The sequence below is a fragment of the Manis javanica genome, chromosome 1 (genome assembly GCF_040802235.1).
Source record: "Manis javanica isolate MJ-LG chromosome 1, MJ_LKY, whole genome shotgun sequence".
NCBI lineage: Eukaryota > Metazoa > Chordata > Mammalia > Pholidota > Manidae > Manis > Manis javanica.
In genome coordinates, this window is record NC_133156.1 from 191148028 (window position 1) to 191292206 (window position 144179).

The following is a 144179-nucleotide window of genomic DNA, read 5'->3' on the forward strand; positions in this document are numbered from 1 at the left end:
TGCCAGGTGGCCCTTACAATATTGTTCCCTCTGAGGGGTTCCACAACCATTCTCTCCCCTTGCTCTTTCACATTTAAGGGTAGAAATAGCTCCCTGCTGTTACTAGCCTGGGTACTACAACACCCCTCTTATTTTTTTCTAACCTTACCTTTATAAATAATCCCTTTATTAAAATCTCCTTAATTACTCAGTTTGACAGTGCCATCTGTTTCCTGGATCATGACTGATACAGATGGTATTGAGTTTCAACAAGAAATGTCAGAAACAAAATTCTACACTGCAATTTTACTATACATTAACATTCATATTATGGAGGCATTTCCTTGTTCATGGCATATTTTATGACTAAAACCTTCCCAAGCCCCCAAACCAAATCCTTGAGGTGCACTGCTTTCTTTCTCTGTACAAGTGAGAGGGATTTAGAATAGCCCTTCTATCATGGGAATGAATTGAGACCCTGGGCATATTCATGAACAATGAGTCTGTAGCTTTCCCTCAAGTTGTGGTCGGTCAGTCTGACTCATCTTCCACCTTGGTTATGGTTTTTCAAATTCAGCTCCCTGATTGGATGGAGCATGACCTTGAACCCCAGCGTTGTTAATCTTGCCAATACTTTCTATTGAGATTTGCTTTTTCCTGTTGTCTTTCAGTGGCTGGCTGCTTACCTATGTCACCAAGATGAACTCCTTGTCACTATGTTTTTGGCCTGCTCCTGAGCTTAAAAACTGTCTCAAAATTCCTTGTATTATACTACCCGCTGTCCCTCAGTTTGGAATCATATCCACTGAATCTCCTGAAATTTACTATTTGGACTTTTAGCCCCTCCTTGGAGGCTATGCCTATTGGGTGAATTTTTCCCCCAGCTCTCATGACTCCTAACTTGGGCTATTGGCGATGGGATTCTGGAATACTTCATGGATGGCTAAGGTTACATCACTCACGATGAATGCAAACTGAAGGGGAATGGACAATACAGTGTTCAAAACAGAGAGATAGAGAGCAAGATAATCAGTAAGTGTGCTATGAGGAAAATATAAGGATAATTCAGTCTAAGTAACCAATGCAAGTACTGGTCAGTTTTTTAATGAATTGGCATTTTGATTTACAAGTCATCCCTGGTTAAGTGAATTCTCTAAGGTTTAATCACCTTAGATGAACTTCAAAATAAGGAATTTAAGAGCTTGAGGATTAGGATCCTGAAAAAGGAAATAGCAATTATTGGACTCCAGCATAAAGACTCTACCAAGAAACAATCTTAAGTGTACAAAAAAAAAAAAAGAAGAAGAAGAAAAGTTAGTATTATGGTGTTGATAACAGCTACTTTGTTGGGTGCTTACCATGTACCAAGTATTTTACATGAATCATCTTAGTCCAACAACCCTAAAAATTTGGTATTTTACTGATGACCAAGGCTGAGAAAAATTAATTGCCTCGAGTCACACTGCTAGTATTTGGAGAACTGGGATTTGAATTCAGATTTCTTTAAAAAGCTCACATTCTTCTCTATATATTATGTTAATATATCATCAGTATAATAGGAAACTGGGCAGCCCTTAAAATGATGACTGTATTGATACAGAAGAAAATGTATATGGAAAATGTAAATGCTATAATATAAAAACAAATATTCAATGGCCTTATGATCATTTGTATAAGGGAACTCAGAGAAATTTAAAAGGTTGCCACTTTAGAGTAATGAGATTATGCTTTGATAAATTTATACAAAGTATTTCTTTTTTTGGAGCTTTTATAAATTTTTTTTTAAATTTTAGTTTTCATTATTGTATACAGAAATAAGATTGACTTCCATGGGTTGACCTTGCATCATTATCATGCAGCTTTGCTAAATTCACTAGTTCTAGATTTTTTTTTTGTATATTCTTTGGAGTTTTCTTTGTAGACAATCACGTCATCTGCAAATAGGGAAGGTTTTATTTCTTCCTTTCAATCTGTATGCCTTTTTTTTTCCTTGCCTCCACTATATAGGACTTCCAGTAGGCAGTTGAATAGTAGTGAGATAAGACAACTTTGACTTGTTCTTGACCTTAAGGGTAAGCATTCAGCTTTTCATCAAGTACAGTGTTAGATGCAAGATTTTTGAAGATCATGTTTAGGAAAATCCTTTCTATCACTAGTCTGAGAATTTTTTTAATCATGAATCAATGCTTAACTTTTCAAATTGTTTTGCAACATCAATTAATATAGTCATGTGATTTCCTTTAGACTGTTAAAACTGATAGATTACATTGACTTTCCAACATTAAATCAGCCACACATTCTCAGAATAACCTTCCCTTGGTCATAACGATTCATTTTTTTATATTACTGGATTGAATTTTCAAATACTTAGTTGAAGATTTTTCTATGGTCATAAGGGACAATTATCTGTAGTTTTCTTGTAATATTTTTGGTTTCAATATCGGGGTGACAAGGGACTCAAAATGAATTGGGACTTTTCCCTTTTAATGACTGTTTTATGTTGGGTGAATTTTGATAGTTTTGGTTTTTGAGGAATTGGTTGGTTCCTGATAAGTTGAACCAGTCTCCCTAGGCCTCGCCTCTTACTCCTCCACAGTCCCAGGCCGGCCGTGAGCCAGGCTTCGTAGGAAAAACTCCCTTAACTACACCGGCCGGCTAGTAACCGGTACAAGGAAAATTAACCCAGAGCTTCTCCAGGACATTGATCACTCCCCCTTGCTCCGCCCCGCTCTGAGACGCGCGCAACCGCAAGGACGACCTGGGGGCGGCGGGGCGCCTCTGCGCAGGCGCGCGGTCGCGTCCCGCCCGTAGTGGCGCGTCGGACCCGAGGAGCTGCGGACCAATCAGAGCGTGCCTCGCCTCTACACCCCCGGGCTCTGCCGCGCCTCCCTTCTCTTTTCCGGTCGGCGATCAAACACTATAGTCCTTTCGCCGGTGTTTCCCTCACAGCCTTCGCTGTAGTCGTCCTCTATAGGAACTGCCTTCCGAGGGACGGCCTCGAAGCCCCTCCTGAGGGGAAGTTGGGGAGAAGTTGGCAAGACAGGGGAAAGCTTTTTCAAGGAAAACCCTTCACCTTCCCCTCCCACACTCATCTTAGGAGAGAAACGTCCCTAGACTTCGCTCAGGTTAATAGCTGATGTGTTGAAAGAGGTTCTAGTTGTTCTTTGAAATGGTAAGAGCTTTCTTCCTCGTGAGGTAATGGGGCGTTCGTGCGTTACCCAGAGTTCCCGCGGTTCCGCCTGGCGGGTTCTGGTCGCTGTGCTTCCTGGGTGATGGGGGGCCACGCTCCCGCGTCCGGCAGCCCCATCACTCTACCCACTCTCCCCCACCAGCGGGATCCTGACCCACTACCGGTTTTCTTCTCAAATTAGTAACTAATTTCCTTGTGTTTTTTGACTGTAAGAATACTGCTTTTTAAAAAAAATGCCTGCTCCTTGCGAAACTGCCCAATAGTACATAAAAGTATTAAGGAAAGTTAAACTCACCTCAGATCTTGTCACTCGAAATACCGGTATTAGCATACTACTGTATAAACTTGGAGACTTTTCTTATATACACGTAGTTTTGTTTTTTACTAGGCAAGTGTGAGCATGTTACGTTCTCCCCATGGCTAATATCTTTCATATAATTAAAATAGATAAGATAATCATTTTTAATAGCTATATGTAATGGCATTTAATGGCTGTATGGGTATAATTTGTTCAATCCTTAAATAGTTGGACTTGAGTTATTAGTTTTTCACAATAATACTAGGTGGTTATTATACATAAATCTGTACATGCCTCCTTTATTACAATAAATTAATAGAAATATAATTACTGGGAATGCACATTTCTAAGATTCTAGACCATGTTACCTGACTGTCCCCTCAAAATGCATTTACTACTTTCCTACTAACGAATGACAGCTGTGGCTGTATCTCCTTGCTAATCTTGAGTATTGTCAATCTTGAGATGGTGATACATACCTCCTTTTAAACATCTTCTGCCATCTTGTTTGACTTTGTATTTTGTTGACTAAGTGTAAAACAAACATCTTTCATATATGTGTGGGCTCTGTATTTGTGAGTTACCAATTCATGATTTCTGCCTATTTTTAAGTTGAAATATTTACAATAAAAAATTACAGTTGTTTTTTACATATTAGGAATATTAACTTTTTGTCAGAAATATAATTACAAATTTTCCCATTTTTAAAAATTCATCTTTTAATATGGCCTGTGATTTATTTGCTGAAGGAAGCTTTTCTTTCTCTCTTTTTTTTTGTTTGGGTATTTTCTTTCTTTTCTTTTTAATTTTTTTTTTGGTATCATTAATTTACAATTACATGAGGAACATTGTTTACTAGACTTCAACCTTCACCAAGTCCCCTCCACAAACCCAATTACAGTCACTGTACATCAGCTAGTAAGATGCTGTAGAATCACTACTTGTCTTTTCTGTGTTGTACAGCCCTCTCTGTGCCTCCCCCCACATTATACATGCTAATCTTAATGGCCCCTTTCTTCCCCACCCCTTATCCCCCCCTTCCCACCCATCCTCCCCAGTCCCTTTCCCTTTGGTAACTGTTAGTCCATTCTTGGGTTCTGTGATTCTGCTGCTGTTTTGTTCCTTCAGCCACATATGAGTGAAATCATTTGGTACTTGTCTTTCTCCACCTGGCTTATTTCACTGAGCATAATTCCCTCTAGCTGCATCCATGTTGTTGCAAATGATAGGATTTGTTTTCTTCTTATGACTGAATAATATTCCACTGTGTATATGTACCACATCTTCTTTATCCATTCATTTACTGATGGACACTTAGGTTGCTTCCATTTCTTGGCTATTATAAATACTGCTGCGATAAACATAGGGGTGCATCTGTCTTTTTCAAACTGGGCTGCTGTGTTCTTAGGGTAAATTTCTGGAAGTGGAATTCCTGGGTCAAATGGTATTTCTATTTTGAGCTTTTTGAGGAACCTTCATACTACTTTCCACAATGGTTGAACGAATTTACATTCCCATCAGCAGTGTACGAGGGTTCCCCTTTCTCCACAACCTTGCCAACATTTGTTGTTTGTCTTTTGGACGGTGGCGATCCTTACTGGTCTGAGGTGATACCTCATTTTGTTTTTAATTTGCATTTCTCTGATGATGAGCGATGTGGAGCATCTTTTCATGTGTCTGTTGGCCATCTGGATTTCTCCTTTGGAAAAGTGTCTGGTGTCTGTTCAGCTCCTCTCCCCATTTTTTAATTGGATTATTTGCTTTTTGTTTGTTGAGGGGTGTGAGCTCTTTATATATTTTGGATGTCAACCCTTTATCAGATTTTGATAACCATTTATGAATATATTCTCCCATACTGTAGGATGCCTTTTTGTTCTATTGATGGTGTCCCTTGCTGTACAGAAGCTTTTCAGCTTGATATAGTCCCACTTGTTCATTTTTGCTTTTGTTTCCCTTGCCTAGGGAGATATGTTTATGAAGAAGTCACTCACGTTTATGTCCAAGAGATTTTTGCCTATGCTTTTTTCTAAGAGTTTTATGGTTTCATGACTTACATTCAGGTCTTTGATCCATTTTGAATTTGCTTTTGTGTATGGGGTTAGACAGTGATCCAGTTTCATTCTCTTACATGTAGCTGTCCAGTTTTGCCAGCACCATCTGTTGAAGAGGCTGTCATTTCCCCATTGTATGTCCATGGCTCCTTTATCGTATATTAATTGACCATAAATGTTTGGGTTAATATCTGGAGTCTTAATTCTCTTGCACTGGTTTGTGGGTCTGTTTTTGTGCCAGTACCAAATTGTCTTGATTACTGTGGCTTTGTAGTAGAGCTTGAAGTTGGGGAGCGAGATCCCACTCACTTTATTCTTCCTTCTCGTGATTGGTTTGGTTATTCAGGGTCTTTTGTGGTTCCATATGAATTTTTGAACTATTTGTTCCAGTTTGTTGAAGAATGCTGTTGGTATTTTGATAGGGATTGCATTGAATTTGTAGATTGCTTTAGGCAGGATGGCCATTTTAACAATATTAATTCTTCCTAGCCAAGAGCATAGGATGAGTTTCCGTTTGTTAGCGTCCTCTTTAATTTCTCTTAAGAGTGTCTTGTAGTTTTCAGTGTATAGGTCTTTCACTTCTTTGGTTAGGTTTATTCCTAGGTATTTTATTCTTTTTGATGCAATTGTGAATGGAATTGTTTTCCTGATTTCTCTTTCTGTTAGTTCATTGTTAGTGTATAGGAAAGCCACAGATTGCTGTGTATTAATTTTGTATCCTGCAAGTTTGCTGAATTCTGATATTCTAGTAGTTTTGGAGTGGAGTCTTTAGGGTTTTTTATGTATAATATCATGTCATCTGCAAATAGTGACAGTTTGACTTCTTCCTTAGCAATCTAGATTCCTTGTATTTCTTTGTTTGGTCTAATGCTGTGGCTAGGACCTCCAGTACTATGTTGAATAACAGTGGAGAGAGTGGGCATCCCTGTCTTGTTCCCGATCTTAGAGGCAATGCTTTCAGCTTCTTGCTGCTAAGTATGATGTTGGCTGTGGGTTTATGATATATGGCCTTTATTATGTTGATGTACTTGCCCCCTGTACCCATTTTGTTGAGAGTTTTTAGCATGAATGGATGTTGAATTTTGTCAAATGCTCTTTCAGTATTTATGGAGCTGATCATGTGGTTTTTGTCCTTCTTTTTGTTGATGTGGTAGATGACGTTGATGGATTTTCTAATGTACCATCATTGCATCCCTGAGATGAATCCCACTTCATCATGGTGTATGATCCTCTTGATGTATTTTTGAATTTGGGTTGCTAATATTTTATTGAGTATTTTTGCATCTATGTTCTTCAGGGATATTGTTCTGTAATTTTCTTTTTTGATGGGGCCTTTGCTTGGTTTTGGTATTAGGGTGATACTGGCTTCATATACTGAATTTGGGAGTGTTCCCTCCTCTTCTATTTTTTGGAAAACTTTAAGGAGAACGGGTATTATGTCCTCTCTGTATGTCTGATAAAATTCTGAGGTAAATCCATGTGGCCTGGAGGTTTTGCTCTTGGGTAGTTTTTTTGATTACCACTTCAATTTCATTGCTGGTAATTGGTCTGTTTAGATTTTCTGTTTCTTCCTTGGTCAGTCTTGGAAGGTTGTATTTTTCTAGGAAGTTGTCCATTTCTTCTAGGTTTTCCAGCTTGTTAGCATATAGATTCTCATAGTATTCTCTAATAGTTCTTTGTATTTCTGTGGGGTCCATCGTGATTTTTCCTTTCTCATTTTGTTGATGTGTGTTGATTCTCTTTTTCTAGTAATAAGTCTGGCTTGGGGCTTACTATTTTGTTTATTTTCTCGCAGAACCAGCTCTTGGTTTCATTGATTTTTTCTATTGTTTTATTCCTCTCAATTTTATTTATTTCTTCTCTGATATTTATTATGTCCCTCCTTCTGCTGACTTTAGGCCTCATTTGTTCTTCTTTTTCCAATTTCAATAATTGTAACTTCATACTATTCATTTGGGATTGTTCTTCCTTCTTTAAATATTCTGGATTGCTATATACTTTCCTCTTAGAACTGCTTTTGCTGTGTCCCACAGAAGTTGGGACTTTGTGTTGTTCTTGTCATTTGTCTCCATATATTGCTTGATCTCTATTTTAATTTGGTCATTGATCCATTGATTATTTAGGAGCATGTTGTTAAGCCTCCATGTGTTTGTGAGCCTTTTTGCTTTCTTTGTACAATTTATTTCTAGTTTTATCCCTTTGTGGTCCAAGAAGTTGGTTGGTAGAATTTCAATCTTTTTGAATTTACTGAGACTCTTTTTGTGGCCTAGTATGTGGTCTATGCTGGAAAATGTTCCATGTGCATGTGCACTTGAGAGGAATGTGTACCCTGCTGCTTTTGGGTGTAGAGTTCTGTAGATGTCTATTAGGTCCATCTGTTCTAGGTGTGTTGTTCAGTGCCTCTGTGTCCTTACTTATTTTCCGTCTGGTTGATCTGTCCTTCAGAGGGAGTGGAGTGTTGAAGTCTCCTAGAACAAATGCATTGCATTCTATTTCCTCCTTTAATTCTGTTAGTATTTGTTTCACATATATTGGTGTTCCTGTATTGGGTGCATCTATGTCTATAATGGTTATATCCTCTTGTTGGACTGAGCCCTTTATCATTATGTCATGTCCTTCTTTATTTCTTGTTACTTTCTTTGTTTTGAAGTTTATTTTTTCTGATACTAGTACTGCAACACCTGCTTTTTTCTCCCTGTTGTTTGCATGAAATATCTTTTTCCATCCCTTGACTGTTAGTCTGTATATGTCTTTGGGTTTGAGGTGCGTCTGTTGTAAGCAGCATTTAGATGGGTCTTGCTTTTTTATCCATTCTGTTATTCTGTCTCTTTTGATTGGTGCATTCAGTCTATTTACATTTAGGGTGATTATTGAAAGATACTACCTATCGTCATTGCAGGCTTTAAATTCGTGGTTACCAAAGGTTCAAGGTTAGCTTCTTTTAACTGCTAACTGAACTCGCTTATTGAGCTATTATAAACAGTCTGATGATTCTTTATTTCTCTCCCTTCTTATTCCTCCTCCTCCATTCTTTATATATTAGGTGTTTAATTCTGTGCTCTTTTGTGTTTCCTTTGACTGCTTTTATGAGTAGTTGATTTTATTTTTTGCCTTTAGTTAGTATTTGGTTGGTCTGCTTTCTTTGCTGCGATTTTATTTTCTCTGGTGACATCTATTTAGGCTTAGGAGTGCTTCCATCTAGGGCAGTCCCTCTAAAATACACTGTAGTGGTGGTTAGTGGGAGGCAAATTCCCTTAACTTTTGCTTGTCTGGGAATTGTTTAATCCCTCCTTCATATTTAAATGATAATCATGCTGGATATAATATCCTTGGATCAAGGCCCTTCTGTTTCATTGCATTAAATATATCATGCCATTCTCTTCTGGCCTATTAGCTTCCTTTTGAGAAGTCTGATGATAGCCTGATGGATTTTCCTTTGTAGGTGATCTTTTTTCTCTCTTTGGGTGCCTTTAATACTCTGTCCTTTTCCTTGATCTTTGCCATTTTAATTATTATGTGTCTTGGTGTTGTCCTCCTTTGGTCCCTTCTGTTGGGAGTTCTGTAGACTTTTGTGGTCTGAGAGACTATTTCCTCCCCTAGTTTGGGGAAGTTTTCAGCAATTATTTCTTCAAATATACTTTCTATCCCTTTTCCTCTCTTCTTCTTCTTCTGGTATTGTTCCATTTGGATTGGTCACACAGTTCTCTTAATATTCTTTCATTCCTGGAGATCCTTTGATCTCTCTTTGCCTCAGCTTCTCTGTGTTCCTGTTCTCTGATTTCTATTCCATTAACAGCCTCTTGCACTTCATCCAGTCTGCTCTTAAGTCCTTCCAGAGATTGTTTTGTTTCTGTATTCTCCCTCCCAACTTTATCCGTTAGCTCTTACATATTTCTCTGAAGCTCCATCAGCATGGTTATGACCTTTATTTTGAATTCTTTTTCAGGAAGGTTGGTTAAATCTATCTCCCCAAGCTCCTTCTCAGGGGTTGTCTGGGTAAGTCTGGACTGAATCAATTTCTTCTGCCTTTTCATGGGCAGTTGTTGTGTGTGTCAGCTAGGAGAACAAAGTCTCTTCCCGCTTGCTGGTCACCTTCCTCTTCTGTGAGAATGGCAACCCATAGTGGCTTGTGCTGGGCAGCTGCGCACCAGTGGGGCCTCTGAGTCTGGCCCGGGTGGCTGCGGAGGAGGCTCTGGGTTGTTGCTGTGGATGTGGCCACTCTCAGGCTGCTCCCCTGCTATGGTGGGGCCGCGCCGGAGGGGGAATGGACGGGAGGCTGTTTATCACCATGAGGGACCTCAGAGCTGCACTGCCTCTCGGAGGCTTAGGGTGCCCAGAATTCCCCAGGATTCCCAGCTGCTGAGCTGAGTGTACCGGTATGCTTCCATCCAGCTGTGATGCCTCTGTCCCTTTAAGACTTTCAAAAAGCACTCGCTTTTCTTTTGTCCCAGGGGCACCGGCTGTGGGGACCCACTCACAGGTTTTACTGTTCTGCTTCCCTAATATCCAGCATGCCACGCACTGTGTGTCTGTGCTCCCGGTGCAGATGACTAGGGCTGGGTATTTAGCAGTCCTGGGTTCCCTCTCCCTCCCTGCTCCTACTCCTCTCCTCCTGCTGGGGAGCTGTGGTGGGGGAGCACTTGGGTCCCACTGGGCCACAGCTTGTATCTTACCCCCTTTGTGAGACGCTGAATTCTTGCAGATGTAGATGTTGCCTGGCTCTTGTACTATATCTTCTGGTCCCTCTTTCAGGAATAGTTGTCATTGTTGTATTTTCAAAAATATATATGGTTTTGAGAGATTTCCGCTGCCCTACTCATGCTGACATCTTGGCTCCTTCTTTCTCTTTAAAAAAATTTTTTTTATTAAGGTATTATTAATATACACTCTTATGAAGGTTTCACATGAAAAAAACAATGTGGTTACTACATTTACCCATGTTATCAAGTTCCCACCCATACCCCAATGCAGTCACTGTCCATCAGTGCAGCAAGACACCACAGATTCACTGTTTGCCTTCTCTGTGCTTCACTGTTTTCCCTGTGAGCCCCACACATCATGTGTACTAAACATAATACCCCTAAATCCCCTTCTCCATCCCTCCTGATGCACCCTCCCACACCCCTCCCTTTTGGTAACCACTAGTCCCTTTTTGGAGTCTGTGAGTCTCCTGCTATTTTGTTCCTTCAGCTTTGCTTCATTGTTATACTCCACAAATAAGGGAAATCATTTGGCACTTATCTTTCTCCACCTGGCTTATTTCACTGAGCATAATATCCTCCAGCTCCATCCATGTTTTTGCAAATGGTAAGATCTGTTTCTTCCTTATGGCTGAATAGTATTCAGTTGTGTATATGTACCACATCTTCTTTATCCATCATCTACTGATGGACACTTAGGTTCCTTCCATATCTTGGCTATTGTAAATAGTGCTGCAACAAACATAGGGGTGCATGTGTCTTTTTGAATCTGAGAAGTTGTATTCTTTGGGTAAATTCCAAGGAGTGGGATTCCCGGGTCAAATGGTATTTCTATTTTTAGTTTTTTGAGGAACCTCCATATTGCTTTCCACAATGGTTGAACTAGCTTACATTCCCACAAGCAGTGTAAGAGGATCTCCTTTCTCTGCATCCTCACCAGCATTTGTTGTTCTTAATCTTTTTGATGCTGGCCATCCTTACTAGTGTGAGGTGATATCTCATTGTGGTTTTAATTTGCATTTCCCTGATGATTAGTGATGTGGAGCATCTTTTCATGTGTCTGTTGGCCATCTGAATTTCTTCTTTGGAGAATTGTCAGTTCATATCCTCTGTCCATTTTTTAATCAGGTTATTTGCTTTTTGGGTGTTGAGGCATGTGAGTTCTTTATATATTTTGGATGTTAACACCTTGCCAGATATGTCATCTACAAATATATTCTCCCATACTGTAGGATGCCTTTTTGGTCTGTTGATGGTGTCCTTTGCCGTACAGAAACTTTTTAGTTTGATGTAGTCCCATGAGTTCATTTTTGCTTTTGTTTCCCTTGCTCAAGGAGATGCATTCCGGAAGAAGTTGCTCATGCTTATATTCAGGAGATTTTTGCCTGTGTTGTCTTCTAAGAGTTTTATGGTTTCATGACTTACATTAAGGACTTTGATCCCTTTCAAGTTTACTTTTGTGTAGCTTTCTCTCTTTTTAACGACTTCTATACAGGAAAATTTCTATTTGCAGAAAAAAAGGAAATCTAGCAAAAAGGAAGAATGTATGATACTAGATGGACTAAAATAGAAATAATAAATTACATTAATCTCTAAGTTATTTGTAGATTATCAGTTCCAATTAAAAATGCAAAGACACTTCATAGATCTTAAGAAAATACTAAAATTCACTTGAAAAAAATTAAATGGCCATAACTTTGAAAGAAAGTTAATTATGAAAGGGGGAGGGAAGCAGGGTAGAAAAGAATGAACTATCGTGACATGATGTGTAGGCTAAATAGACAATAAGGAGTACAAGAAAAAGTACATGATAAGCTTATATGAAATATACCATAGAATTATATATGTACAATTTTGTACTATAATAAACTATATAGAATTAATCAAAATCTGAACCCATAAATAAGTGTAAATGAATGGACATTTACATGATGAAGTTTTGCATCTTTATGTAGGCATATCAATTATTTTTATCCTTTATGTTTCCAGCTTTGATCTCATGCTTACCTGTGTATATTCTGGCATATTTTTAAAAATATTTCAATATTTAATCCATCTGAAATTCATTGATGAGAGGGAAGGGAAGAATATATCTTGACTTTTTTTTTCTAAACAACTTGGCTGGTTGTCTCATGACATTTATTGAATACTCAATCTTCTCTATAAATTTTAAATGGTGCCTTTATGCAGTATAAATTTCCATATGTACTTTATTTTCTGTTCCATTGGTTTGTTACTAGATAGTAATATTGTTTCAATGTACTTTTTAATTATTTTTAAATTTCTGGTAGAGTAAATCCCTGCTTAATAAACTTCTCTTACAGAGTTTTTTGAAAAAGAGTTGTCTTCTAAATGTATATTTGATATACAGATCTTCCTTGACTTACAATGAGTTATATCCCCATAAACCCATCATAAGTTGAAAATCCTGCAAGTCAAAATGCATTTAATACACCTAGTCTACTGAACGCCACAATTTAGCCTAACCTACTTTAAATGTGCTCAGACCACTTACATTAGGCTACAGTTGGGCAAAATCATCTAACCCAGTCTATTTTATAATAGTGTTGAATATCTCATGTAATTTATTGAGTACTGTATGGAAAGTGGAAAACAGAATGGTTGTATGGGTACAGAATAGTTATAAGTGGATCTGTTCACCCTGGTGATCACATGACTGACTGACTGTGAGCTCTTGGTTGCTGATGCTGTACAGCATCATGAGAGTATCCTAGTACTTATCACTAGCCTGGGAAAAGATAAAAATTCAAAATTTAAAGTACAGTTTCTCCTGAATGTGTAGTGCTTTCACACTCTTATAAAGTCAAAAAATCATAAGCTGAACCATTGTAAGTCAGGGACTATGTTTATATAAAAGAAAATTTTGTAATATATGTAAAGTTAAAAACGTAATATGAAACAAACTGCCAACCTAAGATCTAGAACATTATCAATCACTTGAATCCATCTATATGCTCTTCCCTTTTTACTCCTGTCATTCTCTCCATAGACAGTGTTCCTCCATAGTAACCTTAAACTCATTTTGTCAAATTTAAAAAGTTGTGATTTTGATTGGAATTGCATCAATTTTATAATTAATTTAAGGAAAATGGACATCTTTATAAAAAATAAGTACATGTGTAGTTTTACTGAGTACTTTAGTTGTGTTAATTCATTTAATCCACATCACAACTCTTATTATCACCTTCATTTTACAGATGAGGAAACTGAGCATAAAGAGTGAATAACTTGTCCAAGGTCAAGCAGCTAATTAGTAAGTGGCAAAGTCAAAAGCCAAACTCAGGAAGTTTGGCTCTGAGCCTATGCTGTTAACCTCTATGTTACATTGTCTTTCCACACTATGGAATCTGTTCATCTATAATGGATATGCCATTCAGTTTGCCTGCCTCACTCCCCCATGTCCCAGTCTCTATCCTTATCTCTTGTTAATGAGCAGATACCCACTTGACCCTTCCCTCCCTTCCCCTGCCATAGTTGATTAGAATAGGGGTAGGTGAAAAACTGATTCAAGCCAGTCCACTCAGATTCTCTTTCCCAGAAATTTATAATTAGTCTTACCTGATCTCTTGACCTAGAAAGTGATGACAGGGTAAAGCAGGGAGAGATGTTTGGCTTACAGGTAGTGCAGAGAAAGCAGGCCAGCAGAGACAGGCAGATACACATAGAAAAACAAAGCTAAGAAGTCCCATGATCTCAGAAGATGGTGAGTTGGGTAGCTGCCTGGGGTTCTGGGGCTTTCTAGGTCCTGGTTTGCCTCTCCTGAGGCCCTACTGCCCTTTCTGCTCTTGGGGATCTACATAAAGCATCTCTCTTCCTTCAAAAAAACTTTCAGGTTAAGCTCACCAGAATGACTTCTGTTTCTTTCATAACCAAATATGCCATCTAAAAACATGTGAACCTCTATTTACATACGGTTTAAAAAATCTCAGTCTCTATTTACATAATTTTTATTTTGCAATTTCCCAGTAGCATATTTTTTACATAGATTCTGTACTTTTCTTGTTCATTCCTACGTATATTTTAGGAGTTTCTTGCTCTTTACAATGATAATATCTGTTTATTGTTGTCTCCTTTATATCTTAATACACAAAAATTTTACTTTCATCAGTTCAGACTGCCACATATCAAAGGCTTGTAAATGTGATATTAGTCTTTCAAATGTGTTTCAAAATATGTTTTCCACGAGATGTATTTTTTAGTTCTATACTTTGAATTGTTCTGATGGTGATTCATGTGAAGATGACGATGATTCATCTTATGGAAATGAGCCACAAGGATCCCATGAAAGTACAGAATATCCTGATGTAAAAAGAAAGTCTCATACGAATAGCAACATTGAATTCCCAATAATATTTAGCTGATATTAAAACATAAAATGAGCCATACACAATAGTAAACTTAAAATTAATTAAAGACCTAAATGTAAGACATGAAACCATAAAACTCTTAGAAGAAAACATAGGCAAGAATCTCTTAAATGTAAGCCTGAGCAAGTTTTTTCAGAACACATCTCCTGGGCAAGGGAAACAAAACAAAAAATGAACAAGTAGGACTATTTCAAACTAAAGAGCTTCTCTACAGCAAAGGACACCATCAACAGAACAAAATGCAACCTACAGTATGGGAGAATAAATTCATAAACTATCTGATAAGGTGTTAACATCCAAAATATATAAAGAACTCATAAACATTAATACCAAAAAACAAATAACCTGACTAAAAAATGGGCAGAGGACCTGAACAGATGTTTTTGCCAAAGAAGAAATACAAATGGCCAATGGGCACGTGAAAAGATGCTCCACATTACTAATCATCAGGGAAATGCAAGTCAAAACCATGAGTTATCACCTCACACCAATTATAATAGCCACAATCCAAAAGACAAGAACTAACAAATGTTGGTGAGGATGTGGAGAAAAGGAAACCCTCCTACACTGTTGGTGGGAATGTAAGTTGGTGCAGCCACTGTGGAAAGCAGTATGGAGGTTCCTCAAAAAACTAAAAATAGAAATAGCATACAACCCAGTAACTGCACATCTAGGAATTTACCCAAATAAAACAAAATTCCTGATTTGAAAAGATATATGTACCCCTATGGTATTGCTGCATTATTTATAATAGCCAAGTTACAGAAGCAACCAAAGTGTTCATCAGTAGATGAATAGATAGAGAAGAGGTGGTACACATATACAGTGGAATACTATCCAGCTGTAAAAGAGAAGTCCTGTCATTTGCAACAACATGGTTGGACCTAGAAGGTGTTATGCTAAGTGAATTAAGCCAAGTGGAGAAAGGCAAATACTATATGATTTCACCTACTTGTGGAATTTTAAAATGAACAAAACAGCAGTAGATCCATAGACACTGAAAAGTGACTGGTGGTTACCATGGGAGAGGGGTTTGGGTAGGTGGATGGGAGTGTGGGGGGATGAAAGGGCACAAAAATCTCAATCATAAAAGTCACAGGGATAGTAGTACAGCATAAAGAATATAGCCAATGATTCTGTAACATCTTCCTATGTTGACAGATAGTAACTGCATTAACAGGGGTGAAGATTAATAATATGGGTAACTGCTAAACCACTGTGTTGTATACTTGAAACCAATATAAGATTATATATCAACTATACTTTAATAAAAACCATAAAATGAAGAAAGTTATTTTTAATAAGACCAATTTTTCAGGAGTAGAGGGCATTAGTTGGATAAATATTTTGAATACAGTAGGCAAAAAAACAGAGATTAAGAGAAATTGTTATTTTACCCTTGATATAGGCACATAATCCTTTATCCAAATTCTTTGGAACCAATGTGTTTCAGAACTCAGAATTCTTGGAATTTTAGATGGGAATATAATGCACATACATTTTTTTTCTTTTTGGCTGTGTGGGTCTGGCTTGATCTTTCTTCTTTGTTAAGGTGTAAGTCACATGCTATACAATCCACCCATTTAAAGTATAAAGTGAGTGTTCTTTAATATATTCACTGGGATTTGCAATCATCACCATATCTAATTTTAGAACATTTTAGTCTTTTCTAAAAGAAACCTAGTACCTGTTAGCAGTTACTCCCATTTCTCAACCCCTTTCCCCTAGTCCTACTCATATACCTTTTTTTCTGTAATGCCTCAGCAGGATCTGGAGCATCATGTTACAATCAAATATATTACTGTTTCTGTAACAAAAATGCATTAGTATTAACCCTAATTAGGATAATAAAGGCTATATAACCTATATAATAGCCACACATCTGTTCAGGTCAGATTTTGCTGCCAATTGAGTTTGCCTCAAAGTTAAGGAAGACTTTAGGTTTCTAGAGCTTTTTGTTGATGTTGGAATTTTAGATAATGGTTTATACACCTGTGCAAACAAGTATGTTCAGATTTCAACATCTGACTGGCTCTGGGGGGGTCAGTTGTGATTTCAGATGTTCAGTCTGAAGGCAAAAGAGTACACTTTTAGAAAAACAAAATACAGACTTTGAAGTAATTATTGAAAAAGTAATGGGCAAAGTATCTTAGTTTGCATACTTGACCTTTGTCATCATTTCAGTGTGTGATATTTTGGTTGAAAAAAATTGCAATAAACACTAACACTTCCAGCAAATACTTGCCATATTTTTCCTTAAAACCATCAATGAAGAGGTCCTTAGTGTTTTCATCTTTTATTTCTCCCACATTAAGAAGCACTTCCTTCTAAATATCCTATGTCTATAAAGATACTGTTTCAGTTGAGTCCTTTAAAGTAAAAGAATTAAGAAATCTATTCAGTCATCATATACATTGAGTGCTTACTCTGTCAGATGTGGTAGGTGCTGAAGATACAGTCTGGTGGAAGAAAAGCACACATAAATAGGACATTACAGTAACGTGATAAGTGATGTGATTGGGTAAGTACAGTGTGCCATAGATCATGTTCTGGGGTGAGGGAAGGGCTGAAGGTTAAGAAATTAGGCAAGTGAATGGGGGAGGGGGAAAATGTTTAACAGTGATTTTCCAAGTGTGGCTCATGGACAAGCAACATCAACATTACCAGGGAGCTTGTCAGAAATGCAGATTCTCAGGCCCTGTCCTGACCAACTGAATTAAAAACTCTGAGGTTGGAGCAAATTTATAGTCTGTCTACATTCTAAGTACAATGTACAAAACAATCTCTGCTCTTGGGAAACTTAGTTTAATAAACAAATACATATAGATGTTGGGTAAAAAATGCTGTGACACAACATGGATGACTCTTCAGGGAATTATGCCGAGTAAAAAAAAGTGAATCCCAAAAGAATACTGTATGATTCCATTTATATACAATTCTTGAAATAATAAAACTATCAAAATTAACAAATTAGTGGTTGCTAGGGATGGAGTAGAGGTTGTAGGGAAGTTGGTGTGGCTATAAAGTGGCAACGTGAATCCCTGTGGTTATGGACAATGTAAATTGTCCTGCATCTTGACTGCATCAATGTCAATATATGATACTGTACAACAGTTTGTAAAATGTGACTATTTGGGGGAACTGAGTAAAGGGTACACAGAATTTCTGTATTATTTTTTACAACTACATATGAATCTGCAATTATTTCAAAATAATTTTTTTTTATTTTGGTATTATTAATCTACAATTACATGAAGAACATTATGTTTACTGGGCTCCCCCCTTCACCAAGTCCCCCCCCAACATACCCCTTCACAGTCACTGTACATTTGCATAGTAAGATGCTATAAAATCACTACTTGTCTTCTCTGTGTTCCACAGCCCTCCCCGTGCCCCCCATGCACTATACATGCTAATCTTAATGCCCTCTTTCTTTTTCCCTGCCCTTATCCCTCCCGTCCCTCCCATCCTCCCCAGTCCCTTCCCCTTTGGTAACTATTAGTCCATTCTTGGGTTCTGTGATTCTGCTGCTGTTTTGTTCCTTCAGTTTTCCTTTGTTCTTATACTCCACATATGAGTGAAATACTTTGGTACTTGTCTTTCTCCACCTGGATTATTTCACTGAGCATAATACCCTCTAGCTCCATCCATGTTGTTGCGAATGGTAGGATCTGTTTTTTTCTTATGGCTGAGTAATATTCCATTGTGTATATGTACCACATCTTCATTATCCATTCATCTACTGATGGACATTTAGGTTGCTTCCATATCTTAGCTATTGTAAATAGTGCAACGATAAGCATAGGGATGCATCTGTCTTTTTCAAACTGGAGCGCTGCATTCTTAGGGTAAATTCCTGGAAGTGGAATCCCTGGGTCAAATGGTATTTCTATTTTGAGCATTCTGAGGAACCTCCATACTGCTTTCCACAATGGTTGAACTAATTTACATTCCCACCAGCAGTGTAGGAGGGTTTCACTTTCTCTACAACCTTGCCAACATTTGTTGTTGTTTGTCTTTTCGATGATGGTGATCCTTCCTGGTGTGAGGTTATATCTCATGGTGGTTTTAATTTGCATTTCTCTGATGATTAGTGATGTGGAGCATCTTATCATGTGCCTGTTGGCCATCTGGATTTCTTCTTTAGAGAACTGTCTGTTCAGCTCCTCTGCCCATTTATTAATTGGATTATTTGCTTTTTGTTTGTTGAGGTGTGTGAGCTCTTTATATATTTTGGATGTCAATCCTTTATCGGATCTGTCATATATGAATATGTTCTCCCATACTGTAGGATACCTCTTTGTTCTATTGATGGTGTCCTTTGCTGTACAGAAGCTTTTAAGCTTGATATAGTCCCACTTGTTCATTTTTGCCTTTGTTTCCCTTGCCCAGGGAGATATGTTCATGAAGAAGTCACTCATGTTTATGTCCATGAGATTTTTGCCTATGTTTTTTTCTAAGAGTTTTATGGTTTCATGACTTACATTCAGGTCTTTGATCCATTTGGACTTTACTTTTGTGTATGGGGTTAGACAATGATCCTATTTCATTCTCTTACATGTAGCTGTCCAGTTTTGCCAGCACCATCTACTGAAGAGATTGTCATTTCCCCAGTATATGTCCATGGCTCCTTTATCGTATATTAATTGGCCATATATGTTTGGGTTAATGTCTGGAGTCTCTATTCTGTTCCACTGGTCTGTGGCTCTGTTCTTGTGCAAGTATCAAATTGTCTTGATTACAGTGGCTTTGTAGTAGAGCTGAAGTTGGAGAGTGAGATCCCCCCTGCTTTATTCTTCCTTCTCAATATTGCTTTGTCTGTTCGGGGTCTTTGGTGGTTCCATATGAATTGTTGAACTATTTGTTCCAGTTCATTGAAGAATGCTGTTGGTAATTTGATAGGGATTGCATCAAATCTGTATATTGCTTTGGGCAGGATGGCCATTTTGACGATATTAATTCTTCAGTCAGGAGCATGGGATGAGTTTCCATTTGTTAGTGACCTCTTTAATTTCTCTTAAGAGTGTCTTGTAGTTTTCAGGGTATAGGTCTTTCACTTCCTTGGTTAGGTTTATTCCTAGGTATTTTATTCTTTTTGATGCTATTGTGAATGGAATTCTTTTCCTGATTTCTCTTTCTGTTAGTTCATTGTTAGTGTATAGGAAAGTTACAGATTTATGTGTATTAATTTGGTATCCTGCAACTTTGTTGAATTCCAATATTAGTTCTAGTAGTTTTGGAGTGGAGTCTTTAGGGTTTTTTATGTACAATATCATGTCATCTGCAAATAGTGACAGTTTGAGTGCTTCTTTACCAATCTGGATTCCTTGTATTTCTTTGTTTTGTCTTATTGCCATGGCTAGGACCTCCAGTACCACATTGAATAACAGTGAGGAGAGTGGGCATCCCTGTCTTGTTCCCGATCTCAGATGAAAAGCTTTCAGCCTCTCGGTGTTCAGTATGATGTTAGCTGTGGGTTTATCGTATATGGCCTTTATTATGTTGAGGTACTTGCCCTCTGTGCCCATTTTGCTGAGTTTTTATCATGAACGGATGTTGAATTTTGTCAAATGCTTTTTCAGCATCTATGGAGATGATCATGTGGTTTTTGTCCTTCTTTTTGTTGATGTGATGGATGATGATGATGGATTTTCGAATGTTGTACCATCATTGTATCCCTGGGATGAATCCCACTTGGTCATGGTGTATGATCCTCTTGATGTATTTTTGAATTCGGTTTGCTAATATTTTGTTGAGTGTTTTTGCATCTACGTTCATCAGGGATATTGGTCTGTAGTTTTCTTTTTTGGTGGGGTCTTTGCCTGGTTTTGGTATTAGGGTGATGTTGGCTTCATAGAATGAGTTTGGGAGTATTCCCTCCTCTTCTATTTTTTGGAAAACTTTGAGGAGAACGGGTATTATGTCTTCTCTGTATGTCTGATAAAATTCTGAGGTAAATCTGTCTGGCCTGGGGGTTTTGTTCTTGGGTAGTTTTTTGATTACCATTTCAATTTCGTTGCTGATAATTGGTCTGTTTGGATTCTGTTTCTTTCTGAGTCAGTCTTGGGAGGTTGTATTTTTCTAGGAAGTTGTCCATTCCTCCTAGGTTTTCCAGCTTGTTGGCATATAGGTTTTCACAATATTCTCTAATAACTCTTTGTATTTCTGTGGGGTCCGTCATGATTTTTCCTTTCTCATTTCTGATTCTGTTGATGTGTGTTGACTCTCTTTTTCTCTTAGTAAGTCTGACTAGAGGCTTATCTATTTGGTTTATTTTCTTGAAGAACCAGCTCTTGGTTTCATTGATTTTTTCTATTGTTTTATTCTTCTCAATTTTATTTCTTTCCTTGATCTTTATTATGTCCCTCTGTCTGCTGACCTTAGGCCTCATTTATTCTTCTTTTTCCAATTTCGATAATTGTGACATTAGACTATTTATTTGGGATTGTTCTTCCTTCTTTAAATATGACTGGATTGCTATATACTCTCTTAAGACTGCTTTTGCTGCATCCCACAGAAGTTGAGGCTTTGTGTTGTTGTTGTCATTTGTTTCCATATATTGCTGGATCTCCATTTTAATTTGGTTGTTGATCCATTGATTATTTAGGAGCATGTTGTTATGCCTCCATGTGTTTGTGAGCCTTTTTGCTTTCTTTGTACAATTTACTTCTAGTTTTATACCTTTGTGGTCTGAAAAGTTGGTTGGTAGGGTTTCAGTCTTTTGGAATTTACTGAGGCTCTTTTTGTGGCCTAGTATGTGGTCTATTCTGGAGAATGTTCCAGGTGCACTTGAGAAGAATGTGTATCCCATTGCTTTTGGATGTAGACTTCTATAGATGTCTATTAGGTCCATCTGGTCTAGTGTGTTGTTCAGTGCCTCTGTGTCCTTACTTATTTTCTGTCTGGTGGATCTGTTCTTTGGAGTGAGTGGTGTGTTAAAGTCTCCCAAAATGAATGCATTGCATTCTATTTCCTCCTTTAATTCCATTAGTATTTGTTTCACATATATTGGTGTGCCTGTATTGGGTGCATCTATGTTTATAATGGTTATATCCTCTTGTTGGACTGAGCCGTTTATCATTATGTAATGTCCTTCTTTATCTCTTTTTACTTTCTTTATTTTGAAGTCTATTTTGTCTGATACTAGTATTGCAACACCTGCTTTTTTCTCTCTGTTGTTTGCATGAAATATCTTTCTCCATCCCTTGACTTTTAATCTGTGCATGTCTTTGGGTTTGAGGTGAGTCTCTTGTAAGCAGCATATAGATGGGTCTTGCTTTTTTATCCATTCTATTACTCTGTGTCTTTTGATTGGTGCATTCAGTCCATTTACATTTAGGGTAATTATTGAAAGATATGTACTTATTGCCATTGCAGGCTTTAGATTCACGGTTACCAAAGGTTCAAGGTTGGCTTGTTTACTACCTTACTGTCTGACTTAACTCGCTTATTGAGCAGTTATAAACACAGTTTGATGATTATTTCTTTCCCTTCTTTTTCCACCTCCTCCATTCTTCATATGTTGGGTGTTTTGTTCTGTGCTCTTTTTAGGAGTCTCCCATCTAGAGCCGTCCCTCTAAGATACCCTGTAGAGGTGGTTTGTGGAAGGCAAATTCCCTCAACTTTTGCTTGTCTGGAAATTGTTTAACCCTCCTTCATATTTAAATGATAATCGTGCTGGATACAGTATCCTTAGTTCAAGGCCCTTCTGTTTCATTGCATTGAATATATCATGCCATTCTCTTCTGGCCTGTAAGGTTTCTGTTGTGAAGTCTGATGATAGCCTGATGGGTTTTCCTTTGTAGGTGACCTTTTTTTCTCTCTGGCTGCCTTTAATACTCTGTCCTTGTCCTTGATCTTTGCCATTTTAATTATTATGTGTCTTGGTGTTGTCCTTTTTGGGTCTGGTCTCTCAGGAGTTCTGTGTGTGTCTGTAGTCTGAGCAACTATTTCCTCCCCCAGTTTGGGGAAGTTCTCAGCAATTATTTCTTCAAAGACACTTTCTATTCCTTTTTCTCTCTCTTCTTCCTCTGGTACCCCTATAATGTGAATATTGTTCCTTTTCAATTGGTCACACAGTTCTCTTAAGATTGTTTCATTCCTGGATATCCTTTTATCTCTCTATGTGTCAGCTTCTATGCGTTCCTATTCTCTGGTTTCTATTCCATCGGCCTCTTGTATCTTATCCATTCTGTTTATAAATCCTTCCAGAGTTTGTTTCACTTCTGTAATCTCCCTCTGGACGTCTGTAATCTCCCTCCAGACTTCATCCCTTAGCTCTTGCATATTTCTCTGCAGCTCTGTCAGCATGTTTATGATTTTTATTTTGAATTCTTTTTCAGGGAGACTGGTTAGGTCTGCCTCTGCAGATCCTTTCTCAGGTGTTGTTTGAATCATCTTGGACTGGACTAAATTTTTTTGACTTTTCATGGTGATAGCAGTGGCTGTAGGCAGGTTGTGGGTGTGTCAGCTGGGAGAAGAAAGTCCTTTCCTGCTTGCTGGATGCCTTGCCCTTCTCCGCTGCCTGTGAAGGTTACCCGCACTCCTGGAGCAGCCACAGTGTTAGTCTCCTTAGCTGCTGTGGGCGGGGTGTCTGTAAGAGCAGCACAGAGCCCTGCAGGGAGTGGAAGGTACACCAGGTGCGCTCCTCCGTGCTAGCAGCACCCCTGCCAGGCAGCTGTGTGGCAGCAGCGGCCTTTGGGGCTGGCCTGGGCGGCTGTGCATTGGGCTGGGATTCCAGTCAGCTTCTGGGTGTGTATCTGCTCCCTCTGGCTCCGCTGCAGGTACACATGGGCCCCTACCGGACTCCTCTGCCTCCACTGCTGCCGGTGCGTGCAAGCCCCACCTGGGGTGTTCGGTCGCGCTGCTGCAGGCTCGTACAAGCCTCTCCTGGTCTCCTCTGGCACTTTCAGTGCACGGATGTGCTCCCGGTCTCTTCTGGTGCCGCCGTCCCCGGCACGCGCTGCCACTCTTCCACTTCTGGGCCGGTGTGTCGGGGTCCGTGCCAGTTGGAGGAATGACTGGCATGCTGCTTAGTGCTGTGAGGGGCTTCAGAGCTGCACTGCATCCCCTGGGTTTAGGGCGCCTAAGTTTCCCCAGGATTCCCAGCTGCCGGCTAATTGTGCCAGGACAACTTCCTCCAGCTATGGGGTCCCTGACTCTTTAAGACTTGCAGAAAGCACTCTTTCTGGGGTGCCGGTTGCAGGGACATGCCCACAGGTTTTGCTTTTCCATTTCTCTGATATCCAGCTCCCCGTGTACCTTGTGTCTCCATTCTGAGTGCGGATTTCTAGAGCTGGTTGTTTAACAGTCCTGGGCTTTCACTCCCTCCCCGTTCCGACTCCTTTCTTCCTGCCGGGTTTTGGGGTGGGGTAACGTTCGGGTCCCACCTGGCCACTGCTTTTATCTTGCCCCCTTCGTGTGATGTTGAGTTCTTACAGATGTAGATGTATCCTGGCTGTTGTACTGCATCCACTGGTGTCTCTTTTAGGAATATTTGTATTTATTGTATTTTCATAAATATAGATGTTTTGGGGAGGAGATTTCCTCTGAACTACTCACGCTGCCATCTTCCCGTGATCCCCTCAAAATAAATTTTAATGCCAAGAATAATAAATTAGGGTAGGGGATCAAGAGAGATGAGGGTGTTTATGTGGAATAGTTAAGAAAGGCCTAGCTCATAAGGAAATTAGGGAATTATATATGAATATCTGTAGAGTATTAGAAGTACAAAGGCCCTTAGGTAGAATATCCTTGGTGTATGTGAGGAACAGCAAGGACACCATTGTGGATAGAGTAGGGTGAACCACAGTGAAAACTATAGGAAATGAGATCAGAGAGGTGCTGGAGATGGTGGTCTTAAAGACAGGTAATATAGGGGCTTACAGGCCACAGTTAAGGACTTTTCACTTCATTTGAATAAAAAGGGAAGCCATAGGAGAGTTTTAAGCAGAAAAATAGTGTGACTTAAGTTACATTTTTTTTTCTGAGAGGACATCTCTTACATTTATTGATCAAATGGTTGTTAACAACAATAAAATTCTGTATAGGGGACTCAATGCACAATCATTAATCAACCCCAAGCCTAATTCTCAACAGTCTCCAATCTTCTGAACAAATTCTTACATAGTGAATAAGTTCTTACATGGTGAACAGTGCAAGGGCAGTCATCACAGAAACTTTCGGTTTTGATCACGCATTATGAACTATAAACAATCAGGTCAAATATGAATATTCATTTGATTTTTATAGTTGATTTATATGTGAATCCCACATTTCTCTCTTATTATTATTGTTATTATTATTTTTTTAAGTAAAATATTGAAGTGGTAGGTAGATGCAAGATCAAGGTAGAAAACATAGTTTAGTGCTGTAAGAGGACAAATGTAGATGATCAGGTGTGTGCCTATAGACTAAGTATTAATCCAAGCTAGACAAGGGCAACAGAACATCCACGGATGCAGAAGATTTCTCTCAAAACAGGGGTGGTGAGGTTCTAAGCCTCACCTCAGTTGATCCCCAATTTCTCACCTGATGGCCCCCCTGCGACTGTGCCTGTCTTAGGTTGTTCCTCCCTTGAGGAATCTTACCCATCTCTGGCTAACCAGTCATCTTCTGGGGCCATACAGGGAAATGTAAAGTTGGTAAGTGAGAGAGAAGCAATATTGTTTGAAAAGGTTAGTTTTTTACTTCTTTACAGATTTATGCCCTGTGGCTTCTATGCCCAGCATTTGTCTTGAGGTATCTTTACCACTTGGAAGAATTATGATACTCGGTAATTTCGTTATGAGGCACGAGTTCTACTTAAGGGTTGTAATTAGGAAGGAAGAAAAAAAGCTATAGAAGTAGCAGATGGAAGAAAACATGGGAAGATTGATTATTTCTTTGACACATCTTCTTGTAGAGTAACATAGCATGTATAGGTTTTAAACTACTAATTAAATTGTGTGCACACATTAACATAATAGGAATACAGCTACATAACCAAAGCAGACCTATAATTACCAGCCATCTCCAGTGAAACCAAGAAAACCAGTTAGGCATCCTAGGCATTTGTAAAAACTTATCAATGATATGATGGATATTGTCTAACTGAATTTGAATAGTTTGAGAAAAATCAGACAGATTAAAACAACACATTCCTGGGAACTGTTCCCATCCCTTAAGTTACATTTTAAAAGTACCACTTCACTGGGTAAAAAACCAAGTAAGGGGGAACGTGAGATGATGGCGGTTTGGACTAAGGTGGCAGAGAAGGAGATAACGAGAATTAGTTGGATTTTGAATATGTTTTGTAGTATGGCTAATTGGATGTTCTGATGGATTAGATGTGGGTTAAGAGGGATTCTAAGGTTTGGGCCTGAGAAAATGGAAGAATGGTGTTTCTACATTTATGAAATGGAGATGAAGGAAGAATAGAAGACACAAGATTAACAGTCTATTTGAGGCATGTTGTGATCCTTGTAGACAGCCTAATGAAGATGTCAAATAGTTTGTTGGATATGTATACATGTCTGGAGTTTGGGTAGGAATTGGGCTAGATATATGAATTTGGAAGGCAGTAGCATATAGGTGACATTTAAAGTCTGGACTGGATGAGAACTCCAATGTAAGGAAGAAAAGAGGTCTATGGAGTGAGTTTTAAACACCAGTTTTAGAGGTTTGGAAGATAAAGGATAACAAAGAAGGCAGAAGGAATGGCCATTGAGGTAGGAAGAGAACTAGGCAGGGTGGTGTCCTGTAGACCGAGTGAAAGAAGAGTTTCAGGAAGAAGAGATCAACCAAATACATCAGTTGCTAGATGGGTGGAATGAGATACGAACTGAGATTTGTCCTTTAGATTTGACTACATGGAAGTCATTGGTGATTTTGATAAGTGCACTTTTGATGACACAGTGGGAGGAAGACCTGATTGGAGTGGAATCAAGAGAGAAAGGAGAGTCCATGAAAATTAACTATATAGACAGTTCTTTGGAAGAACTTTGATTGGGGAGAGAAGGTGCAAAGAGAAGAGGCTGTAGCTTTATCCTATGAACAATGGAGAATCAGTGAAGAACTTTGGTGTTCATCCTTTCAAGGACAGTTTAAAATACTTGATATGATTGCTTTGTTAATGTGGCTTTATTAGCTATTATGTGCCAGAAGGAGTGGTTATCCTAGCTAACATCCTAATTTTATGTGCTATGAAACAATGTCATTGAAAGTGAATAACTATTTAAAGAATATTGGATATCAGCTTTTGATTGTCTGCTTTAAGTAATAAGAGATTTGTCTATGCCTTTTTGTACATATATATACATATACCCACATATGCATATATACATGTGTATGTATGTATATCTATTTATTTGCCCAAAAAAAACCCTTTAATGTAGATTAAGATAAAATATTCCTTCATTCCAGAAATAAATACAGAAGTGAAATCATTTTAATAATTGTTTTCCAAATTAGGCCATTATATTAGTGGCTGGAATTCTGCTCTGAATAGTGTATGTCCTTTTCAGAGAAAATGGTTATATGTAACATCTGCCAAAAATTTGCTAGCGAACTACCAGGCTCTGTGTAGAGAGACAACCTGCCCAAAGTCCTACAGCTTTATAAGTGGTAGAGTTGGGATTTGAACCCCAGGCAGTCTGACTCAGGAGTCCAGAAGCTTCACTACTGCTCTCAGGAGATAAACAGGAAGAAACTTAGACAACGAATGGCAAGAGTACTGTTTTAAAGTTGCTTAAGCAGAAGCAAAAAGGGAAGTTATTATAAAGACACAACTAACCCGGGCCTGGGTGCCTCCTGGAATCTAAGAGCAGGACCAAGGGCAAAACCTCTGGAAAGACTAATTGGTGATTCGTGAGGAAGCAGGAAGGATGTTCTCATTCCCAATGGCAGACTCCATAATGGCTCATGCAGTGTATGTTTGGGGCTTCTACAAATAAAATGTTTTATCTTCAATTATGTTATTTTCCATAAATGTACAATAGTGTACCGCAAGTACAAGTAACATACAAAAGCACAGACTTTCTTCAAGTATAAGAAAAGTATTGTACCAGCCCAGGAGTCTGACAATTTGGTTTTTGTTCATTCATAAACGTTCATGAAAACTTTTGGGGTGATGGATATGTTTTATATTTTTAATATCTTGATTGTGATATTCATTTCACAGATGTATATATATATGTCAAAACTTAACCAATTGTACACTTTAAATATGTGCTTTGGGCCAAGTTCAGGAAGAACCTCCAAGACATGGAAGCACATAACTCACAGAGCAACAGGGAAGGGCTATAACATAGAGACCATGCACTGTGCCTCAATTTTCTCTGCTATATCTGCCTGCCTCCCTCAAAGGATATGGTAAACATCCAATGAAAAACACTTTGCAACAAATTTTATATAAATATAAAGGAGTTCTTTTCAAAACAAGTTGATTGCCGTAAAACAGTCTATTAGAATCTTTGCTGAGCTACTTTCAAATTATGCTGAATGGTAAATAATTACTGAAGATGTTTTATCTATAGTCAAAGTAATGAAAAATTGTCAGACTTGGGTTTGAATCTGACTTTGCCATTACTATCATAGTAGTGTAATTGGGTCACTTTGAGTAAGTAACTTAACTTCTTAATATACATTATTTCATACATATATTCATATATATATTACAATATAGCCTTCTCTATAAAAGGGAAATATTAAAATTGGCATCAAGGGTTGTTAAGAGAATTAAATGAAATCATGTATGTTAGGTGTTTATTACAGAACAATAACAAAAGTTTCACTAATTTGAATTTTTTTAAAGCAAAAACTATTAATTCTTTTAAACTAACTAGTTCATATCTAATGTTTCCTCTTATTTCCTGTTAAGCTGTTTTTATACATAATAAGTTTTTGATAATGAAGTTCACCCCTATAACAATTGTCACAACTAATCCAAATTGTGTTCTTGTGTCACTGTAGTTAGTATTTTGGATTCTGTGTTGGAGGATGGAAAAAGATGAAAGTTCACAGTTTTTGGTTTTAAAAAATTCAAGTATATGAACCTTTGTTATTGCTCTGTAATAAACACTACTCACCCTGTAGTCTTTGAGTAACTCAACTTCTTTTATCCCACTCTGATAGCTCCAAATCATTCTGGGATAATAATTTTATCTGTCCTGTAAGAGCCTTATTTGTTACCTTTGTCAGTTTCTTTTGATAGTAGAAGAAATACAGATAAAGTCAATAAGGGTAAAGAAGTAGGTTCTTCCTACTTCAAAGCTGATCCACAAACTGAGGTAGGGGATGCAATTTTAGGATATTCACTAAAAGGTTATTTAAAGGTGGGTGGTTCTACACAGAGCTGCTAAAAGCAACTGAAGAGAGAACTAATTACATTATTTCCACAATTCAAACCTAAAGACTTTATCTTTCTTTTTCATTTGGGAAAGTTGTTTAAATCTATGCAGAGCATTGTTTATTTTTATAGTGCTGGTGCTAATTTAACAAAGAGGCTTCAAGAATTTCTCAAAATACAGCAATGAGTTTTATTTCCATTTTAAAATATAGTAACTATGCTAAACATGCCTGTGGTTCCTTTAAAGACAACCTCAGGATCCTTGTCAACTTCAGTCAACAAGTCATAGAAAGACAAACTAAAGCTTTGAACTAAAGCTAAAGGAGATGTAAATTATGTTCAGTACAGATTTGATATAGAAAATGAGTGTTAATATGTAGTAGAGTGCCTAGCTCATAATAAATGCCCATCAAAATAGTTTTTGAATATATAAATGAATGAATACATTTGAAGTCATAGAAAGATAGTGTCCTTCTTGGTGGATATACTTCACTCTAGTTACACCCATATTTCATAGGCTATTCTGTTCAAGTTCTTAAAAATATAAATGACAAACTGGTGAGGACGGCTTCTGAGGCCCAGTGTGATTTGACTGAAACCTGCCAAACCATCTCACCCACTCCTCCACTTCTTGATCACTGCTCCAGACACATTGGTCTTTTTCAGGTCTTCAAACACTCCAAGTTCATTCCCACTTCAGAGCCTTTGTTCATGCTGCTTCCTTTGCCTGGAGTGTCCTTCTCTTTGAATGGTTAGCATCCTTTGGATTCAGCTTATGTATTATTTCCTTGTCCCTTTATTGAGTGCTTACTATCTTCCAGGCATGTTCTAGATGCCCAGGATAGGGCAGTGAACTGGACAAAGATCCCTGCCCTCAGAGACATCCCCTACTCACCCTAATGAAGAGCTTCGTTGTCCCCCTCTCCCGTTATTGTCTACCCTCTGTCCTGTTTGTGGCCCTTTTTAGTACTCATCACAGTTTTTAATTATTTACTTCTTTGCTGTCTTCCCCTTACCCCCAACTGAAATGTCCATGGGAGATGAAGCCTTATTTTTCTAGTTGCTGTTGTATCCCAGCATATAACACATGCCTGGGATATAACATGTCTCAATAGATATTGAATGAATGAACAATCAGCATCTGAAGAAATTTTAACATGTTATCTGTTAAGAACTAAAGCTGAAGGAGATATAAATTATGTTCAATACAGATTCAACATAGAAAATGAGTGTTAATCTGTAGCAGAGTTCCTAGCTCATAATAAATGCCCATCAAAATAGTTTTTGAATATATAAATGAATGAATAAATCTGGATTTATTGCCATATGGAACATTCATAATGACTCATATATATCAGCCAGTAATTTTTTTTTCATCTCACCCAGTTCTATCTCATTTAAAGTTAAAAGTCCTGGTCAAGGAACCAGCAAATGAAATAATTTCCTTTAATTAATCCATAGATTTGTTTTCTATGTATTTTCTTAAAGAACTTCTGGCACATATACTAATAGCAGTTGTTATAAGCTCTGCAAAACTACATTGTTATAGAATATTTATATGAATGGATTCTCCCTCATTTAAATAATACTGAAAAATATTTACACAACTCTAAACTTTAGCACTGGAAGGAAGCCCATGTTGATCCCTAAATTATTATCTCCTTTAATCTTCACAATTGTTGAAGGAGGTATTATTATCCTCATTTTACTGCTGCAGGAACTGAGGGTCTGGGAAATGACGTGAATTGCTCCAGGACAAATAGTAGGTGGTGGAGTGAAGATTCAGACCCAAGTCTTTGAATTCCATGACCAGGGCTCCTTCTGTCTTTTTATGCTTATGAAGTCTCAGGCATTAGAAATAAAAGATGAATATGGCACAGTTCCTGCCCTTTAGGACCTTAGAAGCCAGTCAGTCAGTTAGAAATATATGCAAATAATTGAAAAAAATTTAAACTTCTTTGGGTACTCAAGAGTTTTTCAGTGTCCCTGGAGTAGCAATAGTTTAAGGTAAACTGCATTCTAGGTGTTTTTCTCAGTTTAGTAATATATTTATTTTATTTTCAAGTATTTTCGTAGTACTATGTTTTAGTTTCTATATAAATATTAACTCATACAATTCTCATTTGACCACCCTATAATAGTATCTCCACTTTACAGATGAGAAAATAAGGTACAGGTAGGTTAATAACTTACCCAAAATCACATAGCTAGTAGCAATGCTGGGATTCAAATCCACATAGTCTGGCTCGAGAGTCTATATTTCAGCCATTAGATTTTTATCCATATTGCCTCTAAGCCTGCAGAAAATTCAGTTTTAGCATCCACCAAAGTGACCTAATTTTAGGGCACTGACCTATGAAGTGCCAACTTACTGCCTAACAATGAACAATATTATTATTGAGCAGACTGGATACACTTGTTCATGTATTGCTCTCTTCCTGGGCAATTCTATCTAGGAAGACAGTTTATAATCAGAGGCTTCTTGGTGTGCTTGGAATTAGATTGAGGGAAATTAGCTGGCTGATCTTAAGAACCAGTGATTTCATTTCTACTCTAGGGTTATGTCTGTGGCAACCACTTCACTGGACAATACTGAAGGCACACTGCTTTTCAGACTTTTCTAAGCTTACAATGCTGACCAATTCTCCTCAAGGTTGAAATACTCTTTCTTTATTGTATTAATTAGTAGTCCTGTGGTTGTATGGCGAGTTCCAACTCGAAGAAGCTTATGCACCAAAGGGAATTGTTTGACCCATATCTCTGAAATGTTAAGAGGTGAATTTGGGTCAAATGAAATCATCCTTCGTATTTCTTTTTATCTGAGTCCCTCACCCTTCATAACTCTTGGTTCTGCTTATCTCTGTGTGTTGACCTCATTCCTAGAGGAAGACAGTTATTGGACAGTGCTGGATTGCCTATCATTTTGGACCAATCATTATGGCCAAGAGAGTGAGATACTCTTAATCTGGTTGGGTTTGGTTCATCTGTCCATCGTATGGCCTTGGGGCCCAAGGGTACTTGATTACCCACCAGAAGCACATGTTTGGAGGGAAAGAGGATGTGTTCTTCAAAGGAAGTAGGGATGATATACAGACAAAAAAAAATAAGATCAGTAAGCCGTATTGTAGTTGAGGCAAAAGAATCAATCAGTAAAACCAATTCTGTCTTTATTTAAAATCTTAACACTTTGTTGATCATGAATTTTTTGCATTAAATTTGATTTTTTAAAGAGCATTGCATTAAATATTGATCTCTATTGCTGAGTTTTAAGGCCTGTCTTAAACTTTATACTAGAGGCAAATGTCTTACTCACCTAGCCTACTCACTGTAATCGTAGCCCTGCCATTGGGAGTCTTTACTTAGTCTTTTCAGAGATGAACATGGTATCTGGCTCAAAGTAAGTGCTCAATAAATATTTGTAATAGAATTTATATCTGAATAAATTGAATCAAGTTTAGTTACTGAAGTATATGATAAAGATACTTTCAATTTTATCATGGCATTTTTTAGTATGTGAAAAGTACACCTTTATAATAGACTCATAGTAAACAAACTCGTAAGAGACTGAACAGTAAATCGAATGAAAGTTTAAAATTTTGTAATTAGAAATATGAGACAGTAAACTTGGAGAGAAAGGTAGAGGAGTAGAAAGCTTACTGATCGTTGTTTAGCCCTTACACTATAAATGTACTGTCCACTATGTGGGACATTTTGTATATGTATTTTCATTTAAGGCCCACAACCCTATGAAGCTAGTGTTTTTATATTGTTTAATAAGGAAAATTAGGCTCACATTAACTTAGATGTGTTATCTTTCTCTTTATCATCAATAACTAATAAGTGACACAAAATGTATTTTAATCCAGCTCTTTCTGACTGTAAGAGCCTTATTCTGGCCCGTGTGTTTATTGGAGGCAAGATAGCTAGAGAAGAAGACACTGAGAAAAATACAGTTGTATCTATCTACAGTTCCAACCCAATGTCTTACACATAAATACTCAAAAATAATTAAGAAATAAATGTATAATAAATAAAATATAATAATTAGACTAGAATAATCTTGACTAAAGCATTCTCATCTCAATAGGAAATTCTGCTTGTTTTCCTTTTAAACACAAACAAGAAAAAACTTCCCTCTTCTCTACACTCCCCAAATCTAAATGTAATTCACAAGAACCAATGGTAGGTAGACTGCGAACATGCGTCTGCCACCAACTCTCACCTACAATATAGAAAGGGGTGTGTGTGTATGTGTGTAAGAGCAACACATAAAACACACACATGCATTTAATGTACAGTATTTATTGGATACCTACCACTTCCCTGGTTTTACATTTCTACATGCTACACATACACACACACACACACATTGGTAACAGCTGGAAAAACAAGAAAGAGCTTTATCAGAAATGTTGAGAAATTTCTGAAAGATATCATACAAGATCAGACATATCTAGGAACAAAACAGAAAGAAACCAGTGTCCAGAAGCATGCATGAGGATAGGAATTTGATGTCATACCAACTCCAGAATCAACAGATAAAACAAGTGAGAGGGACAAGCCCTGGATATTCATTAGAGTGATTAATTGAGGGGCTATATAAAAAGTAACGAGAGGCGGGAGCCAAGATGGCGGCGTGAGTAGAGCAGTGGAAATCTCCTCCCAAAAACACATAGAGCTATGAAAATATAACAAAGAAAAATCTTCCTAAAATAGAGACCACAGGACACAGGACAACATCCAGACCACATCCACACCTGCAAGAACCCAGCGCCTTGTGAAGGGGGTAAGATACAAGCCCCAGCCCGGCGGGACCCGAGCGCCCCTCCCCCCGGCTCCCGGCGGGTGGAGAGAAACCGGAGCAGTTTTTTTTTTGGCGAGCGCTTTTTGGAAGCCTTAGAGGGACGGGCCCCCGTTGCTGGGGAGGCAGGGTGGCGGGACCGGTGAGGAGGTGCCTGGGAACGGCGCCGGAGGACAAAGAATATCCCGCGTTTCTCCCTGCGAGACCTGGGGGCGGGTGCCTGAGACCGGTGCCTGAGGACGGAGGAGGTCGCGCGTTTTTCCCCTTTTTTTTTTTCTCTCTTTTTGGCAAGCGCTTTTTGGAAGCCTTGAAGGGACGGGGACCCCAGTGCTAGGGAGGCACGGTGGCGGGACTGGTGAGCGGGTGGCTGGGACCGGCGCCTGAGGACAAAGAATATCCCCCATTTTTCCCTGCGGGACCGGTGGGCAGGTGCCTGAGACCGGCACTTGAGGACAGAGGAAATCGCGCGTTTTTCCCCTTTTTTTTTCTCTTTTCTGCGAGTGCTTTTTGGAAGCCTAAAAGGGACAGGGACCCCGGTGCTAGGGAGGCAGGGCGGCGGGACTGGTGAGCGGGTGCCTGGGACCGGCACCTGAGGACAAAGAATATCCCGCATTTTTCCCTGTGGGACCGGTGGGTGGGTGCCTGAGACCAGCACCTGAGGACGGAAGAAATCGCGCGTTTTTCCCCTTTTTTTTCTCTCTTTTTGCCAAGTGCTTTTTGGAAGCCTTGAAGGGACAGGGACCCCGGTGCTAGGGAGGCAGGGCGGCGGGACTGGTGAGCGGGTGCGTGGGACCAGTGCCTGAGGACCAAGAATATTGAGCGTTCCTTCCCTGCGGGACCGGTGGGTGGGTGCTTTTTGGAAGCCTTGAAAGGACAGGGACCCTGGTGCTAGGGAGACAGGGCAGCAGGACCAGTGCGCGGGTGCCTGGGACCGGCACCTGAGGGAAAAAAAAAAAAAAAAATCGCGTGTTTTTTCTTTTTTTTTTTCCTTTCTGTTCCCTCTCTCATTGTTGCTGTTGTTGTTTTGGTTTGGAGAGTGCTTTTTGGAAATCTTAAAGGGGCAGGACAGGTCACTTAGACCAGAAGCAGGGAATCTGGGGATCTCTGGGCACTCTAACCCCCTGGGCAGCAGGGAGCACAGAGGCCCCTTACGGAGATAAATAGTCTCCTGGCTGCTCCCCCTCCAACGGGGCTCCACCATTTTGGAGGAACAGCCCCAGCCAGGCCAAGCCCACAGCAACAGTGGAGATAAACCCCAAAGCAACTGGGCAGGAAGCAGAAGCCCTGTCTGCGCACAGCTGCCCAGCACAAGCCACTAGAGGTCGCTATTCTCCCAGGAAAAGGCTACAAACCAACAAGAAGGGAAGCTCTTCCAGCGGTCACTTGTACCAGCTCTGCAGACTATCTCTATCACCATGAAAAGGCAAAACTACAGGCAGACAAAGATCACAGAGACAACACCTGAGAAGGAGACAGACCTAACTAGTCCTCCTGAAAAAGAATTCAAAATAAAAATCATGAACATGCTGACAGAGATGCAGAAAAAAATGCAAGAGCAATGGGATGAGATGCAGAGAAAAATGCAAGAGCAGTGGGATGAGATGCAGAGAAAAATGCAAGAGCAGTGGGATGAAGTCCGGAAGGAGATCACAGATGTCAGGAAAGAGATCACAGAAGTGAAACAATCCCTGGAAGGATTTATAAGCAGAATGGATAAGATGCAAGAGGCCATTGAAGGAATAGAAGCCAGAGAACAGGAACGTATAGAAGCTGACATAGAGAGAGATAAAAGGATCTCCAGGAATGAAACAACACTAAGAGAAATATGTGACCAATACAAAAGGAAAAACATTCGTATTATAGGGATACCAGAAGAGGAAGAAAGAGGAAAAGGGATAGAAAGTGTCTTTGAAGAAATAATTGCTGAAAACTTCCCCAAAATGGGGGAGGAAATAATCGAACAGACCATGGAATTATACAGAACCCCCAACAGAAAGGATCCAAGGAGGACAACACCAAGACACATAATAATTAAAATGGCAAGGATCAAGGACAAGGAAAGAGTTTTAAAGGCAGCTAGAGAGAAAAAGGTCACCTATAAAGGAAAACCAATCAGGCTAACATCAGACTTCTCAACAGAAACCCTACAGGCCAGAAGAGAATGGCATGATATACTTAATGCAATGAAACAGAAGGGCCTTGAACCAAGGATACTGTATCCAGCACGACTATCATTTAAATATGATGGTGGGATCAAACAATTCCCAGACAAGCAAAAGCTGAGGGAATTTGCTTCCCACAAACCACCTCTACAGGGCATCCTACAGGGACTGCTCTAGATGGGAGCACCCCTAAAAAGAGCACAGAACAAAACACACAACATATGAAGAATGGAGGAGGAGGAATAAGAAGGGAGAGAAGAAAAGACTCTCCAGACAGTGTATATAACAGCTCAATAAGCGAGCTAAGTTAGGCAGTAAGATACTAAAGAAGCTAACCTTGAACCTTTGGTAACCACGAATCTAAAGCCTGCAATGGCAATAAGTACATATCTTTCAATAGTCACCCTAAATGTAAATGGACTTAATGCACCAATCAAAAGACATAGAGTAATAGAATGGATAAAAAAGCAAGACCCATCTATATGCTGCTTACAAGAAACTCACCTTAAACCCAAAGATAAGCATAGACTAAAAGTCAAGGGATGGAAAAACATATTTCAGGCAAACAACAGTGAGAAGAAAGCAGGGGTTGCAGTACTAATATCAGACAAAATAGACTTCAAAACAAAGAAAGTAACAAGAGATAAAGAAGGCCACTACATAATGATAAAGGGCTTAGTCCAACAAGAGGATATAACCATTCTAAATATATATGCACCCAATACAGGAGCACCAGCATATGTGAAGCAAATACTAACAGAACTAAAGAGGGAAATAGACTGCAATACATTCATTGTAGGAGACTTCAACACACCACTCACCCCAAAGGATAGATCCACCGGGCAGAAAATAAGTAAAGACACACAGGCACTGAACAACACACTAGAACAGATGGACCTAATAGACATCTATAGAACTTTACATCCAAAAGCAACAGGATATACATTCTTCTCAAGTGCACATGGAACATTCTCCAGAATAGACCACATACTAGCTCACAAAAAGAGCCTCAGTAAATTCCACAATATTGAAATTCTACCAACCAATTTTTCAGACCACAAAGGTATGAAAGTAGAAATAAATTCTACAAAGAAAACAAAAAGGCTCACAAACACATGGAGGCTTAACAACATGCTACTAAATAATCAATGGATCAATGAACAAATCAAAATAGAGATCAAGGAATATATAGAAACAAATGACAACAACAACACTAAGCCCCAACTTCTGTGGGATGCAGCGAAAGCAGTCTTAAGAGGAAAGTATATAGCAATCCAGGCACACTTGAAGAAGGAAGAACAATCCCAAATGAATAGTCTAACATCACAATTATTAAAACTGGAAAAAGAAGAACAAATGAGGCCTAAAGTCAGCAGAAGGAGGGACATAATAAAGATCAGAGAAGAAATAAACAAAATTGAGAAGAATAAAACAATAGCAAAAATCAACGAAACCAAGAGCTGGTTCTTTGAGAAAATAAACAAAATAGATAAGCCTCTAGCCCAACTTATTAAGAGAAAAAGAGAGTCAACACAAATCAACATAATCAGAAATGAGAATGGAAAAATCACGACAGACTCCACAGAAATACAAAGAATTATTAAAGACTACTATGAAAACCTATATGCCAACAAGCTGGAAAACCTAGAAGAAATGGACAACTTCCTAGAAAAATACAACCTCCCAAGACTGACCAAGGAAGAAACACAAAAGTTAAACAAACCAATTACAAGCAAAGAAATTGAAACAGTAATCAAAAAACTACCCAAGAACAAAACCCCGGGGCCGGACGGATTTACCTCGGAATTTTATCAGACACACAGAGAAGACATAATACCCATTCTCCTTAAAGTGTTCCACAAAATAGAAGAAGAGGGAATACTCCCAAACTCATTCTATGAAGCCAACATCACCCTAATACCAAAACCAGGCAAAGACCCCACCAAAAAAGAAAATTACAGACCAATATCCCTGATGAACGTAGATGCAAAAATACTCAATAAAATATTAGCAAACAGAATTCAACAGTATATCAAAAGGATCATACACCATGACCAAGTGGGGTTCATCCCAGGGATGCAAGGATGGTACAACATTCGAAAATCCATCAACATCATCCACCACATCAACAAAAAGAAAGACAAAAACCACATGATCATCTCCATAGATGCTGAAAAAGCATTTGACAAAATTCAACATCCATTCATGATAAAAACTCTCAGCAAAATGGGAATAGAGGGCAAGTACCTCAACATAATAAAGGCCATATATGATAAACCCACAGCCAGCATTATACTGAACAGCGAGAAGCTGAAAGCATTTCCACTGAGATCGGGAACCAGACAGGGATGCCCACTCTCCCCACTGTTATTTAACATAGTACTGGAGGTCCTAGCCACGGCAATCAGACAAAACAAAGAAATACAAGGAATCCAGATTGGTAAAGAAGAAGTTAAACTGTCACTATTTGCAGATGATATGATACTGTACATAAAAAACCCTAAAGACTCCACTCCAAAACTACTAGAACTGATATCGGAATACAGCAAAGTTGCAGGATACAAAATCAACACACAGAAATCTGTAGCTTTCCTATACACTAACAACGAATCAATAGAAAGAGAAATCAGGAAAACAATTCCATTCACCATTGCATCAAAAAGAATAAAATACCTAGGAATAAACCTAACCAAGGAAGTGAAAGACTTATACTCTGAAAACTACAAGTCACTCTTAAGAGAAATTAAAGGGGACACTAATAAATGGAAACTCATCCCATGCTCATGGCTAGGAAGAATTAATATCGTCAAAATGGCCATCCTGCCGAAAGCAATATACAAATTTGATGCAATCCCTCTCAAATTACCAGCAACATTCTTCAATGAATTGGAACAAATAATTCAAAAATTCATATGGAAACACCAAAGACCCCGAATAGCCAAAGCAATCCTGAAAAAGAAGAATAAAGTAGGGGGGATCTCACTCCCCAACTTCAAGCTCTACTACAAAGCCATAGTAATCAAGACAATTTGGTACTGGCACAAGAACAGAGCCACAGACCAGTGGAACAGATTAGAGACCCCAGAAATTAACCCAAACATATATGGTCAATTAATATTTGATAAAGGAGCCATGGACATACAATGGCAAAATGACAGTCTCTTCAACAGATGGTGCTGGCAAAACTGGACAGCTACATGTAGGAGAATGAAACTGGACCATTGTCTAACCCCATATACAAAGGTAAACTCAAAATGGATCAAAGACCTGAATGTAAGTCACGAAACCATTAAACTCTTGGAAAAAAACATAGGCAAAAACCTCTTAGACATAAACATGAGTGATCTCTTCTTGAACATATCTCCCCGGGCAAGGAAAACAACAGCAAAAATGAGCAAGTGGGACTACATTAAGCTGAAAAGCTTCTGTACAGCGAAAGACACCATCAATAGAACAAAAAGGAACCCTACAGTATGGGAGAATATATTTGAAAATGACAGATCTGATAAAGGCTTGACGTCCAGAATATATAAAGAGCTCACACGCCTCAACAAACAAAAAACAAATAACCCAATTAAAAAATGGGCAGAGGAACTGAACAGACAGTTCTCCAAAAAAGAAATACAGATGGCCAAGAGACACATGAAAAGATGCTCCACATCGCTAATTATCAGAGAAATGCAAATTAAAACTACAATGAGGTATCACCTCACACCAGTAAGGATAGCTGCCATCCAAAAGACAAACAACAACAAATGTTGGCGAGGCTGTGGAGAAAGGGGAACCCTCCTACACTGCTGGTGGGAATGTAAATTAGTTCAACCATTGTGGAAAGCAGTATGGAGGTGCATCAAAATGCTCAAAACAGACCTACCATTTGACCCAGGAATTCCACTCCTAGGAATTTACCCTAAGAACGCAGCAATCAAGTTTGAGAAAGACAGATGCACTCCTATGTTTATCGCAGCACTATTTACAATAGCCAAGAATTGGAAGCAACCTAAATGTCCATCTGTAGATGAATGGATAAAGAAGATGTGGTACATATACACAATGGAATACTACTCAGCCATAAGAAGTGGAAAAATCCAACCATTTGCAGCAACATGGATGGAGCTGGAGAGTATTATGCTCAGTGAAATAAGCCAAGCGGAGAAAGAGAAATACCAAATGATTTCACTCATCTGAGGAGTATAGGAACAAAGGAAAAACTGAAGGAACAAAACAGCAGCAGAATTACAGAACCCAAAAATGGACTAACAGGTACCAAAGGGAAAGGAACTGGGGAGGATGGGTGGGCAGGGAGGGATAAGGGGGGGGAAGAAGAAGGGGGGTATTAAGATTAGCATGCATGGGGGGGAGGGAGATAGGGGAGGGTGGGCTGCACAACACAGAGAGGACAAGTAGTGACTCTACAACATTTTGCTAAGCTGATGGACAGTAACCGTAATGTGGTTGTTAGGGGGGACCTGATATAGGGGAGAGCATAGTAAACATAGTATTCTTCAGGTAAGTGTAGATTAAAAATTTAAAAAAAAAAAAAGAAAGAAAGAAAGAAAAGGGGGATTACTCCTTAACAGGATAAAACTATTGATAAATCAAGGATCAACGCATGCTTTAAATATCCTTAATGTTGATCACTTAAAGGGTGTCAGATGATCAGCTATGGAGGTACTCTTTTCTGATAATATTCCTTTCTCTTAATTAAAAAAAAAAAAAAAAAAAAGCAGTTACTGTGTGCTGACCTCCAATGAGTTCTGCACAGTGGTATAGAGGGCATGTCAAAGTGTGGGCAAAGGGTCTGTTTGTTTCTACGCAGAAGATCAAGGCCTAGCTTGGATACCCAGAAAATGAACTAAGATACGATATGAGGAGGAGCTTCCGGCATCAGCACTCTCTGGAGGACTCGTGCCGGGGGATGATCATCAAAAAGCCTCCACAGGGATCCGGACGATGCTGCGGTTGTGGCTGCATCCAGCCCACCATCTCCTGGACTTGCCATAAGAAGGAGGAGGGAGATGTCTAGGCTGGCATGTGCATACAGTGAGACAACGAATTTGACTGGATCTGTACTGTTGGAACTCAACCAGGAGTTGGGAGGGGTGCAAGTTGTAGCACCCCAAAATCTCATGACTATAGACTATCTATGGTTAAAAGAACATATGGGATGTGAACAGATCCCAGAAATGGGCTGCTTTAATTTGTCTGATGGTTCAAGTACAGTTGGAAAATATCCATCATATCATAGATAAATTTTCACAAATGCCTAGGGTGCCTAAATGGTTTTCTTGGCTTCACTGGAGATGGCTGGTAATTATAGATTTGCTTTGTTTATGTCACCGTATTCCTATTATGTTAATATGTGTGTGCAAATTAGTTAGTAGTTTAAAACCTATACATACTTAAGGTACTATACAAGAAGATATGTCAAAGAAAGAATCAATCCTCCCAAGTTTCCTTCATATGCTACATCTATAGCTTTTCTTCTTCCTTCCTAATTACAAACTTTAAATAGAATTCGTGCCTCATATCGAATTTACCGAGTATCATAATTCCTCCAGGTGGTAAAGATACCTCGAGACAAGTGCTGGGCATAGAAGCCACAGGGCATAAATCTGCAAAGAAGTAAAAAGCTAACCTTTGCAAACAATATGGCTTCTCTCTCACTTACCAACTTTACATTTCCCTGTATGGCCCCGGAAGATGACTGGTTAGCCAGAGACGGGTAAGATTCCTCAAGGGAGGAACAACCTAAGACAGGCACAGTCGCAGGGGGGCCATCAGGTGAGAATTTGGGGATCAACAGAGGTGAGGCTCAGAACCTCACCCCCCCTGCTTTGAGAGAAATCTTCTGCATCCGTGGATGTCTTGCTGCCCTTGTCTAGCCTGGATTAATACTTAGTCCATAGGCACACACCTGATCATCTGATCATCTACATTTGCCTTCTTACAGCACTAAACTATGTTTTCTGCCTTTATCTTGCATCTACCTACCACTTCAGCATTTTATTAAAAATAAAAATAATAATAATAATAGGAGAAATGTGGGATCAACATATAAATCAAGTACAAAAATCAAATGAATATTCATATTTGACCTGATGGTTTATAGGTCATATTGCATGATCAAAACCGAAAGTTTCTGTGATGACTGCCCTTGTACTGTTCACCATGTAAGAATTTATTCACTCTGTAAGAATTCGTTCACCATGTAAGAACTTGTTCGTTATGCTTCAGAAGATTGGAGACTGACGAGAATTAGGCTTGAGATGGATTAATGATTGTACATTGAGCATTGACCCCCCTATACTGAATTTTATTGTTGTTAACAACCATTTGATCAATAAATATGAGAGATGCCCTCTCAAAAAAAAAAAAAAAAAAAAAAAAAAAAAAAAAAAATAACGATGTTGGCTGACCACCAACGTGTCTTGCACTCTTCCACTCAACAGCAAGCAGTAGCCATGCTTGTTCAAAGGTTAAAGAAGGAATTGTGGACACTGAAGCCAGAGAGAGAGGGCCTTATACTACAGCTTGCTCCTGATCAAGAGGAACGGAAAACCCCACACTCATCTCAGTAGCATATCTTTTCCCTCTAGTTATAGAAGGCAAGCTATAGTAACAAACACTGAATTTATTGAGCAGGAAACTAAGGATTAATAGATACAAAAATGAACAGATACAAGAATCACCAACGTTTTGTGGAAAACCAGCCCCATGTAAAAAAAAAAGCACTGATTTCAACAAAGAGAAGAATTTTTTTAAAAAGCACATTTAATAACTCCCTTAATATATTTCAAAAAGTTAATAGATCTAGAAGTTTAAATAATTATATAATAGGGGCACTGGAAAGAAAGGAGAGGATGCAGAGGAGAAAAAATGATTAAAATAGACTTCTCAGAATTTAAGAGACCAGTCTTCAAATTGAAAGCTTTGACCAAGGCGAGTGAAACAGAACCAACACCTAAACTCATCATGGTGAAATTTTAGAACACTAGGGACAAAGATAAAATCCTAAAAGCTTCCAAGGGTTAAACAGGTTAAACTTAAAGGAATAAGAATCATTGAAGCATCAAATTTCTCATTGGCCACACTCCTAGAAGACAACAGAACAATATCTCAAAGATCTGAGGAAAAATGGTACTGAAAAAAACTAGCTTTCAAGTGAGAGTATAAAATAGTTTTGCACACCCGAAGATTCAGAAATTTTATCCTCTACAGATCTTTACTGAAATAATTAGTTGGGGATGTACTCAAGCAAAGTGAACAATGAATCCAAGAAAAAGGAAGATGGAGGATTTAAGAACTAATGTGCAGGGGAGACTGAGTAGGCTTGGGGCATGATATATTCTGGGCTAGAATACATTACCTTGTATCCAGGACCTCCAGGGCCACATCAACTAGGATGTGTTTCAATCCTAGATGTTATATAGGATTTTCATCGCCAACAAGCTACTTTTCAATAAGATAATCAGAAATGTTTTTGGATATAAAGGATTCTTCTAACTTAGAACTAAACTCAGGAATATGGCTTTATTCTACTGTTTTTAGAGTAAATAATTACAGTTAAGAGAGTTATATTGAAGGAGGTCATGTTTGCTATGAAAATAGTTACATGATATTTTACTCATCACTGCATTTTTCCAGTTGAAAAAATTTGAATTAAAAGTTTGTTCTTTCTCATAGAGACTCACAAAGATGGGAACTGGTAGAGCAAAGTGTTCTGTGAAGTCGGACCAATCTGGGTTTGAATTACAACTCTCTGATTTGATCTTGAATAAAATATTTAACCTCTCTGAATCTCAGTTTATTCACTTATAAGGTTAATAAGACCTACCTCTCAGGTTTGTATAAGGATTTAAGGAGTGAACATACATATAAAGTAGCATAGTGTGCCAAGAGTTCTGACCCTAGTTGTGCATTAGAATCATCCAGAGGGCTTTTAAAAAGTATAGATACTCAACTCCTACCCCTAGAGACTTGGTTTCAGTTGGTTCCAGGTTGGTATATTTTAAAAGCTTCCTAGGTGATTCGAATGTCTGGGCAAGGTTGAGAAAAACTGACAAGTATATATATATATATATATGGCTGGTACAAAACAAGCACCCAATAAATGGTAGCTTCAAAAAATGGGAAGTAAATGTAATAGAAACTTCTATACAGATTTAATCTGAAGCAAATGAGGCTTAAATTTCAGGACTCTTCATCAGCCTAGACTCCTTCTAAAGCTCAGTGAAGTCTCCTTGGAGTGAGGGGAGTAAGCCAGCAGCCCCAGCCGAGGCAGGAGCACTGCCCCATCTGGGACCACCTGCCTGTGCTATCCAATTCTCTTTCACTTCCTTATTTCTATTTTTTCCAACTGCAGAAGGAACTTTAGAAAATAGAAGAGATCAGCCAGATTTTAGGACAAAGATTAAATTACTTCACTGGGAAGATCTTAGTACCCCACAAATAAGTAATTCTCAATATTCTGTTTTACTAGTGTTGAAACCAGCATCCAGATTAAGTGATCTGCCTCAAGTCCCAGATCAGCAAACAGTAACAACAATAACAGGATCGGCCAGTCTTGTCTTAACACGCCTGTGCTGAAGCACATGAATACATCTCCTGAGCCGCTATGCTGGCCTCTGCTGGGACTCCAGAGGATGGTGCCACTGACCTTTCAAAACTTGCTCCATTCCTTGAGTAATTGATATATACTCGGGCCTTACTAGCATGAGACCTCAGAACGAGGCCATGTGGCTTCGTATCTAAATCACAGCCCCAAGCCCATGGAGCTGGGAAGTCTGTTCCTCTGCTGGATCCACATACTCCTCTCCACCCACCTCAAATCCAAGGAGCGCTTAGGAATTGCTTGTCATCCATCAGTCCCTCACTTGCGCAAATCTCCTCCCTTCAATAATTAATATTTGTAGCAGATTTACCGTGAGTTTTACCATGAAATTTACCTTAAGTTTCAGGTACCTTCATTTATATAAGCCTCCAAAGCCTTGGTAGTGGGAGTCCCTGATGATGTGTTCACATGGCCATCATTGTAACACTAGCGAGCAGTCTGTCTCTGCAGACCAACTCCTTCTCCATCACAATACCCTTACCTCATGGGGCACTGGAGTAGCTGTGGACATTTTTGGGATTCTGCTGAATTGGGAATTTGGGGATACATTTCGGAGTCCTGTGTGATATTTTATGTAGTTCAAAATCACTTTGGTGAATAGCTAAGCAATTGCTATCTATGTTGGTGTAGGAATGGCTTTTAGTAATACTCTTACCACTGATTGTGCCAACTTACCTAGTGGTATGACAGTTAAACTAAGTTAAAAAGTAATGGGGGAAAGAAAATGGAGGGAATTAGAGTAAAACTTATATCTCCGACATTATAAGTTAAACTTGTATAAAACTCATAAATAATAAAATTGAGCTCCTTACTATTAGAGGTAACTACTTAAACTACTAATGAAATTAGGTACAGTATAATCATATGTTTTACAGAGATTTATTAAGTGGTTTATATAAATGAGCATCATTTTTCTGGATAATGTACTTATATGAAGCAGTTCATTCTCCTTGGTGCCTGATGAAGCATAAATTTGATGAAAAAAAACCCTGGCATACAATCACATCTGATGTGTGATAAATTTATAACATTGGCCCTCCCAGCTGGAATTGTCAGATATGAGCACTGAGAGACCTGCCTGGTACATACTTAATGAAGCATTTGTCAAATAAATGGGCAAATGAATGAGTGAATGAATCATTAGATGTATAGGGTTTATATATCATCAAGTTTGTATATCATTCTCTAGATCAAGACCCCTTGGTTCAGAAAGGCTGAGTGATTTACCTCCTAACAATCAAGTGGCAGGATGAAACAAGGACTCTGGTTGCCTGACTTTTAATCCTGTGCTTTTTAATGATTTCAGATTGTGGGCATTTTCTAGAAGGCTTTAAATAAATCTCCACCATTTCCAATAACTTAAAGTATCTCTTCTATATCCTGGGGACTGTTGCCCTTCTATGGAAAAGGATTCCTTCTCAGAAAATCCAGGCAGAAAGGCAGTGTTTGTTTTAAATATGCCTTTGTGTTATCTAACCTGTTTCTGATAAACAATTGCCCGAAGAGTCTTGGGAGGCTTTTTAGATCAAGGGTTTTCAAACTGAGGGTCTTGACCCATTAGTAGTTAATAAAATCAATTAGTGGATGACTTTTTTAATAGAATAAAAAAATATCAGGTTGTGTTGCCACATGGTAAGGAACAAAGTATTGTTTAGGGAAAACTTTGTATGCACCTTGTCATGATAGAAAATGTATTTTTTTATTGTGGATCATTTTTTAACTAGGTTTGGTGACCAGTTGTTTAGAACAGAATAAGACTTTAACAGTCAGGATAATATGTAATTAGAGGAATCATTTCAGTGACATAAATGTAATTGTTTGTGATTGAGGGAAAAAGGAGGGAAGATTACTACAGCTGGGCCAACCCTTAAATGATGCACAGAGGAGGAAAAGCCCAGAGACCCTGTGGTAAGGCTGGAGGTTGAAGTCTGGAGGTCTTTACAGAGTGGGTTGGAGACCCAGGACCCTGGGAAGCCTCTTACTGGGTGGAGATTCAGTCTGAGCTTGGGTCTGTGATACAGTCTGATATGGACAAACTTACATGGCACCAAGTTAGGGTGGTGATGTCATTGAACTTGGGGGAAGATCGAGGTTGTTGACTTTAAAGTTGGAGCTCCAGTTGCAAATATAGTTGGTTTTATTCAGTATTAGGTTTTGAAGGAGAGGCATGAAGGGATGTGTCTAGAGTCCATTGGGAATGAGTATACGAACACTGGGAAACTGGAACTTTGCACCTACTGTGTTGTGGAGGATCCTATAGGCAGTGAGGTTGGGGTAGCAAGGATGATGCAATGGGTTTAGGAAGTCATCACTATTACCTGCTTTTCTCTAGACTGCTTAGTACATAAAACAGTTATGTATTTACAATACTACAGTGCTCTGTTGAATAATATGCAAGTAGAGTAATGAGTATAAAAGTGCTATATCCAGCTTTTCCTTAGCATTTTTCTAGTGAACTTTTTCCATTCCTTTTTTAAAATTTTTTCTTTCTTTAATTTTATTTTAAGTGTGTCTCTTGTAAAAAGGATATAGTTATTTTTATTTAATTAAAAATAAATCAAAATGTTAAACAGTGTTTTGTTTAAGAAGGTGAATAACTGTCAAGGTTCAAATATCTTAAAAGAAGCAATTATAAGAAAATACTAAAAAATGTTAATTACATAACCAGATGGGTTAAAACAAACAATTCAACAAGTGGCTTGAAATACTACACAGTAAATCTGAATCTGTAAAGTTATAATCACTTTAGAGTAAGTGACCACAAAAAAAAAAAAGGAGGGGTGGGAGCAAATAGTACCATCAGATCATATTAAACCAATTCCAGAATATAACTGAGAGAAAAAAATAATAAAAAGATTTATAATTCTTCTATTTTAAAAGTCATTTGAGACCTTTGAAAAGTCATAATTTAACTTGAAGGTTTTATATAAGAAAAATTCTCTCAGAAATCTGTATCTTAGTGAGGTATTATCTTCTAGCTGTAAGGGGAAAAAACATCTCAATCTTAAAATTCTTGGAAAAAAAGCTATTGAACTGTGGTTATTATATTTATATAAAAATACAATATGGCTCCATTCTCAAGAATGCGGGATTTGAGTATAGTTCTGTTGTTCTTGTTTTGTTTTATCTAGCAGCAGGATATATTCTGGTTGAAATATTCATGCTGTCTTACATGATCTACTCTGTCATGTCATGAAGAAGGCTGGCTAAGGATCAGAACCAAGGAAGTCCATGGCCCACACTGGCATCAAACTTGTGGAATTATGAGCATCAGATACTTTCTGAATGAACTTACTATAAATAGCTATGAATGACATTATTATGCACACTGTCATTCAGGCAGCCACATTTCTGTTCTGATTATCTTGGCAGAGGATAAATTTCTCCTCTATTTCTGTGTTAACAGAAAGAAGGTTAAGATTGGATGGTCAGGGTGGTAAACATGGACCAATCTAATGGGGCCAATAGATACCAAGTAGATTCATTTTCTAACCCAACCCAAGCCAAAACTTACATAAAACAATCATGTTTCCAGGTAAAACAGTAATTCTTTGTGGACTATAGTGAGCTAACTTCAACAATAACACTTAATTGTATATCAGAAGTCCTCTAATTAGCCATGGTTAATTAGTATAAGGCAGTAATTATACAATGATATGGAAATACTAAGATACTAAGTGAATGATGTAGTTATTAGATCAGAAAGGATTTATGAGATAACTATCAGAAATCATGTCATCAAACATAATGGAAAATGATCATTGTTGAAACTGAGTGATACTAGAAGGTTCTATTCTCTCTGCTTTTGTGTATCTTTGAAAATTTTCATTGAAGAAATGATAAGCAAACAAAAGTGTGGGAAAACTTAAATAACTTTTTTATTTCTCTAGAAGTAAAAATAAAGTTTTAATGGCAGGTCAAAGAAAAAGTGAAAACTGCAATGAGTACAACTGGCCTTTAGCACAGATTGAAATTTTGCATATTCATTAAAAATTTTACATTGATTTTTGTGTGTATATGTATAGGCTTCAGTGCTCATAATATATGTAGTTAAGGTTGAGTTAAATGTTTTTATATTAAGTGTCTATCACAATAGAAATGTCAAATATTCTTTTCATTTGGAAAATAACCAGCGACCAACGTCACTGAAGCTGATAGAGGGCAGCATGGTCTTGTCATTTTAGCAACATATCCTGAGAAATGAGCTGTGATCCCAGTTTTGCTTACCTAGGAAGCAGACAAATTCAACAGTTATTTAACTGACACTTATTAAGGTTTCAACAACATACTGGAATGGTGTAATAAAACAGTTATGGCATAATGTTAGGTCTGGAATCACACATGGGCTAAATTCCTAGTTTGGCCATTTATAACTGTTGATCTTGGGCAGATTAAACTTAGTGGACTGGGCTCAGTTTTCTCTTCTGTAAATCATAAGAACAATAGCCAACTTAGAGGGTTGTCATAAAGATAAAATGAGATACAGCTCACTAAGTATCTAGAACAGTGTCTGGCATATAGCATAAATGGTGGTGGTTATTATTACTATGTGCCCCATTGAGTATGAGATATTCTTTCCATAGTGGTAAGAAGAATATAGAAATGAAAATACTTTTCTATTGCATTAGGTATTATAAGGTATAGATACATATGCAGGATAATCTAGCTCTTAACATGGGCAGCATTATTCAGATGCAAATTCCTGGCGTCAGCCCTACCAGTTAGATGGGGATCTAACATCCAGGTTCCTGGAACCTCCTGAGACTGACATTTTGAGGAATCAGCCAACTAGGAAGCAGGCCTGCTGAACCCTGTTCCACCCTCTAACTTTGCACCCACCATCTCTACAGCTGGTGCCCTTATTTCCAATCAACCTGATTCCAGATTGGTCCCTGGTGCCTTCTAAAATCAGACACTAGCATTCCCATCTTACCCTTCAGATCAGACCACCTCTTGCATGTCATTGTCTAGGTGCAGTTTAGCCACTCTCCCTGGGCCTGGATGTTAAGACTTCTATGCATTCTCCCAGCTAAGAGAGGGTCCACCTTTTCTTACAGTTGATTTCCCACTGCTGCCTTCTCCCAAGCTCTATTTCCCACCCACCCTCAACCAATGTGCTGATGATATGCAAAAATATCTTATTCACTAAAGAATATTCACTAAATATTTGTTGAATAAATGATGTTTGAATTAATAATGGTGATGGGGAGGATATTCAGCTGGTATGGGTATGGATGTGGGTAGTTACATAAGTAATTGTATATTTAATACTCAACACCAGACCTTATGTTGATATCTTTCTAGTCACTTTGACTGTCTGAAGCTCATTTTCTAATATATTCCTCAGGAAAGGCACACATGAGAACAACATTCCCTGATAGCAGTTTATTTGTGCCCTTCACACTTGAATCAGTTTAGCTCTACAATGGCTATTTCAAACTTAATGTCTCAAACTTCTCAAAACTCTGATCACTCTCTTCTACCCTCTCACTGGCAATAGTGAACCTTACCTCTTACATTATTGAAGAAATAGAAGCTTCATTTTCTCAACATAAAACATGTAAGCCTACTTTCCTCCTCTCTGTCCTGACAATAGGGAGCCTATCCTTATTGTTCTTTAATGTTATTCCTTCTCCTTTCTTAAATTCCATTCCCTCCCTATTTCTAAGGAACATTATAGTTAATTATCCTTCTGTTCTTATATATTCAAATTTTCTCTCCCTCTCCTGATTAGGTCCTTCTCATGAAGTTTTAAATATATTCAAATCATTCCCAATTTTTAAAAGTCACTCAACCCCACATTCTCCTCCAACTATCATCTTATAATCTTCTTCCCTTTATGGACACACTATCTGAATATGTGATTTGGTTATGCTGTGTAGCTGCTGTGGTTGCCTTCTCAATATCCTTCTCCTTTGTTTATATGGAAGCTGATTCTGTAAGGAGCAACAATGGGTCAAGCTAAAGAGCTACATTTCCCAGGCTCCTTTGCAGCTAGGAGTGGCCACATGATAAAGTTCTAGCCAATAATATGTAAGATGAAGTCAGTTAGGGATTTACAGAAATTTTTGCTTCCCTGCTGTAGGCAACAGACCTTTTCCCTTGATGTTTCTTTCCTCTTCCTATCTAAAACACTGGCTTGAGAGTGAGCAGCCATCTTCTGTTCACTATGAAAAAAGAGCCACATACTGAGGATGACAGAGCAGAAAGAAGGATTCTAGACACTGATGATATTGTGGAGTCACTGCAGTAGCCTGAACTGTCACCCTCTGTCATTTGTGTTATGTGAGAAAAATAACCCTATTTAGTTAAATTACTGTCATCAGTTTCCATTACATGTGACCAAATGCAATACCTCACCTATATTATCACTCCCTGCATTTTCTTATCTTCCACTGACTCTCAGACCATTCCATTCTGGCTTCTTGCTTGTCACTGCACAGGGTTTATCAATGATCTGCATGTTGTGAAATCCAGGGAACATTTTTAGTTCTTGTATTAACCTCTTGGCAGCCTTTCTGCTGAGAAACACTCTGCCCATGGCTTCTGTGACCAGTTTGCTGGGTTTTCTGGGTTTGCCCCTTCACCTTCAGCTGTTCTCATTCTTTTGTGGGTCAGTCCTCTAGCCACACTCAGTATCTTTCAGCCTCTAAGACACACCACGGCGTCAGCCATATGCTCTTCCCTCTGTCGGGAATGCTCTCCTTCCCTCCTTTTGCCAGCTAATTCTTCCTTGTCCTTCAGTTCTCCACGCATTCTCACTTCCTCAGGGGACCCTCCCTTGACCTCCATGTGAGGTCAGATTTCCTCTGTATATTCCTTCATATAGTTCTTACATAGTAACAGTTTCACCTTTTTAGTGTGACTCATTGAGTAGGTTGCCTTTTCCCTCAGATTGTACCCTCCGTAAAGACAGGAGCCAGTCTATTTTTGCTCATCATTATACCCCAGAGCCCAGTATTCCTCGACATTTAATAAGTGCTCAATAATTAGTTGGTCGGTGGATGAGTAAATTGATGAATGTGTAATTATATAGTGATTCATTTGCTTACTCGTTTATTGTCTGTTTTCCCCCCGCCCCCAGCTTCATGAAAGAAGGAAACATATCTGTTTTGTTCACAACCGAATATGCAATACCGGAACACATACCAAGTGGCACATAGTAGGAAACATAATAAATTAATTTTTTAAATGAATGGGTAAGATTCTAAGAGACACATTCTAATAGTTTTACCCCTAGTATATCAGTACTTGGGATGTTTTACTATCCTTTGATAAAGTTTCCAGTTACAGTAGAGCACCAAATAACTATTGTCTCTAGAGACAAGTCTATTGCAAAGTATTTCCTACTAGCTTGTTCTCCTTACAATATGCCATGTCCAAATTAAGCTAGCTGTAAAGATCTTACTCCCCTTTTCATTGCCACCACCCTAGTCAAACTCACTACCATATTTCACCTGGACCAAATTGGACCATACACCTTTCCTTAGGCATAATTTATTAAGCTACATATAAACTTGGATGGTTCAGTTTTGATTGTATCTCAGGATCACATCTGTTTATGTTCTCTCCAAATAAAGCTAGACACATATGGGTGCATAAGTAATTTTTTATTTTGTTTGGGCAGAGGATTATTTCTGTTCTACATTTGACAAAATACTTCCTTATGGAAAAGAAGTATTTTTAAACTAGCAATAAATATTTGTTTTCAAATGACCAAACTAAAAACATTCCAAAAAACCAATGACCTTTTGAATCTCCCCTCATTCCTGCCCCATGAATTCTTGCCACTGAAGAACCTGAGGTACTCGATGAGGTTGACAAGAAGAGCCATTTATGCAACTGTGACAGCCTGAGAATGGCCCTGGCCTTCTAGTCAGCTTGTCTGGATCCTGCCCCTTCTCCAAAGCTGAGCTCCTGGCTTTCTTACTCAAGAAACCTTCCTTTCACCCACTCACAGCTGTGCCACCTTAACTTACTACATATATCCAATAAGTGTATGTGGATATAAATCCCTTCTCTTTTATCATCCTGGGAAAGATGGAACATGTCTCTTACACATTATATTTATAACCTCAGGACCTAGTATAAAATCATGTAGGTGTAATGTTTTGCTTAAAATGATGCTTATTTTATTTTCAGCTATTAAGATTTGCCAAGCACTTACTGTTGTGCCAGGCACTGTGTTACATTCTGTAGGTGCTATTATTGTTCCCTTTTCACCATTGAGAGTTTAAGTAACTTGCGCAAGTTTCAGCTGGTGAGCAATGGACCCAGGACTCAAACCCAGCTTACAAGATTCCAGAGCTAGTGCTCTTTAACTAAACTAGGCAACCCGGACTCCCAGGAATATTTGTACGTACCAAACTCCAACCAGGCTGCAGTTGCTGCTAAGTCTGAGAGGGCACCAGATGACCAGCTTTGCTCATAACTAATCAGGGGCATTGCAGATTGTTCTCAAATGAAGTAAGTATGCAAATAAGAGAGAAACCATTTTGAAAACAGCAGGAACAGTGATGTGTAGAGGCCCGCTTTGACATTTTGATCTGCATTTAAATAACAGCTTAGGGCTATAAAAAGCCAGTATACTAAGATTGCAGAAGCATTAAAAATCAAATTGCCTTATTAATTTTTTAGAGACCTGTAAATGATACCTTTCATCTCTGGTGAAATCTTTCCCTAAAGCTCCAAGCCTCTTGGTGACTGGGATATATAAATTGGCCTCCTTCCTTTTTATTTCTCCATTCTGTGTCCCAGAGGATCAAAAGAAAACCATCTCATTTTAAGATTTAAGCTTTATTTGTTGAAGTTTCCAGCTAGTTGAACAGGAAGCAAGATAGACATTTCATGTTGGCATGATGGTAGAAAGCATTTGCTGCATTTCAGCTTAATGATGGAAGATTAGCCAAGGTTATTCTTAAGTTTTAATCTCCTCATTAACTAATAAGGTCCATTAATACCTTTCCTGTCAAGAAAAAAAAAAAGCTTGCAAGGTCCAGACCACTGATATTTTAACCAGCTTATTCTTTTATATCTTAAGTGAAAGGCACAATATCATGAACCACTGAGTTTTCCTCGAAAGCTCCAGAGAATCAAACAGTTGGAGAAAAGTCTAGGGGTAAGATGACCTAGAGACTTGAACTTGTAGCAAAATGGAGTTTCTACAAATTAGTCATCAGGAGAAAGAGCAGATAAGAGCAACTGGCAGTTGGGATATCCTTGTTATTCGCTGGTCTAGAATCATGCTGGCAGAAGCTCTGACTAAATTTACTTGCGGGTTCTCTGAAGGGAGTGAGTGTATTACATCAGGGTCATTTTTCATAACACACTACTCTGCAAACAACTTCCTAGGACCTTGTGAAATATTTGACTTCTTAACATCAGTATATGTATTAAAATGCCAGCATGCCTCTACTTACAATAGCCAAGACATGGAGGCAAGCTAAGTGTCCATCAGTAGATGAATGGATAAAGAAGATGTGGTACATATACACAATGGAATATTATTCAGCCATAAGAACACAAATCCTACCATTTGTAACAACATGATGGAGCTAGAGGGTATTATGCTCAGTGAAATAAGCTAGGTGGAGAAAGACAAGTACCAAATGATTTCACTCATCTGTGAAGTACAAGAACAAAGCAAAAACTGAAGGAACAAAGCACCAGCAGACTCACAGAACCCAAGAATAGACTAACAGTTACCAAAGGGAAAGGGACTGGGGAGGACGGGTGGGAAGGGAGGGATAACGGGAATAAGGTGCATTACGATTAGCATACGTAATGTAGTGGGGAGGACGGGGAAGGCAGTATAGCACAGAGAAGATAAGTAATGACTCTATAGCATCTTAGTATGCTGATGGACAGTGACTATAATGGTGTATGTGGTTGGGAATTGACAGTGGGGGGAATCTAGTAACCACAATATGCTCGTGATTGTATATCAATGATACCAAAAAATAAAAAATAAAATAAAATAAAATAAAATGCCAGCATGCCCATTATGTGTCCTAACTACCAAAAAAAATGAGTTTAACAACTCACTGAAAATGGAAACTCCAATAATATTATGACTTATTCGGACATACAATCTTGATTTCAAAAGACTTACAGCCTCCAGGAGGTATTTATCCAAAATTAGCATCCAGTAATGACATCTTGGGATATCCCTGTTTTGGCAGCATCTGTAGCCAGATCTGGTTACAGTTAAGAAATTAATGCTGGAGCTACTAAACTCAGGAAAACAGGTGTCCTTTCTAGCAGCAGGTCCATATTCTGGTCCATGAAATATATGCTTAATTAAGTTGCCTTGAGGCCTGGTCTGTTTGCTTGGGTATCCAGCCAGCATAGTAGCCTCTTCACAAAGAAGTAATGGAGTTTCCATGTCTTTCCCAAAGAAGTTGCTTTGTAATTGAGCATTACTTTCCCAAAAGAAATGCTAGCTTGGCTAAATACACAGTACCATTTATCAATTTATTAATTAATCCAGTATTTATTGAATACCAGCTTTGTGCCAAGCACTTGGTAGGTCATGGAGATACAAAAGTTAATGAAAAGGAATCTCTTTCATCAATAAGCTAAACTTAGTAGCCCAACAATTATTTGAAGGATCTAGATGAGATCTTGTGTCTGCATTTTATCCACCCAGCCCAATCTTCAAAGCCTATTTCAGGTCTGATTTCTTTATTCATTCACTTAGGAAAACTTTAGTGGGTTCCCCAAACTGTGAGAAGCACTGGAATGATGAAGATGGGAATACAATCCTCACCACTGGGAGTTTCTAGCCTTGCCTTCTAGCCAAGGGAGACAGAACCAGATCATCAAAGACGTTGTAAGCCATGCTAACCAAGGAATGTGGGTTTTACCTTACAGCAGTGAGGAAGTATTAGACAATCTTAAGGAAGAGAGAAGTGTGATTGAATTTGCATGTTAGAAAAATCTGACAATTGACAAAGAAGATAGATAGTAAGAAGAGTGGCTGTAGGGAAAGAAACTAGCAGAGAGGAAATATCAAATTTCAAAGCTATTGAAGAAACAGAAATAACAAGATTTCAGTACCAAATCGAATGTGAAGACTGAAGGAGAGGACAAAGTCTAGGATGACTTCTAGGATTCTGGTCTGGTTGGTGTTAGTAGCAGAAGAAGTAACAGGATTAGTGGAAAAATGAGTTCAGTTTTGAATATATTTGCTGCAGGTGCCTTTGGAACACCCAGAGGCCAACATCAAGTTTGCTGTTGTAAATGTTTGTGTGAAACTCATGAAAGTGGTAAAGGATTCGGGAGTCATCACCTTACAGTTTGTACCTGAAACATGACAATTCTGTAGCCATCCTATACTAGTCCCTAGTCCTGTGCTAGGGTACCATGTGCTCATCTATCATTCATTTTTAATTAATTTATTCAATACATTCTTTCATTTGGTTGACTAATACATACAGATCTCTGATATCATATTCCAGATGACATAAAGACTCTGGGTGTACGCAGATGAATAAACTTTTATATCCTACTTTATAGGATCTCATAACCTGGCTAATCATTATAACTGATTAATTATCTAATTCTATGTGTGTCTAAGTCTATGTCTCTAAGAAGAAAAACTTCTAAAGTAAATGACACTCTCTTGGGCTCCTTTTTAAAAATTCCCCTAAAGATTTTTGCTGGCACAAAGTTCTACTCTTTGTAGATGCTCAAAGTTAGTATTTAAAAACATAGACTGATTTATTTATTTTTAAATAGTTTTTAGGGGCAGAATTCTGACTAGAATTGAATATTCTGACTAATATTACATTTTTATTATAAAAAATGTAGAAACCATATTTAAAAGACAAAGGATCATTTTAAATTAACTGTTCAAAGATACCCACTATTATTTTATGTAAAATACTCTTCATCCTTTTCTGAAATATAAAAACATGCCTTTATTACATTTTTGGTAAAAGGGAGCATCTTAAACATATTTTTGAGTCACTTTTTTTTTCATTTATAAATACTATATCATGAACATACTCCCATGATATTAAATACAGATTTTCATAATTTTTTTAAACTGTTCATTATACTCCATTATTTGTACCATAAATTATTTATCAGGGCCTGTACTGATGAAAATTTATGTTGCTTCCAAATAAATATTCACATTATAAACAGTATAATGATAAATATCTTTATACTTAAGACTTTATACTTTATGTGATCTTTTCCGTACAATAAATTCCTAGAAATGCATTTATATATTTGTAAGACTTTATGGGTATATCACCAAATTGATCTTTGAGTATAAGACTAATCCCCTCAGGTTTGAGTTTCACAATTCTAATTAAAGTTCTTTATTATTTAGAGCCAAAGGCAGACATCTATGATTTTTAAAAAATAGAAATATAGTATATATACATGAAAGTTCACAAAAGTGAACTTAATAAAATTTTATAAGATGAACACACTCATGGAACCCAGACTAAGAAATAGATAATTACCAACACACCAGAATCCTTCTGCCTTCTTCTAGTTATTATACACCATGGCCACTTTCCTCCTAGGAAAATTCTAGCCAGTGACTAAGCATGATGTAAATACCAGTGCCTGGATATTTCTATATCTATGGGCTCCCTTTATGGGCTGTCCAAAATTTTCTCAGAGCTACACCTCAGCCTAAGGCTCTTCCTACTCAATTCTCCTTATTTTTCCTTCTCCTTTCCCAGATAGCAGACCTATATCATGGTCTAATGAGTTACTATAACTATTTCTGCCACTTTTCCCTTTTGTCTGTTAATAGATGTTACCAAAATAATTTTCTGCCTTGATGCCTGCTGCCCATTGGACCTATCAGCATAGATGGTACTGGAAGCTTCTGAAACAAGCTCAGTTTGGGGACTTGTGATGAGTTATAGAAGTTATAAGACATACATATTTGGTCATTCATATAATCAGATATATATTTCCCAGGTATATTTGGTCTTCATCCACATTTCCTGGAACCACTGTAGAGTCTTAATGGTGAAACAGTTTTGTCACATTAATGAGAGACTTTTGGGTCCCCACCCAAGGGCAGGGGCTGGAGGCTGAATCCACTGCCAATGGCCAATAATTTAGTCAGTCATGACTATGCAGTGAAGCCCTCACAAAACCCATGAGAAAAGCTCACTCTCTCTGCTCTGCCTACCCTGCTTGGTTGAATTCTGCTTCTTAGTCGGGGAGTGCTTCTATGCTCAGGGAACCAGAACACCTCCATGTGCCACTGAGCCAGGTCCTAAGTTCCACGAGGATAGAAGCTCCTTTATTCGGAACCGTGCCCTGTGTCCCACTTTATCTGGCTGTTAACTTGTATCCTTTATGGTGTTGTTTATTAAACTGGTAAATATAAGTATTTTCCTGAGTTTTGTGAGCCGCTCTAGCAAATTAATTGAAACTAAGGGGGAGGTCATGGGAACCTCTAGTGTGTAGCCAGTAGGTCAGAAGCACAAGTAACTGCCTGGGACTTGCGACTAGAATCTGGAGTGGGGGGTAGAGAGCAGTCTTGTAGGATGGAGCCCTTAACCTGGCAATCTGGTGCTGTCTCCAGGGAGATAGCATCAGAATGAAGTTGAGTTCTCCAAAGGCCTGCTGGTGTTCGAGAATTGCTTGATGTAAGTATGTGTGGGAAGACCCCCTCCCACATATTTACACACATTGAAATTGGGTCTGGGTACCCAAATGAAGTTATACTACTATTATTGCTATGTATAATATTGTTACTGTTGACTTGTAGAGAAAAAATACACCATTGCATTTGGTGTTGAGACAGTTTTAATTGCGGGACCAGATCACAAACTGTTGGCAAGGAGGCCTCATCCAAGTGGTGTGTGAGCATGGATAGTCTCAGCTACAGATGGTAGCCCAATTGCTAAAAATATCACCAGCAGTGACTTAAGAGTGACTTCCCAGTGGAGAATGCCTGGGCTGGTGAGATGATTCAAGCCTTTTTAAATGCATGCAGTTGGGAGGAGGGGAAGACTACACAGAAGAATAATGGAACTGCCTGAGTATTAAAAAGTTGCATTGACATCCTACAAAGGAATAACTGGAGATGGAGAGAAGTTAACAAATAGTTATGGCTAAATATGAAAGCCAGAGGGCCTCTCTGGTAGCTTATAAAGTAGAAGTAGCTAGCATAACCCTGGAGCAAACTCAGGATTTGATAGTTAGAAGCCCTCAATGCCCAGCCATGGCAGGTGTGTTATACCCTGGTAGAAAAACCTTGGATTCTGACATATGGGATGGATACATATGAATGGATACCCTCAAATATAGTGGCCTTGAAGACTCACCCGAGTCCCCAAAATCCACAGAGGTGCTCCACCCCTCCCTGTGCAGGAAGACACTGCAGAGGGTTCTCTTCAAGGCAACAGATGCCCTCCTCAGGAGCTGTACACACCTCTCCTGGCTGCCAGGTTGATAAGTATGGTTAAATCCCCATATAATTTGACTTGGACATACTGGACTTGTAAAGCAATAGTGTTCCTCCCTCAGTTCACACCTATGGCTGTACAGGGTGTCCAGGACAGCCAGAAGGAAAAGGCCCATGCTTGGTTTGTAGATGGGTCAGCTCAATTTTGGGTGTAAGCTTTGTCATTGGAACTTACACAATAGGTACATGAATGGAATGGCCACAGTGGCTGACAGAGACTACATACAGGCCCAGCAGCATGGACTCCCACTTACCAAAGCTGGCCTCACTATTACTGCCTCTGAATATCCTACCTGTCAACTCTCAGCTCCTTATATGGCTCTATTCCTTGACGAGATCCACTCATAATAAGTAGACTAATTGGGCCCCTAGAATCCTAGAAGACACAGAGCTTCAATCTCACATAAATGGACACTTACTAGAATATGGATTTGACTTCTTATCCTTGGAGCTACAGCCATTACCACTATCCAGGGGCTTACAGAGTATTTGATCCAAAGGTATGGAATCCCACACAATACAGCATCTGACCAGGGGACCCTATTTTGAACATAGGAGGTATGGATGTGGGGCCATTACCTTGGGATTTACTGCAGCACTCAGCAGCTGCCAACCTGACAGAGTGGCAGAGTGACAGAGCTGAAATGTCATCTTGGAGGCAAGACTCTTAAGGATTGGACACTCCACAGGATGCAGCAGATGCACTGAATCAAAGGCCTCTATGTTGTGCTATGGCCTCAGCAGGAAGAAAATATGTGCCTAGGAACCAAAAACTGGCAGCAGAGTGGCTCCACTTACCCATCATTCCAGAAACCCCCTGGAGGATTTATGCTTCCCATTCCTGGGCTCTGGGTTCTATAGGATTGGAGGGCCTGGTAAGGGAGTGTACCCTTGCCATTGGACACAGTGAACTCAAACTATGAATTTTGAATTCTTGTGTCTGGGAGCTAAAAAGTAACCAACAAGCAATAAGCAGAGTCACCATTTTGGCAGAGGTTATAATTGTCACTGGTCAGCAAGTGGAGACACAGCTCCTGTTACACAATAAGGGTAGGGACAAATATGTGTGGAACTCGGGTGAGTCATATGGGTGCCTCTTGGTACCTTATTTTTGAATGGCAACCTTGAATGGACAAGTGAAGCAATCCCATCCTGAGAAGGGTATGGTGAACAAAAGTCCAGACCCCTCAGAATGGAGGAGTGTGGAGGAGCTGCTCCATGAAGCTGTGCAGAGAAGTAAATCTGTGTAGCACAAGGGGTGAACCAAAGCAACCATGGATAGTTGGGTTGTTCCAGTGTCCCCTCAAGAACTTAGTGACTAGCTGCTTGGGGGAGCAGTTAGCTGACAGCCTCAGTATTGTATTGCCTTTGGGATCTACTGTAGTATTTGAACTGAGGCCAGACTTTCCCCAGCCATCCTCAGCCAATGAGTGAGCATACAGGAGTCTGCCCAGCACCCTCCCTTACGTTTGGGAACTTCTCTACCTAAACCCCTTACCAGAGGGTTCCAACAGGAGCAACCAAAGTGTTCTATGTGCCGGCTCCCACCACGAGAGCTGATTGGTCTGAGGATGGCGCCTGATCCAAGCTAGGCCACTCACAGTCCTTCCCTTGGATTTTTGTTTTAACTATAACTGAGGCGAGAGTCTCTCCAGTGGAGGAAAGTATAAGAGGTAGGCTTGGGAGTTGTCGGTTTCTGACCATGTGAGGAAGCCCCCCTCTGTAGTAAGCAAGAGTGAAGTGAATATACACAGAAGCACAAAGACAAGAGTGAGACAGTGCATGCAGCATTCAAGTTCTTAAGGTCCAGCTCTCCCCAGCTCTCCTGGGGTTTGATTATTCTAACCTTTCCCTTCTGTTGGGTAAGATGGTCTAGTATGCTACCAATAAATACTCTTAAGTGGAATCAGATGATAGCACATGTGACCACTTAAGTTCTGGCACACATTTAGAAGTATCCTACACCTACTTTATATTAATAGTTAACACTGGTTGAGTTGAGGGTTTATTACATTCCAAAGAGTGGATAAAACACTTTACATATGTGAATTCATTTAGTCCTCTCAGCAACAGTATAAGCCACCCAAATGTCCTCTCTCTGCTGTTTTCCCTAATTTTTTTATTTTTTAACTGTAACTGAGACAAGAGTCTCTCCAGTGGAGGAAAGTATAAGAGGAAACCAAGTCTACTTTATTTTAAAATCAAAAATAAATAAGAGATTCTACAAGAGTCTTTTTAATATGGACTCCAAAGAGCCACCTTTGGAGATGTGCAATCTTTAGTGTTTTATTCTCTCACCCAGTGATCCAGCTCCAGCTTGTGACTTCAGCAAGAGGTCTGCACTGGAGGTGTCCTTCAACTCAGAAAGGCACATTTTTAGGAATAGGGAGAATAGCATTACAGTAGCACCCCTTCCCCACACTTTCACTTTCTGTAGTCAGTTACCTGCAGTCAACCTTGGTCCAGAAGCAGATGATCTTCCTCTGACATATTCTAAGAATTTTAATAATAGTCTAACCTACATCACAATGCTTACATCATTCACTGCACTCCATTTCATCACATAGGCATGTTATCATTTTACATCATCACAGAAGGGTAAGTATAGTACATTAAAATATTTTGAGAGAGAGACCACATTGATCTAGCTTTTATTACAGTATATTATTATAATTGTTTTGTTTTATTATTAGTTCATGTTCCTACTCTCTTACTGTGTGACTAATTTATAAATTAAACCTCATCATAGGTATGTATATATAGGAAAAAACATTGTATATATAGGGTTCAGTACTATCTGTGGTTTCAGGCATCCACTGGAGGTCTTGGAACATATCCTCTTTGGTTAAAGGGGGAACTACTATATACACAAGCAAAACTGATAATTTATATATATATATATATATATATACAAACATATGCATATTCTGTATATGCTTCCACCACTTCCTGCCACCCATGCCTGCTGGTGCTTTGTATTATACAAATATGCTTTGTATTCTGAAGGAGAGCAGGAGTTAGTGGGGCTGGAGGTAAGAACTGGGCAAGGGCCCTGGCATTTGGGCACTGGCGTGGGTCCCAACACAGCCCTGTGGTTAATTATGAACAGTTTTTGCTACTATTGTTATATTCAGCTCTTCTTTCTCCACTTATCAGTTCATATGGCTTTCGCTCTGGAACTCCAAGCCCTACATGGCCCTCTGAACTAGAACAAATGATTAACCACAAAAAATAGCCAGCAGCACTCTTTCCAAGGACATTAATGACCTCAATAAGCCAAAACCCACAGACACTTTCTCCTCAACTTCTCTGCAGTATGTGATACTGTTGCTTCTTGGTTCTCCTCTAACATCCTGCAGACTGTGCCTCCTTTTGTAAAGGCAGATCTTCTCTTTTCTGCTCTCTAGGCCTGTGCCTTCCCCAGGTACAGTCTCATTACCACTAGGCCCCACCTCAGTGCCCCTAAATTGATAGCTCCTAAGCCTGTATCTCCTGCATGAACCACCTCTGTATTCATTCTTGTTTCCCTCAAACCAGGTTCCCAGGTCTCTGTCAGCGGGAAACTGACACACTGTGGGAAAGGGAACTCACACTGACTCCCAAGCTCCTGTGTGCTACATCCTGTGCTAGGCATCTCATTTAATCTTCACAGTAAGGAATGAACTGTGATCTTTTTACAGCTGAAAAAAAACAAGAATCCAAAGAGCAAGAAACCAAAATCTAGGTCTGTCTGAATCCAGACTCCATGTTCTTTCCAATCCATAGGACTGCCTTGCATAATTCATTCAGTGTATTGGTGCTCTCTGTCAATGTAAATAATAAACAATCTTACCCCTAAAGGTTTTCAGTTTAGTGAGAGAGAGAGAGAAGATGAAGGTAAATATGATGGTGAGGTAAATCCTATAGGAATGCCCAGAAGGGACACCTAACTCAGCCTTTGGGATCAGAAAAAGCCTCCACCAAAGAGAAAATGTCTATACTGAATCAAGGACTACTAGGAACTAAAACCTGAAAAGAACAGGTTAGGAAGGGTGTTCTCAGGCAGTAGGAGCAGTGAGTGCAAATGCCAGCAAATAAGGGAGAGAATTAAGAAGCTGCAGTGTGGCAGGAGCCAGAGCAGAGGTAGCCTGAGAAAGAAGTGAGCAGAGGCCAGCTAGAATCTAGGTTGAGGGTACAGGAAACCATTACATGCTTTTAGCAGAGGAGAGGCAGGTTCGATATGCATATGAGAGAGAGTCTGGCTGCAACATAGAGAATAGACTCAAGAGGGGCCTAAGGAGGGGAGGACAGAGAGACCGAAGAGCAGGCCACTGCCATAGTCCAGATAAGAGATGATGATGGCCTCCTAAAGGAGGAATAGAGAGAAATCCAGGATGGAGACTGCATGGGAATTGGTGGTTGATTAGATATAACTAGATATGGATGGCATCTAAAGAATGAATAATGTACACATGTGGAAGTGGGTGACTGTGTGGATGATGGTAGAGTCATTAAGAGAAAGATAGAAGAAGAAGCAAGTATGGGGGGATGCTGATGTAATTCACTTGGGATGTGCTGAGTTGAGATGCCAGTGGGACAGCCAGATCAGGATGTCAGCCAGTGGTCTGTGGGTTTGTAGCTCAGGAGAAAGAACTATAGAGACAAAGACAGGTTTGAGTTTCATCAGTGGCAATGCAGCAATAAGAGTATGTCAATATTCCAAAGGGATACAAAATGAGAGGAAAAGCACTGAAGAAGGAACTCCAAGGCATACCAACGTTTAGGAGGTAAATAGAAGAAAGACCTTAAAGGAAACCGAGAAGCCAGAGAAGCAGGAGGGAAGGAGTGGAAGTTAAAGACACAGAAAGTATTACTAGTTTTAACAATGGGGGGACTATGGGTGGCCTTATTGAGAGCAGCCTAAGTTGAGTTTGGGTGGCAGAAGCCAGTCTGCCATGGATTGAGGAGAGACTGGATGGTAAGCAAATGTGGATGGTGAGTGTAGTCAACACCTTCAAAATGTCTACTTGCAGTAAGTTCACTGTAAAGATTAAATGAGATGATAAAAGTAAAGCAGTTAGCACAATGCATGGCACGTAGCAATCATTCAGTAAATGTTAGCTTTTAAAATCTTGTTAATAATAATATAAATTATTATCATCATATACTAAAGTATATATTCTAAGGAAGAAGAGAGCTAGTGACAGCCAAAAGGAGAAGTGAATTTAGGGAGGATTTTTTTTAAGGCATCTCTCCTTACCATACTGAAAAAAAGGAAAAAAGATTTTTAAATTTCCTTAAAGAAATACACGCAAATGGTTCAAAATCCCCTGAACCACCCTTTCCCAGCCAAGAGGCAATCACATTGGATTGTTGCTGTTATGGTAACCTCCATATTGCTAATCAACCTCCTAATATCACTATTGCTTGATTTATCAGCCTTAGTTAGACATTATTAACTTCTTGATATAGTGAATGAAAATTTAATAAACTTACACCTCTCTCTGTCCTCTCATCTAAGTGGTTGTATCACATTCTCAGTTTTTTTACTGGCCACCTTTGAAACCTATGGAAGCTCCATTTTTCATTCCATTAATCATAGATAGCATCTCTTGACACTACATTTAAGATGAAGATGTTCATAGCCTACATTTCTCACCACCTCTGAAGGGAAGAGGTTTGTTTTTGTTTGTTTTATTTTGTTTTTAAAATATGGCAGATTCTTGAATAGACCAAAATGGAAAAGAATCAATGAAAGGGAACAATTGAAGATAGATGACAAAATAGTTGTCGGTGTGAAGTCCCTGGAGAGGCAAAAGAGGATGAGTTCAGAGCCCAAGAGAGGACATCTCCTCCATAATGACACCATCAATTTCCTAGCACAAGTGTTGGAAACTTCTGGAACAAGTGGAAATCCTTTGTACCTGGATCCAATCAGCTATAAAGTTCTACAGATTCTACCTCTTCAGTTACCACCTTTCTATTATCTTCTGCCCATGTCAGGTTTTCATTATTTCTGACTTGGACACTAGACTTCTAATTTATCTTTTCTCCTCACTTGGCCCACTTATACTAATGCCAGGTTTATCTTAAAGCAGAGCTCTCATCTGCCTACTCCTCTGTTCAGAATCCATATTCTGGCTTTCAAGATCTTTCACAATATGGTCCCAGCCCAGCATGGAGTAATGGGATTCAAAAGGGGAGGAATGGGTTGGAGGTCATAGGTAAATGGAGAATATTCCACATACGTAAGCATAGTTGCTTAGGCCTTCCCATTCAACAAGAGCTTCAGGGCCCTTCCAGAAGAGGTAAAGGTGGTTGGGTACCCCAGATGTGTCTATTGCAAAGTCAATAACCACAGCATGGGCTCTGGTTGTGAAATTCTCTTAGTATTAGGACTTGGAAATTCACAAAAGGAGAAATAGAGCCAATAAACATTTATAAGTTCAGTATCCCTAGACTAGAGTGACAGCCATGAGAAAAGACATGGACCATTTTTTAAAGGGCTTCTTTTGTATCCATTATTAAATGAAATCTGTAGCTGGAGAGCTTAGCTGGTGGCTGCTTTCTCCTTTTTCTCTAGTCTGAGTCCTTTGGGGAACTAGATATCCCTGGCAGAGGGCACTAACTGTGGAGAGCATGTGAAGCATGTACCTCTGTCACAGAAGCTTGGACACTGAGCAAGATTATTTTTAGAGGTGACCTTCTAGGTTCCAAGGAAAAGTAAACAGATGCACATGATTTCCTCTGAGACTCATGGTAAACAAACTGGCATGCATGTACTCACTATTATCCTGAGTTCGGAACCCAGTGTTCTTAAAGAGCAAGCTCAGGTGAAAAGCTTTATTGAAAGCTGAAAACCAACCAGGATGAAGAGAGGGGTAACTGAGTGAAAGTTCACAGCTTCTAACTGCGGGGCCAAAAAACTGCAGATGAAACCCATCTATTCCCAATTCTTGGAAAAGGTGTTGTTTTAAATAAAGTTTCAATACTTCCTCATGAAAATATTGCTAAAATTCTTTGCTTTTTATTTTGCATTATTCTTTCAGTTTTAGCTTTGTTGTTTTCCCTCTGTGATGTTTATAATTTTTTTTTTGAGAGGGCATCTCTCATATTTATTGATCAAATGGTTGTTAACAACAATAAAATTCAGTATAGGGGGGTCAATGCACAATGTACAATCATTAATCCATCTCAAGCCTAATTCTCGTCAGTCTCCAATCTTCTGAAGCATAACGAACAAGTTCTTACATGGTGAACGAATTCTTACATAGTGAATAAATTCTTACATGGTGAACAGTACAAGGGCATTCATCACAGAAACTTTTGGTTTTGATCAAGCATTATGACCTATAAACAATCAGGTAAAATATGAATATTCGTTTGATTTTTGTACTTGATTTATATGTTGATCCCACATTTCTCCCTTTATTATTATTATTATTTTTATTTTTAATAAAATGCTGAAGTGGTAGGTAGATGCAAGATAAAGGTAGAAAACATAGTTTAGTGCTGTAAGAGGGCAAATGTAGATGATCAGATGATCAGGTGTGTGCCTATGGACTAAGTATAAATCCAAGCTAGACAAGGGCAGCAAAACATCCACGGATGCAGAAGATTTCTCTCAAAGCAGGGGGGGTGAGGTTCTGAGCCTCACCTCTGTTGATCCCCAAATTCTCACCTGATGGCCCCCCTGCGACTGTGCCTGTCTTAGGTTGTTCCTCCCTTGAGGAATCTTACCCATCTCTGGCTAACCAGTCATCTTCCGGGGCCATACAGGGAAATGTAAAGTTGGTAAGTGAGAGAGAAGCCATATTGTTTGAAAAGGTTAGCTTTTTACTTCTTTGCAGATTTATGCCCTGTGGCTTCTATGCCCAGCACTTGTCTCGAGGTATCTTTACCACCTGGAGGAATTATGATACTCGGTAAATTCGATATGAGGCATGAATTCTATTTAAGGGTTGTAATTAGGAAGGAAGAAGAAAAGCTATAGAGGTAGCATATGGAAGAAAACATGGGAGGATTAATTATTTCCTTGACATATCTTCTTGTAGAGTACCTTAAGTATGTATAGGTTTTAAACTACTAACTAATTTGCACACACATATTAACATAATAGGAATACGGTGACATAAACAAAGCAAATCTATAATTACCATCCATCTCCAGTGAAGCCAAGAAAACCATTTAGGCACCCTAGGCATTTGTGAAAATTTGTCTATGTTATGATGGATATTCTCGAACTGTACTTGAACAGTCTGAGAGAAATCAAACAAATTAAAGCAGCCCATTTCTGGGATCTGTTCACATCCCATATGTTCTTTTAACCGTAGATAGTCTATAGTCATAAGATTTTGGAGTACTACAACTTGCACCCCTCCCAACTCCTGGTAGAGTTCCAACAGTACAGATCCGGTCAAATTCGTTGTCTCACTGTATGCACATGCCAGCCTAGACATCTCCCTCATTCCTATGGAAAGTCCAGGAGACGGTGGGCTGGATGCAGCCACAACTGCAGCATTGTCCGGATCCCTGTGAAGGCTTTTTGATGATCATCCCCCGGCACAAGTCCTCCAGAGAGTGCTGATGCCGGAAGCTCCTCCTCATATCGTATCTTAGTTCATTTTCTGGGTATCCAAGCTAGGCCTTGATCTGCATAGAAACAAACAGACCCTTTGCCCACACTTTGGCATGCCCTCTATACCTCTGTGCAGAACTCATTGGAGGTCAGCACACAGTAACTGCTTTTTTTTTTTTTAATTAAGAGAAAGGAATATTATCAGAAAAGAGTACCTCCATAGCTGATCATCTGACACCCCTTAAGTGATCAACATTAAGGATATTTAAAGCATGTGTTGATCTTTGATTTACCAATAGTTTTATCCTATCAAGGAGTAATCCCCCTTTTCTTTCTTTCTTTCTTTCTTTTTTTTCTTTTTTTTTTTTTAATCTACACTTACATGAAGAATACTATGTTTACTATGCTCTCCCCTCTATCAGGTCCCCCCTAACAACCACATTATGGTTACTGTGCATCAGCTTAGCAAAATGTTGTAGAGTCACTACTTGTCCTCTCTGTGTTGTGTAGCCCACCCTCCCCTTTCTCCCTCCCCCCCATGCATGCTAATCTTAATACCCCCCTTCTTCTTCCCCCCCCTTATCCCTCCCAGCCCACCCATCCTCCCCAGTTCCTTTCCCTTTGGTACCTGTTAGTCCATTTTTGTGTGCTGTAATTCCGCTGCTGTTTTGTTCCTTCAGTTTTTCCTTTGTTCTTGTACTCCTCAGATGAGTGAAATCATTTGGTATTTCTCTTTCTTCACTTGGCTTATTTCACTGAGCATAATACTCTCCAGCTCCATCCATGTTGCTGCAAATGGTTGGATTTTTCCACTTCTTATGGCTGAGTAGTATTCCATTGTGTATATGTACCACATCTTCTTTATCCATTCATCTACCGATGGACATTTAGGTTGCTTCCAATTCTTGGCTATTGTAAATAGTGCTGCAATAAACATAGGGGTGCATCTGTCTTTCTCAAACTTGATTGCTGCATTCTTAGGGTAAATTCCTAGGAGTGGAATTTCTGCGTCAAATGGTAGGTCTGTTTTGAGCATTTTGATGAACCTCCATACAGCTTTCCACAATGGTTGAACTAATTTACATTCCCCTTTCTCCACAGCCTCGCCAACATTTGTTGTTGTTTGTCTTTTGGATGACAGCTATCCTTACTGGTGTGAGGTGATACCTCATTGTAGTTTTAATTTGCATTTCTCTGATAATTAGGGATGTGGAGCATCTTTTCATGTGTCTCTTGGCCATCTGTATTTCTGTTTTAGAGAACTGTTCAGTTCCTCTGCCCATTTTTTAATTGGGTTATTTGTTTTTTGTTTGTTGAGGCGTGTGAGCTCTTTATATATTCTGGACGTCAAGTCTTTATCGGATGTGTCATTGTCAAATATATTCTCCCATACTGTAGGGTTCCTTTTTGTTCTATTGATGGTGTCTTTCGCTGTACAGAAGCTTTTCAGCTTAATGTAGTCCCACTTGCTCATTTTTGCTGTTGTTTTCCTTGCCCGGGGAGATATGTTCAAGAAGAGGTCACTCATGTTTATGTCTAAGAGGTTTTTGCCTATGTTTTTTTCCAAGAGTTTAATGGTTTCATGACTTACATTCAGGTCTTTGATCCATTTTGAGTTTACCTTTGTATATGGGGTTAGACAATGGTCCAGTTTCATTCTCCTACATGTAGCTGTCCAGTTTTGCCAGCACCATCTGTTGAAGAGACTGTCGTTTTGCCATTGTATGTCCATGGCTCCTTTATCAAATATTAATTGACCATATATGTTTGGGTTAATTTATGGAGTCTCTAATCTGTTCCACTGGTCTGTGGCTCTGTTCTTGTGCCAGTACCAAATTGTCTTGATTACTATGGCTTTGTAGTAGAGCTTGAAGTTGGGGAGTGAGATCCCCCCCTACTTTATTCTTCTTTTTCAGGATTGCTTTGGCTATTCGGGGTCTTTGGTGTTTCCATATGAATTTTTGAATTATTTGTTCCAATTCATTGAAGAATGTTGCTGGTAATTTGAGAGGTATTGCATCAAATCTGTATATTGCTTTGGGCAGGATGGCCATTTTGACGATATTAATTCTTCCTAGCCATGAGCATGGGATGAGTTTCCATTTATTAGTGTCCCCTTTAATTTCTCTTAAGAGTGACTTGTAGTTTTCAGAGTACAAGTCTTTCACTTCTTTGGTTAGGTTTATTCCTAGGTATTTTATTCTTTTTGATGCAATGGTGAATGGAATTGTTTTCCTGATTTCTCTTTCTATTGATTCATTGTTAGTGTATAGGAAAGCTACAGATTTCTGTGTGTTAATTTTGTATCCTGCAACTTTGCTGTATTCCGATATCAGTTCTAGTAGTTTTGGAGTGGAGTCTTTAGGGTTTGTTATGTGTAGTATCATATCATCTGCAAATAGTGACAGTTTAACTTCTTCTTTACCAGTCTGGATTCCTTGTATTTCTTTGTTTTGTCTGATTGCCGTGGCTAGGACCTCCAGTACTATGTTAAATAACAGTGGGGAGAGTGGGCATCCCTGTCTGGTTCCCGATCTCAGTGGAAATGCTTTCAGCTTCTCGCTGTTCAGTATAATGCTGGCTGTGGGTTTATCATATATGGCCTTTATTATGTTGAGGTACTTGCCCTCTAATCCCATTTTACTGAGAGTTTTTATCATGAATGGATGTTGAATTTTGTCAAATGCTTTTTCAGCATCTATGGAGATGATCATGTGGTTTTTGTCTTTCTTTTTGTTGATGTGGTGGATGATGTTGATGGATTTTCGAATGTTGTACCATCCTTGCACCCCTGGGATGAATCCCACTTGGTCATGGTGTATGATCCTTTTGATATACTGTTGAATTCTGTTTGCTAATATTTTATTGAGTATTTTTGCATCTACATTCATCAGGGATTTGATCTGTAATTTTCTTTTTTGGTGGGGTCTTTGCCTGGTTTTGGTATTAGGGTGATGTTGGCTTCATAGAATGAGTTTGGGAGTATTCCCTCTTCTTCTATTTTTTGGAACACTTTAAGGAGAATGGGTATTATGTCTTCTCTGTGTGTCTGATAAAATTCCGAGGTAAATCCGTCCGGCCCCGGGGTTTTGTTCTTGGGTAGTTTTTTGATTACCGTTTCAATTTCTTTGCTTGTAATTGGTTTGTTTAACTTTTGTGTTTCTTCCTTGGTCAGTCTTGGGAGGTTGTATTTTTCTAGGAAGTTGTCCATTTCTTCTAGGTTTTCCAGCTTGTTGGCATATAGGTTTTCATAGTAGTCTTTAATAATTCTTTGTATTTCTGTGGAGTCTGTCGTGATTTTTCCATTCTCATTACTGATTCTGTTGGTTTGTGTTGATTCTCTTTTTCTCTTAATAAGTTGGGCTAGAGGCTTATCTATTTTGTTTATTTTCTCAAAGAACCAGCTCTTGGTTTCGTTGATTTTTGCTACTCTTTTGTTCTTCTCAATTTTGTTTATTTCTTCTCTGATCTTTATTATGTCCCTCCTTCTGCTGACTTTAGGCCTCATTTGTTCTTCTTTTTCCAGTTTCGATAATTGTGATGTTAGACTATTCATTTGGGATTGTTCTTCCTTCTTCAAGTGTGCCTGGATTGCTATATACTTTCCTCTTAAGACTGCTTTCGCTGCGTCCCACAGAAGTTGGGGCTTAGTGTTGTTGTTGTCATTTGTTTCTATATATTCCTTGATCTCTATTTTGATCTGTTCATTGATCCATTGATTATTTAGTAGCATGTTGTTAAGCCTCCATGTGTTTGTGAGCCTTTTTGTTTTCTTTGTAGAATTTATTTCTACTTTTATACCTTTGTGGACTGAAAAATTGGTTGGTAGAATTTCAGTATTTTGGAGTTTACTAAGGGTCTTTTTGTGAGCTAGTATGTGGTCTATTCTGGAGAATGTTCCATGTGCACTTGAGAAGAATGTATATCCTGTTGCTTTTGGATGTAGAGTTCTATAGATGTCTATTAGGTCCATGTGTTCTAGTGTGTTGTTCAGTGCCTGTGTGTCCTTACTTATTTTCTGCCCGGTGGATCTATCCTTTGGGGTGAGTGGTGTGTTGAAGTCTCCTAAAATGAATGCATTGCAGTCTATTTCCCTCTTTAGTTCTGTTAGTATTTGCTTCACATATGCTGGTGCTCCTGTATTGGGTGCATATATATTTAGAATGGTTATATCCTCTTGTTGGACTGAGCCCTTTATCATTATGTAGTGCCCTTCTTTATTTCTTGTTACTTTCTTTGTTTTGAAGTCTATTTTGTCTGATATTAGTACTGCAACCCCTGCTTTCTTCTCACTGTTGTTTACCTGAAATATGTTTTTCCATCCCTTGACTTTTAGTCTATGCTTGTCTTTGGGTTTAAGGTGAGTTTCTTGTAAGCAGCATATAGATGGGTCTTGCTTTTTTTATCCATTCTATTACTCTGTGTCTTTTGATTGGTGCATTAAGTCCATTTACATTTAGGGTGACTATTGAGAGATATGTACTTATTGCCATTGCCAGCTTTAGATTTGTGGTTACCAAAGGTTCATGGTTAGCTTCTTTAGTATCTTACTGCCTAACTTAGCTCGCTTATTGAGCTGTTATATACACTGTCTGGAGATTCTTTTCTTCTCTCCCTTCTTATTCCTCCTCCTCCATTCTTCATATGTTGTGTGTTTTGTTCTGTGCTCTTTTTAGGAGTGCTCCCATCTAGAGCAGTCCCTGTAGGATGCCCTGTAGAGGTGGTTTGTGGGAAGCAAATTCCCTCAGCTTTTGCTTGTCTGGGAATTGTTTAATCCCGCCATCATATTGAAATGATAGTTGTGCTGGATACAGTATCCTTGGTTCAAGGCCCTTCTGTTTCATTGCATTAAGTATATCATGCCATTCTCTTCTGGCCTGTAGGGTTTCTGTCGAGAACTCTGATGTTAGCCTGATGGGTTTTCCTTTATAGGTGACCTTTTTCTCTCTAGCTGCCTTTAAAACTCTTTCCTTGTCCTTGATCCTTGCCATTTTAATTACTATGTGTCTTGGTGTTGTCCTCCTTGGATCCTTTCTGTTGGGGGTTTTGTGTAATTCCATGGTCTGTTCGATTATTTCCTCCCCCAGTTTGGGAAGTTTTCAGCAATTATTTCTTCAAAGATACTTTCTATCCCTTTTCCTCCTTCTTCTTCTGGTATCCCTATAATATGAATATTATTCCTTTTGGCTTGGTTACATAGTTCTCTTAGTGTTGTTTCATTCCTGGAGATCCTTTTATCTCTCTCTATGTCAGCTTCTATACGTTCCTGTTCTCTGGCTTCTATTCCTTCAATGGCCTCCTGCATCTTCTCCATTCTGCTTATAAATCCTTCCAGGGATTGTTTCACTTCTGTGATCTCCTTCCTGACATCTGTGATCTCCCTCCGGACTTCATCCCATTGCTCTTGCATTTTTCTCTGCATCTCTGTCAGCATGTTCATGATTTTTATTTTGAATTCTTTTTCAGGAGGACTGGTTAGGTCTGTCTCCTTCTCAGCTGTTGTCTCTGTGATCTTTGTCTGCCTGTAGTTTTGCCTTTTCATGGTGATAGAGATAGTTTGCAGAGGTGGTACAAGTGACCGCTGGAAGAGCTTCCCTTCTTGTTGGTTTGTGGCCTTCCTCTCCTGGGAGAATAGCGACCTCTAGTGGCTTGTGCTTGGCAGCTGTGTGCAGACAGGGCTTGTGCTTCCTGCCCGGTTTCTATGGGGTTTATCTCCGCTGTTGCTGTGGGCGTGGCCTGGCTGGGACTGCTCCTCCAAAATGGTGGAGCCCCGTTGGAGGCGGAGCGGCTGGGAGGCTATTTATCTCCTTAAGGGGCCTCTGTGTTCCCTGCTGCCCAGGGGGTTAGAGTGCCCAGAGATCCCCAGATTCCCTGCCTCTGGTCTAAGTGACCTGTCCTGCCCCTTTAAGACTTCCAAGAACCACTCTCCAAACCAAAACAGCAACAGCAACAAAGAGAGAGGGAACAGAAAAAAAAAAATAGGAAAAACACGCAATTTTTTTTTGGTCCTCAGGTGCCAGTCCCAGGCACCCGCTCACTGGTCCTGCTGCCCTGCCTCCCTAGCACCAGGGTCCCTGTCCCTTTAAGGCTTCCAAAAATCACCCCCTCACCGGTCCTGCAGGGAAAAACGCGCGATATTCTTTGTCCTCAAGTGCCGGTCCCAGGCACCCGCTCACCAGTCCTGCCACCCTGCCTCCCTAGCAAAGGGGTCCCTGTCCCTTTAAGGCTTCCAAAAAGCACTCGCCAAAAAGAGGGGAATAAAAGGGGGAAAAACATGTGATTTCCTCCGTCCTCAGGTGCCGGTCTCAGGCACCCACCCTCCGGTCCTGGAGGGAAAAACGCGGGATATTCTTTGTCCTCAGGCGCCGGTCCCAGGCACCCGCTCACCAGTCCCACCGCCCTGCCTCCCTAGCACTGGGGTCCCTGTCCCTTTAAGGCTTCCAAAAAGCACTCGCCAAAAAGAGGGAAAAAAAAGGGGAAAAACGCGCGATTTCCTCCGTCGTCAGGTGCTGGTCTCAGGCACCCGCCCTCCGGTCTCGCAGGGAAAAACGCGCGATATTCTTTGTCCTCAGGCCCCAGTCCCAGGTACCCGCTTACCGGTCCTGCTGCTCTGCCTCCCTAGCACCAGGGACCCTGTCCCTTTAAGGCTTCCAAAAAGCACTCGCCAAAAAGAGAAAAAAAAAAGGGGGGGGGGAAACGCGATTTCCTCCGTCCTCAGGCGCCGGTCTCAGGCACCTGCCTACAGGTCCCGTAGGGAAAAACGCGCGATATTCTTTGTCCTCAGGCGCTGGTTCCAGGCACCCGCTCACCAGTCCCGCCACCCTGCCTCCCTAGCAACGGGGTCCCTGTCCCTTTAAGGCTTCCAAAAAGCACTCGCCAAAAAAAAAAACTGCTCCGGTTTCTTTCCACCCCCAGGGAGCAGGGGGGAGGGGCGCTCGGTTCTTGCCGGGCCGGGGCTTGTATCTTACCCCCTTCGCAAGGCGCTGGGTTCTTGCAGGTGTGGATGTGGTCTGGATGTTGTCCTGTGTCCTGTGGTCTCTATTTTAGGAAGATTTTTCTTTGTTATATTTTCATAGCTCTATGTGTTTTTGGGAGGAGATTTCCACTGCTCTACTCACGCCGCCATCCTGGCTCCGCCCCCCGATGTTTATAATTTTTAAGAAACACTAAAAAATGTAGAAAAAAAGAATCCCTAAATCCTATCCCTCAATATTTTGTTGTATATCCTTGAGATATTTTATGCATATACTTATATCTGTACATGGAGAAGGAAAAACATACTGTTTTACAACTTTCTTTAGTCATCTAGTACTACATGTTGGGCATCATTTTATGTTGGTGTATACAAGTCTCTGTCATTCTATTGATGGATATCCAGTATTTTACTATTACAAGCAATGCATCAGTATCTTTGAACAGGTATCTTTGAGCACTTCCATGATAGTTTCTGTTGGACAGCTTTTGGGAAGAATTTATGGATCAAATATTCACATATTTTAAGTTTTAAGTTACTGCTCTTCACCTGTCTTCTGAAACATAAAAGTAAATTAATTTTCCATGAAGAGTTAGCACATAACATGATGGTGCCTGGAACATAGCAGCTGTTCATTAATTGCTGGTTAGATTAAAGGATCATAAATATTAGTTACTATTCAGGCTGTGAAAAAGTGATGAATTTGACATCATCGAAGCACATTGCTCTGCCTGTCTCATTCTTAATTGTCCCAGGCAACTGATGTATGTAAGTGCTGGTAAGGTGTTAGATTCATAGTAATAGTTTCTATAGAATAAGTATAACTTTAAAAACAATACATAGCACTTCAAATTGTCTTCCTGGTGACAAGCTATTGTCACCTGAAATCCCGGAATCACCTAAGTGTCTCAGTTTTTTATGTGAAGAAGTAAAAGTCCAGAGAGATTTGTGATTGGCCAAAGGTTTGAGAATTGATAGATTCTACTTTAAACACCTCTTACTTCCCATCTTCATTTCTTCTCTTGGATGCACAAATGTGGTATAATTTTATTTCACCTGACTATATCATATAAACAAGGCACATTACTGACTGAGATATGTTTCTTCAAGTCTTAGTTCTGTCAGTTTACCTGCCTAGAGCTTTCCTTCTTGGCCTTCTAATTTTCTACTCCAAGTCAGCCAAGGATTGGAAATAAGATTACTAGGCTTATTAGAACTATAGTCAAGTGGAGGGATCTGAGTGTGAGTTGTAAGGTTTGCCTATGAGTGAAACACAGGAGTCTTAATACCTTTTGTCAGCTATTTTGGCTACTCAGGACAGCTGTTTGTCTGTGTGCATATGTTTGTACATACGTACTTCCTAAGTTTTATCAGTTGTAGGAACATGTTGCCTTGTTTGAATATATGGGTTGATATCATCTATAAATATATATAGTATATATAATATCACTGAATATCTGGAAGATACTCAGAAACTGTTAGATTTTTTAATTTGCCCAATGCTAAGGAAACAAATAGCCAAAGGGTTTGTCTTCAGATGATGTCAGCATTTGGCTGAGGTCTGTTTACAGGGCAGTGAAATAAGAATCCTTTTCCATCCCTTTGCTGTCATATAATGCGTTTTTTGTTTCATCATTAGTAAATTCAGGAATAGAATCTATGGCACGCAGAATAACGGCTTCCCAAATATGGACATATCCTAATTCCTGAAATCTGTGAATATATTTCCTTACATGGCAAAAGGGACTTTGTCGTTATGATTAAATTAAGGATCTTGAGAAGGGAGATTATCCTGAATCATCATCTAGGTGATTTCAGTGTAATTACAGGGGCCCTTAAAAGTGAAAGAGTGAGGCAGGAGAGTCAGAATCCGAGAAGGAGAAATGTTGACAAAGCAGAGGTCAGAGTGATACTGTTACTGGAGGAAAGACCATGAGCCAAGGAATGTAGGTGGCCTTTAGAAGCTGGAAAAGGCAAGCAAACAAATTCTTCCTGAGATCCTCCAAAAAAGGAATGCACTCAGCTGCCAATGCCTTGATTTTCATCCAGTCAGACCATTCTAGATTTCTCACCTCTAGAAATATTAGATAATAAATTTGTATTGTCACTAAATTAATGGTGCTTTGTTATAGCAGCAATAGGAAATTAACACCGTGTCTTACCATAAGGCAGTACAAGTTTGAGTTTTGATTGAAGGACAACTGTTCTTTTGCATTTTAATCAAATATTTTTAAAATGTGAAATATTTAAAGAAAAAAGCCAAACTAAAATAAAGTAACCACATAATTTTTAAAACGATGGCAGAGTAGGAAGGCAAGGTGAAAACTTCCTCCCAAAAATACATAAAAGAAAATACAGCAAATACAACTAATCCTGACCTGAAGACTGCAGAACAGACCACCTACTCCTGGAGAAGAGTGGACTACACAGAAAAAGGTAAAGTGGCAGAGCTGTGATTGATTAGGACCCAAGCCCTCCCCACACACCAGCCCATAAGCAGGGGAAAGAGGGGTGGACCTGGGAGGGGGGTAGGAGCTCAAGAGTGCTACACACCTGCCTCTGGAGATCTGCTCCAAGGGCATGAGTCCACATTACATATTGGGGTCTGGTGATTAGCAGGCTGGACATACAGGGACAGCTAGAACACTCTGGAAGGCTGAGACTCCAGCTGATTGTGGAGGATGGGCATGCTCCATTGGTCCTGAGACACAAAGCAAAGGTGGCAGTTTGAAAGACATGCCAACTGTGGGAAGCATGCCAGAGGAGCAAGGATTGGACGGAGCTCTTTCCTCAGTACAAAGGACAGGTGGATTATACCTCCCAGCCCTCCCTTGGCCCAAAAGGTCAGGAACTCTTAGGAGCCCCAGATGCTCTATCCCCCTTATTGGCAACTCAACCCCGAGCTGCTTCCCTGAGCACACTGCTGGGGAGCCAATCCACTCGGCCCAAGAGTAGCATCAGACATTGCAGGTGGAGGGAAACTCTCCCAGCTTTCTCAGCCCATTTCAGCCCAACTGGGGAGGTGCCTGCAGGAGCCACCTCCAAGAGCTCCTTTCTCCCTGTGGGTGTCCAAGCCCAGTGCTGCTCCTGACCAAGCCACACAACAGCCACCCACCCCATTAACCTGCAGCCCCCCAATGCTGCAGGGTGGGCAGACAGTGACCCCACCCACAGTGATCCCAGCAGAGGCTGGGATCACAAAGGTGGCTGAGGCAAACTGCCAGCACTGCAGACCCAGACCACTATCAGTAGACAGACAGAAAAGCAGCCATACCCACTGAACACCAGCAGCTGGGGATCCCATAAAGGAGAACCAGGAACTGGAGAGTAAAGAGTCTTGAACTTCTATGCACCACAGGACACCTTCTTCATAGAGCTGTTACTCTGTAGGCCAGGAGCATAGCAGATCCATCTGATACAAAGGAAGAAACACAGAAACCATGACAAAATGAGGAAGTGAAGGAATATGTTCCAAACAAAACTACAGGACAAGACACCAGAAAGAGGGCTAAATGAAATGGGGAGATCACCAATCTTCTTGACACATATTTCAAAGTAAAAGTTATAAGCATACTACTGATTTACAGAAAACATTCACGATCTCAGGGAGTACTTTAACAAAGAGAGAGATGAACTGAAAAAAGAGCCACTCAGAGCTTAAGACTACAGTAACTGAAATGAAACATACAATGGAGGCATTGGAGAGGAGATTACTGTAAGTAGAGGAGACAGTCAATGAGATGGAAAGAAAGTAGATAACAGGAACACAATAAAGCTGAGACTCAGAGAGAAAAAAAGGATCTCTAGGAAGGAAAGAATGATAAGAGAGCTGTGTGACCAATCCAAATGAAACAATATTTGCATAATAGGGGCACCAGAAGGAGAAGAGATAAAAAGGGATAGAAAGTCTTTCTGTGAAAATAATTGTTGAAAACTTCCCCAAGCTGGGGAAGGAAATAGACACTCAGGGCCTGGAAGCACAGAGAGCCCCTAACAAAAGGAATCCCAGGATAACAACACCAAGACACATAATAATTAAAATGGTAAGATCAAAGACAAGGAGAAAGTGTTGAAAGCAGCCAGAGAGAGAAAAAAGATTACTTATAAAGGAAACCCCATCAGGCTATAAGCAGACTTCTCAGCAGAAACTTCAGAGGCCAGGAGGGAGTGGCATGAAATATTTAATGTACTGAAACAGAAGGACCTCCAACCAGGAATCCTCTACCCAGTAAGATTATCATTTAAACTTCAAGCAGAGATTAAACAATTTCCAGATAAATGAAAGTTGAAGAAATTCACCACCATTAAGCCAGCCTTACAGGATATGTTAAAGGGATGACTGTAGATAGAAATGTTCCTAAGGCTAAATAGTTTTCAACAGTGAAAATAAACCCACAGTAAAAATCAATTAATTATCAAGCAAGTATGAAATTAAAACAAAAGGAAAAGAAGCAAAACCAACTACACACATCATCAGTCAAGGGATACACAAAAAGTGCAGATGAGGACACATATGTAGAGTGTGAAGGAGGAAGAAGAAGGAAAAAAGTACCTTAGATTGTGTTTGAAATAGAGTAATCAGCAACTTAATATATACTATTATATAGTAAAGAAGCTATCCTTGAACCTTTGGTAACTGCAAAACTAAAGCCTACAGTAAATACACAAAAAAATTAGAAAAGAAACCTAATCATGACACTAAAGAAAACCATCAAATAACAAGAGAAGAGTATAAGAGAGGAAAAAAGGAACAGAGAAGAGCTGTGTTTTACTAACAGAAAACAATTAATAAAATGGTAATTAGTACAAACCTATCAATAATTACCTTAAATGTAAATGGACTGAATGTACCAATCAAAAGACGTTGAGTGGCAGAATGGATAAAGAAACAAGACCCATCTATATACTGCCTACAAGAGACTCATTTCGGACCCAAGGACATACACAAACTAAAAGCAAAGGGATGAAAAAGATATTTCATGCAAATAATTGGAGAAAAAAGCAGGAGTAGCAGTATATTCATAAACAACTCACCTGATAAAGGTTTAACATCCAAAATATATAAAGAACTGATACATGTCAACACCAAAAAAACAATAATCTGATTAAAAATGGGCAGAGGACCTGAACAGACATTTCTCCAAAGAAGAGATATAAATGACCAACATGAAAAGATGCTCCACATTGCTAATCATTAGGGAAATGCAATCAAAACCACAATGAGCTATCACCCCACACCAGTTAGAATGGCCACTATCTAAAAGACAAGAAATAACAAATGTTGGCGAGGATGTGGAGAAATGGGAACCCTCCTACACTGTTGTTGGGAATGTAAATTGGTGCAACCACTGTGGAAAGCAGTATGGAGGTTCCTCAAAAAGTTAAAAATAGAAACATTATTCAATCCAGTAATTCCACTTCTGAGAATTTACCTGAAGAAAACAAAATCCCTGATTTGAAAAGATACATGCACCCTATGTTTATTGCTGCACTATTTGCAATAGCCAAGATATGGAAGCAACCTAAGTGTCCATCAATAGATGAGTGGATAAAGAAGAGGTCATATTCAGCCATATTCAGAGAGCATTATTCAGCCATAAAAAGAGAAGAAATCCTGCCATTTGTAACAACATGGATGGATCTAGAGGGTATTATGCTAAGTGAAACAAGCCAGGTGGAGAAAGACAAATACCATATGATTTCACTTATTTGTGAAATATAAAAAACAAAGCAAAACAGAAGGAACAAAAGAGCAGTAGACTCATAGACACTGAGAAGTCACTAGTGGTTACCAAGGGGGAGGGATTGGGGCAGGTGGCAGGGGAGGGGGATAAAAGGGCACAATTGTTCACAATCACAATATTAGCTGGTCATGGGGACTGTAGTATAGCATGGAGAATACAGTCAATGATTCTGTAACATCTTTCTATGTTGATAGATAGTAACTGCACTAGCAGGGTGAGGATTTAATAATATGGGTAACTGTTGAACAAATGTGTTGAAACCAATATAAGATTGTATATCAACAATACTTCAATTTTTAAAAAGTAACAACATAATAACAACAATTAATGTTGAGTAAGTACTACCAGACATTGTGATTTGCAAAACTTAATTTAAGGCTTACAACGATCCTATGATGTAAGACTATGGCATTAAACTGTTTATTAGATAAGAAAGTAAATATAAAGGAGGTGGAGAATTAAATTAACTTTAATGAGCAAAGAGATTAGCTGAAATGGGCAGTGGGGAAGTACAGAATTCCATCCTCTCAAATCAAGCAGGGAAAAGTTGAAAGTAGTTACCATAAAAATTAGGCAAAGGTGAAATTTGTAAGATTCTTAAGGGATAGGCAATACCTTAAGTTGTGAAAATAAACCCCATCTTAAATGCTTTAATTTTCTACTACATGACAGGCAGCTCCTAGCTATTACAAGGGGCTCAATTTGTTAACTGGCAGACAGGTAGAACTCCTGAAGGTGCATCCCTTCCTCCCCCACTCTCCCAACCCTCAGTCTGGAATCTTTGACCAGTAATCCCATAACCCCAATATCAAATCTTTGACTGACAACGCTGAACGCATATTGTCAGATTAACATGGCCAAAATAAACCTGTACCCCTCTCCATTGGATAATGTCCTTGGATAATTACTGCAACCCCAAATAACATAAACATGATGAAGAAATTAATATCATTTTAATAACACCTTATATTTACAAGATCTAGTAACATTTTTAACTCATGTTGTTACTTTTGTATGTATTCTCTGTATTTAAGATATTTGAAATGTTTTAGAGAATATCACAATTCGGAAAAAAAATCTGACAGAATGATTTTTTTATCAAAATACCTAGGATTTGGCCAGTTAGGGATGTAGTGAATAGTTAAACACTTAAGTGAATTTGATTTAATGTATAGATTTGGTTTTTATGCTTCACAGATGCCTGAGAGAATTTATCTACTAGATTTACATTAGCACCATAATATTTTTTGAGCGCTTGCTACCTGCCAGGCACTATTTTAAGTGCTTTGCATGCTCTAACTCAGGTAAGGCTCACAACAACTCTGTAAGTTGAGTACTATTTCCAACCCCACTTTCAGATGATGAAACAGGCACAAATAGTTACATGACTTACCCAAGGTTACACAGTCAATTAGTAGTAGAGCAGTCTAGCTGGGAGCCCGCAGTCCTAACTAATGTCCTTTCTGTGCTCAGGAAGACTACTAAAGGAATACTCTGTAAATGCTTAGGACTGGGCTGAGAATGGGCCAATTCTCTGTAAATCTGCCTCATTAGGGGTGTGAATTACCTGAGACAATCAGGTACAGCAATGTGTGAATTTGACATGTTTAAGGTAACTTAATAAATGAAAATTCATAAAGTGTGTAAATGTGTGGAAAATCTGATTTGTATGCTTTTGTGACTTTAATATATAATGCTTAAGAAAACCCTATTACATTTATAAGTATGTTTAAATGGGAAGTTTAATATGTCAAATAAGCTCACTGAACATTAATCAAAGAACAAGTGAAAAAATGTTATTTTTAACATAAAATTGATAGATTCATGAATGAACCTGAGATTTGTGTTTAAATACTTAATAACAATTAGGCTTAAATTTTGCAGATTACATACACAGATTAAATATCAAAACAAAAGCAGCTTTATGGGTTCCTTCCCATGCACAAAGTCTCCTCCAACATTTAAAATCTCAGTTGACAATTGTACAGTTACAGCCCTGTTCTATTGCAAAGGAAGAAACTGAGGGAAAAAATAATTTCCCAAGGTGACAAAATTGGGAAGTGGTGGATCTGTATGGCAGCCTAGGCGAGACAGCCAAAGCCAGCACACTCAACCAATTTCTGATTCGGCCTCGAGTGTATGGACATTCTATTTCTGTAGAAAGCAATGTTAGTTATGAATACATAACTAATAAACACCAAAATAACAACACTGGTCTTTCCTGGAGTGGGAATTATGGAGGACTGTTGTTTTATTTCTCTAATATATGAGTTGAATAAAAGCCCCTTTATCCCAATTTTCAACTAATCACTTTGCTGTCAATTTAAAATTAATAGAATTCTTTACCTCTTTATACTTTCGTCCCTGTTCTAAACATTTTGTAGTCATTTATTGATGTACACCTCATGAGCATTTTTCTTTTTACATTCCTGCTTATGCTTCAAATACTGCCTCAGGTGGGCATCATTCTTGAAACTTTTTCTTATGCTGCCATCCCCATATACCCCACAGAATGAGTCACTCCTTCAGTTATGCTACTTTTGTACCTAGTACATGCTTTTATTATTTAACATATAACACCGAATTAGTTAGTTGTTTTTCTATTTGTCCATCTTCCCTGTTAGAGTGTCTATGTTACATTATGTATTTTCCTAGCGACTAACACAGAATTTGATTGGATAAACCAAATGTAATTTTGTAACTATAGAAATTGAAATAAGCTGTGCATAAGCAATTACCTGTATATAGGTTGTTTTCTTTCCTTAAAAGTCTTACTCTCTTTTGGTCCTTTAACTCTTTGTTCTACCATTGGAGTAGATGGTTCAATCAAAACTTAAGCTGAACTACAAAATAGAGGGATTCAGTTAAGAGGCTGCTATTCTAAAACCAGACAATTTGAATTCTCAGAAAATTCAGACCATTTGCAAGGAGTTAAAAGTGGAGCCATGCCACCTAACAACTGGGAGGAAGGGAGAATCTTGTCTTTGCTTTCCCTGAGGTGCTCTGTGTCCCGTTATTCTCAGACTAATCATGCCACCATGTCTGGCCTGTATTTCAAAGGGTCCGGGTTTTCTCCCTAAAATAAGAAAAAGGCAGTTAGGCAGTGGAGTACTTTTAGATAGCTGGGTGCCTGTAATTCTTATTACTTGTCATGACCCTGGACCATCTGTATTTTATCCTGGACTGCTTCAAAGGCGGAAATCTCGCGGCAGGGTACTGTTTTGGATAGTGCAGCCCTGCGGGCCACCTCAACCCCACACCCCGGTCCTGTGCCCTCACCTGCCGTGGGGGTCGGCCTGGGGAGCCCGAGGCGATGACAACGGCAGGAGCACCCGCCGCTTCCTCCCCTCCAAGTCGGCGGCCAGGGCGGCAAGGTGCAAGTGAAAGCAGAGCTGTCCTGATGGCCCCTCTCGGGGCGGTGCTCCACACTGGCCCTTAGGCTGTGGGGAAGGATGGGAAAAGCAGCAAGTCCACGAGCTAGTGAGCCTCAGAACAGACTGCCTCCTCCCCTGGGGGTCGCGAGAGGATCCTCTCTAAGGCGTGCAGACTGGCGCAGGTTCACCGCGCATTTTGGGGAGGCCTCTCCCTACCCCGCTTGTGCCCCGCCCCCTGAGTCTGAGCGCCCGCCAGGCCCCGCCCCTAGGCCCCCTGGGTGAGCCGCTGAGCCCTGGGCGCCCGGGCCCGGGCTCCCGCGGGGTGGAGCATCCACGAGGGTTCTTCCTCTTCCTCCACCTCCTCCGAGCTCTCGCTCATGGCGGGATTCCGAAGACCTGAGGAGTCTGGGCCGAGGCGAACCGAGAGCGCGTACTCATTAGGGCCGTGTCCAGGCCTCGGGGTCCGGCGGCGGCGAGTGGCTTTGAGGTTGAGTCTCCTTCCAGGCGCGTTTTTGCAGTGAGAACCTATCGGAGAGCTGGTGGATCCTTCCGGGCGTTTTTCTCCTTGCTTACCAGCCCAAGTGGAAGTAATGGGAAAGGGAATAGGTATATAGATTGTTGGAAGGAGAAGAATGCGGGTGAATTACGAAATGCGGGGAGGATGGACATGAGAGTACTAATTTTTTTTGAAGCGAATTCACTGTCAGTTTAAAATACAAAAGGCTAGAATCACCATCAAAGTATTACTAATTTCAAACTGCCTTTTAATCAATTACAGTTCATAGGATGCCTGTTATTTACGTAGACATCTGACCTAATACTTGCAGGCCAAGTTCAGATGGCAGTATATAGAGAAATGTAGGCACAAAGCAAGAAAATGGGGGTATTGGTGTTTCCGGAGTTCCCTTCAGGTATCTGAAAGAGAGTGGGGGGCGAGGTAAGGGGGTGGGTATCCAACGAATATATATATATCCCAGACACAACAATGACATAAAACCACTGTCCTCTGATTTTCTCCAGGTCAAATATCAGATCATACAAGTTATTTGTTGGCTTGTGTAAGCTCTTGTAATTAAAATGAAACCAGATGATTTAGCATATACAGTTCTAAATCATCTAAGACGCCGAAGAACATTGCCTTCGTGCAGGGAGTTTTAAAGGAAAAAAGAAAAACACCACTTAACCTGCTTCAGGTGCTTAGCATTGTCCTCAAATATAGAAGCTGTCCTTCGGCATCTGTGAATTTTTGCCAAGGAAATGTTGTGAGATTTCATAACTACCTATTCCTAGTGAAACGTTATCCTTTAGAAATTACTCAGCAGTGGTTGGCAGCAGAGTGAAAGGTACCATATGTGCCTGTCAGTGCTAACAAGGACATACTGAAAATTCTGAGTTGTGGGCAAATGAGGTAAAAGATACACTATTTCTCCAGTGTTTGTATGCTGTTCCTACTGCGTCTGACAAAGAATAAGTGAATATGGTTAACAGAAGTGAAGAAGAAATGATGAATTCATAGATTTCTACTTTGAAAGACCCCATATAAAAATTTAGAAACAAAAGTTGTTTCTTGTTTTGTTCTGTATAATCCCACTTACTATAAAAGGTGAATTGAGGACAGGCTGTATGCTGGACACTTGCTGTTTATTATTTCACTGAACCTCCGCAACTCTGTGAGACCACCATTATCCTTATTTTACAGAAGGAATCAAAGCTTTGAGAAGTTAACTTGACCAAGGTCACATGGCTAGTACATGACCAGTTTAGGACTGAAGTCAGGTTACCCATCTCTCCAAATTATAAACCACACAGAATGTGTGAATATACATTACCTAAGTGCATCATGATGTACAGTTTAACTGGATGCATTTTATCTAAATTATACCCCAGTAAAGTTAATTTAATAAATATGCAGAATGAATGTGATATTTTTATGATAAAATTCATCAAAGAAACATGATGATTTCTCACATGACTGTTTCTGAGGAAAAAGAGATGGAGGTGATAAATATATGTTATTAACATACACCACAGTCAAGGATTGTTCATTCAGGTGACCTTCCCAAATTTCAGATGTATGCAAATACCACCCAGAATGTTGCCATGGGTAAGGGTATACAAGTCTGTTGTAGAAATCAACCAAGCAAACATAAAATTGAAAAAGATATCTGAAGTATGTGATGAAACCTTTCTAACAAAAATATGTTCCAAGTACAGGGCATTGAAAAGTTAGGTGCTTTTGCCAATGACATGCAGTAAAGTCACATTTTATGTGTATAGTAATATGTATTATACTAAGCTTGTGATTATAAGCTGTGCAGCAGAATTTATATGTTTTTATTTTCAATTAAAATTTATTTGAAATGTCAAAACAAGCAAGCCACCAATTTTTAGTGCTTTTGTATTTGAAGTCTAGCTGTCTAAATAATATATTGACTCCTTTTTCATTTTATGATGTTCCATTTTGAAGTTTCAGCAGTTTCAAACATTTTGAATTTAAACCCTTAATTAAAATTTGAGTCAAATAATTTGTGGATTGGGTATTCTGAACAATCATGCTTGTCCATACATACATAGGAACAGGACACAAAACAGGTCAGTTCTTTCCACAAGTTCCCAAACTGGCTTTCTTAGGACGCCTAAACTAATAGTTGCTCTCCCCACCCTATACAGATATGTCTATATTGATCAATTTAACAGCTTCAATAAAGACAAACTCTACAAGGTCTCAGAATGGAATGTGACCAATGAGATTTCACTAGAAATTCTGCACAACTTTTAAGATTTCCAAGGGAATATTGGAATCTTCATTATCTTCAGTGGCAATCATGAAGATAGTGACACATCTTGAGTGAAAAAAAAAATTGTGAAAGAAAGTATGAGTGTTAGGTCAATTTGATCAGGATGCATACCTAGTGTTCTTTATGAAGTACAAAAGGAAACTCTGACCCAGCACTCTCCATTAGGAGAGTTCTTTTTGCAAGGCTGAGCAGTAACAACAGAAAATCACTGCTCTGGCAATTAGATATAACCAGGATGATTAAGGAACAGCACAGAACCCTACATGAGATCTCAAACAACTAAACTTTGCGCAGGTGGTTACTCTCTTTCCTATTTTAGTTACTTAACATTTGTGTAACATTAGTGCAGCTTACTTGGCAATGAAAGCAGCTGTGTCTTCTCAGACATGCATAAGCCTATAATTGACAAGACTACTAAAAATGTTTCCACACTAATTTTTAGTATGGTTTTTCTTAATTTACTCAGAATTTATAATGATTCATTTCAGTAATGTCCATTTACTAGAGACCATTCTGCATAGGTAGAAACAAGTTTAATACAAGGATGTGTTATCCATAATAAATGCCCATTTTTTTCTATCCAGTAGTATATCACCTTGAATCTATCTGCCTGATAAAAATTGAGATACAATTTCAAAACTGTACTTAATATTCCTAAGATACTTATTGGCAAGATGTATTAAGAACCATAAAAATTTTATGACCTTTGATCCAATAATTGCCCTCCTAGAAATCTATCCAAAGAAAATAGAAATTCAGATTTACATATAAAACACTTATTGCAGTGTCATTAATAATGACAAAATTTGGAAAATATAATCTGAGTCAACAATAGTAAAATCTTTAAACTGATATATCAGTTTGAAATATGGACATTTAAAATTTATGGAAATTTTTAAAAATGTGTTTCAAGTTCATTTGATCATATATATAGATAGTCATCCTAACTTTGTAAAAATACATGTATATGCATAGGAAAAACACTAGAAACAATTACATAAGAATGTTAACTGGTTATTGCTGAATAGTAGGAATATAGGCCACTTAAGTTTTCTTTATACTTAAAATTTTTTTCATATCCTCTGTAATGAATGTTATTCTTTTACAGTCAGGAAAATAAACACTACTTTTTAAAAAGAAAAAACATTCTTAGAGGGCTTAATAAACACTTGACTTCTTTTTTGTTTATTAAGGTATCATTGATACTTTCTTATGAAGGTTTCTATGAAAAACAATGTGGTTACTACATTCACCCATATTATGGAGTCCCCCGCATACCCCATTGCAGCCACTGTCCATCAACACTTGACTTCTTGATTCATAACTAATAGAATTAGATATTAGTGCTAATGCATGGAAAATAGGCCAGAAATAACTCCAAACAATGACTACTTTAGAAATCAGTCTCACCCTTTGTAACTCTGGCGGGGGTGGGTGGGGGGTGCAAGAGGAATCCCAGGGCAAAATACCTTTGAAACAGAAATCAGTCAAAGGGAGAAATAAAGTGGGAGAAACCCATTTACTGCTTGCAAGCAGTGGTTCACTTCTGCTCTCCCACCCAGTTGCAGAAGCAGGAGCTCCACCCAAACTCTCCTCTTACTATTGATATGCAGACGGTACTTCTCTCCACTAGTTAGAAACACCTGTTGATATGCAGATGCACTAAAGCCTGGTGAGAGATTCTGGAAATACTGCAATTTTACCCCCACATACATGCACATATGTATTTAAGCATGTCCTAGGAAAAGACCTGGAAGATTCAAGGTATTTAGTCTCTGGATATTAAGAATTGTAAATGTTTTCAGGGCATTTTTGCTTATCAGTATTTTCAGATTGTTCTATAATGTGCAAATATAGCTTTTTTGTAAAAGAGAAAATGTTTTAACATCATTTGGACAACTTCCTCCACAAAAAAAAGATGCTACCCAGAGCTTTAAGAATTAGTCTCTTTGAGACCTTCCTAACTTGTCATTAGGAAAACAAATTACCAATTACTCAGAGTATTATGTAACATAGCTAAGTAATATAGCTTTATATTTCATATCTGCCTAATACTTTGGAGGGAGAAAAAATAAGTGCTTTGACCTTCTCTATGAAGTGATTTAGGAAATCCTCTTGGAGAAGTCAGTTGTGCAACAACTACTTAATATATTAAATCCTCCATTGGCAGTTTGCATTGATGGACCTGTACACTGATGATTTAGAAACAAGACAGGTACTCCAATAGAAAATTGAACAAACAAACAAAATACCATGTGGAAAACACACAAGTTTCTTAAAACAATAGCATTAAGTTAATAACTGGCCTTATTTATTTTCATTCAAACTTATATAATAGGAAATGACACCTAAGTTTAATGTACAAATTAAGTTTAATTATTCACTGGACAAAATATGTTTTTCCCTAAATTTGAGCATCTGGAGGAAGAAGTTTGAATTAATTTGAGTACACACCAAACAAAATGAAACAAAGCCATCCTGATTGACGCAATATGATGCACTAAAAATCACTTTGAACACTGAAATCTACTCCCAGCATTGTAGCTAACTAGCTTGTAATCTTGGGGTTCATTTCCTACTATAAAAGAAGGTGATTAAGCAGGATCAAATCTTTCCAAAATGTCTTTATATTTTAAAAGTCTAATGAACATATGAAAGAAACATGAAATCTGTGAAAATAAAAATAGCAAGATTCTAAAATGTAGAGAGAGGGTAGACCAACTAGGAGCCTCAGGACCCGAGGCACAATACAACAGTGAGCCAGTGAGCCCTCTGGGTTTTCTTTTGGCCTCATATCCTAGACTTGGAGCTAAAGACAACTAGCACAAATAAAGGAAAGCCCCAGCAAGAGCCTGCTTTCTGCACCTTTTTTGTTTTACAAAAAGTTATGTTTGAAACATTATAGAACAATCTAAAAATAATGATAAGCAAAATTGTCCTGAAAACATTTACAATGCTACCAATTCAGAAACTTAATACCTTGAATCTTCCAGATCTTTAACTGGAAGATGGCAGCCTAGCAAGACAGAAAGACTTTAGGCCATAAGTGCTGTATACTCCAGCCAAACATGACAGAAAGATACTGTGGCTCCATCCCTAACTACAACAGTAGAGGCCAAGTGGACAGCTCAGGCTCCCATTTTTGCCAGGCTGTGATAAAGTGCCCCAACCCTCATCCCTATCCCTGCAAGCACCCCTATCAGAGCAAGCGTGGTGGAGAGTCAGTACTTTCACAACCACCTGGTAGTGATGAGGCAAGAGGCTCCTCACCCTAACACTGTGATGTCAGTGGAGTCCACATGGGGAGCAGTATTAAGGCCCTCCTACCCCTCCCTGCCAGGGAAGTATCTGTGGAGGCCTAGTGAAGAACTGGAACTCCCATTTCCATCTATAAGTAATGAAAAACACCCCTCAACTCAGGTGCCAGCAGAGGCTGAGAGAATCTAGTACCCAACTGGCCTTCTACCACCAACTGGCAATAATGAGATGGACACCCTTCCAACCCCCCATTCCTCTCTTGCTGGAACAGTATAGAGGAAACCTGCTAAATCAGAAGATTTAAATAAGATTCACATGGTCTCCTTTGAAGCATAAGAGTTTTTAATTTTGATAAAGTCCAATTTATCTATTTTTTCTTCTGTTGTTTGTGCTTTTGGTGTCATATCTAAGAATCCTTTGCCAAATCCAAGATCATGAAGATTTACTCCTGTTTTCTTATAACAGTTTCACAGTTTTAGCTTATACATGTAGATCTTTAATCCATTCTGAGCTAACTTTTACATATGGTTTAAGGGTCCAACTAAATTGTTTTGCCTGTGGCTATCAAGTTGTCTCAGCATTGTTGAAAAGAATATTCTTTTCCATTTAATGGCATTGGCACTCTTGTCAAAAATCAACTGACCATAGATGTACGAGTTTATTTCTGGACTCCCAATTCTATTCTATTGGTCTATACATCTATCCTTGTGCCAGTTCCACACTGTCTTGATTACTATTGCTTTGTCATAAGTTTTGAAATTAGGAAATATGTATGTGTCTTTTAATCTTGTTCTACTTTTTCAAGATTAATTTGGTTATCCTGGGTCCCTTGCAAATCTATGTGGGCTTTAGAATCAGTGTGTAATTTCTAGAAAAAAGGCAATGGGGATTCTAACAGGGATCAAGTTGAATCTGTAGGTCAGTTTCTAGAGTATTTTATCTTAATAATGTTAAGTCTCCTGATCCAAGAACATGGATTTTCCCATTTCTTTGGATCTCCTTTAATTTCTTTCAACACTTTATAATTTTCAGAGTAGAAGTTTTGACCTTTTTTGTTAAATTTATTCCTAAGTATTTTATTCTTTTTTATGCTATTGTCAATAGGATTGTTTTCTTAATTTCATTTATGGATTGTTTGCTGCAGTTGTATAAAACTAAAATTAATTTGTATATCCATCTTGTGTCCTGTAAACTTGTGAAGTTGTTTCCCAGTTCTAATACTTTTATAGTAGATTCTTTAGAATTTTTCATATAAAGGTTTATGTTATCTGTGAATAGTTTTCTTTCTTTCTTTCTGATCTGAATGGCTTTTATTTCTTTTTCTTGCTTAATTGTCTTGACAGGAATCTCTAATATAATGTTGAATAGAAGTGGTGAAAGTGAATATCTGTATCTTATTCCTGATCATAGGGGAAAAGGATTCATTCTTTCACCATTAAGTATGATGTTAGCTGTGGGTTTTTTGTAGACTGACTTCCTCAAACTATAAAAACTTGACCTTTATCAAGTTGAGGAAGTTCTCTTCTATTCCTAGTTTGTTGAGTGCTTTTATCATGAAAGGGTTCCGGATTCTGTCCAGTGCTTTTTCTGTGTCTATTGAAATTGCTTGTTTGCTTGGGCTGCCATAGCAAAATACCATAGATTGAGTGGCATTAAGAACAGAAATTTATTTTACCATAGTTCTAAAGGCACGAAGTCTGAGGTCAGGGTGTCAGCATGGGTATGTTCTTATGAGGGCCCTCTTCCTAGCTTGCAGACAGCTGCCTTCTTGCTGTATCCTCACATGGAGCAGAGGGAAACTAAATTTTTTGGTGTCTCTTTTTATAAGGGCACCTATCCCATTGTGAGGGCCTCCCTCCTGGCCTCACTTTAATCAAATTACCTTCTAAAGGCCCCATCTCCAAATACAATCGCATTGAGAGGCCTTCAACATATGAATTTGGGGGGCGGGGCTTAATTCAGTTCATAGTAGAGATGATCATGTGATTTGGGGTTTTTATTCTATTGAAATTATGTATTAATTGATTTTCAGATGTTGAACCAACATTGCATTCCTGGGATTAGTCCAAATTGGTCATAGTGTATAATTCCTCCTATATGTTGCTGAATTCAGTTTGCTGGTTTTTTGTTGAGGATTTTTGCATCCATATTTATATGATATATTGGTCTGTAGTTTTCTTTTCTTGGGATGTCTTTGTCTGTTTTCATATCAGGGTAATACTGGCTTCATAACGTGAGTTGAGAAGTGTTTGTGAAGAACTTTGATATTAATTCTTCTTCAGATACTTGGGAGAATTCAGTGGTAAAGCCATATGGTCCTGGGATATTTTTTATTACTAATTTGATCTATTCATATGTTATAGGTCTATTGAATTGTCCTTTTCTTTTTGGGTTAGTTTTGGTAGTTTGTGTCCTTCTAGGAATTTATCTGTTTCATCAAAGTTATCTAATTTGTTGGCATAAAGTTGTTCACATTTCTCCTTTATGATCCTTTTTTTTTTTGTATTTCTCTAAGTTTGGTAGTAATGTCTCTTTTATTTCTAATTCTAGTTATTTGAGTCTTCTCTCTTTTTTCTTGGTCAATCTAGCTAAAGGTTTGTCAATCTTGTTAATCCTTTCAAAGAACCAGCTTCTGGTTCCATTGATTTTCTTCCTTATTTTTTTCTATTCTGTAGTTCATTAATTTCCATTTCGATCTTTATTGTGTCTTTCCTTCTTTTTGTTTCAGGTTTAGTTTGCTCTTCTTTTTCCAGTGTCTTAAAGTAGAAGGTTAGATTACTGATTTGAGATCTTTCTTCTTTTTTTAATATAGGCATTTATAGCCATATATTTTCCTCTAAGCATTACATTAGTTGCATCCCATAAGTTTTGGCATGCTGGGTCTTCATTTTCATTTACCTCAAAGTATTTTCCATTTCCTTTTTTATTTCTTCTTTGAATCATTGGTTATTTAGGAGTGTGCTGTTTAATTTTCACATTTTTGTGAGTTCCCTAATTGTTTTTCCTGCTACTGATTTCTAATTTTGTTTTGTTGTAGTTGGAGAAATACTTGGTATTATTTTATCCTTTTAAATTTGTTGAGGTTTGTTTTATGGCCTAGAATGTAGTGATTCCTGGAGAATCTTCAATGTATACCTGAGAATAATGTACATTCTATTGTGTTTGGGTGGAGTGTTCTATAGATGTCTGTTATCTGAATTGAGTTTTATGAAGCTACTATAATCTTGATACCAACACCAGACAAAGACACAACAGAGAAGAAAAATACAGACCAATATTCCTCCTGAATATAGACATAAAGATCCATAAGCAAACTATATCAAACAGAATTCAACAATACGTAAAAAGAATTATACACAACAACCTAGTGAGTTTATTTCAGGGGTGCAAGGTAGCTCAATATTTAAAAAATCAATTTAAAAAATCCACCATACAAACAGGCTAAGGAAGTAAAATTACATGATCATATCAATCAGCGTAGAAGAGCATTTGGCAAAATTCAACACTCACTTATTATAAAACTGTCACAAAACTAGAAATAGAGAATTTCCTCAACTTGAGAAAAACATCTACAAAAAACCTACCATTAATATACACTTAACAGTGAAAAACTGAATATTTTCCCCCTAAATTCCTGAACAAGGCAAGGTTGTCCATCTCATCACTCTCATTCAACATAGTGCTGAAGTCCTGGGCATTCCAATAAAGCAACAAAAGGAAATAAAAAGCATGCAGATCAGATAAAAGAAATAAATTTCTCCCTATTTGCAGATGACATCATCAACATAAAAATCCCAAGGAATCTACAAAAAAATACCTCCTAGAACTAATACGTGAGTTCATCAAGATCACAGGATATAAGATAAATACAAAAATCAATTGTATTTCTATATACTGACAATAACATGTTGACACCAAACTTTAAAATCCAATACTATTTATAATCATTTCCCTAAAAATGAAATAGATGTAAGTCTAATAAAACATAGAGGATTTGTATGCAAAGAACTATAAAACATTGATAAAAGAAATCAGCAAGATCTAAATATATGGAGAAACATACTGTGTTTATAGATTGGAAGACTCAACAAAGCAGAAATGTCAATTCTGTCCCTAATTGGTATACATTTAATGCAAGTCCTATCAAAATTCCAGCAAAGTTTTCTTATAGATAGAAAAAATTACTCCAAAATTTATATGGAAATGCAAAGGATCTAGAATCGCTAAAACAATTTTGAAAAATAAAAATAAAATGGGAGGAATCAGTCTACCTATTTCAAGATTTAATTACATAAGTACAACAGTCAATACTATGTATCATTGGCAGAGGAGTAGATACATAGATTAATAGAATAGAATAGAGAACACAGAAACAGAAATATACACAAATATGCCCAACTGAATTTTGACAAAGGTACAACAATTGAAAACAGATAGCCTTTTCAACAGATAGTCCTGGAATAATTGTACTCCATAAACAAAACAGTAAGCCTTTATGTAAGTCTTACATATTATACAAAAAATTAATTCAAAATGGACCTTGGACTTAAATGTAACACATAAAACAATGAAACTTAGAAAAAAGGAGAAAATGTTTGGCATCTAAGGTATGGGAAAGAGTTCTAAAGCCATTCCATAAAAGAAAAAAATAGATAAATTGGATTCATCAAACTTTAAAACTTTTTCTCTGCAAAAAATTCCTGTGATGAAGAGATGGAAAGACAAGTTATGTACTAGGAAAAAATATTTGCAAACCGCATGTTCAACAAAGGACTGAAATCTAGAATATTTGAAGAACTCCAAAAACTCAACAATTAAAAAACAAATGCTCCAATTAGAATATGGGTTAAAGATATTAAAAGACATTCCACCAAAGAGGATATACAGATGGCAAATAAACACATGTAAAGATGTGCAACCTCATTAGCCATTAGTGAAATATAAATTAAAACTACAATGCAATATTAATAGACACCTATCAGAATGGTTAAAAAAAATAGTGGCAACACCAATGCTGGCAAGGATGCAAAGAAACTGGATCACTTATATGTGGTAGCACAAGTATAAAATGGTATACCCACTTTGGAAAATAGTTTGGCAGTTTCTCAGAAAGCTAAACATGTAACCACCATTGAGCACAACAATAGCACTCCTGGGCATTTATATTAAAAAAATGAAAAATCTTCCTTATTCATAACAGCCCCAAACTGGAAACAACCCGGATATCCATCAGTGGTTGAATAGTTAAATTGTGGTATATCTCTACCATGGAATACTACTCAGTAATAAAAAGGAGCAGACTATTAATACATACAACAATCTGGTGACTCTCCAGAGAATAATGCTGAGTGGAAAAAGCTAATCCCCAAAGGTCATATACTGTATGTTTCTATTTGTGTAATATTCTTGAAATGACAAAATTATGGAAATGGAGAGCATACTAGTGGTTGTGGGGGCTATGGAGGGGGTAAAGGCAGGAGAGAAGCATGTGTGGCACCATGAGGTGGTGATGGAAATGTTCTGTATCTTGACTATCAATATCAATATCCTAGTTGTGATGTACTATAATTTTTCAAGATGCTAACACTGGAGGAAACTGGGCAATGGGTACATGGGATCTCTGTATTATTTATTGCAGCTTCATATGATTCTACAATGATCTCAAAACTGAAAGTCTTATTTTTAAAAAATCTATGATCCTCTATGCTAGTAAGTGAGAAAAGCTGAGTATAATATTGCTGTTGTTTTAAAAATATAATAACTATACTTACCTGGTCGGTAAAATTATGGTTGAGGTTTTTTCCTTTGTACTCTTCTGTGTTTATGTTTTCTTCATTGAGCATGCTTTATGTTTGAAATTAGGAAAAATGAAGGAAGAATTTTAAAAATCTATATTCTATGGAACACAGTCTTACCTGGAGAACCTGTAAAAGAAGGTAGAGTATGGGTTAGAACTGTCCTGTGCAAGGATTCTTAGAATAAAGAGAAGCCTTTCTGTGTTAATAAAATTCTATTGAGCCATTACCTGTGAGAGTTCTGAAGCACAGATTCCTAAAGACACTATTTGCCACAAAATTTGTTTTGACTATAGCTAGGATGATCATATAATTTATTGTTTAAAGCAGAATACTTTTAAGAGTAAAGGGGAACATTATTAATTACTCTTGAAAAATGGGTGGAAACTAGTACTGCCCCAAAATAGCTGGGACATATGCTTATTCTACTTTAAGTCATGCTCAACTCTCATAAATTCAGAATTTTTATATTAAAATTCAGCAACTTTAATATATGTCATCATATAAAATTAATGTATATAGCAACAATGTTAAATGCACAATTGATCATTCCCTGCTCGAATTGCTTCTTTCTTCAGTTGGCTTCTAAGACCACCCTTTTTGGATTCTCCTCAGTTCCTTTGTCTGAATTCTCCACCAGTTCTAGACTCTGATTGTTGGAATGTCCCACAGTTCAGTCCTTGGCACTGTTCTTTCCTCTTCTGTAGCCACAGTCCTTCTCTAGGTAACCTCATCTATCTCATGGCTTTCTGTACCTTTGAAATGCTGATGAATTCCAAACTGTATCTTCAACCCTGATCATTACCCTCATCTATAGGCTCTTAAAACCAGCTTCCTGCACAACACCTCCAAGGGTTATCTACTCCGTGGTGAGATATTCTTATACCCCCTAACAAAACCTGTTCCATCATTGGTAGTCTCCATCTCAGTAAGTGGCACCACCACTCATCACAGTTATTTAGCCAAAAACTTAAAATCATCCACATTTCCTGGCTTTTAATCACAACCCACATCCAGTTAATCAGCAGATCCTATTTTTAGTATGTTCAAAGTCTATCATGAATCTGACTTCCCTTCCTCATCTCCTCCTCCTCATGTGAGCTACCACCATTGCTTTCTGATTACCACAATGTCCAGTAGGCTCCTTGCTTCCACTTTGGTTTTGTTCCCTACAGACTGTTCTCTAAACAGCAGACTGAATGGTCCTTTTAAAATTTAAATCAGCTGTGTAGCACCCCTACTCCCATGCTTGCAGTGGGCTCCTAGTACCATTATTGTGGCCTATGAGGTACTTATGACCTACTCTCCTGTTTCTGCCCACTTTTTTCCTAATGTCATCTTCTACCATGCTCCCCTTTACTCTGCTGCATACTGGCTTCCTTGCTATTCTTTACACACCAAGTACATTCATATGTCAGAGCCTTTCTACTTGCTGTCCAGAACACCCTACCCTCAGATATCTGCAGTTTCTTATTGCATTCAGGTCTTTAGCAAATGACTTATGGGGGCCCTGGTTACTGCCATATCAGCTGAAGCACTCTATAGCCCCTGACTCTTCCTACATAGCACTGACCACCACCATTACATATCTGTTTGCTTATCATCTGCCTCTTTCTCTAGAGGGCAGGGATTTTGTTCACTGCTAAATCCCAGAGCCTGGGTCAGCATTTGGAACATAGAAGATGCTCAATAAATATTTGGCAAATGAATGAATTAATATTTTAGGGGAAGTGGAACACTAGATTTTCTGTAGAGATTGCTAAGCAGAAAGATAGAAGTGAAAAGAACATAAAGGAAAAATTGTACCAATGCTCACTGAATACACTCAAAGACAGCATATTTCTGTCTGAGTATCAGAGGTCTTGTTCCTGCCCTGTGAAGGTAAGGAGTTGACAAGATAGCAACCTGATAATATCTTTAATAGAAGGAAGAAAATGTACAGAAGGAGGGTAAGAAATAAGATTTAGTGAGACAATAAAAGTATCTGTGTGCATGTTTTCAGTAAATTTTTCTATGGAATTAAAAATGGAAAGTTATGGGAAGAAAGCTAATTTTAGGGCTTTATAATCTGTAGGGGACAATATTGGGTGGTGTTTATGGCCATGATTTGACATGACCTTTGCTCACATTTTTCTGCATAGCTTTGATTCCTTACTAAAAGATTGTAAAAGTAAGTTTGGCCTGATATAGCCAAAGTGACACCAGTTTCCTGAGGCTGCAGTAAGCCACCCACTTCATACCAGCATAACCTACTTTCAGGCTAATTTCTAGACTTGTAGATGGTGTTAAGGCCCTGTTGCTGGTGATTCTTGGATTTAGGATATTTATAACTACTTCTGATACCATATTCCAGCTCAGAACTATTGGAACACCTCACAGCCTTAATATTCAATGTCCAGTCAAGCTGTAAATGTCATAGAACCTATATCTGGAAGATCCAGACCTAACCCGGCTCTGGCCCAGCTCAGGAGTGTAGGTGACCCAGGCGGTTCAGCAGCATCTCTATTTGGAGAGAGGGATTTGGCCCTGCCCTTATTATGTTATTCAATTCTCCCAACCTTCAGCAGAAGATTCCTGATAGGACAAAGTATGAATTTCTCCAACATCAGGCTTGGTTGCACCTATTGTACCTGTGTTTGGTCAAATTCAGTAGTGGAGCCATGGGCTTGGGATTTTTTCTGTGGGTAGTTTTTTTGATTATCAATTCAATCTATTCACTATTTTTTTGGTATCATTAATCTACATTTACATAAGCAACATTATGGTTACTAGACTCCCCCCATCAATCTATTCACTTTTTATAGATATATTGAAATTGTCTGTTTTTGTTTTTTGTTTTAGTTTTGGTAGTTTGTATCTAGGAATTTGTCTTTTTCTTCTGTTATCTTATTTGTGGGCATGTAATTGCTCATGGTATTCTTCCTCATCATGTATGGCTAAACTGAACTAAATATTCTTAAACATGTCTCACACTTATCTATTTTTCACTTTTGCACTTGGAATACCCTCAGTTTAATCTCTACCTATGGAAATATATTGAATACCTACTGGGACCAAAATATTCTTCTTAGTTCTCTAGGGAATACATGAACAAACAGGTCTGATAAAGTCTTGGCTTTCAAAGAGCTGTCTAGTATAATATTTCCTAAATTGTGTTTTTCAGAAGTCCTACAAAATTCAACTCAAAATAAGCTTCTGTGATCAAAGACATGAGGGAAACACTGTATATCATTTCCTCTGTAAGTGATTAATAATTCTCATTGGCATGGTAATTGCTCTAAGCAGTTCTTCCATAGAGAAGACCAGTGTTTGCCCAAAAGTTTGTTTGATCACAGAACTTTTTTTTTTTTTGAGAGGGCATCTCTCATATTTATTGATCAAATGGTTGTTAACAACAATAAAATTCTGTATAGGGGACTCAGTGCACAATCATTAATCAACCCCAAGCCTAATTCTCAACAGTCTCCAATCTTCTGAAGCATAACGAACAAGTTTTTACATGGTGAACAAGTTCTTACATAGTGAATAAGTTCTTACCTGGTGAACAGTGCAAGGGCAGTCATCACAGAAACTTTCGGTTTTGATCACACATTATGAACTATAAACAATCGGGTCAAATATGAATATTCGTTTGATTTTTATACTTGATTTATATGTGAATCCCACATTTCTCCCTTATTATTATTGTTATTTTTTTAAAATAAAATGCTGAAGTGGTAGGTAGATGCAAGATAAAGGTAGAAAACACAGTTTAATGCTGTAAGAGGGCAAATGTAGATGATCAGGTGTGTGCCTATAGACTAAGTATTAATCCAAGCTAGACAAGGGCAACAAAACATCCACGGATGCAGAAGATTTCTCTCAAAACAGGGGGGGGGGTGAGGATCTAAGCCTCACCTCAGTTGATCCCCAATTTCTCACCTTATGGCCCCCCTGCGACTGTGCCTGTCTTAGGTTGTTCCTCCCTTGAGGAATCTTACCCATCTCTGGCTAACCAGTCATCTTCCAGGGCCATACAGGGAAATGTAAAGTTGGTAAGTGAGAGAGAAGCAATATTGTTTGAAAAGGTTAGCTTTTTACTTCTTTACAGATTTATGCCCTGTGACTTTTATGCCCAGCATTTGTCTTGAGGTATCTTTACCACTTGGAAGAATTATGATACTCGGTAATTTCATTATGAGGCACGAATTCTATTTAAGGGTTGTAATTAGGAAGGAAGAAGAAAAGCTATAGAAGTAGCAGATGGAAGAAAACATGGGAATATTGATTTTTTCTTTGACATATCTTCTTGTAGAGTAACATAAGCATGTATAGGTTTTAAACTACTAATTAAATTGTGTGCCCACATTAACATAATAGGAATACAGCTACATAACCAAAGCAGACTTACAATTACCAGCCATCTCTAGTGAAACCAAAAAAAACAGCTAGGCACCCTAGGCATTTGTAAAAACTTATCAATGATATGATGGATATTGTCTAACTGAATTTGAATAGTTTGAGAAAAACCAGACAAATTAAAACAACACTCCTGGGAACTGTTCACATCCATATGTTCTTTTAACAGTAGATAGTCTATAGTCACGAGATTTTGGAGTGCTGCAACTTGCACTTCTCCTACTTCTTGGTTGAGTTCTGACAGTATAGGTCCAGTCAAATTTGTTGTTTTACTGTATGCACAGGCCAGCTTAGATATCTCCTTTTTCATTCCAATGGCAAGTCCAGGAACTGGTGGGATGAATGCAGCTACAACTGCAACAGCGCCAGGATCTTTGTTGAAGTTTTTTGATGATCATCTTCTGGAATGACTCTTCCAGAGAATGTTGATGTTGGAAGTTCTTCTTCATATCGTATCTTATTTCGTTTTCTGGGTAGCCAAATTAGGCTTTGAGCCTCTGTATAAACACAAACAAACCTCTTTGCCCACACTTTGATATTCCCTTTATATCATTTTGAAGAACTTATTGGAGATCACCACACAGGAACTGCTTTTTTTTTTTAAGAGAAAGGAATATTATCAGAAAAATGTACTTCCATAGCTGATCATCTGACACCCTTTAAATGATCAAAATTAAGGATATTTAAAGCATGCTTTAATCATTGAATTACAGTTAGTTTTATCCTACAGGGAGTAATCCCCCTTTTCTTTCTTTCTTTTTTTGTTATTATTAATCTAGAATTATATGAAGAATATTATGTTTACTAGGCTCTCCCCTATACCAGGTCCCCCCCACAAACCCCTTTACAGTCACTGTCCATCAGCATAGCAAAATGTTGTAGAATCACTACTTGTCTTCTCTGTGTTGTACAGCCCTCCCCTTTCTCCCACCCCCCCATTATGCATGCTAATCATAATACCCCCTTTCTTCTTCCTCCCCTTACCCCTCCCTACCCACCCATCCTCCCCAGTCCCTTTCCCTTTGGTACCTGTTAGTCCCTTCTTGGGTTTTGTGAGTCTGCTGCTGTTTTGTTCCTTCAGTTTTTCCTTTGTTCTTATACTCCACAGATGAGTGAAATCATTTGGTATTTGTCTTTCTCCGCCTGGCTTTTCACTGAGCATAATACCCTCTAGCTGCATCCATGTTGTTGCAAATGGTAGGATTTGTTTTCTTCTTATGGCTGAGTAATATTCCATTGTGTATGTGTACCACATCTTCTTTATCCATTCATCTACTGATGGACACTTAGGTTGCTTCCAATTCTTGGCTATTGTAACAGAACTTTTTCTTTATATAAAATCTATTAACAACCCAGAGAACTTCTGTTCCACAGAACACACTTCAGGGAACAGTGGTCTAGATAAAGTATACACCCAAGTAATTAGAATACAAGTTAGAATGTTAAAACTGGGACTGAGTCCTTAAAACATGAGTAGGAAGGACCAGAGAAAAATGAAGGAGAAGCAGAGCAAGAAACATAAATGAAGTATTCCAAGAAATAGAAAAGTGGAAGAGGTGGAGATAACAAGAGTTAAGCTAAGGGAATAGAGGACTGTCCAACAATGTCAAGTGCTGCAGAGAAGTCAGAGAGACCAGGAAATGGCACTTAGATTTAACAATCTTGAAGTCAGTGTCAACTTTCAAAAGAATAATTCCAGGACAATGATGCAAGCAGATAACAAGGAAACACTAAATAGAAAAGTATGGGAGCTCCGAGAAGCAGGGATTTTTGTCTCTTTTATTTACTGATAATCCCCCTTATGTAGAACCATTGAAAAACCTCCATAAACATTAGTCAAATAAGTGAATGAATTAATGCATCAATAAGAAGTGCTAAAAAAAGTAGAGGCAATGTGAGTAATAAAGACTCAAATAATGGTACAGTTGAGGAAAGGGGCAAGTTAAACATGCTGCTGGGTGGAGGACTCCACTGGTAAAGTAGAAAAGGGATGCAAAACAGGGAAAACTGATAGAACACTATCATATGGAAGCAAGAGGAAATGGAGAGCAAGATCATGAATAGTAGAACAGGAGGAGGTAGGTCTTGCTTAACATAAAATGGGCTCATTCATAACTGCAAAAAAATTTTTCCCCAGTGTGGGTTCTATATTCCCATAACTGCTCCACTCAAGCAAACAACTCCATTCTTCTTTAACAACAACTTGTCCTTATTTTCTTGCCTGCTTAAGTGGATACCAACGTATCTCAATTCCACCCCTGTAATGCTCCATATCCATTCTCATTTTTCATCCCCACTGGCACTACCTTAGGTAAACCATTCATCGTTTTCTTGCCTGGAGCATTTTAATGATTCTCTGACTACACAATAAATACAGAAACTTTATGCTCTCAGTCCTTTCTTCATACTACCATGAGAACTATGGTCTTAAAACATAGATATGATCATACTATTTTCCTCTTCAAAAGAGCCATGATAGACCATTCTTAACCTGTTAACTTTACTTGCTGAGAGCCTTGTATATGCTAGGTGCTGGATAGGCACTGGTAAATTATAATAAAGGGAGCATTTTAAATTAGAGGCAAAGAAAGCAAATAGCCACACCAAAATGAAAAGATACACAAGAATGAAATATTATTTTTCTCCTATGAGATTGGCAAAGATTAGTTAGAATGAAAATATTCAATGGTGGAAAATATGTGAGAAAATAAGCAACTTTATCCACTATTGGTGGAAGTTGTAACAAACGTTTTAGAGAGCAATTAAGCAACATTTGCTAAAATTCTAATAATATCTATTTGCTTTAACAATGGGTATCTCCAGGGTTGTAGAACTATGGAAGACTACCTCTCTACTTCTCACAGCATTTTTCACTACTTTTCGTAGTATTTAAATGTTTACAATGTGTATGTATGTATGTATACATAATGTGTCTGTATGTAAAAATTTTTTTTCAATCTGAAAAAATAAAGACACAAAAATGACACAAATTTTTTTCTTTGATTGAGTCATCCTTTTTGGTTTAATATTCAAGGCATATTAAAATGAGTCCCTAGCCCAATTCCAGCCCCACCTTCCACCAACCCGGTCACATTTCCTCACCCAGGACTATCTCAGGTAGTGCTTTTCACTTCTATCTGCCTTTGCTGTCCCTCTAATTGGAATGCCTTCCTCCTCATCTTTTAATCAAAACAGTTCTCATCTTCCCAGAACTCAGGAGTCACTTCCCTTCCTCTGTGAAGCCTGTCCTCCCATCTGGTTTAAATTGCCCCTCCCTGGGCTGAGGGAGGAGTTTGTTTACACCTCTAACAGAGCACCATTTGGTTTGCCTTGCTGCTACTTGTATCCAGTGTCTCCCTTGCCATCATTTATCCACCACTTTATTTGCCTTTTCTGTGAAATAAATGTTCATTTCAAAGTATTAATTCAGTCTGATATGTTCCATACACAAATGCACACTTAGATTATACAGCTTTCAGAGATACATAGCTCAGCCATGTGGGCAATTTCCTTCAAGTCACAAAATGCTATTTTGCATTAATTTGTATTTGAAGAGAGTACAGGAATTAATTAAACATGTCTATAGATGCCTGGTGTTTATTCACTGACAATGAGCCGGAATTATTACCTCACTTTAAGCCTTTCTCTGGTGATTTGTTTACAGAGAGTTGTGCTAAATAGCTGAATTGTTGTCATGACCCTTTGCCTAGATCTTTTCAAAACAGTCATTAGACTTCAGTTTTACATAACAAACACACACACACACAAATTCATAACCAGGAGAGAAACTGAAAACAATTCTTAGAATTTTAAGCTTGTACATGTGTTAAGATTGGGCTTAAATTGATGGGCATAGCCTGTGATTTTGTAACTCAACAGTAATTAAATCTGATCACTTGTAAGTGCTGAGGCTGAAGTGTCTGTGTTTGCCAAACTATGATACTGTGTAGAATAAACTAATAACCTTACATGAACTTCATCAATAGGGCTCCTTTCAGTAAATTAAAGAAATAACCACTTTTTGTTGTTTTGGTGGCTACACAGTTTCAGGTCCCCAAGTGGGAGTAGCTCTTAAAGCAGAAGTGGCAGCCCCATTATCATTTGTAAATTTCCACTAACAGACAGCTTGGCAGTGTCTGTTGGCTGCCCTGGCTGTGTCCTTTCTAACAGCATTGTATTCGTCATTGTTTTGTTTATGAGCATCCATATATGCCATGGAAGTTCTGGAGAGAGAGTCAGAAAAAGACTGAAACTAAAAAGGAAATCAGAAGCAAAAAGCCAAAAACTACTTCTTTAGCCCTTTCTTAATGATCTTAGGACTTTGGGGACCTTGAAATATTGATTTCCTCTCACTCCAGTTTCTTATAAAATTAACTTTGGCTCATACATCTGTAACACAGTAGTTAATTTGACAAGATAAGCAGTACAGGGGAATTGTATCTGAGAGGAAAATCAAGTGCTGAAGCTCAAGAGACACTTATAAGGTCACAGAACAAATCTGGTAAGTAAAGAGGTCCTATATAGACCTGCAAATAGCAAAGGGTCTGCTTCAGGTTAATTTCAGTGTATAATTTATCACATTTCACTTTTTTTTCTCAGTCCACTTTAAATATAAGTGGGCCTTACTCTAACCTGTTCTGTGAGAGCCTTTTGAATTAGCTCAGCCAAAGAGCAATCATGATTTAAGTTGTGAAATTTTAACTTTGTATTTTAACATCCACTTCCCTGTAATGGTCCTAGAGACTGTACTAGCCATAGCAATGAGTGTATTAACCAGTTCTTTATGTTCACAGCTACTTAGGCCATTTCTAGAGACTAAATGTGCTTCAGATAAGTACCATTGGCTATCCGAGCTGGAAGGACTATTACTGTCTTTTTAATTCAGTCCTCTCACTTAATAGAAAAGGTCCCTGAGGCTCAGAAAGGCTCCCAAAGATGAAGCAGGTTGCTTGGGAACAGAGCTGGAATTAGAACCAAGCGTCTCAACTAATCTAGACCTCTTTACACTTGTGTTAGGCAGGAAAATAGATATGAGTGGAGTAGAAAGAGAGTAAGGCCAGGAAAGCCCATTAAAAAAGACCCAGAGTTGATGGGTTAATCAGTTAAAGCTCAAAAAGCCAGGAGTAACTTGGCCTGGAATGTTTGAATATTCCCCAAATAAAGGAGGGTACTTCAGCATAACCCATGTGTTTATTGTGTTAACCATGCAGGCCCAGCTTATTTTTTAACTTTACCTATACGCTATTTTTTTCTCCTTCAGCCCTAATCAAGTAATTTGCAACCTGGGCAACTAATTTAGCATGCAGGCCCCGCCATAAACAACATAGTAAAAGGCAGGAAGGATTCCATCTTAAAGATAAGATTGCATTTTAATACCCAGGAAGTTAAGAAGCAAGATTCTTAACTTTCTTTAGCAAACCCCATGGGGGGCTGGGCAGGCAGTCTTAATTGATATATGCTCCCAAACCAGGAAGCTGCTCTGCTGGGAGGAAACCAGAGCAGCAAATTTCTTTAAGTTAATTAAAATATTCAGAGACCACTTAACAAGACTGCACCTCCAGCCCTTTGTCATTCCTGAAAAATCCTTAAAAGGGGGCACCCCCAACCTTTCCGTATGCTCCTCTCTGAGGTTGCCCACCCTTCCAAGTGCACAGATTTTCTCTCTCCAACCTTTCAAGGCACTCCTCTCTCTGAGGTCACCTGTACTTTTTCTCTAAGTAACTTTAAATAAAACTTTTACTCTGCTTCACTACTGTGTCTTTGCCCTTCAATTCTTTGTTGCGGTGGGGACAAGAACCAAGGAAAATACACAACACCCGCACCCACCCCCCAGCCAAACACTTGCAGTAAACTAAGTGCCAGAATAATTTCTCACTTATACAATCAAGAAAGTCTTTGAATTAATCTTTTTTATTTGGATACTTTAATCTTTTAAAATATACAGAAGACTCATTTAACTTCAACATATGTCAGCATTGGGAAAATGCTCACAAATATACTTCCTTAGAGATTTTTCTAAAACGGTTTGACAGGACTGGTCTGTGAAAGTGCTCAATGATCCAAAAATTATGAATTTTCAAGAGAATGTTAACTTATGAAATTTCAAGACAACATTAACAGGACTATTAAATTTCCACCTCATTATCAAAATACTGCATTGATCAACTTGCTTCATCAAAATTCCCTTCAAGTCAGTCAAATCACTGGGGTTCTTCTCCTTGTACTGAAGGGTGGGGCAGTTAAGGCAAGGAAAACACAGGACCACTTATCCCCACCTCCTCTTAATACTTTCCCCTAATATGTGGACTTGGTATCTCCCAAGTGTGTCCCTTAGAATGTTAACTTGGATTTGAAAAATGGTTCCATGGTCAAGTAAATTTAAGAACTATAGTTAACCCAGTTTCTTTTATTATGCTAATTTGACTATTCACTCAACAAATATTTGTTCAGTGCCTACTATGTGTCATGCACTGTTATAAGTGTTTGGGGCCCAGGGGTGAACAAAAAGGACACAAATCACTGGTCTTGAGGAACTTATAGACAGTATGAGTTGTGTGTAATTTTTTCCTTCTGTTGAATTAATTCGTAAGTTAATGCCCTCTTAAGAATTGTTGAGTTAAATTCCCAGAAATGAGACAGTGAATTGCAAAATGAATAATTTATAATGGAAAGAACTATGAAGGAAAAACCCAAAGCACTATGGGAGGATATAATAGAATAATTTTTCAGGGACTGTTACCAGAATTTCTTGTGGAGGGTTGCTCACCTTAATGAGATTCTGAAGTTGGCTCTGGGAAAGAAGAATTTGATACCTTGAAAGCCCCTCCTGATGATCCCAGGCCCTTCCAACACCCTTCCTTTCTTTTGTTAGAAACCTACACTATACCCTGGAGCTCCACTGCTGGGCAGAGCAAAAACCCAGCACAGCCAGCTGCTGTGGCCTCAGGCTCTCCTTCCTACTCTCAGGGCTTCTAGAGGAGCAACAAGCATCAATTGGCCCTGAAAGCTCGGGTAAGTGACAAAAATTTACACAGGAGGGAGTGACTCAAGGATCTCATCATTAAAGAGTGATTTGCTTTAAGCTTGACATCTAAGCAAACTTCTTCTGAAATGTAAAAAAAGATTTGCTTTGGGGTCAGTCACAGTGAAAATATTCATATCCTTTGATTAAGCAATCCCACACCTGGGAATTTAACTTAAGGATCAATTCAACAGAAGAATAAAGCTACATACACCAAGTTGGCCATTGTAATGTTAAGTATAATAACAAGGAGAAAAAAAGCCCAAACAATCTAAATATTCTACACTTGAGGAACTATTAAATTGTGGTATATTAATGTGCTAGAATTATTAACTTGTGGGCATTGTATCAACTGCAGAAAAATATGAAGTAATGGCAAATGAAATGGCAGAATATAAAATTGTATGCTAACAAATGCAAACTATATAAGAATGGGTATGCAAAGCATAGGTGATGGTCAAATGGAAAAGTGGAATCTATTTGCTAGGGTGGTAGGACAACAGGATATAAACTGATCATGAACTGGCTGAAACAAACAGGAGTGAATTCGTTGGCTCAAATAACCAAGCCTTAGAACAGGGGTGGCACTGGCCTTAGGGATGTCTTTAAAGAAGGACATAAATTGCTATCAGGACTTGTATCCCTCTCTCTCTTTGCTTCTTCTGCAGCTTCTTCCCAAGATGAGGAGAGTCTCATCTTCCCAAGACGAGTTTAAATCCCGTTAAAATCACACTCTTAAATCTTTCAATAAGAATGGAAATACTTGCTCAGCTCCAGTTTAAGAACAATTCTGGGAAGGGGTTTGATTGGCTTGGCTTCAATTGTGTGCCCATCCCTAGTCCACTAATGGTCAGGCTGCCATGATTGGTACCCACCTCTCAGCCAACCTTGTATTGCGGTCAAGAAACCAGGTCATTTAAGAAGATGGTAACTTCCATTAGGATCGTGTGTCTAAAGCAAGAGGGAAGCATTTCCAGTGGGTATTAATTTGCCTATCATTCAGTTTAGCATGTTAGAAAGATACCTTATTATCTTTGTACTGCTCCCAGTAGCAGATTATGATTTCCTGGTACAGCATGCTTTATAAGGCCATATCATACAGTGGAAAGAGCACTACACTGAATGCCAGGAAAATGTGTGTCCTTGGGCCAGTCCTGAAACCTCTCTGATTTCAGTTTCTTCATCTCTGCCAGAATAGTGTCCTCCCCTTAAAGGCATGAACCAAACCTATCTGAAATGTCGATTTGCATCTGGGAACAGCCACTGGGGCTTGGTTGCACAGAAGAAGTTGAACTGTGATATGGTTGTAACAAAGGCCTTAGTTGATCCCACAGGGAACTCAAGATTTAAGATGGCCTTTCCGAGTTGTCACAAATTTCAGCAAGGGGGCCTACTTTGTATTCCTGTGTAGACTGGTTTTGGGCTGTCCCTAAGGAAGGACTATAAACGTGCCTGAGGCAGTTTCCTTAACCCCAGGCAACCCCTGGAGAGGGATTCAACTAAGTGCTGATGGCAGCAGATACACCCAGCTGCTGGGAGATTGAGGGCCTTGGTCCCAGAAGAGGGACTCTGAGCAGCCCACTAGGCATCTACTACCATCAATATATTCATAGCACCAATTTCTTTATTATCTGGTGTGGATTAGATAAACCCTTTCAACAACACTGTATAAATCTGTTTGTCTCCTAGAGGATATGTGGAAAAGGTGATGAATCAAAATCTCCAGTTTTTGCTATTGTTGTTTTTAAAAAAAGGAGTGAGAATAGGAATAGGAGAAGAATATCTACTAAAATTAATGTTGACTGGCTTGCTTGTTTGGCTAGAAAGAATAAAGCATGCTTTGTGATTTAGTAGTAGAATCATTAAGGAAGAAATTGCTATGGATATTAATAGAGTCAAACTGTGCTACCCAATAAAGTAGCCACTAGCCAAGGAAAGCTATTTAATTTACACTAATTAAAGTTAATTAAAATTAAAATTATCTCCTCCATCACACTAGTTACATTTCAAGTGCTCAGAAGCCACTGGCTACCACATTCAACCCTGGAGATACAAAACTTTTCCATCATGACAGGAAGTTCTATTGAACAGCACGGGTCAACACTGAATATTGTGTTCTCTACCTCCATTCAATACAAATCTAATTTACTCTCAGGAATTCTGCTCCTCTTTATTCTAAGAGTCCTGGAATTGGAGCCAAAAATTTTAAAGGTTTGGGAAAAAAGGATTGCCCTGCATCCAAGTTTCTTCTTGGAAATCCAAGTAAGACAGGACAATACTAAAATGAAATTAACATTTGTTGTCATTTTATCCTATTCCTGCCATCTGGATCATCTGGATATAACCAGGACAAAAGGCCCTGGGTATGTGAAGTGTGCTCTGCTCTGGTTCCCCACAGCCAGTGAGGCATGACTGTTCCTTCAAGCCTCAAACTGTCAAGATTTAGACATTCAGAACCAGATTTGTGTTCTTTTTAAAATGCCTTCTAGAATCTAGGCTTTAGCTCTAAGTTGGATATATTGAAGCCCAGAAGAAATGTTGTCCCTTCTCTATTAATTTTTTTGAGCTGTTGTATTATTGAAAATTTTAAATATATACAAAAGGAGCCGATTCACATGATGAGTTCTCAAGCACCCATTAAGCAGTCTTAATAATTATCACTTTATAGCCTATTTTATTTCATTTATATACCTCCCAACCACTCTCTTGACCCAGGGTTAACTTGAAGCAAATTCCAGACACTGTATCATTTCATCTGCAAACATTTTCCTCTGTGTCTTTAGAAGATTGGGAGGCTTTTAAAAATAATATTAGCCATAACACTTAGAATGCCTGAAAAGAGCCCAGTAATTCCGTAATTCAAAACCCAGCCATTCAAACTAGTTCCATACAATGCAGTGGTTGGCTTATCTTTTAAGCCTTTAAATCTTTAGCTTCTTCCATCTCTCTTTATACCCCTCATAACTTCTTGTGGAGGAAAATCAGGCTTTCTGCCCTGTAAAGTTTTCCAGAGTCTGGACTTTGTTCATTGTATATCCTTGGTATAATTTAACATACTACCCTGTCTCCTTTATTTCCTATAAATGAGTAGTTGAACCTAGAGTCTTGATCAGATTTCGGTTTAACTTTTTCTTTTCCTTGTGAGACAATTTTGTACATCATGTGTGTCATTCTATTTGGTTGAAGTACCAGATTATGATGTGGTCATTGCTAATCATTGCCTACGTCCATTAATTAAATGTAGGCTGCAAAGTTGTTGATACTCTAATTCTATAATTTTCTTCACTTATTGGCTGGAATACAACCATGGAAAAAGACACTTCCTCTTATCAACTATTCAGTTATCCATAGGTAAAGTTAATAAAAGAAAGAAAGAAAAAATGTAATAAAAATAATATTGAATTTTTTCTCATTATTACTATTTTTCAAAAGAATGAGTTGATTACTACCGTCCTGCAGAAGATTGTGAGTTTTTATTTTCTTAGTTTCATTATAAGATGTAAACATACTTGATGTGTCTCAATCTATTACAGTTATTTTTCTAAAACAAATAAATCCATTGGGAACATCTGAAGTTGGCTCTGAAGGCCTTTCGAAATGACCTCAGTAGTCATTGATAATTTTTCTCCAATCTGATATAACAAATATCCATTTTCTAATCTGTTTGCTTAGATATCATCCCATATGCCTCTGCAAAGACACCAGTCACTCATGATTGTGCTGTCTCAGAACTTGTAATGTTTCTTATAATAGAACATAGAGATGCAATTCTTGTATGTTCAATATATCATGAATAGTTTATATTTATTTATTTGTTTGTTCTTTTGGTGGGGTTTCCTATAGTTTTATTTATTTATTTTTAAATTTTTAATTAAGATATTATTGATATACACTCTTATGAAGGTTTCTCATAAAAAAACAATGTGATTACTACATTTACCCACACAATCAAGTCCCCACCCATACCCCAATGCCGTCACTGTCCATCAGTGCAGCAAGATGCCACAGATTCACTATTTACCTTCCCTGTGCTACACTGTTTTCCCTGTGATCCCGCACACCATGTGTACTAAACAGAATTCCCCTCAATCCCCTTCTCCGTCCCTCCCCACCTGCCCTACCACACCCCTCCTCTTTGGTAACCACCACTCCCTTCTTGGGGTCTCTGAGTCTGCTGCTATTTTGTTCCTTCAGTTTTGCTTCATTGTTATACTCCACAAATGAGGGAAATCATTTGGCACTTGTCTTTCTCCACCTGGCTTATTTCACTGAGCATAATATCCTCCAGCTCCATCCATGTTGTTGCAAATGGTGGGATTTCTTTCTTTCTTATAGCTGAATAGTATTCCATTGTGTATATGTACTACTTCTTCTTTATCCATACATCTACTGATGGACACTTAGGTTGCTTCCATTTCTTGGCTATTGTAAATAGTGCTGCAACAAACAAAGGGGTGCATATGTCTTTTTGAGTCTGAGAAGTTGTATTCTTTGGGTAAATTCCAAAAAGTGGGATTCCTGGGTCAAATGGTATTTCTATTTTTATTTTTTTGAGGAACCTCCATACTGCTTTCCACAATGGTTGAACTAGCTTACATTCCCACCAGCAGTGTAGGAGGGTTCCCCTTTCTCCACATCCTCGCCAGCATTTGTTGTTCTTAGTCTTTTCTATGCTGGCCATCCTAACTGGTGTGAGGTGATATCTCATTGTGGTTTTAATTTGCATTTCCCTGATGATTAGTGATGTGGAGCATCTTTTCATGTGTCTGTTGGCCATCTGAATTTCTTCTTTGGAGAACTGTCTCTTCATATCCTCTGCCCATTTTTTAATCAGGTTATTTGCTATTTGGGTGATGAAGCATGTGAGTTCTTTATATATTTTGGATGATAACCCTTTGTTGGATATGTCATTTACAAATATATTTTCCCATACTGTAGAATGCCTTTTTTATTCTGTTGATGGTGTCCATTGCCATACAGGAACTTTTTAGTTTGATGTTGTCCCATGAGTTTATTTTTGCTTTTGTTTCCCTTGCTTGAGGAGATGCATTCAGGAAGAAGTTGTTAATGCTTATATTCAGGAGATGTTTGCCTATGATTTCTTCTAAGAGTTTTATGGTTTTATGACTTACATTCAGGTCTTTGATCATTTCAAGTTTACTTTTGTGTATGGGGTTAAACAATCCAGTTTCATTCTCTTGTATGTAGCTCTTCAGTTTTGCCAACACCAGCTGATCAAGAGGCTGTCATTTCCCCATTGTATGTCCATGGCTTCTTTATCATATATTAATTGACCATATATACTTGGGTTTATATCTGGGCTCTCTAGTCTATTCCACTGTTCTATGGGTCTGTTCTTGTGCCAGTACCAAATTGTCTTGATTACTGTGACTTTGTAGTAGTGCTTGAAGTTGGGGAGCATAATCCCCCAACTTTATTCTTCCTTCTCAGAATAGCTTTGACTATTCGGGGTCTTTTGCAGTTCCATATGAATTTTAGAACTATTTTCTCTAGTTCGTTGAAGAATGCTGTTGGTATGTTGATAGGAATTGCATTGAATCTGTAGATTGCTTTAGGCAGGATGGCCATTTTGACAATATTAATTCTTCCTATCCATGAGCACAGATGTGTTTCCATTTATTGGTATCTTCTTTAATTTCTCTCATGAGTTCTTGTAGTTTTCAGAGTATAGGTCTTTCACTTCCTTGGTTAGGTTTATTCCTAGGTATTTTATTCTTTTTGATACAATTGTGAATGAAATTGTTTTCCTGATTTCTCTTTCTGCTAGTTCATTGTTAGTATATAGGAATGCCACATATTTCTGTGTATTAATTTTGTATCCTGCAACTTTGCTGAATTCAGATATTATATCTAGTAGTCTTGGAGTGGATTCCTTAGGGTCTTTTATATACAATATCATGTCATCTGCAAACAGGGACAGTTTAGCTTCTTCCTTGCCAATTTGGATGCTTTTTCTTTCTTTATTTTGTCTGATTGCCATGGCTAGGACCTCCAATGCTATGTTGAATAGAAGTGGGGAGAGTGGGCATCCTTGTCTTGTTCCTGATCTTAAAGGAAAAACTTTCAGTTTCTCACTGTTAAGTATAATGTTGGCTGTGGGTTTGTCATATATGGCCTTTATTATGTTTAGATACTTGCCCTCTATACCCATTTTGTGGAGAGTTTTTATCATGAATGGATGTTGAATTTTGTTGAATGTTTTTTCAGCATCTGTGGAGATGATCATATGGTTTTTTTTTTTTTTTTTTTTAGGTGATACGGATTGTTTATTGAACAAAACAGGTAAAAATCTCTGCTCTTATGAAATCTTAATTTTTTTTTTGAGATGACATCTCTCATATTTATTGATCAAATGGTTGTTAACAACAATAAAATTCAGTATAGGGGGATCAATGCACAATGTACAATCATTAATCCATCTCAGGTCTAATTCTCGTCAGTCTCCAATCTTCTGAAGCATAACGAACAAGTTCTTACATGGTGAACGAATTCTTACATAGTGAATAAATTCTTAAATGGTGAACAGTACAAGGGCATTCATCACAGAAACTTTCGGTTTTAATCACGCATTATGACCTATAAACAATCAGGTAAAATATGAATATTCGTTTGATTTTTGTACTTGATTTATATGTTGATCCCACATTTCTCCCTTTATTATTATTATTATTTTTATTTTTAATAAAATGCTGAAGTGGTAGGTAGATGCAAGATAAAGGTAGAAAACATAGTTTAGTGCTGTAAGAGGGCAAATGTAGATGATCAGATGATCAGGTGTGTGCCTATGGACTAAGTATTAATCCAGGCTAGACAAGGGCAGCAAAACATCCACGGATGCAGAAGATTTCTCTCAAAGCAGGGGGGGTGAGGTTCTGAGCCTCACCTCTGTTGATCCCCAAATTCTCACCTGATGGCCCCCCTGCGACTGTGCCTGTCTTAGGTTGTTCCTCCCTTGAGGAATCTTACCCGTCTCTGGCTAACCAGTCATCTTCCAGGGCCATACAGGGAAATGTAAAGTTGGTAAGTGAGAGAGAAGCCATATTGTTTGAAAAGGTTAGCTTTTTACTTCTTTGCAGATTTATGCCCTGTGGCTTCTATGCCCAGCACTTGTCTCGAGGTATCTTTACCACCTGGAGGAATTATGATACTCGGTAAATTCGATATGAGGCATGAATTCTATTTAAGGGTTGTAATTAGGAAGAAAGAAGAAAAGCTACAGATGTAGCATATGGAAGGAAACATGGGAGGATTGATTATTTCCTTGACATATCTTCTTGTAGAGTACCTTAAGTATGTATAGGTTTTAAACTACTAACTAATTTACACACACATATTAACATAATAGGAATACGGTGACATAAACAAAGCAAATCTATAATTACCATCCATCTCCAGTGAAGCCAAGAAAACCATTTAGGCACCCTAGGCATTTGTGAAAATTTGTCTATGATATGATGGATATTGTCCAACTGTACTTGAACAGTCTGAGAGAAATCAGACAAATTAAAGCAGCCCATTTCTGGGATCTGTTCACATCCCATATGTTCTTTTAACCGTAGATAGTCTATAGTCATAAGATTTTGGAGTGCTACACCTTGCACCCCTCCCAACTCCTAGTTGAGTTCCAACAGTACAGATCCAGTCAAATTCGTTGTCTCACTGTATGCACATGCCAGACTAGACATCTCCCTCCTCATTCCTATGGCAAGTCCAGGAGACGGTGGGCTGGATGCAGCCACAACCGCAGCATCGTCCGGATCCCTGTGGAGGCTTTTTGATGATCATCCCCCGGCACAAGTCCTCCAGAGAGTGCTGATGCCGGAAGCTGCTCCTCATATCGTATCTTAGTTCATTTTCTGGGTATCCAAGCTAGGCCTTGATCTTCTGCATAGAAACAAACAGACCCTTTGCCCACACTTTGACATGCCCTCTATACCACTGTGCAGAACTCATTGGAGGTCAGCACACAGTAACTGCTTTTTTTTTTTTTAATTAAGAGAAAGGAATATTATCAGAAAAGAGTACCTCCATAGCTGATCATCTGACACCCTTTAAGTGATCAACATTAAGGACATTTAAAGCATGCGTTGATCTTTGATTTACCAATAGTTTATCCTATCAAAGAGTAATCCCCCTTTTCTTTCTTTCTTTCTTTTTTTTTTTTTTAATTTTTAATCTATACTTACATGAAGAATACTATGTTTACTATGCTCTCCCCTATATCAGGTCCCCCCTAACAACCACATTATGGTTACTGTCCATCAGCTTAGCAAAATGTTGTAGAGTCACTACTTGTCCTCTCTGTGTTGTGCAGCCCACCCTCCCCTTTCTCCCTCCCCCCCATGCATGCTAATCTTAATACCCTCCTTCTTCTTTCCCCCACCTTATCCCTCCCTGCCCACCCATCCTCCCCAGTTCCTTTCCCTTTGGTACCTGTTACTCCATTTTTGGGTTCTGTAATTCCGCTGCTGTTTTGTTCCTTCAGTTTTTCCTTTGTTCCTATACTCCTCAGATGAGTGAAATCATTTGGTATTTCTCTTTCTCTGCTTGGCTTATTTCACTGAGCATAATACTCTCCAGTTCCATCCATGTTGCTGCAAATGGTTGGATTTTTCCACTTCTTATGGCTGAGTAGTATTCCATTGTGTATATGTACCACATTTTCTTTATCCATTCATCTACCGATGGACATTTAGGTTGCTTCCAATTCTTGGCTATTGTAAATAGTGCTGCGATAAACATAGGGGTGCATCTGTCTTTCTCAAACTTGATTGCTGCGTTCTTAGGGTAAATTCCTAGGAGTGGAATTCCTGGGTCAAATGGTAGGTCTGTTTTGAGCATTTTGATGAACCTCCATACTGCTTTCCACAATGGTTGAACTAATTTACATTCCCACCAGCAGTGTAGGAGGGTTCCCCTTTCTCCACAGCCTCGCCAACATTTGTTGTTGTTTGTCTTTTGGATGGCAACTATCCTTACTGGTGTGAGGTGATACCTCATTGTAGTTTTAATTTGCATTTCTCTAATAATTAGCGATGTGGAGCATCTTTTCATATGTCTGTTGGCCATCTGTATTTCTTTTTTAGAGAACTGTCTGTTCAGTTCCTCTGCCCATTTTTTAATTGGGTTATTTGTTTTTTGTTTGTTGAGGCGTGTGAGCTCTTTATATGTTCTGGACGTCAAGCCATTATCGGATCTGTTATTTTCAAATATATTCTCCCATACTGTAGGGTTCCTTTTTGTTCTATTGACGGTGTCTTTCGCTGTATAGAAGCTTTTCAGCTTAATGTAGTCCCACTTGCTCATTTTTGCTGTTGTTTTCCTTGCCCGGGGAGATATGTTCAAGAAGAGGTCACTCATGTTTATGTCTAAGAGGTTTTTGCCTATGTTTTTTCCAAGAGTATAATGCTTTCTTGACTTACATTCAGATCTTTGATCCATTTTGAGTTTACCTTTGTATATGGGGTTAGACAATGGTCCAGTTTCATTCTCCTACATGTAGCTGTCCAGTTCTGCCAGCACCATCTGTTGAAGAGACTGTCGTTTTGCCATTGTATGTCCATGGCTCCTTTATCAAATATTAATTGACCATGTATGTTTGGGTTAATTTCTGGGGTCTCTAATCTGTTCCACTGGTCTGTGGCTCTGTTCTTGTGCCAGTACCAAATTGTCTTGATTACTATGGCTTTGTAGTAGAGCTTGAAGTTGGGGAGTGAGATCCCCCCTACTTTATTCTTCTTTTTCAGGATTGCTTTGGCTATTCAGGGTCTTTGGTGTTTCCATATGAATTTTTGAATTATTTGTTCCAATTCATTGAAGAATGTTGCTGGTAATTTGATAGGGATTGCATCAAATCTGTATATTGCTTTGGGCAGGATGGCCATTTTGATGATATTAATTCTTCCTAGCCATGAGCATGGGATGAGTTTCCATTTATTAGTGTCCCCTTTAATTTCTCTTAAGAGTGACTTGTAGTTTTCAGAGTATAAGTCTTTCACTTCTTTGGTTAGGTTTATTCCTAGGTATTTTATTCTTTTTGATGCAATGGTGAATGGAATTGTTTTCCTGATTTCTCTTTCTATTGATTCATTGTTAGTGTATAGGAAAGCTACAGATTTCTGTGTGTTAATTTTGTATCCTGCAACTTTGCTCTATTCTGATATCAGTTCTAGTAGTTTTAGAGTGGAGTCTTTAGGGTTTGTTATGTACAGTATCATATCATCTGCAAATAGTGACAGTTTAACTTCTTCTTTACCAGTCTGGATTCCTTGTATTTCTTTGTTTTGTCTGATTGCCGTGGCTAGGACCTCCAGTACTATGTTAAATAACAGTGGGGAGAGTGGGCATCCCTGTCTGGTTCCCGATCTCAGAGGAAATGCTTTCAGCTTCTCACTGTTCAGTATAATGCTGGCTGTGGCTTTATCATATATGGCCTTTATTATGTTGAGGTACTTGCCCTCTTTTCCCATTTTGCTGAGAATTTTTATCATGAATGGATGTTGAATTTTGTCAAATGCTTTTTCAGCATCTATGGAGATGAGCATGTGGTTTTTGTCTTTCTTTTTGTTGATGTGGTGGATGATGTTGATGGATTTTCGAATGTTGTACCATCCTTGCATCCCTGGGATGAATCCCACTTGGTCATGGTGTATGATCCTTTTGATATACTGTTGAATTCTGTTTGCTAATATTTTATTGAGTATTTTTGCATCTACATTCATCAGGGATATTGGTCTGTAGTTTTCTCTTTTGGTGGGGTCTTTGCCTGGTTTTGGTATTAGGGTGATGTTGGCTTCATAGAATGAGTTTGGGAGTATTCCCTCTTCTTCTATTTTTTGGAACACTTTAAGGAGAATGGGTATTATGTCTTCTCTGTGTGTCTGATAAAATTCCGAGGTAAATCCATCCGGCCCCGGGGTTTTGTTCTTGGGTAGTTTTTTGATTACCGTTTCAATTTCTTTGCTTGTAATTGGTTTGTTTAACTTTTGTGTTTCTTCCTTGGTCAGTCTTGGGAGGTTGTATTTTTCTAGGAAGTTGTCCATTTCTTCTAGGTTTTCCAGCTTGTTGGCATATAGGTTTTCATAGTAGTCTTTAATAATTCTTTGTATTTCTGTGGAGTCTGTCATGATTTTTTCATTCTCATTTCTGATTCTGTTGATTTGTGTTGATTCTCTTTTTCTCTTAATAAGTTGGGCTAGAGGCTTATCTATTTTGTTTATTTTCTCAAAGAACCAGCTCTTGGTTTCGTTGATTTTTGCTACTCTTTTGTTCTTCTCAATTTTGTTTATTTCTTCTCTGATCTTTATTATGTCCCTCCTTCTGCTGACTTTAGGCCTCATTTGTTCTTCTTTTTCCAGTTTCGATAATTGTGATGTTAGACTATTCATTTGGGATTGTTCTTCCTTCTTCAAGTGTGCCTGGATTGTTATATACTTTCCTCTTAAGACTGCTTTCGCTGCGTCCCACAGAAGTTGGGGCTTAGTGTTGTTGTTGTCATTTGTTTCTATATGTTCCTTGATCTCTATTTTGATCTGTTCATTGATCCATTGATTATTTAGTAGCATGTTGTTAAGCCTCCATGTGTTTGTGAGCCTTTTTGTTTTCTTTGTAGAATTTATTTCTACTTTTATACCTTTGTGGTCTGAAAAATTGGTTGGTAGAATTTCAGTATTTTGGAGTTTACTGAGGGTCTTTTTGTGAGCTAGTATGTGGTCTATTCTGGAGAATGTTCCATGTGCACTTGAGAAGAATGTATATCCTGTTGCTTTTGGATGTAGAGTTCTATAGATGTCTATTAGGTCCATGTGTTCTAGTGTGTTGTTCAGTGCTTGTGTGTCCTTACTTATTTTCTGCCCGGTGGTTCTATCCTTTGGGGTGAGTGGTGTGTTGAAGTCTCCTAAAATGAATGCATTGCAGTCTATTTCCCTCTTTAGTTCTCTTAGTATTTGCTTCACATATGCTGGTGCTCCTGTATTGGGTGCATATATATTTAGAATGGTTATATCCTCTTGTTGGACTGAGCCCTTTATCATTATGTAGTGCCCTTCTTTATCTCTTGTTACTTTCTTTGTTTTGAAGTCTATTTTGTCTGATATTAGTACTGCAACCTCTGCTTTCTTCTCACTATTGTTTGCCTGAAGTATGTTTTTCCGTCCCTTGACTTTTAGTCTATGCTTATCTTTGGGTTTAAGGTGAGTTTCTTGTAAGCAGCATATAGATGGGTCTTGCTTTTTTATCCATTCTATTACTCTGTGTCTTTTGATTGGTGCATTAAGTCCATTTACATTTAGGGTGACTATTGAGAGATATGTACTTATTGCCATTGCAGGCTTTAGATTCGTGGTTACCAAAGGTTCAAGGTTAGCTTCTTTAGTATCTTACTGCCTATCTTAGCTCGCTTATTGAGCTGTTATATACACTGTCTGGAGATTCTTTTCTTCTCTCCCTTCTTATTCCTCCTCCTCCATTCTTCATATGTTGTGTGTTTTGTTCTGTGCTCTTTTTAGGAGTGCTCCCATCTAGAGCAGTCCCTGTAGGATGCCCTGTAGAGGTGGTTTGTGGGAAGCAAATTCCCTCAGCTTTTGCTTATCTGGGAATTGTTTAATCCTGCCATCATATTTAAATGATAGTCGTGCTGGATACAGTATCCTTGGTTCAAGGCCCTTCTATTTCATTGCATTAAGTATATCATGCCATTCTCTTCTGGCCTGTAGGGTTTCTGTCGAGAAGTCTGATGTTAGCCTGATGGGTTTTCCTTTATAGGTGACCTTTTTCTCTCTAGCTGCCTTTAAAACTCTTTCCTTGTCCTTGATCCTTGCCATTTTAATTACTATGTGTCTTGGTGTTGTTCTCCTTGGATCCTTTCTGTTGGGGGTTCTGTGTAATTCCATGGTCTGTTCGATTATTTCCTCCCCCAGTTTGGGAAGTTTTCAGCAATTATTTCTTCAAAGATACTTTCTATCCCTTTTCCTCTTTCTTCTTCTGGTATCCCTATAATACGAATATTATTCCTTTTGGTTTGGTTACATAGTTCTCTTAGTGTTGTTTCATTCCTGGAGATCCTTTTATCTCTCTCTATGTCAGCTTCTGCACGTTCCTGTTCTCTGGCTTCTATTCCTTCAATGGCCTCTTGCATCTTATCCATTCTGCTTGTAAATCGTTCCAGGGATTTTTTCACTTCTGTGGTCTCCTTCCTGACATCTGTGATCTCCCTCCGGACTTCATCCCACTGCTCTTGCATTTTTCTCTGCATCTCATCCCATTGCTCTTGCATTTTTCTCTGCATCTCTGTCAGCATGTTCATGATTTTTATTTTGAATTATTTTTCAGGAGGACTCGTTAGGTCTGTCTTCTTCTCAGGTGTTGTCTCTGTGATCTTTGTCTGCCTGTAGTTTTGCCTTTTCATGGTGATAGAGATAGTTTGCAGAGCTGGTACAAGTGACCGCTGGAAGAGCTTCCCTTCTTGTTGGTTTGTGGCCTTCCTCTCCTGGGAGAATAGCGACCTCTAGTGGCTTGTGCTTGGCAGCTGTGTGCAGACAGGGCTTGTGCTTCCTGCCCGGTTGCTATGGGGTTTATCTCCGCTGTTGCAGTGGGCGTGGCCTGGCTGGGGCTGCTCCTCCAAAATGGTGGAGCCCCGTTGTAGGGGGAGCGGCTGTGAGGCTATTTATCTCTGTAAGGGGCCTCTGTGCTTCCTGCTGCCTAAGGGGTTAGAGTGCCCAGAGATCCCCAGATTCCCTGCCTCTGGTCTAAGTGACCTGTCCTGCCACTTTATTGCTTTGAAAAAGCACTCTCCAAACCAAAACATCAACAGCAACAATGAGAGAGGGAACAGAAAAAAAAAAAAAAAAAAAAAGGAAAAAACACTTGATTTTTTTTTTGTCCTCAGGCGCCGGTCCCAGGCACCCGATCACTGGTCCTGCTGCCCTGCCTCCCTAGCACCAGGGTCCCTGTCCCTTCAAGGCTTCCAAAAAGCATCCACCCACTGGTCCCGCAGGGAAAAACGCGCGATATTCTTTGTCCTCAGGCGCTGGTCCCAGGCACCCGCTCACCAGTCCCTCTGCCGTGCCTCCCTAGCACCAGGGTCCCTGTCCCTTTAAGGCTTCCAAAAAGCACTCACCAAAAAGAGAAAAGAAAAGGGGAAAAACGCGTGATTTCCTCCGTCCTCAGGTGCCAGTCTCAGGCACCTGCCCAGCAGTCCCACAGGGAAAAACGCGGGATATTGTTTGTCCTCAGGCGCCATTCCCAGGCACCCTCTCACCAGTCCCACCACCCTGCCTCCCTAGCACCGGGGTCCCTGTCCCTTTAAGGCTTCCAAAAAGCATTCGCCAAAAAGAGGGAAAAGAAAGGGAAAAAACGCGCGATTTCCTCCGTCCTCAAGTGCCGGTCCCAGGCACCCGCTCACCGGTCCCGCCACCCTGCCTCCCTAGCACCAGGGTCCCTGTCCCTTTAAGGCTTCCAAAAAGCACTCGCCAAAAAGAGGGGAAAAAAAGGGGAAAAACGCGCGATTTCCTCCGTCCTCAAGTGCTGGTCTCAGGCACCCACCCACTGGTCCCACAGGGAAAAACGCGGGATATTCTTTGTCCTCAGGCACCAGTCCCAGGCACCCGCTCACCATTCCCGCTGCCCTGCCTCCCTAGCACCGGGGTCCCTGTCCCTTTAAGGCTTCCAAAAAGCACTCGCCAAAAAGAGAAAAAAAAAGGGGAAAAATGCGTGATTTCCTCTGTCCTCAAGTGCCGGTCCCAGGCACCCGCTCACCGGTCCCGCCACCCTGCCTCCCTAGCAACGGGGTCCCTGTCCCTTTAAGGCTTCCAAAAAGTACTCGCCAAAAAAAAAAAAAACCGCTCTGGTTTCTTTCCACCCACTGGAGCCGGGGAGAGGGGCGCTTGGGTCCCGCCGGTCCGGGGCTTGTATCTTACCCCCTTCGCAAGGCGCTGGGTTCTTGCAGGTGTGGATGTGGTCTGGATGTTGTCCTGTGTCCTGTGGTCTCTATTTTAGGAAGATTTTTCTTTGTTATATTTTTATAGCTCTATGTGTTTTTGGTAGGAGATTTCCACCTCTCTACTCATGCCGCCATCTTGGCTCCGCCCCCTGATCATGTGGTTTTTATCCTTTTTTTTTGTTGATGTGGTGGATGATGTTGATGGATTTTCGAATGTTGTACCATCCTTGCATCCCTGGAATAAATCCTTCTTGACCCTGATGGATGATCTTTTTGATGTATTTTTGAATTCATTTTGCTAATATTTTGTTGAGTATTTTTGCGTCTATGTTCATCACGGATATTGGTCTGTAATTTTCTTTTTGTGTGGTTTTTCTGCCTGGTTTTGGTATCAGAGTGATGCTGGCCTCATAGAATGAGTTTGGAAGTATTCTGTCTTCTTCTACTCTTTGGAAAATTTTAAGGAGGATGGTGTTAGGTCTTCACTAAATGTTTAATAAAATTCAGTGGTGAAGCCATCTGGTTCAGGGGTTTTGTTCTTCAGTAGTTTTTGATCACCAGTTCAATTTCATTGCTGGTAATTGGTCTGTTCAGATATTCTGTTTCTTTCTGCATCAGCCTTGGAAGGCAGTATTTTTCTAGAAAGTTGTCTATTTCTTCTAGATTATCCAGCTTGTTGGCATATAATTTTTCATAGTATTCTCTAATAATTCTTTGTATTTCTGTGGTGTCCATAGTGATTTTTCCTTTCTCATTTCTGATTCTGTTTATGTGAGCAGACTCTCTTTTTTTCTTGATAAGTCTGGCTAGGAGTTTATTTATTTTTGTTTATTTTCTTGAGGAACCAGCTCTTACTTTCATTGATTCTTTCTATTGTTATAGTCTTCTCAATTTTATTTATTTCTGCTCTAATCTTTATTATGTCCCTCCTTCTATTGACCTTGGACCTCATTTGTTCTTCTTTTTCTAGTTTCATTAGTTGTGAGTTTAGACTGCTCATATGGGATTGTTCTTCATTCCTGATGTAGGCCTGTATTGCAATATACTGTCCTCTTAGCATGGCCTTTGCTGTATCCCACAGCTTTTGTGGTGTTGAATTATTGTTGTCATTTGTCTCCATATATTGCTTGTTCTCTGTTTTTATTTGGTCATTGATCCATTGGTTATTTAGGAACATGTTGTGAAGCTTCCATATGTTTGTGGGATTTTTCATTTCTTTGCATAATTTATTTCTAGCTTCACAGCTTTGTGGTCTGAGAAACTGGTTGGTACAATTTCAATCTTTCTGAATTTACTGAGGCTCTTTTTTTGGCCTAGCAGACGATCTATTCTTGAAAATGTTCCATGTGCACTTGAGAAGAATGTGTATTCTGCTGCTTTTGGATGTAGAGTTCTGTAGATGTCTGTTAGGTCCATCTGTTCTAGTGTGTTGTTCAGTACCTCTGTCCCCTTACTTATTTTCTGTCTTGTTGATCTGTCCTTCAGAGGGAGTGGAGTGTTGAAGTCTCCTAGAATGAATGCATTGCATTCTATTTCCCCTTTTAATTCTGTTAGTATTTGTTTCACATATGTAGGGGCTCCTGTGTTGGGTGCATAGATATTTATAATGGTTGTCTCTTCTTGTTGGATTGATCCTTTTATCACTATGTAATGTCCTTCTTTGTCTCTTGTGACTTTCTTCATTTTGAAGTCTATATTTTCTGATACAGGTACTGCAACTCATGCTTTTTTCTCCCTATTAATTCCATGAAATATCTTTTTCCATCCCTTCACTTTTAGTCTGTGTATGTCTTTGGGTTTAAAGTGAGTCTCTTATAGGCAGCATATAAATGGGTCTTGTTTTTTTATCCATTCAGTGACTCTCTTTTGATGGTGCATTCAGTCCATTTACATTTAGGGTGATTATCAATAGGTATGTGTGTATTGCCATTTCAGGCTTTAGATTCATGGTTACCATAGGTTCCAGGTTAAGTTCCTTACTATCTAAGAGTCTAACTTAACTCACTTAATATGCTATTACAAACACAATCTAAACGTTCTTTTCTTTTCTCCTCCTTTTTCTTCCTCCTCCATTCTTTATATATTAGGTATCATATTCTGTACTCTTTGTCTATCCCTTGATTGACTTTGGGGATAGTTAATTTAATTTTGCATTTGCTTAGTAATTAGCTGTTCTACTTTCTTCACTGTGGTTTTATTAGCTCTGGTGACAACTATTAAACCTTAGGAACACTTCCATGTATAGTAGTCCCTCCAAAATACACTGTAGACATGGTTTGTGGGAGGTAAATACTCTCAGGTTTTCCTTTTATGGAAATTGTTTGATCCCTCCCTAAAATTTAAATGACAATCATGCTGGATAAATTAATCTTGATTCCAGGCCCTTCTGCTTCATTGTATTAAATACATCATGCCACTCCCTTCTGGCCTGTAAGGTTTCTGCTGAGAAGTCTGATGATAGCTTGATGGGCTTTCCTTTGTATGTGATCTTATTTCTCTCTCTGGCCACTTTTAATAGTCTGTCCTTATCCTTGATCTTTGCCATTTTAATTACTTTATGTCTTGGTGTTGTCTTTCTTGGGTCCCTTGTGTTTGGAGATCTGTAGATCTCCATGGCCTGAGAGACTATCTCCTTCCCCAGATTGGGGAAGTTGTCAGCAATTACCTCCTCAAAGACACTTTATATTCCTTTTTCTCTCTTCTTCTTCTGGTACCCCTATAATGCAAATAATGTTCCATTTGGATTGGTCACACAGTTGTTTCAATATTCTTTCATTCTTAGAGATCCTTTTTTTCTCTCTGTGCCTCTGCTTCTTTGTATTCCTCTTCTCTAGTTTCTATTTCATTTATTGTCTCCTCCACCGTATCTAATATGCTTTTAATACCCTCCATTATGCTCTTCAACGATTGGATCTCTGACCGGAATTCATTCCTGAGTTCTTGAATATTTTTCTGTACCTCCATGAGCATATTAATGATTTTTATTCACCTGAAAGGTGAAATCCCTTTCAGGAAGATTCATGAGGTTGATGTCATTTAAATCTTTCTCAGGAGTTGTATTCATAATTTTACTTTGAACCAGGTTCCTTTGGTGTTTCATATTTGTATATGGCTCCTTCTAGGGCCCAGAGGCTCTACTCTCTGGAGATGCTTAGCCCCTGAAGCAATGTCTGGGGTCACAGGGGAGTGGTATTGGTGCCTGCAGGGAGGAAAGAGCTGTTTCCTGCTTCCCGGCTGCTATGCCTGTCTCCACTGCCTGAGCCAGTGGGCCGAGCACACAGGTATAAGCCTCTATGCTTTGCATTTATAGTTGCTGTAGACAGGTCTTCCCTCTGGCTGGCCTAACGCCAGGGTAGGGTTTGCTGGTTTGCGAGCCTGGTGGGGCTGGCCTGAAGAAAGGCACAGTAGGCTGCATATCACGGAGAGGGTTCTTGTAGCTGTGTAGCCAGCCATGGAGCTGGAGTGCCTGAAGACTGTGAAAGCTCCCAACCTGCTGGGCAGAGTGCACCTGGACAATTTCGTCTACCTGTACTTTCTCCTGAGCAGTAAGCTCTGTGCAATCCTTGCCCCTTTAGCAGCCCTCTTGCTATTAGCAAGTCTCTCAGATTGCCCGCCTTTCTTTGTCCCAGAGCAGCTGGATATAGATCCCTGGTTTCCACAAGTGGCTGGAATCTCAGTCTCTCCAGGAATTCTGCCTGTCTTAGCTTTCCAACCCCCTAATCATGAGAGCACTATGCAAGTACCATGAAATATAGGTTTGTGCTCCCAGAGCAGTTCTCCAGAGTTAGGTATTCAGCAGTCCCAGGCCTCCACTCCCTCCCCACTCCGTTTCTCTTCCTCCTGCCAGTGAGCTGGGGTGGGGGAAGGTCTTGGGTCCTGCTGGGCCATGGCTTTGTTATGTTACTCTATTCTGTGAGGTTTATTCTTTTCTCCAGGTGTATGTAGTTTGGCATACTCCTCTTTCCTGTTGCTCTTTCAGGATTAGTTGTATTAATTATATTTTCGTATTATATGCGGTTTTAGGAGGAAGCGTCTGTCTCACCTCTCATGCCACCATCTTTAATCCTCTCTCCCTCTGTATTCATTTATATATGTAACAAATAGTTATTGAGAACTGGCAATTTATCACACAATTGTACAATCAAAAATTATATAAATGTCATATGTAAGCATGCTATGATGAAAAGAACTGTGAAAGAAAAGGAGCAGGTGCAATGAGAATGTATAACACCTAGTCAGAGGTGTTAGGGAAGGCTTTTCTGAAGAAGTCAGTGAGAAACCAAAATGTGAAGGGTGAGTAGGATGATGTTAGCTAAGCAAAGGGGTAGAGACAGAAAAGCATGTGCAAAGGTCTGAGTGTGGGAAATACTTGTCACATTCAAGAAATTAAAAGGCCTGCATGAAATGGCCTATGGTAAGTGAGGAAGAGAGGTGTGCAATGAATCTGGGAAGGTGGTGAGGCCAGAAGTTAGTGAGTAGAAAGTGAGGCAGTGGAGACTGGCTGCTCAGGGAGTGGGGGGAGGATGCTAGCTATATTTCTCTAGTGAGGGAAGTACTCAGCAAACCCCTGGCTCCCTCTAAGAGGGCAGCATATGGATTCTTCATTGGCACATTCCAGGTAATGCTGTATACACAGACCTTCATGAATGCCTCCTGAGATCACTGGGAGATGTTGCTCCTTCCTAGTTCCTATGGCTCTCACTGCAAGTTGGTGACTTCACAGTGAAATTTCCAGCCCTTCACAGTACATATACTGCTCTTTTCACAAGACATGCCCATACTTAATACCAGCAGGGGATGAAGTTGGCATTGTTTATATAGAAATGGGATGAGTGTAAGGACCTCCACTCTTTCTGGACTGCCCTCCAATGGTGAAATCTGCTGCACATAGGCCAAAGAGCCAGTTTATCACAGCCGTGCAGTTTGTGGTAAGGAATGGAGGAAAGCTAACCTAATATCTGCACAAAACCCTGACCTCATTGCCCACTCTCCTCCTCAAGAGAGTTAGCAGATGATGTGGCAGCGTAGACCTAAGAAACTCTGTTTAACTCACCTAACTAATGCTTGATTTCCTGTCCCAGTGAAGCTTGTGCCCTGGGAAGGAGACAGAAGTCCATTTCCTGGACCAAAGGCACAGAACAGCTGTGCTTTGTGAGCTGCCAAGTAAAACTGTCAGAATCTATTTAAGAAAACCAGGCCAGTCTGGCTGTGTTTATTTAGAATAGCCATATGAGACAAAGAGGAAAAGAGTTTTCGTTCACTTTATTCACAGATATTTATTGAGTGCCTGCCATGTGCCAAGTCCTGTTCTAGGTGGTAAGCATACAAAAATGAGCCAAGTAGACAAAACACTTGTCCTCACAAAGCTTACGTTTTGGTGGGGGGGACGTAGGTAACAGACAAAATATATATGTATTAGAAGATGGTAAGTTCTAAAGTTTCAGTTGGTGTAGAAAAATGTCTATAGAACACATTTAGGACATGTTAGAACATGGTAGAGAGCATAGACAAGATGGGTATTAATTGTTTTATTATATATTAGCTAGAGTGGTCAGTGAAGAGCTGTCTAAGAAGGTGACATTTAGGCTGAATCCTGAAAGATGAGGAGCTGGTCTCATGAAAAGTGGGAGAAAGGGAGAAAGGTTACAAAGGCCTGAGTTAGGCAAGAATTTGCAATATTCTTCCAAGAACAAAAACAGAAAATATTAATTTCTGCAGCATACTAAGCTGGGGGAGAGATCCAAAACATAACTTGGGAGGCAGGCATGCCATGATAAGGGATGTGGGCTTTTTTGAACCAACTGTGTTCATTATGATACAATTATCTATTCTGCTGTAACACTGCCCACTCAGAACTCACTGCTAACTCAGCTACCTGGCCTCAGCTCAGAGAGAGGACATCTTAAGAAAGACCCAGGAATGGTCAAAGTAGATGTAATAAAGTCTGTGCTCTAAAGCTTATACACAGCACTCCTCAGGGAGCTTCTGGGAGTTTTGCTGAGATCATTTACTTTCATGTTAAACACCCTTTTAATAAATTTCATTATCTGGTTTCCAAGCCCACAGCCAATCAAAAGCAGCAGGCTAGAAGTGGAGGGAAGGGCAAGCATTCTGGTCAGTTGACATTTTAATTCAATGAGTCATTTTTACTTGGAAACCTCCTTTCACCATGACTGACCTCATCCTATACTGCAAGGACTCCAGGGTTCATCCAAGCACCCTTATGACATTCATATTTACTGTTCCATGATGTAGTGGCAAGAACACTGAAATACTTTTGTCCTGGATGCAAATCCTGGATCTACCATTCATGACTCGATGTCCCCACTGATTGTGAATGATTTAAGAACATTATGTCTTAGTCACCTTTGAATTCACCCATAACCCATCCACCTACTCCAAGCCTGGGAAAATGCTGGTCATATAATAGTGCTTGGTAAATGGATCTTGAATGAATAAATGAAAGTGTGATGTTGTATAAGTTATCCTCTCTGATTCATTTGCCTCATCTATAGAAGGAATAGCATCATCAGCCCAAGAACTTGCTTGCAATGTTACATAATGATATATGCAGAAAACACGATATAAAGTATAACACACAATATAAATGCAAGGTATTTTGCTATTTGGGTCTGAATCAAAGGTGTCCTTCAAAGGGTCAAGAGAACCTTTAGGTCCTTGTGTCTACAACTTGAAACAGTTGCCACTAGATGGCAATGTTTTCTTAAGGCACATTAAGCTATATTTTAGTCAACCCTAGATGCCTTCAAACTGGGGGTTCTTGTACCACTGGGAGTACAGAGTGCTTTTCAAGATGTGCTCAATTATGGATAGCTTTGAAGAAATCAAAGCTCAACTTCTGATCCTCAACTTCTATGTGTTCTTTTCCCTAAAATTAATATGTTTGGGAAACTATCTGTATTCACAATATGCCCTGCTCCAATTTACCAAAAACGAAAGGCATACCCATTATTCATCTTAAATCTTATTTTATGACACGAACAGGTGAATAATAACCACCAGGGCATCAAGCAAAGAGGAAGTCTCCTTCGGTAATTAACAAGGAACCAGTCATTTCCTATCTTTTATATACTTCTGTGAAGAGTGAAACTTGGCTTCAGATATGGGGTATTTTGGCTGATGTTGTTATGGTCTGAATAAAATAAACTGTACAGTAGGGTGGCAGGAAGAAGGCTTCTTCCATCCCTTAAGAATTATCAAAGAAAGCATTTTTCTTAAGGAAGCCAAGTACTGAGAGCATCTCTTTTAAAAATGCTAAACAATGGTTTTTTCACATACTGAACTTTAATTCTTTTCACCTATTCTCAATACTCATTCCCAAGTCATGTCATTAGCAGGAAAGAAATATTTGAAATGGCCAAAGCAGTTGACTATTTCAAATGTAACTAAAATATTTTCTGGGATCACCAAATTTTTCATGACCCATTAGCTAAAGCAAATCAAGTTTTTACACAATCTCTTTCAAATTTGGTGTGCTATGCAAAAGATAGTTACAAACTATTTTTGTTAAGTCATATGATGAAATCTTTATTCAAGTTTTAACCAATTATCTTTATTTCATCTTATTGATTTTAAAATTGTCTATTTCCCACTAATAAAAATACAATGATATGTTGCATACCAGATTAATTTTTGTCATCTGTATCTTTCCATTTCATTAAATCAAGGGAAAAGTTTTATCATATGGTCCAGTGAAATAATGGTGCTATTTTGATTTTTGTACTTGAGACTTATTTATTTATTGTCAAAGGAAAATATCAGAGTATAAAATAGACATATAGATACATTTGACTGAAGAAATATCAGGATTTGTATCATATTCTTTGCTTTATAAATAGCTTATAATTTGGCCATATGTGGTATTGCATTATTGCAAATTAGGTAATGAAGAATAGCATATTGATTTGTTACTATGGCTTTCTAAATTTAAAAATTAATTTAAAAAATCATATAAATGAATTAAATTAAATCTATTTTAACTTAATCTTGACTGCTTTTAAGTCTCAACAATCCTTGAAATAAGTCCTGTTATTTCCCCTACAGAAAGGTTAGGTAACATATCCGTAGTCACAAAAGCAAAAAAAGACCTCTGAGCAAACCAATCTAAATGGCACCATAACCAAGTATTAAAACTCAGGCAAGTTATATTTATATATACCAATTTTACACAATAAAATAAGCTTAATCATCTGGTTTCCAGGCTCACAGCAGAATAGAAGAAAATTAGAAGTGGGGAACAGCATCTACTAGAGACATTTTGACACTAGTGAGAACTGAAATAGTCAACAACCTCAGCAAGGAAGGGACAAAGAGCTATATGAAGCAATGCTCAAGATGAAAAATGGAACTATTTTAGCAAAGGTGCTAAAAATCCTACCCTACTGGAGGGAATGTAAGCTAGTTCAACCATTGTGGAAAGCAATATGGAGGTTCCTCAAAGAACTAAAAATAGAAATACCATTTGACCCAGGAATTCCACTTCTAAGAATTTACCCAAGGAAAACAAGTTCTCAGATTCAAAAAGACAGATGCACCCCTATGTTTATCGCAGCACTACTTACAATAGCCAAGTATGGAAGCAACCTAAGTGTCCATCAGTAGATGACTGGTTGAAGAAGATGTGGTACATACACACAATGAAATACTATTCAGCCATAAGAAAGAAAGAAATCCCACCATTTGCAACAACATGGATGTAGCTGGAGGATATTATGCTCAGTGAAATAATCCAGGTGGAGAAAGACAAGTCCCAAATGATTTCCCTCATTTGTGGAGTATAACAACAAAGCAAAAATGAAGGAACAAAACAGCAACAGACTCACAGACTTCAAGAAGGGACTAGTGGCTACCAAAGGGGAGGAGTGGGAGAGGGCGGGTAGGGAGGGAGGGTGAAGGGGATTGAGAGATATTGTAATTGGCACACATGGTGTGGGGGATCATGGGGAAGAGAGTGAAGCACAGAGAAGGCAAATAGTGACTGTGGCATCTTACTACACTGATGGGCAGTGACTGCAACGGGGTATGGGGGGACACGGTAATATGGGTGAAAGTAGTAACCACATTGTTTTTTCATGTGAAACCTTCATAAGAGTGTATATCAATAATACCTTAGTAAAAAAAAATTCTACCCTATATTGCTGTTTTAAATTAAATTAATAAAACTACATTATTATGATGTAAATATTTTTTACCGCATCATGTAGTACACAGTTATTTAGGTTGGGAAATTTATTGTTTCCTGGGAAATAATAATTGCCTCATCTTTTCTATTACTTAGTTTTATTACTCAGTTTTCAAACTCTGACACAATTATAAATGTCTCCCAATGTAGTCAAATACTTCAAGTGATGTTTCATTTTTTTCTTGGAGACATCCTTCCTTTTGGAACCTTTCATTCTCTGCTCCAGTCTGGACAGGTTGTCTGTATGCCTGTTACTCGTCTATCATTCTAGGACTACTCATCACTATTTTCCTGTGCATTTTTTTGTATTTATCTCCTGTGTTTAATCCCTTGTTTCTTGGATTCTTTCTCTTTCTTGGTTTAGTCTCTCATTTTGGTAGAACGCATTCTCCAATAACTTCCCGAGAAATGACCAGTGGGAGGTAATTTATTTCAGACTTTATATGTCTGAAAAGGCTATTTCTACCCTCAAACTTCATTAATATTTTTAACTGGCTATAAAATTCTTCAGAATTTTGATGGCTTTTTTCAATTGTCTTCTAGATTCCAGTATTAGTCTTGAAAAGTCAGATGCTGTCTTTATTTCCAAGCCTTGAGGTGTCTCCTGTTTCTCTCTAAGGAAGCTCTAAATTCTGAAGTTTCAGGATGACAAGTCTTACTTTAAGATATAATATTTTAAAATAAATCAATTTTAAGTATATAATTAGATTGGGTCTTGATACATGTGTACAGTAATGTAATCACTACCACATCATGATATAAAATATTTCCAGCATTCCAAAACAATCCCCCTTTATAGGTAATCCCCTGCTCCCAACTCCTGGTGCCTGGTGCAATTAGCTTTCACTATACTTTGCCTACTCTAGAATTCCACACAATAGAATCATACAGTGTGTAGTCTATTATGTCTGGCTTCTTTCCCTGGGCAGTAATTCCTTTGAGATTCATCCATTCTGTTGTACATATCAACAGTTTCTTCCCTTTATTGCTGAATAGTATTCCACTTTATCAATATACCACAACTTATTCATCCATTCACCAGGAGATAGACACCTGGAATATTTCCAAATTTTGACTATTTTGAATAAAACTGCTCTTAGGGTTCATGTACAATCTTTGTATGAATCTGTTTTCATTCTCTGGGGTAAATACCTAGGAGAGAAGTTTCTAGGTCATTCAATAGTATATATTTAACTTTATAAGAAACTGCCAAACTGTTTCCAAAATTATACCATTTGCATTCCCCACAGCAATACGTGAGGATTCCAGACACTATGCATCCCCGCCAGTATTGATGTTGCAGTGTTTTAGGTTTTAGCCATTGCAGTGGGTGGGTAGTGGTATCCCACTGTGGTTCCTTAATGACCAACAGTGTTGAGTATCTTTTCATGAGCATATTTGCTATCTGTATATCTTCTTTGGTAAAGTGTCTGTTCAAATGTTTTACCCATTTTTACTAGGCTATCTTATTATTATAGGGTGGTAAGGGTCCTTTATATATTCTATATAAAAGGCCTTTGTTGGATATAGTTCACAAGTAATTCCTCCCAGTCTCTGGATTGCTTTTTCTTTTTCTTGAAAGTGTCCTTTGAGGAATAAAACCTATTTGTTTTGATGAATTCCCTACAGCGGATTGAACACTGTTCCCCCAAAATTCATATCCACCAAGAACCTCACAAAGTGATTTTATTTGGTAAAAAGATCTTTGCAGATGTAATTAAAGTCAGGATTAAGATGGATTAGGGTTAACCCTAAGTGCAATGATACTATCCTCATAAGAGACAGAAAGTGATAGAGACACAGAGAAGAAGGCAGTATGAGGATGAAGGCAGAGATTGCAATTACGCTATCAATAGCTTCAGGTAACAGTTCCAGTGTATGGGGTTTTTCACACACCACCAAGCAATTCTTTCACACCAGCTGCATGTCCTATAGTTGAACTCAATTCCAACACTGTCTTTATGGAGATAGCATCAGATTCCACAGGTTAAAGACTCGGTCCCACACACTCTCCTCCACTTCAAATGCCAATCACAAGCCCAGGTTGTTAGCGTTTCTTCTGACCAACTGGCTATAAATTGGAGGTTCCTATGACCTCCTCTTTGGGTTGGATTAATTTACTAGAGCATTTCACAGAACTCAGGAAACCATTCACTCACTAGATTACCTGTTTATTGCAAAAGATATTGAAGTCGACAGTCAGATAAAGAGATACATATGGTGAGGTCCCAAACAAAAGAGCTTCTGTCCTTGTGGAGTCTGGGGCCCAGCACAGTGGCACGTGTAAGTGTTCTGGTTCCTGGACCTAGAAGTTCTCTGAACCCTGTCTTTCTGGGTATTAATGGAGGCTTCATTACATAGATATAATTGATTAAATCATTGGCCATTGAGGATTGATTCAATCTCCAGCACCCCTCTCCCATCTGAGGAGGTGGGGGTGGGGAATGGGGCTGAAAGTTCTAATCCTCTAATCACACAGTTGTCCTAGCATCCATCCTTAGGTGGGGTCCAGAAGTCTCTTCATTAACATAACAAAAAGGACACTTTTGTGGCTCTCCTCATTTAGGAAATTCAAAGGGTTTCAGGAGCTCTGTACCAGAAGCAAGGACAAAAACCAAATACGTATTTCCTATTATAAATCACAGTATCACATGCTGCCACAAGCCAAGGAACACCAGGAGCCACCAGAAGAAGCAATCTCCCTTAGAAGCTTTGAAGGGGGCGTGGCCCTGCCACAACTTGATTTGGGACTCCTGGCTTCCAGAAATGTTGCGTAAAAACATTTCTGTGTTTAGCCACCTGATTTGGGGTAACTTGTTAGGCAGCCTTAGAAAACTAGTATAGTCCAACTGGTCAATTTTTTTTTTTATATTTCTTGCTTTTTGTGTCTAAGAAATTTCTAGCTTAGACAAGGTTACTAAGATTCTCCTTTGTTATTTTTTCCCCTAGAAGTTTTATCATTTTCGCTTTACATTTAGTTCTTGATCAATTTCACATTAAATTTCATGTACTGTGAAGGAAGAATTGAGGTTAACTTTTTCTTTGTGTCGAATATATCATTTTTTGGAGAAATAGCATCTTAAAGGTATAGAGTCTATTGATCCATAAGCATGGTGTATCTCTCCACTTACTTTACTCTTTAATTTCTTTCAGCAATATTTTATACTTTTTGGTGTGCAATCATGCATGTTTTATGTTAAATTTATCACTATCAACCATCACCGCTATCTGGTTCCTGAGTGTTTTCAATATCCCAAAAGTTCTACCCATTACACAGTCACACCTCAACTTCTCCCTCCATCCTGCCTCTGGCAGCCACTAATCTGCTGTCTGTTTCTTTGAATTTGTCTCTTCAGGATTTTTCATATAAATGGAATCATACAATATGTGACCTTTGTGTCTGACCTTTTTCATCCTAGCATGTTTTTAATGTTTATTTATGTTTTTAATAAATAACATATTTATTATTATTATTATTAATGTTATTAATGTTTTAATGTTTATTCATGTAATTCATTCCTTTTATGGCTGAGTAATTCCATTACACACACACACACACACATACACACACACACACACACACACACAACACATTTTGTTCATCCATTCATCAAATGATAGACATTTGGGTTGTTTCTACCTTTTTGCTATTTCGAATAGTGCTGCTATGAACATTCACACATAAGTTTTTGTTTGAACACCTTTTTTCAAATCTTTATTGGGTGTACATACCTAGAAGAGGAATTGCTTGGTCATATGGTAATTCTAAATTCAACGTTTTGAGGAACTGCCAAATTGTTTTCCATAGTGGCACCATCATTTTACATTCCCACAAGCAGTGTACACAGATTCCATTTTCTCTACATCCTTGCCAACTCTTGCTAATTTCCTTTTATCTATTTTTTATTCTAGTTGTTATTCTAGTGGATATGAAATGGTAGGTATCTTATTGGGGTTTTGATTTGCATTTGCCTAATGACTAATGATGTTGAAACTTTTCATGTGCTTTTGTACGTCTTTTCTTGGAGAAATAGTCAAATCCTTTGCCCATCATTAAACTGAGTTATCTTTTTGTTGTTGAGCTGTAAGAATTCTTTGTATATTCTGGCTACTAGACCCTTATTAGATATATGATTTGCAAATATATTTTCCATTCTATGAGTTGCCTTTTCACTCCCTTGATAAAGTCCTTTGATGCATGAAAGTTTTAAATTTTTATGAAGTTCCATTTATATGTTTTTTTTTTTTTGTTACTTGTGTTTCTGTTGTTATATCTAAAAAACTATTATCAAATCCAGGGTCATGAAGATTTAGGTCTATATTCAGGTCTTTGATCCAGTTTAAGTTAATTTTTGTCTATGGTGTGAGGTCAGGGTCTGGTTTCATTCTTTTGCATGTGGATATAAAGTTGTCCCAGACCATTTGTTGAAGATACTATTTTTTCCCCATTGAATGGTATTAACACTCTTGTTGAAAGTCAATTGATCGTGAATGTATGGGATTATTTCTGGGCTCTCAGTTACATTCCATTGACCTAAATGTCTGTTATTATGCCAATACCACACTGTTTTGATTACTATAGCTATATAAATTTAAGTTTTGAAATTGAGAGTGTGAGTCCTCCCACACTGTCCTTTTTCAAGATTGTTTTGGCTGTTCAGGTTCCTTGCAATTCCATCTGAATTTTAGAATTAGCTTTTCCATCTCTGCAAAAAAAAAAAAAAAGGCCATTGGGATTTTGATATGGATTACACTGAATCTGTAGATTTCTTTGAGTAATATTGACATCTTAATAATAAGTCTAATCCATGAACACAAGATGTTTGTATTCACATATATCTTCTTCAATTTCTCTCAGCAAAAACTTCTTTCTAGTTTTTAGTGTACAAGTTTTGAACATTTTATACTAGATTTATCACCAAATAGTTCATTGTTGATTCTATATGATATATTTTAATACTAATTTTTTGATCGCTTGTTGCTAGGATATAGAAATATAATAGCTTTTTGTATATTGACTGTATGCTGTGAGTTTGTTAAACTTGTTTATTTGTTCTAGTAGCTTTTTGTAGATTCTTTAAGATTTACGTAGCTACTGATATCTTTTTTTAATTGAAATATTGTTGATATACAATCTTATATTGGTTTCAAGTATACAATACAGTGGTTCAACAGTTATGCACATTATTAAATCCTCACCCCCACTAGTGAGTGCAGTTACTATCTGTCGACATAGGAAGATATTACAGGATCACTGGCTATATTCTCCATGTTGTACTACTATTTCCATGACAAACTTATATTATGATTAAGAATTTTTGTGCCCCTTTATCCCCTTATCCTCTTCACCCACCTAACCCAACCCCCTGCCATGGTAACTACCAGTCACTTCTCAGTGTCTATGAGTCTACTACTATTTTGTTCATTTTGTCTTGTTTTGTTTCTAGATTCCATAAATATGTGAAATCATACAGTATTTGTCTGGCTTATTTCACTGAATTAAATACGCTGTAGGTCCATCCATGTGGTTGCAATGACAGTTCTTTTCCTTTTATGGCTGAATAATATTCCAATGTGTATATGTACCTCCTCATCTTTAACCATTCATCTATTGATGGATGCTTAGATTGCTTCCATAACCTGGCTGTTGTAAATAATGCCGTGATAGACATAGGGGTGTATATATCTTTTTGAATCAGGCATTTTGTTTTCTTTGGGTAAATTCCTAGAAGTGGAATTGCTGGGTCATATGGAATTTCTATTTTTAATTTTTTGAGGAACCTCCATACTGTTTTCTACAGTGGCTGCACCAATTTACATTCCTACTAACAGTGTAGAAGGATCCCCTTTCTTCATATCACCAACATTTGTTATTTCTTGTCTTTTGGGTAGAGGCCATCCTGACTTCTGTGTGGTGATATCTCATTGTGGTTTTGATTTGCATTTCCCTGATGATTAGTGATGTGGAGCATCTTTTAATTTGCCTGTTGACCATCTGTATTTCTTCTTTGGAAAACTGTCTATTCAGTTCCTCTATTTTTTAATTGGGTTATTTACTTTTTTTGGTGTTCAGCTTATGAGTTCTTCATGTATTTTGGATGTTAACCCCTTATCAGATATATTGTTTATTCTAAGAATACATTCTCCCATACTGTAGGTTGCCTTTTTGTTCTGCTGATGGAGTCCTTTGCTGTACTTCTGGAATACTTTTAGTTTGATATAGTCCCACTTGTTCATTTTTATTTTGTTTCTCTTGCCCAGGGAGATATGTCCAGGAAAAAATTACTCATACTTATGTTCAAGAGATTTTTGCCTATGTTTTTTTCTAAAGAGATTTGTGGTTTCATGTATTACATTTAGGTCTTTGATCCATTTTGAGTTTACTTTTATGTATGGAGTTAGACAGTAATCCAACTTCATTTTCTTAAATGTAGCTGTCCAGTTTTCCCAACACGTTATTGAAGAGGGTGTCTTTTCTCCATTGTATATTCATGGCTCCTTTATCATATGTTAATTGACCATATATGCTTGGGTTTATATCTGGGCTTTCTATTCAGTTCCATCGATCTTTGGGTCTGTTCTTATGCCACTACCATGTTGTTTTGATTATTGTAGCTTTGTAGTATAGCTTGAAGTCAAGAAGTGTAATACCCTGGCTTTATTCTTCTTTCTCAGGATTGCTTAGCTCTTTGGGGTATTTTGTGATTTCATATGAATTTTAGGATTCTTGTTCTAGTTCATTGAGAAATGCCATTGGTATTTTGATAAGGATTGCATTGAATTTGTAAGTTGCTTTGGGCAGAATGACAATATTAATTCTTCCTATCCATGAACATGGGAGAGATTTCCATTTATTTGTGTCTTCTTTAATTTCTCTCTTGTGTGTCTTACAGTTTTCAGACTACAGGTCTTTTACCTCCTTGGTTAGGTTTATTCCTAGGTATTTTATTCTTTTTGATGCAATTGTACATGGAATATTTTTCCTGATTTCTCTTTCCTCTAGTGTGATATTAGTATATGGGAATGCAACAGATTTCTGTGTATTAATTTTGTATCCTGCAACTTTGCTGAACCCAGTTGTTAGTTCTAATAGTTTTTGGTGGAGTTTTTTGGGTTTGTCATTTACAGCCTTTATTGTTTTGAGGTATATACCCTCTACACCCATTTTGTTGAGAGTTTTCATCAGGAATGGATGTTGAATTTTGTCAAATGCTTTCTCAGCATCTATTGAGATGATCATGTGGTTTTTATCCTTTTCATTAATATGGTGTATGACATTGATTGGTTTATGAAGGTTGTACCATCCTTGCATTCCTGAAATATATCCCACCTGGTCACAATGAATGATCCTTTTGATATATTTTTGAATTCAGTTTGCTAATATTTTTTTGAGGATTTTTGTATCTATGTTCATCAGGGATATTGGTCTATAGTTTTAATTTTTGGTAGTGTCTCTGCCTGATTTCAGTAATAGAGTGATGCTGACCTCATAGAATGAGTGTGGAAGTATTCCCTCCTCTTCTACCTTTTGGAATACTTTAAGGGTGGGTATTAGTTCTTCTTTAAATGTTTGTTAGAATTCAGCTGTGAAGCCATCTGATCCTGGATTTTGGTTTTTGAGAGTTTTGTTTGTTGGGAGCTTTGATCACCAATTTAATTTCATTGCTCAGGTTTTCTGTTTCTTCCTGAGTCAGTCTTGGAAGGTTGTATTTTTCTAGGAATTTGCCTTTTCTTCTAGGTTGTCCAATTTGTTGGCATATAATTTTTCTTAGAATTCTTTATAATTCTTTGTATTTCTGTGGCACCCATTGTGACTATTCCTTTTTAATTTCTGATTTTGTTTATTTGTGTACTTTATTTTTTTTCTTGATAAGTATGTTTAGGGATTTGTCTATTTTGCTTACATTCTCAAAAGAACCAGCTCTTGGTTTTGTTGATTTTTTTTCTACTGTTTTATTCTTGTTTATTTTATTTCTGCTCTGATCTTTATTATGTCCCTCCTTCTACTAACTTTGGTTTTCATTTGTTCTCCTTTTCTAGATTCTTTAATTCTGAGTTTAGGCTGTTTATTTGGGATTGTTCATGTTTCTTGAGGTAGGCCTGTATTGCTATGTACTTCCCTCTTAGAACCACTTTTGTGGCATCCCACAAATTTTGGACTGTTGTGTTACTGTTTTCATTTGTCTCCATGAATTGCTTTCTGTCTTAATTTGATCCCTTGATTATTTAGAAGCGTGTTGTTACACCTCCATGTGTTTGCAGGCTTTTTTGTTTTCTTTGTGTAATTTATTTCTAGTTTCATACAATTGTGCTCAGAGAAGCTGCTTGATACAATTTCAATCTTTTTAAATTTATTGAGGGTCTTTTTGTGGCCTAGTATGTGATCTATTCTGGAGAACGTTCCATGTACACTTGAGAAAAATGTTTATCCTGCTGCTGTTGGGTGGAATATTCTGTAGTTATTTGTGAAGTCCATCTGATCTAATCTGTTGTACAGTGCCTCGTTACCTTATTTATTTACTGTCTGGTTGAGCTGTCTATTGATGTAAGTGGTATGCCCAATTTGTTTTTTTAAGAAAAGTGTGTAACTGTATCTGAGAAAGATATTCACCAATATATTAATACTCTTTTCTTTGAGAGTTGGGCTTATTATTGATTATTTTAATTTCCTTCTTTGTACTTGCCTGAATTTTCAAAAGTTACTACAATTGACATGTTTTCTTATATAATTTAAAAAGTTACCCCCAAGAGTCAATTTGAAGTGTTCTGTGAGTACTTCAGTTTGCTCCTTATTAGTCTCCCATAGTACTCTGAGCCATATATATGAATTTTAAATGAGAAACATCAATCCTGGGTTATGTAGAGAATTCTTCCTATTTGATTATGTACTACAAGGAGAAGGTAAGAATAGAGGGATGGCAGAAGGTAAGGGTGGATAAAACAGCTTAATTGGCTTTGTTACCTTTGTTATAAGTTTTCCTTTCAAGAAGAGTCACTTAGTGATTTTCTAGCCAAATGAGCTATTTTACATTTGTAGGGATGACAAAACTTCACTATTTGCCAGGACCATATGCTTTTTTGATATTCATAAAGGCTTTGAAGTCTAAAATATATGCTGTTTAGGAATGTTAGTCTAGACTAGAGAATAATAGCTCTCTTCTAAATAACATATAAGTATCTTCCTAAATTAGCCTTGGCAGGGGGAAATTTAAAAATTAGAAGATATGGATCAGAATCAAGTTCTATAACTTAATAAATTCCTTATAAAACATTTATGGGTTTGATTGAAGGATTATTTTAGAGACATTTATGTATAGCATAAATGCAAATTAAATGTAAAAAAATCTAATAATGAGAAAATGAGTCTTACGAACACCAGCAGGTGGCATAAATAATTTATTTAACCAAAACTGCCAAGATACATATTGTAAAAGATACCTTCTCTAATCTTTCCTCTGTGAAAAAATTCACTTGAATATTTAAACCAAAATTCCCAATTAAACATAACTAAAGAAGATTAACTTGGTTATAAATATAAAAATTAAAATTATAGAAGATAGATCTCTTATATATCAACCTGAAGCTAGATTGTAAACCGTGTGCCTAGGCCTATCATTAAACTAAAACACAAAAGACAGCATGCAATGAGAATATCTCACCTAAATGCTCTACCCAGCATACTTCAGCATCTCTGAGGTGAGAGGAGTATCCTGACATCAGAGACTTACAAAAATAATGTCTTCAAAAGCTACATGGGTGTGTACCTGCCACAGTAAATTGCTCTGCAAGAGTAACATGAAGCCTCTCCTCCCTTCAAATGCAACTGGAATGTTGGTCTCAACATTCAGTCTTTACTGAATGTGTGACTTTTCAATAGGGCACCAAGACACCAACCTATCAAATACCTGTTGGCTGCCTTGGATCTGAAAGAGGATATTTTTCCCATTCATCAACATCTGATGAAATGGCCAACAGGAAATGCTTGGCTTCACTTGTCTTTGTACCTGTTCTCTTGAAAATAGCCCTCATCAGAGAAGTGCATGCCAGAGATAGTCGGATTATAGTGGGCTTGGCCTTGAATTACATTGGAAGAGGAAACTTTTGTCAAGCATAGCCCTGTAGGTTCTTGACTATCAACAGTATGTATTACAGAGGCAGAAGTCTGTGAAGCCAGTATGTCACCTAAGAACTCTAGAGCCCTGCTTCTTGACCTGGGACCCCCATTAGGAGGGTCAGGGACTACAGATTTATCCACTGCTATAATCAACATATGTGTAAAGTCCAGAACAAACTGCTTTCTCTGGAAAGTGAGACTGTAGGAGTTGTCTATTTTATACTCACTATTATATCTTTCATGGCTAGCCTTATACATAGCAGGTACCAAATAAATCTTGTTGAATGAATGCTTTTCTATAAAGTTTAGATTTTTTTAAATGAGCCTATAACTTTTGAAATCATAAAGAAAATAAAGGTTTTCTGGTATTTTCATTCTCAACAAAGGATCACTCTACTAGAGAAGGTGAAAACCTACTTCTTTTTTCTCCCCATCTTTATTTTGAATTAATTTAATTTTTGAATGAAAATACTACTCAATATATACAAGCCTGACAGAACCTACATAACCTGAAGAGTGCCTAAACCAGATAACTATCAATTATATAAATCATCAATGACTCATTTCAGAGACTTTCCAGGTATCCCCACTACCTATTTGAATAAACACACTCTACTGTTTCTGCACTGTTTTCCTGTGGATGCCTTAAACACAGCTGCATTTTAAAGCATTGCCTCTCACAGTTGTGGTCCTTTTCCCACATGAGCCAGGAAGCAATACGAAAAGTCAGCAGCTTTTCTTTAAGTGAGATATCCACAATGCTGCTCTGTGTTTCTTGCAAACAATCCTTAGCTTGCATCCCAGCTAGGCCAAATATTAATTGGAAGGCAAATGAGTGGAAGGATGTAGAAAAAAGTTTACTTTAAAATCATGTTATAAATAATGATTGGAGTCCAAGGCCACCTCACAAAAGTTGGATTCACATATAAGATAGTTTGAAAATGAATTTTGGTATACAGATTAGTAGACACTCAGTGTGTATTTGAAGAGTGAATGAATATTGATGGTCAGTGAATGAATATGGACTCATTTGGTTGTAAGAAATTGAGGTTTGCTAAATTAGCTTCTTAGCCAGAGGAATTTATAAACTGAGACACACAGTCTCGCTCTCTGCGTGCCCAGGAAGGCACCTTCTTTGCTCCTAGCACCTAGCAGTTGTTGATACCTGCGGGCACTTAGAGCTTGGGTATTGGTAGCTCGGTGTCGTATTGGTAAGCCTGTGTCAGTGTCTTGGACAAAGATCTTCTGGTTGGAGCCTGAGGAAACTTACTCTAAGGGCACCAGCCTGTTCCTGCTCACAACTCTGGGCTGTGGCAGTTCTCAGAGAAGGAAGGTTGTGGGCTGGAGCATCAGAGTAATTGATTATGTTTATGTTTTAAAGCTTTAGGCCATTTCAGGTCTTTTTTCTTCTTTTATTTATGTATTTATTTACTTGTTTGTTTGTTTTTATTATGGTGTCATTGATATACACTCATGAAGGTTTCACATGAAAAACATTGCGGTTACTACATTCACCCATATTATCAAGTCTACCCCATGACCCAGTTAAGTCACTGTCCATCAATGTAGTATGATACCACAAAGTCCCTACTTGTCTTCTCTGTGCTACACTGTCCTCCCCATCACCCTACACACACCATGTATACTAGTCATATTACATCTCAATCCCCTTCTCCTCCCTCCCCACCCACCCTTCCCCACCCCTCCCCTGTGGGAACCACTAGTCCCTGCTTAGAGTCTGTGAGTCTGCTGCTGTTTTGCTTCTTTGCTATACTCCACAAATGAGGAAAATCATGTGGTACTTTTCTTTCTCCACCTGGCTTATTTCACTGAGCATAATATCTGCCAGCTCCATCCATGTTGTTGCAAATGGTAGGATTTGTTTTCATTTCATGGCTGAGTAGTATTCCATTGTGTATACATACCACTTCTTCTTTATCCATTCACCTACTGATGGACACTTAGGTTGCTTTCATATCTTGGCTATTATAAATAGTGCTGCGATAAACATACGGGTGCATACGTCTTTTTGAATCTGAGATCTTGCTTTCTTTGGGTAAATTCCTAGGATTGGAATTCTTGGATCAAATGGTATTTCTATTTTTAGTTTTTTGAGGACCCTCCATATTGCTTTCCACAATGGTTGAGCTAATTTACATTCCAACTAATTTAATGTAGTTAGAGGGTTCCCTTTCTCCACATTCTTGCCAGCATTTGCTGTTCCTAGTATTTTCGATGTTGGCCATCCTGTCTGGTGTGAGGTGATCTCATTGTGGTTTTAATTTGCATTTGCCTGATAATTAGCAACGTGGAGCATCTTTTCATGTGTCTGTTGGCTATCTAAATTTCTTCTTTGGAGAAGTGTCTGTTCAGATCTTCTGTCCATTTTTTAATAGGGCTATTTGCTTTTTGGGTGTTGAGGCACCTTTTTGTTCTGTTGATGGTGTCCTTCGCTGTACAGAAGATTTTTAGCTTGATGTACTCCCATTTGTTCATTTTTCCTTTTGTTTCCCTTGCCCAAGGAGATGAGTTCAGGAAAAAGTTGGTCGTGTTTATATTCAGGAGATTTTTGCCTATGTTCTCTTCTAAGAGTTTTATGGTTTCATTACTTACATTCACATCTTGGATCCATTTTGAGTTTACTTTTGTGTATGGAGTTAGACAGTAATTCAGTTTCGTTCTCTTACATGTAGCTGTCTGGTTTTGCCAACACCAGCTGTTGAAGAGGCTGTCATTTCCCCATTGTATATCCATGGCTCCTTTATCTTATATTAATTGACCATGTATGCTTGGGTTAATATCTGGACTCTCTATTCTCTTTCATTGGTCTATGGGTCTGTTCTTGTGACAGTACCAATTTGTCTTGATTACTGTGGCTTTGTAGTAGAGCTTGAATTTGGGAAGCGAGATCCCCCCTGCTTTATTCTTCCTTCTCAGGATTGCTTGGGCTATTCAGGATCTTTTGTGGTTCCACATGAATGTTAGAACTATTTGTTCCAGTTCATTGAAGAATGTTGTTGGTATTTTGATA

General features: G+C 38.5%; 2 long non-coding RNA genes across 2 annotated transcripts; one reads left to right on the forward strand and one right to left on the reverse strand.

The window, feature by feature from the left end:
* Nucleotides 1-2235: 2235 nt before the first annotated feature.
* LOC140843391 (uncharacterized) lies at nt 2236-106850 on the forward strand. Its single transcript, XR_012121103.1, has 3 exons — nt 2236-3151; nt 13437-13492; nt 106724-106850. It is a non-coding gene; the product is annotated as an uncharacterized lncRNA (long non-coding RNA).
* LOC108397888 (uncharacterized) lies at nt 65940-95567 on the reverse strand. Its single transcript, XR_005055423.2, has 6 exons — nt 95431-95567; nt 83509-84518; nt 77760-77897; nt 77039-77186; nt 74481-74550; nt 65940-67586 (listed from the first exon to the last, which is right to left on the reverse strand). It is a non-coding gene; the product is annotated as an uncharacterized lncRNA (long non-coding RNA).
* Nucleotides 106851-144179: the final 37329 nt, after the last annotated feature.